General features: G+C 46.3%; 9 protein-coding genes, 2 long non-coding RNA genes, 4 other non-coding genes and 1 pseudogene across 23 annotated transcripts; 6 read left to right on the forward strand and 10 right to left on the reverse strand.

Moving 5' to 3' along the window:
* Positions 1–3,306: 3,306 nt before the first annotated feature.
* LOC132656626 (eosinophil cationic protein-like) lies at positions 3,307–4,276 on the reverse strand. The gene is made up of 2 exons (XM_060391741.1): positions 4,173–4,276; positions 3,307–3,969 (listed from the first exon to the last, which is right to left on the reverse strand). Exon 2 carries the CDS (start codon positions 3,961–3,963, stop codon positions 3,487–3,489), a length of 477 nt encoding a protein of 158 aa, XP_060247724.1. The 5' UTR covers positions 3,964–3,969; positions 4,173–4,276; the 3' UTR covers positions 3,307–3,486.
* A 15,487-nt stretch (positions 4,277–19,763) lies between these two features.
* LOC132656627 (eosinophil cationic protein-like) lies at positions 19,764–20,751 on the reverse strand. Its single transcript, XM_060391742.1, has 2 exons — positions 20,634–20,751; positions 19,764–20,430 (listed from the first exon to the last, which is right to left on the reverse strand). The coding sequence occupies exon 2, from the start codon at positions 20,422–20,424 to the stop codon at positions 19,948–19,950; it is 477 nt and encodes a 158-aa protein (XP_060247725.1). The 5' UTR covers positions 20,425–20,430; positions 20,634–20,751; the 3' UTR covers positions 19,764–19,947.
* A 5,187-nt stretch (positions 20,752–25,938) lies between these two features.
* Positions 25,939–30,032, forward strand: LOC132656480 (uncharacterized). Of its 2 annotated transcripts, XR_009594221.1 has the most exons (3): positions 25,939–26,194; positions 27,730–28,522; positions 29,327–30,032. It is a non-coding gene; the product is annotated as an uncharacterized LOC132656480 (long non-coding RNA). The 2 variants fall into 2 exon arrangements; XR_009594220.1 differs by lacking the exon at positions 29,327–30,032 and having other exon boundaries at positions 27,730–28,766.
* Positions 30,033–35,932: 5,900 nt separating this feature from the next.
* LOC110549697 (eosinophil cationic protein) lies at positions 35,933–36,516 on the reverse strand. The gene has a single exon (XM_021639006.2). The coding sequence runs from the start codon at positions 36,514–36,516 to the stop codon at positions 36,043–36,045; it is 474 nt and encodes a 157-aa protein (XP_021494681.1). The 3' UTR covers positions 35,933–36,042.
* Positions 36,517–42,959: 6,443 nt separating this feature from the next.
* Positions 42,960–59,775, forward strand: LOC110549721 (large ribosomal subunit protein P1-like; annotated as a pseudogene).
* An 824-nt stretch (positions 59,776–60,599) lies between these two features.
* Rnase1 (ribonuclease A family member 1, pancreatic) lies at positions 60,600–62,160 on the forward strand. The gene is made up of 2 exons (XM_021639049.2): positions 60,600–60,705; positions 61,419–62,160. Exon 2 carries the CDS (start codon positions 61,434–61,436, stop codon positions 61,878–61,880), a length of 447 nt encoding a protein of 148 aa, XP_021494724.2. The 5' UTR covers positions 60,600–60,705; positions 61,419–61,433; the 3' UTR covers positions 61,881–62,160.
* Positions 62,161–67,435: 5,275 nt separating this feature from the next.
* LOC110549728 (ribonuclease K6) lies at positions 67,436–69,799 on the reverse strand. Its single transcript, XM_021639053.2, has 2 exons — positions 69,646–69,799; positions 67,436–68,287 (listed from the first exon to the last, which is right to left on the reverse strand). The coding sequence occupies exon 2, from the start codon at positions 68,280–68,282 to the stop codon at positions 67,812–67,814; it is 471 nt and encodes a 156-aa protein (XP_021494728.1). The 5' UTR covers positions 68,283–68,287; positions 69,646–69,799; the 3' UTR covers positions 67,436–67,811.
* Positions 69,800–75,548: 5,749 nt separating this feature from the next.
* Positions 75,549–78,388, reverse strand: Eddm3b (epididymal protein 3B). Its single transcript, XM_021639004.2, has 2 exons — positions 77,900–78,388; positions 75,549–76,991 (listed from the first exon to the last, which is right to left on the reverse strand). The coding sequence occupies exon 2, from the start codon at positions 76,971–76,973 to the stop codon at positions 76,539–76,541; it is 435 nt and encodes a 144-aa protein (XP_021494679.2). The 5' UTR covers positions 76,974–76,991; positions 77,900–78,388; the 3' UTR covers positions 75,549–76,538.
* Positions 78,389–86,335: 7,947 nt separating this feature from the next.
* Positions 86,336–111,612, reverse strand: Rnase4 (ribonuclease A family member 4). 3 transcript variants are annotated; one of them, XM_021639034.2, is made up of 2 exons: positions 111,475–111,612; positions 86,336–87,401 (listed from the first exon to the last, which is right to left on the reverse strand). In XM_021639034.2, the coding sequence occupies exon 2, from the start codon at positions 87,382–87,384 to the stop codon at positions 86,941–86,943; it is 444 nt and encodes a 147-aa protein (XP_021494709.1). In that variant the 5' UTR covers positions 87,385–87,401; positions 111,475–111,612; the 3' UTR covers positions 86,336–86,940. The 3 variants fall into 3 exon arrangements, with proteins under 3 accessions (XP_021494709.1, XP_021494710.1, XP_021494711.1); XM_021639035.2 differs by lacking the exon at positions 111,475–111,612 and adding an exon at positions 106,814–106,932; XM_021639036.2 differs by lacking the exon at positions 111,475–111,612 and adding an exon at positions 87,552–87,698.
* Ang (angiogenin) lies at positions 92,767–112,510 on the reverse strand. Of its 5 annotated transcripts, none has more exons than XM_060391265.1 (3): positions 111,475–112,510; positions 103,637–103,766; positions 92,767–93,399 (listed from the first exon to the last, which is right to left on the reverse strand). In XM_060391265.1, the coding sequence occupies exons 1-2, from the start codon at positions 112,256–112,258 to the stop codon at positions 103,660–103,662; spliced, it is 891 nt and encodes a 296-aa protein (XP_060247248.1). In that variant the 5' UTR covers positions 112,259–112,510; the 3' UTR covers positions 92,767–93,399; positions 103,637–103,659. The 5 variants fall into 5 exon arrangements, with proteins under 5 accessions (XP_060247248.1, XP_021494713.2, XP_060247247.1 ...); XM_060391264.1 differs by lacking the exon at positions 92,767–93,399 and adding an exon at positions 97,450–100,221 and having other exon boundaries at positions 111,475–112,508; XM_060391263.1 differs by lacking the exon at positions 92,767–93,399 and adding an exon at positions 97,450–100,221 and having other exon boundaries at positions 111,475–111,600.
* On the forward strand, positions 111,441–115,058 carry LOC110549717 (uncharacterized). 2 transcript variants are annotated; one of them, XR_002476478.2, is made up of 3 exons: positions 111,441–111,579; positions 113,212–113,339; positions 114,503–115,058. It is a non-coding gene; the product is annotated as an uncharacterized LOC110549717 (long non-coding RNA). The 2 variants fall into 2 exon arrangements; XR_009594222.1 differs by lacking the exon at positions 111,441–111,579 and adding an exon at positions 112,513–112,866.
* Trnap-ugg (transfer RNA proline (anticodon UGG)) lies at positions 111,903–111,974 on the reverse strand. The gene has a single exon. It is a non-coding gene; the product is annotated as a tRNA-Pro (tRNA).
* Trnay-gua (transfer RNA tyrosine (anticodon GUA)) lies at positions 112,426–112,515 on the reverse strand. The gene is given in 2 exon segments: positions 112,426–112,461; positions 112,479–112,515. It is a non-coding gene; the product is annotated as a tRNA-Tyr (tRNA).
* On the reverse strand, positions 112,950–113,022 carry Trnat-ugu (transfer RNA threonine (anticodon UGU)). The gene has a single exon. It is a non-coding gene; the product is annotated as a tRNA-Thr (tRNA).
* A 1,254-nt stretch (positions 115,059–116,312) lies between the features above and the next one.
* Positions 116,313–116,394, forward strand: Trnal-uag (transfer RNA leucine (anticodon UAG)). The gene has a single exon. It is a non-coding gene; the product is annotated as a tRNA-Leu (tRNA).
* A 15,867-nt stretch (positions 116,395–132,261) lies between these two features.
* Positions 132,262–133,339, forward strand: LOC110549698 (olfactory receptor 6S1). Its single transcript, XM_021639007.2, has one exon. The coding sequence runs from the start codon at positions 132,271–132,273 to the stop codon at positions 133,264–133,266; it is 996 nt and encodes a 331-aa protein (XP_021494682.2). The 5' UTR covers positions 132,262–132,270; the 3' UTR covers positions 133,267–133,339.
* The last annotated feature ends 2,900 nt before the right edge of the window (positions 133,340–136,239 follow it).

Here is a 136,239-nt window from a genome sequence, read left to right on the forward strand (position 1 = left end):
CCAACGCAATGAATGTTAGTAAACCTCTAAAACAAAACAGCAAACAAACAAAGAAAGAAAAGTGGGACAAAAAAAAAAAAAAAAAAAAACAAAACCAACAACAAACAACCCCCACAACCCCGGAAACCCTGCCAACTGCTGTCCATATTCAGACCATCACCTAGAATACCTGCTTCCCAGCAAGATGATAATGTGGCAAGGCAGAAGCCACTCTAGCTACACACAGAGAGAGGAGGTGACAGGAGAACTGCCAAGTCCTGTCTCAGAGACAAGATCCAGCCACCTGGGTAAACTTCTGAAGGACTGTCTCTGTCTCCATTTCCGTCAGAATCTGCTAGCTAAAGGCAAGACAGAGCATCAGGGCTCTGACCCACCGTCTTCTCAGGTAATGGCCCACTCAAGGAGGTACCGGGTAAATACCCAGTTCCTGGTTTCTGCCTACATAAAGGTTAGTTACAAGATAGTGGGCTCAGCATGGAAATTCCATTCATATGTTCTAATCACAATTTGTTCTCATTCATCCCTCTGCCTCACCACCCTTTCCTGTATTTCCTCACCCATGACAGCTGGGTCTCTTGTTACAGACACAGTTAGTCCCAACTTCTGCCTTTCTAGCCCATGTACTCTATTACTGTGTTTTCTTCTTCCCTTCTAATATCATCATCCTCTTACATATGAACACACACACACACACACACACACACACCCACCATTTTAAAAAATGGTGGAGAGATGGCTCAGCAGTTCAGCAGAACACTGTCTGCTTTGCTAGAGGACCCGGGTTTGATTCCTACCACCCATGTGGTAGCTAACAAACACCTGTAACTCCAGTTCCAAGGATCCAACTCACTCTTTTGATCTCTGCTGACTCCATGCACATATGTGGTGCGCAGACATGCATGAGGTAAAATACTCATATATGTAAAATAAACATAATAAATTCAAAATCTAAGTTCTGCATCTGACAGGAAACATGGCATCTGCCTGACTCTAGCTTATTTCACTTTGCACAGTGATTTTCACTTTTACATCTTTTCCTGCAAGTGTCATCATTTCCTTTTTCTTTAGGATTGCATAAGTTCTGTTGTGCATATTCCTAGTCTTTGTCTTCATGAATGTGTTCTTGGTGGACATCAGGCTGGTTCCATTTCCTGGCTACTGTGCATTGAGCAGCAGTAGTATGGCTGAGCAAGCGTTTTTGTCGTGCATCTTTGGGGCATTGACCTGTGAAGGGTGTAGCTGGGGAATGGAGAGGCTCCGTCTCTTCATTCTTTTTCTACTTTCCACAGTGGTTGCACAAGTTGGCATTCCCACAAGCGGTGAATTGAAGCTCTGCCTTTCCCCTTGCCTTTAGCTTCAAACCCTTGACAGCATTTTTTTTTGTTTTTTTTTGTTTTCTTTGATAATATGCATGGCTTGCTGACAGGGAAGCAAAAGAACTTTGGTGACATCCTTATCTATTAGGGAAATGTTAGTAAAACAGCCCTGAGGCTCTCTGAGTTGGATCTGGCCTGTTTTATGTAGTGAGTTCCAGGAGAGCCAGGACTCCATGGAGAGACCCTATCTCCAAAGACAACAAACAAAATACCCAGAACACCTTCTCACACCCTCTCACACTCAACAGCTCCACAGTCTATCTCTCCCTAGTCACTATGGCTAGCATAGTGAAAACCTTGAGAGCAGTTGCTGGCCAGGACCCAGGGAGAGAACAGTCCTTCTGTACTGTTGGCAGCAGTGTGAGCTGGTGCAGCCACTGTGGAGACCAGCGTGGCTGTTTCCCAAACGTCTACCATACAACCCAGCCACCTCACTCTTGAGCCTAAGGCCATTCATCTATAGATGGCTAGTTTGTGAGTATGTGATACACACCCACAATGGAGTTCCATTCAGATGAGAAGACCTGAATTTTCCAAGAAAATGGTGGAGCTGGAAAATATTTTTAGTGAAGCAAGCTGGGCTCAGCGATCCTGCCAAGCACTCTGGGAGATGTAGAACTTGGCTCCTCATTGTTGTGTGCATATTTAGATGTAGTGAATGTGAGCAGAGGACAAGAAAGGGAAAAGGCCAACCAGAAGAAGAGGGAGGCTGCATGGGAGGAAGAGCTAGAAAGGACACAAGGACCACATCCTAGGATAGCGCTGGTGTGAGCAACCCACTCCTCTAGAGCATGGGGTGTCTGTGCTGCTGGCTTCATTGGTACAATCTAGAGTCTTAGGTGTCTGCTTACAGGAGATTGCAAGCTCAGTCAGGATGTTCTCAAAGCTCAAAGCCTCCCTGTGTGGCTTGGAGTCAGCCTGCTTCCAGGGAGAAAAGGCTGTGAACATTTAACTGGAGCACAGGGACTGGAGAGGCTGGAGACAAGAGTTGTTTCTCAGGTGGCCTTAAAAATAGCCTTTGCCACCAAAAATTAAAAAAGCGAAAATTACAAAAGATTTCTGTGAGTTCAGAATCAGGCTGCTCTACAGAGTGAGTTCCAGCTCAGTGAGGCCCTCATGCTGTTCCCAACTTCATCTGAAGCCAGTGAATTCTTTCCACCCCTGCACTTCCAGGAACTCAGCATGCATGTGTAAAATGCAGATTCCCCACACCAAGCTGGAAGACCAGAGGACTGGCTTCCCTGCAGCCACTGACAACAAGAAGGACCACCACTGGACAGTGGTGGGGAGAGTCCGGTTGCTGCATGTGGGGGCCCAGAGAGGAACAGCCAAAGGGAAGCTGGGGATCCAGACTGAAGGACAGAGGTGCAGCCTGATGATTTCATGCCCCTGCTCCCTTCTGTGTCAGACTGCCACATGAGGTGATATCGTGTTTGCCCATGTCTTTCAAGGGATGGCCCCTTGCTGTTTGTCACTGATTCCTGACTACAGTTCTGTACTCGGGAGCCAGGCAGGACCTCTCATTATTCATCCCTTTCTGTGTGGAATCCAGTTTCCTTGTCCTGGAATCTGTGCCTTCCTGGTCTGTGTTGAATGATAGAATTACTCACCACTGAGAACAGCTATGCAGGGGAAAGAGAAGGGTGCTGGGAAGAGGGAGGGGAAGGGTCCTGGAAAGGGAAAGGGGAAAGGATAGCCTCCAAGAGTAAAGGATAGACCCCACTTCTTCTTTTCCCGCTACTAGCCACTTCAGAGAAGATGCCCTGTAGTAACTTTCTGTAAAGATAGCCATCTCTTCTCATACTGGAATTTGTTTCTGGGGAGCGGGTACATTGCTCAATTGGTAGAGTGCTTGTCATGAGGACCTGTCTCAACTCTCCCTCTCTCTTCTTCACTCCCTGTCACACATAGAGACACTCAAAGATCTAGATGAGTATGCAAAGGTGTTTATTGATTAGGAAGGATCTGTTCAGCCAAATTTGAAGGAGCCAGGGACAGGTTTCATGAGGACAGGTCCTGATAGGCAGCACAGCTGAGGAATTGGTTCTTCAGCACTAGGATTGTTATGGCACTAGCTGATGAGCAAAGGTACAAAGTGGTGGTGCTGGAGCTATATAAAAGTCCCATCCAAGTGAACTGGGACCACTGGATAGTTGGGATTGTCCCTTGGGGTTTTGTTGTTACAAGCAATTCTGTAGAACTTCCTGGCTCGTGTTCTTTGGTATCTGCATTGCCTATAGTTTGCTGACGGAGATGTGAGGTTACAGTCAGTTATTGATACCTTAGATCGACTGTCATGACAATTTCTTCTTCCGTTCTTGCAGGTAGTATTTCTATTGTAACACACATTAACAATATTGGTGAAACCTGTATGAAGAAAAGTATTTAGGTCCTTGCATCTTCCCGTATAATTGTTAACTCCCAGCATTGCAGCATTACATTGGATGGTAGTAGTATTACTTATGTGCTGGATTGTAAACCACTGGGAAGGGGTTAAACCAGGTGGAATCTGGAAGGAGGCAACCATCAGGACAAGTCCCAGCAGCAGCAGGAGACATAGTCTGGACACAAGCAACTTCAGGCCCATGTTTTCCTGTGAGAGCAGAGCAGAAGTGACTACTCCCCATCTTGGCCTGGTTTTTCCTCTCTCTCCCTAAAAGCCCTCTGCTGTCACTGAGGGCTCACAGTTTCATTTCTCCTGGACACTGCCCCGTCACTAGCCCTCCTGCCCCAGTGCTAACCCTCCTGCCCCATCACTAGCCCTCCTGCCCCAGTCCTAAACAGTCAGTCTCTTACCCAGTCTAGGTTGTGGCTCCTGTGAGGTCGCAATGCTGGTTGTCCTGGAATTCAGGGATAATGGGTGAGCTCCAATTGGGCCCATAGATATAGAGCAGACCCTGTGGGTGTGGCTGGCAGAGGCAAATGGCTCAGGGTATTCAAATTGCAAAACCTAGATCGGCACATTGTCCGTTGTGCAACGGACCTTCTGTTCCTTCACTTGGCCAACCAACAGTGCTGCTGCCCCCATTGTAAGGAAGTCTAGTTCCAAGTCATCTTGTGCAGGGTAGTTGAAGTCTGAATGTGAACTCTGCCTAGAAATCTCTGTATTCTGTCGACTGGCTGCAGATTTTGTGCCTGTGTTTCCGTGATGGGCAGACCAGGGTTCCTAGCAGCCTGGATAGGTACTTAGAGGAGACAGAGCCTTGGAAACCCAGATTTGTAAGAGATATTTACATTTCTGTTCCTCTTTCAAGAATCGTATGAGGTTGTGGTCCAGAGAGATGCTCAGTGGTTAGGAGCACTTGCTGCTCTTCCAGAGGACCCAAGTTAGGTTCCAGCACCTGTGCTGGGTGGCTTACAAAAGTCTGTAACTCCATTTTCAGGGGATCTGATGTCTTCTAATAGCGTTTGTGGCATGGACATACATGTGTATAGACACACAGATACACGGAGGGGAGAATGAATCTTAAGGACTGGGCTGGAGAGATGGCTCAGAGGTTAAAAGCACTGGCTGCTCTTCCATGTGGAAAGAAACATACTGGGTATTTCCTTCCCTTATTCTTTTGAGATGATATCTGTTCTTATCTGTGCTGGCTTTGAACTCACAGCAATCCTCCTGCTTTAGGTTCCTAATTTCTGGGAACTCAGAAGTGAGCCACCAAGCCCGACTATACCAAATGTTTATAATATCAGGTAGAGATTATGTATTTGCAGCCACAGTGGTGTTTTTAAAAGCCTTTCTCAAAACAATTTTTGGTAAGTCTTTCTAAGATATCAATATTGAAAATGTTGATACATGATGTGCCTTAATGATAGTTAAAAATGTGACTTCATCAGGCCATCATTATCCCAACTCAATTTCCAATTTACCCACACTGAGTAAGGAGAACCGTTGAGGACCCTGCTCACATTCAGAGCTTCTCAGTGCCACTTTGATGAGCAGCACTTGTTGCTTCCTAAGTTGTGGGCACTCTTGCATGCCTGTGTTTTAGCTGCCAACATGGGGACACCATCCACCAGTATCATCCTCCACACAGCTTTCCCTGACTCAGTGGCTGACATGAGAAGTCAGGGAAGTGCTTGGAAAACCACATGAGGTTTTTACAGCGACATGGAATGCAGGAGACTGAGATTACTTCCAAAGCCATTAGGTGGAGACAGGGCCTAGACAAGTCAGGGTAGAAGTGGTCTGGAAGCCTCTTCCCTGCTGCCTTTCACAGTGCCGGAAGGTGATATGCAGGCCATCCGTGGAAGGAAAGTCACCGACAGGCTTAGCTGTGACCTGTGGGAGCTACAACACCAACCAGTCAGCCATGATGTCTCCACCGTGCAATAGTGGCATGACTGTTAGGGGCTACTGCTGCCTCTTGATCAGATCTGTCACTGCTCTGTAGGAGGGAATTTGTGCCTGCTCTGTGAACATGATCAAAAGCCCATGTCTGGGGAGGCTCCCGGGGGGGGGGGGAGTACAGAATCGACTATGGCATTTTACTACATGGACATGCTGTCGTATTACCTCCTGAGTGTTTGTGTTTCTGTCCACAGATTAGTGCTGCTTTCAACCTTTGTCAGAAAGGTTTCTCTCTGCAGAGGGTAGCGGCTAATGCAGGGATTCACCTCCTGGGCAAAGTGCTGAGACTTAGTGACTGTTGAGTGTTGAGCCCAAATGGGACATCTGTATCTATGCCTCAGGACTCAGGGAGCACTGGGAAAGGGGTGGGCCTGGGAGGAGAACAAGCCAGATTCTGATAAGGAGTGCAGCAGAATGCAGTCTGTGGATACACCGCTATTGTATTTGTGGACTCAGGGCAGCCATGGCTACCTATACAACATTGAGTCATCAACTTTCCAGCATGATTGGAGTGTGACTAATGAGGCCCCACCTCTAGCTAAAGTGTTATTGGCAGTCAATGGCTACAGTGGGGATGGAGAACCAGTTTTCTTCAGTGGTGTAGCCGCTGGTAATATGCCTATGGTAAAATAAACATCCACACAACCATGCTCATGCATGCTGCCCTTATTACACTTTATTAGTCACTAAAAACTAATGGAAGTAGGAGGAGACTTGTTGGGAGAAGAAGGGGTCCTAGAATGAGAGAGAGAAGGAGGGGAAGAGGAGGAGAGAAGGTAACAGAGGATGAATATGATCAAATATGTTATAACATGAATGCAATAGTCAATGAATAAATGAAAATATTAACAAGAAACCAACAAGCACCCAACCAAACAGGTACAATGTAGAATGGAGGAAATTATACTCCTTCTAGAGATACTACAAGCCCTTCGATGGACTGGAAGATAACATGAGAAGGTCATGTTTCATCTCCTTTTTTTTTTCTGACAGAGGCCTGCCTGTGTTGACTTGAGGTAAGTTAGTCACAGTGTCACCAAGATTTCAGCGAGGACTCCAATTGTTTCCCAGCACCCTGTGATCTCTGTCTAAAGAACTGAGATGAGACATAGTGCCTGTGGTGAAAGACAAAGTGAGCAGCTGGGTGAGGTGGCACACACATTTAATCCTGGCACTCTGGAAGGCAGATGCAGGTGGATCGCTGTGGGTTTGAGGCCAGCCTGGTCTATAGAGCAAGTTCCAGGAAGCAGAGGCTACACAGAGAAATCCTGTCTTGAAAACAAAACAAAACAAAACAAAACAAAACAAAACAACAACAACAAGAAGAAAAGAAAGACAGGCTAAGCTTCTGATAGGATGACCTGCACTCTTAAGAGATGAGAATGGACAACAGCTGGACAGACCGCTGCCAGCTACCCTGTAGGCGGGCTGCAGATGATTTTCAAAGACATTTACAACAAGCAGCTCACAACTGCCTGCTCAGCAGTTAGCTAAGTCTGGTTCTCGACTTCCTGGTGAAATCTGAGTGGGAAAGAGCTGTCCTCTGGCATCCCACTTTCCTCAAGGGATCAAAGTGAAGAGACCTGAGTTCACAGGGCTTCTTCCTTCAGTCTGTGGACAGGGGGAAGGACAGAGCTAGAAAGCAGGGAGCATTTCTGCAGTGACAGAGAGCAGAGCTGCCTGGTTCACCTCTCTTTTGAGTGGATGTGAGTAAAGATGTCTTTGACCCTCCATTTCTCTATTGTCCCTATTCTTTTCATTCTTTTGTGAAGACACATTTCAAGTATTTTGTTCAAGCTGAAGTTCGAGATAAAGCTCTAGAGAATAACCTCTGTACTGCTAGTCTGAGAGAGAGGCGAGGGACAGTAAGAGTACACATTACTTGCTTAATTGACAGAGGTGAAGGCTAAGGATTTAGCCTTTGAGAGATGTCTCAGAGGTTAAGAACACTGGCTCTCTTCCAAAGGTCCTGAGTTCAATTCCCAGCATCCACATAGTGGCTCACTACCATCTATAGCGAGATCTGGGGTACAGGCACACATGCAGGCAGGATGCTGTATAAACAATAAATAAATCTTTAAAAAAAGTTTATTTTAATTTGTATTAATTACACTTTATTCACTTTGTATCCCCTCATAAATCCTTCCCTCCTCCCCTCCTATTCCCAGCTTTCCTCTCCCTTCTCTAGGTATGCCCCTCCCCATGTCTACTGATAGGGGAGGTCTTCCTCTCCTTCTTCCTGGTCCTAGTCTATCAGGTCTCATCAGGTGTGGCTGCATTGTCTTCCTCTGTGGCTGGTAAGGCTGCCCCCCCCCCCCCAGGGGTAGGCATTCAAAGAACAGTCCCTGTTCCCATTACTCTGGAACCCACTTGGACACTGAACTGTCATGGGCTACATCTGTGCCGGGGTTCTAGGTTATTTCCATCAATGGTCCTTGGTTGGAGTATGAGTCTCAGAAAGGACCCCTGTGCCCAGATTTTTTGGTTCTCTTGCTCTCCTTGTGGAGCTCCTGGCCTCTCTAGAACTTACTATTTACCACTTCTATCATAAGATCCCCTGCACTCTGCCCAAAGGTTGGCCATAAGTCTCAGTATCTGCTTTGATACCCTGCAGGGTAGAGCCTTTCAGAGGCCCTCTGTGGCAGGCTCTTGTCCTGTTCCCTGTTTTCTCCTTCTTCGATGCAAAAATACTCAACAAAATACTTGCAAACCGAATGTAAGAACACATCAAAAATATCATCCACTACGACCAAGTAGGCTTCATCCCAGGCATGCAGGGGTGGTTCAATATATGGAAATCCATCAATGTGATCCACCACATAAACAAACTGAAGGAGAAAAACCACATGATCATCTCCTTAGATGCTGAAAAAGCATTTGACAAAATCCAACATCCATGCATGTTTAAAGTCTTGGAGAGTTCAGGAATACAAGGCACATACCTAAACATAGTAAAGGCAATATACAGCATGCCTATAGCCAATATCAAACTCAATGGAGAGAACCTTAAATCAATCCCACTGAAATCAGAGACAAGGCAAGGCTGCCCACTCTCTCCATATCTCTTCAACATAGTGCTGGAAGTCCTTGCTAGAGCAATAAGACAATTAAAGGAGATCAAGGGAATACAAATTGGAAAGGAAGAAGTCAAAGTATCACTATTTGCACATGATATGATAGTATACCTGAGTGGCCCCAAAAATTCTACCAGGGAACTCTTACAACTGATAAACACCTTCAGAAATGTGGCTGGATACATAAATAACTCAAAAAAAAAATCAATAGCCCTCCTGTATACAAAAGACAAAAGGGCTGAGAAAGAAATTAGGGAAATAAAACCCTTCACAATAGCCACAGAGGACATGAAGTTCCTTGTCGTGAACCTAACCAAGCAAGTCAAAGACTTGTATGAAAAAAATTTAAGTCTCTGAAGAAAGAATTAGAAGAAGATATCAGAAGACAGAAAGATCTGCTCATGGCTTGGCAGGATTAACATAGTAAAAATCTTACCAAAAGCAATCTACAGATTCAATGCAATTCTCATCAAATGACCAACACAATTCTTTACAGACATTGAGAGAAAAATTCTCAACTTCATACAGAATAACAAGAAACCCAGAATTGCTAAAACAATCCTCTACAATAAAAGATCTTCTGGAGGTATCTCCATCCCTGCTCTCAAGCTGTACTATATAGCAACAATACTAAAAACTGCATGGTACTGGCATAGAAGCCGGGTGGAACAATGGAACTGAATAGCAGACCCAGAAATAAACCCACACACTTATGGATACCTGATTTTTGACAAAGAACCAAAATCATTCAATGGACAAAAGACAGCATCTTCAACAAATGGTGCTGGTCTACCTGGTTGTCTACATGTAGAAAAATGCAAATAGATTGATACTTATCACCCTGCACAAAACTAAAGTCCACGTGGATAAACAAAACAAAACAAAACAAAACAAAAACCACCTCAATATAGAACCAGACACACTAAACCTGTTAGAAGAAAAAGTGGGGCAGAGCCTTGAACTCATTGGTACAGGAGACAACTTCCTGAACAGAACACCAACAGCACAGGCTCTAAGAGCAACAATCAATAAATGGGACCTCATGAAACTGAAAAGCTTCTGTAAAGAAAGGACACTGTCATCAGAACAAAACGACTGCTGACAGATTGGGAAAGGATTTTCACCAACCCTATATCTGACAGAGAGCTAATATCCAGTATATATAAAGAACTCAAGAAGTTAAACAGCAACAAATCAAGTAATCCAATTAAAAAATGGGGAACAGAACTAAACAGAGAATTCTCTGTAGAGGAATATCGAATGGTTGAAAAACACTTAAAGAAATGCTCAATGTCCTTAGTCATCAGAGAAATGCAAATCAAAATGACCCTGAGCTTTCACGTTGCTCACATCAGAATGGCTAAGATCAAAATCTCAAGTGACAACACATGCTGGAGATGTTGTGGAGAAAGGGGAACCCTCCTCCACTGCTGGTGGGAATGTAAACTTGTACAACCACTCTGGAAATCAATCTGGCGCTTTGTCAGACAATTAGAAACAGTGCTTCCTCAAGATCCAGCTATACCACTCCTAGGCATATATCCAAAAGAGGCTCAACTACACAATAAGGACACTTATTCAACCATGTTTGTAGCAGATTTATTTGTAATAGACCAGAATCCGGGATGATGTTCTAGGCTGACATAGAAGAGTATGCAGCCTCAATGTGGGACGACAGAGCTGAAGCTGGGTGTCCTCAGAAGGATGAAGCCTTTGATTGACCCCATAGGATCGCCCAGTGCAGAGATAGCTCCATAAGAGCACATTTCGGCCAGCAGAGGGCAGGAGAGGGCTATGCAGTCCTGTGTTGGAGCAGAGTGGGGAAAGGACAGCTTGGCACAGAGATGACCTCACGTCCTCCTGTGGCAAAGAGAACACACTTATCTGTGGGTGTTTTCCCACGGGAATTCTCAACCAGACTCTTTCTAGACCAAGAATTGTGTATCTCTCAAAGGATTGCCCAGCCACCGCAGCCCGTTAATAGGGTGACTGGTAAAGGGGGTGCTGCTTGCATCTGAAATGAGACCTCATCCTAGTGGGGTGTCCTTCAGCATTCAGCAGCTTTCCTCCTCAATGACACAGCCCTCAAATAGGGCTGCTTGTAACAAACTGGAGGAGAAAACGGTTAAGGTAAGGCAGGTGTCCTCAGGGGATACTCACTGAGAGGCGGAATGCTAGTCTCTGGACAGCCCTACCTCCTGGCCCTCGCCTCACCTGCAAGGATTTATTCTCCGTCTAATCTCACCCTCTTCAGGTCATGCTGTTGTCGGGGACTCCGTGGGTCAGCAGCTGAGGTTCTGCTCAGTGTCCAGCACCCCCTTTGTGGGCTCATCCAGTGTAAGGCTGTAGGTGCCACCAACTCTACAACTTCGCCCTGATTTTACCTTCAGCTGCTCATTTGAAGAAGGACTAGCCTCAGCACTGCCATATGCAACTCTTTCCTAGCCATGTACACTTGGGGGCCTGATGCATGCACCAAACTATATTAAGTAGACACGATTACTTTCTTCCCCACATCTTCCCTAAAACAGCTCTAGGTTGGCATTTCCCAGCTGAGATGAGACAAGTTTTCCTCTCTGAAGGCAACACCTTCAGTGTGATTCTTCATTCCCCTTTCTTTCATTTTGCTCCTCTGTCTGTCTTCCAACCTGTCAGTAGAGGCAACTGTCCCCTGAGAACCTGGGGATCTACCATGGGGCTCCCCCTCCTGCTGCTACTGCCACCACTTTGTCTGCTCTCACAGCCTCAGCCTTGGGCTCTTTTTCTGCTCTTGATCTCAGACAGAAAAAGCCAGAGACATCCTGTCAGAAGATAAGTCCTCCCAGGAGAAGGGTCAAATCGATCTGCAATTCTTACAGGGAAGTCTACAGTGACCTCATGGGTCCAGGGACAACACTCTTTATCTTCTTTTCACATCCTCTCCTGTGTGTATTTGAAAACTTATTTTGTGCTTATCTTTTGAAAATGTGTTCCCAGGCTGTTACTTCCATGAGAGTAGAATGTGTATGTGTGTGTTTGGTCTGCAAACTGTTTTAACATATTAAAGCTCAAAAATATTTACTGAATGAATGAACAAAATGCCACATAATTAACTGCTGTGCATGGTATATGTGAATTGTATGTAACTCGATGCTTTCACATCTCTAAGAGAAATAAAAAATTATTTTCATATTTAGAACACAAGAACCTCTCTTTGTGATGTAGTATTTTATTCAAGCTCACAAAATGTAATGCTGAGGTGGCATCTAAGTCACACTTTCCTCCTGGTCCTCCCAGGGTGATAAGTGTGAGGACAGGAATGTTGTGGCTACTGTTCCATGAGCACCAGTTAATTACGTGTCCATGCTTATGTGGGAGTGTGCAAGCACACATTTGTCCAGGCGTGTGGAGGCAGAGGCCAATGTTGAGCATCTTCCTCACTGCCCTCCACGTACTTTTCTTTTGAGGCAGGGTCTCTCACTGACTCTGGCAGTCAGCAGCAGTTTGTGTCTGTTGCCTGGTCAGTGAGCTCCAGGCATCAATGTGTGTTTGTCTCCCTACTGCTGGGTAACTGATTAAACTATTTCTTCAGGCCCTGGGGACAGGTTTGTTTGTTTTTTGTTTGATTGATGATTCTTTGTTCTTGTTTTTGTCTTTGGATGGAATTTTCTGTGCAGATCAAACTGGCCTCAGAGTCAAAGACAGCCACTTGACTCTGCTCTTGCTATGGGTAAAGACTTGTGCCACCTTGTCTGATGTTACTGAAGAAAGCAGCTCCTTCAGACTCTAGTAGGTGTGGCCTTCAGGAAATTTATTTCCACACTGGCCAAGCTTTATCATTCCTCAGAAGATGGAAATAAAGACTTTGGTAGGTTGAAAACCCTTAAGTCCTCATATTTGCAGTTAATTTAAAAACTTAAGAAGACACAGGGTAGAAGAGCCAGGACACAGCTGTGGACATCAGCGCTCTGCTCCTACTTTGTGAACTTAACCTTTGCTTTGTATTTCCTGTCCACATCTTCCCTGGAAGAACAGTGCACAGATGAACACACAGACAAGTCAGTCAGCAGAAGCTGTTAGGCATTTCACCACATTGCTATAGACATCAACTTTGAAGAAGCTGCCTGACCTACCAAATAAGCCCCGATTATCAAGCTTTCTGTGTTAACAGAAGAGCACCGAGGTCACCCAGGCTGCACTCAAGACAAATAGGCTGCCCTTCCTTAGCACACCAGCACTGGTGACTTGGCTCCATCTTCTTCCAGTTCACTCTCCCGCCAGCTCCTCTCCTTGGATTTGGAGTTCCTGAGGTTCTTTCTTTTCTCACTGTGTAGATCAGGCCAGCCCGAATCTTCCTGCTTTTACCTCTCTTGAGTGTTGGAAGCATGACAGGAGCCATATATCCCAAATGGGCTTTGCATTGGTCTGCTTGAGCTCTCTTGTTGGTGTGCAATGGAATCAGGAGGTAAGGGATGATGAGATGGCTCATCTGGTTAGGAGGTGAGGAGAGGGGTGGGGGCAAGGCAGGGGATCTCAGTAGAGTAAGGAGACCGTGCCTAACATACTTCATGTGTGTCTGTGACAAGTCCTTGTACTATTTAGTGTATCCAACCATGAGTATTTGCTAGTGAAGACTATTTTCAAAGGTGCTCATGTGACAAGAACCCTCTACAGCATGTGTTTCTAATTTAAAGTTCATTATAAAATATTTGCTCTTGTATGTTGACACTCATTCCCTCCAAAAAAAAAAAGTCTTTTGATGTCCCAAGAACTTCATAGTTAAAACACTCTAAGCAATAAGGTGTCGTTATGAGTTAACAAGCCACTTATCAGAGCTCAGATGGTGAAAGCAGATTTCAGTTTCTTCCCCACTCCCTACCTCTTCTGTCTTGGTCTGTCTTCAGTCAGATGTCCCACACATGTTGGCAGGGTAGATGTTTTGTGGGAAAAATTCCGGATTAAGCACTCTGACACTGTTGAGAGTGGAAGAGAGGTAGGGTAACCAGGGTTTGAAACCAGGATAGCTTCTCGGAAGCTTTCATCCTGGGTCTAGTTTGTATTCTCACTAGGACCACAAAGGGTAGTGACAAAGCATATTTGGCAGTTTAAGGTAACAAACCACGGTTTCATCTGTTTCTCCAGGTCATCCTGTTTCAGGTATCAGGTGAAGTCATGCTTGGCAAAGAGGCAGGACAAGCAGAGTAGGTAATTAACTAAATAAATCAATACATTAGTATAATAATTGGTCTTTTCTACCTTATTCTACTTCAGGGGCAGCAGCTCCAAACCTTATCCTGTCTCTAGAATAATTGAAGTGGGAAAAGCTCCCATCTTCATCTGCCAACACTCTCAAGACAATGTTTATGGTTGTCAAGGTTCTCTCTTAGAATTTTACAGTGGGATCCCAGGAACAAGGGGCTCTTGCTGATTACATCATGGGGGGTCTACAAACTCTTGTGTGGCAGCTGGTAGGCACTTCCTTTTCCAATTGATTGTTTGTATGAAGTCAGACTTTATATGACTCAATAAAACAATGATGTAGGACAGTATGAACAAAAAGCAGATCTGGGAATCAAGATGTCAGCTACTAAAGAGATCTTGAAACTTTCATCCCGTGTCAATTTCTCTTACTAATCATTTTGTTTTCAAAAGGATGGGTTTACTGGGTAGACCTGGTGATACACATACCTTTAATTTAAGCACTTGGGAGGTGAGGGGATCAGGGGTTCAAATTCATCTTTAGCTACACAAAGAATTTGAGTCAGCCTGAGGTGCATGAGACTCTGTTTTAAAACACCCTCAACTTAAACCCATTGTCTTATTCCCCAAATGAAATCAAAACAAACCAAAAACAACAGGAGTACTTCAAAAATTGTGATACTTGTGTAAACATATAATATAGTAAGTGGTTTATGACTTGCAAGATTTAAAATACTTCTATTCTAATTTTTAAGAAGATAAATATGAACAGATACAATAAACATAGGCAAAAGTTCTTTGTGAGCCTGGACATTTTTTATTTTTTAAGACAGGGTTTCTTTGTGTAGTCCTGACTGTCCTGGAACTCACTCTGTAAACTAGGCTGGCCTCAAACTCAGAGATCCATGCGCTTCTGTCTCCCAAATGCTGAGATTAAAAGCACATGGCCCCACAGCACAGCAAATCTTGGCAATGTTTAGAATGTAAAATGACACCGTGATTCAAATGTGTGAATCCTGCTAGTAAAAAATATGGGGGATAAGGGTAGGGAGTGGAGTGAGCCGGCAAAGACCCTGGCCATTCAAGTCTGGCAAGCTGAGTTTGGTTCCTAGAACCTGTGTAAAGGTGGATAAAGAGAGCTGATTCTGTGAACTGACCTCTGACTTCAACATCACCATACAATACTAACCAGAAGCTTAAAAGGGAGCCAGGAGAGCTGAGGCAGCAGGTAAGCACAATGGCTGTTCTGGGTTCCCAGCACCCCTACAGCAGCTCACAGCCATCTAGAGCTTCAGTTTCAGGGGATCCAAGGCTCCTGGCCTCTGGGAACACAAGGTACAAACATGGTGCCTACGCATCCATGAAGGCAAATGCTCAGGCACACAAAAATTTTATTTAAGAGAAAAGAATATTAGGAGCTGGAGTGCTGGCTTAATTGGCACAGTGTTTGTCACACAAGCTCCTCAGAATCCATGTGGCAAAGCTGGGGGGAGGGAGGGTAGGTAGTTGTCCTTCCTCTAGTGAATGTCCATGTCATAAAGGCTTTACAACCTTCTTAGAGAGCCACCAACTATGAACCAAGGGTTCAGACAGATGTGCCATGGGAACATTTCACACACAAATCCCAACTCCTCTCAGTGCGTGACAGAATGAGAAACCCTGCAGGGAGGCTCTGAGACACCTAAGTTTCAGTGAAGACCTCAGGATATTGGTGATGGCAGGACCAGGGGACATCTGCTGAGAATAGCCACAGATGCAGAGTGCGGCCAAGCCAAGAGCGACCTTGTGTGCTTCAGGGGGCAGAGTTGAGGGGTGGAGCTGCCTAATCCCAGTACAAGTCTGGGATGCCAGGCATGGAGCATCATGAGCTGGTGTTTGCTTCCTTGGTTTGTGTCGATTTTCTTTGCTCTGCTCTGCTACTCCCTTTTGGAATAGGAAAGAGTACTCTGTGCCACTGTAGGTTGGTAGCATGCAGTGTGCTTTTCAGTGACATGAGCAGACGGTGAAGTGACGTCCGTATATTTCAGCTGACATGTGGACTTCAGATTTTTGAACAATGCTGTGATCCAATGAAAGATCTCAAGCTTCTCTTAAGGAACAGAAATCCCTCAAACTCATCTCTCTGTCTCTGTCTCTGTCTCTGTCTCTGTCTCTGTCTCTGTCTCTCTCGTTTTTTCAAGACAGGATTTCTCTGTGTAGCACTGGCTGTCCTGTACTTGTTTTGTAGCCTAGGCTGACCCTGAACTCACAGAGATCTGCCTGCCTCTGCCTCCTTGAGTGCTGGGATTACAGGTGTGTGCCACGAGCCCCAGATCCTCACATTTCTCTTAGTGGACCAGTGAGATGGCTCAGTAAAGGAAGGCACCACTTATGTCCTGAGTTTGAGCTCCAGAGTCGATCTGGTAAAAGGAGGGAACAACTTCTGCAAATTATCCTCTCACCTCCACATTCATGCTGTGGCCTGTGTGTGCCCACCAACGCAATGAATGTTAGTAAACCTCTAAAACAAAACAGCAAACAAACAAAGAAAGAAAAGTGGGACAAAAAAAAAAAAAAAAAAAAAAAAAAACAAAACCAAAAACAAACAACCCCCACAACCCCGGAAACCCTGCCAACTGCTGTCCAGATTCAGACCATCACCTAGAATACCTGCTTCCCAGCAAGATGATAATGTGGCAAGGCAGAAGCCACCCTAGCTACACACAGAGAGAGGAGGTGACAGGAGAACTGCCAAGTCCTGTCTCAGAGACAAGATCCAGCCACCTGGGTAAACTTCTGAAGGACTGTCTCTGTCTCCATTTCCCTCAGAATCTGCTAGCTAAAGGCAAGACAGAGCATCAGGGCTCTGACCCACCGTCTTCTCAGGTAATGGCCCACTCAAGGAGGTACCGGGTAAATACCCAGTTCCTGGTTTCTGCCTACATAAAGGTTAGTTACAAGATAGTGGGCTCAGCATGGAAATTCCATTCACATGTTCTAATCACAATTTGTTCTCATTCATCCCTCTGCCTCACCACCCTTTCCTGTATTTCCTCACCCATGGCAGCTGGGTCTCTTGTTACAGACACAGTTAGTCCCAACTTCTGCCTTTCTAGCCCATGTACTCTATTACTGTGTTTTCTTCTTCCCTTCTAATATCATCATCCTCTTACATATGAACACACACACACACACACACACACACACCCACCATTTTAAAAAATGGTGGAGAGATGGCTCAGCAGTTCAGCAGAACACTGTCTGCTTTGCTAGAGGACCCGGGTTTGATTCCTACCACCCATGTGGTAGCTAACAAACACCTGTAACTCCAGTTCCAAGGATCCAACTCACTCTTTTGATCTCTGCTGACTCCATGCACATATGTGGTGCGCAGACATGCATGAGGTAAAATACTCATATATGTAAAATAAACATAATAAATTCAAAATCTAAGTTCTGCATCTGACAGGAAACATGGCATCTGCCTGACTCTAGCTTATTTCACTTTGCACAGTGATTTTCACTTTTACATCTTTTCCTGCAAATGTCATCATTTCCTTTTTCTTTAGGATTGCATAAGTTCTGTTGTGCATATTCCTAGTCTTTGTCTTCATGAATGTGTTCTTGGTGGACATCATGCTGGTTCCATTTCCTGGCTACTGTGCATTGAGCAGCAGTAGTATGGCTGAGCAAGCGTTTTTGTCGTGTGTCTTTGGGGCATTGACCTGTGAAGGGTGTAGCTGGGGAATGGAGAGGCTCCGTCTCTTCACTCTTTTTCTACTTTCCACAGTGGTTGCACAAGTTGGCATTCCCACAAGCGGTGAATTGAAGCTCTGCCTTTCCCCTTGCCTTTAGCTTCAAACCCTTGACAGCATTTTTTTTTTTTTTTTTTTTTGTTTTCTTTGATAATAGGCATGGCTTGCTGACAGGGAAGCAAAAGAACTTTGGTGACATCCTTATCTATTAGGGAAATGTTAGTAAAACAGCCCTGAGGCTCTCTGAGTTGGATCTGGCCTGTTTTATGTAGTGAGTTCCAGGAGAGCCAGGACTCCATGGAGAGACCCTATCTCCAAAGACAACAAACAAAATACCCAGAACACCTTCTCACACCCTCTCACACTCAACAGCTCCACAGTCTATCTCTCCCTAGTCACTATGGCTAGCATAGTGAAAACCTTGAGAGCAGTTGCTGGCCAGGACCCAGGGAGAGAACAGTCCTTCTGTACTGTTGGCAGCAGTGTGAGCTGGTGCAGCCACTGTGGAGACCAGCGTGGCTGTTTCCCAAACGTCTACCATACAACCCAGCCACCTCACTCTTGAGCCTAAGGCCATTCATCTATAGATGGCTAGTTTGTGAGTATGTGATACACACCCACAATGGAGTTCCATTCAGATGAGAAGACCTGAATTTTCCAAGAAAATGGTGGAGCTGGAAAATATTTTAAGTGAAGCAAGCTGGGCTCAGCGATCCTGCCAAGCACTCTGGGAGATGTAGAACTTGGCTCCTCATTGTTGTGTGCATATTTAGATGTAGTAAATGTGAGCAGAGGACAAGAAAGGGAAGAGGCCCACCAGAAGAAGAGGGAGGCTGCATGGGAGGAAGAGCTAGAAAGGACACAAGGACCACATCCTAGGATAGCGCTGGTGTGAGCAACCCACTCCTCTAGAGCATGGGGTGTCTGTGCTGCTGGCTTCATTGGTACAATCTAGAGTCTTAGGTGTCTGCTTACAGGAGATTGCAAGCTCAGTCAGGATGTTCTCAAAGCTCAAAGCCTCCCTTTGTGGCTTGGAGTCAGCCTGCTTCCAGGGAGAAAAGGCTGTGAACATTTAACTGGAGCACAGGGACTGGAGAGGCTGGAGACAAGAGTTGTTTCTCAGGTGGCCTTAAAAATAGCCTTTGCCACCAAAAATTAAAAAAGCGAAAATTACAAAAGATTTCTGTGAGTTCAGAATCAGGCTGCTCTACAGAGTGAGTTCCAGCTCAGTGAGGCCCTCATGCTGTTCCCAACTTCATCTGAAGCCAGTGAATTCTTTCCACCCCTGCACTTCCAGGAACTCAGCATGCATGTGTAAAATGCAGATTCCCCACACCAAGCTGGAAGACCAGAGGACTGGCTTCCCTGCAGCCACTGACAACAAGAAGGACCACCACTGGACAGTGGTGGGGAGAGGCCGGGTGCTGCATGTGGGGGCCCAGAGAGGAACAGCCAAAGGGAAGCTGGGGATCCAGACTGAAGGACAGAGGTGCAGCCTGATGATTTCACGCCCCTGCTCCCTTCTGTGTCAGACTGCCACATGAGGTGATATCATGTTTGCCCATGTCTTTCAAGGGATGGCCCCTTGCTGTTTGTCACTGAATCCTGACTACAGTTCTGTACTCGGGAGCCAGGCAGGACCTCTCATTATTCATCCCTTTCTGTGTGGAATCCAGTTTCCTTGTCCTGGAATCTGTGCCTTCCTGGTCTGTGTTGAATGATAGAATTACTCACCACTGAGAACAGCTATGCAGGGGAAAGAGAAGGGTTCTGGGAAGAGGGAGGGGAAGGGTCCTGGAAAGGGAAAGGGGAAAGGATAGCCTCCAAGAGTAAAGGATAGACCCCACTTCTTCTTTTCCCGCTACTAGCCACTTCAGAGAAGATGCCCTGTAGGAACTTTCTGGAAAGATAGCCATCTCTTCTCATACTGGAATTTGTTTCTGGGGAGCGGGTACATTGCTCAATTGGTAGAGTGCTTGTCATGAGGACCTGTCTCAACTCTCCCTCTCTCTTCTTCACTCCCTGTCACACATAGAGACACTCAAAGATCTAGATGAGTATGCAAAGGTGTTTATTGATTAGGAAGGATCTGTTCAGCCAAATTTGAAGGAGCCAGGGACAGGTTTCATGAGGACAGGTCCTGATAGGCAGCGCAGCTGAGGAATTGGTTCTTCAGCACTAGGATTGTTGTGGCACTAGCTGATGAGCAAAGGTACAAAGTGGTGGTGCTGGAGCTATATAAAAGTCCCATCCAAGTGAACTGGGACCACTGGATAGTTGGGATTGTCCCTTGGGGTTTTGTTGTTACAAGCAATTCTGTAGAACTTCCTGGCTCGTGTTCTTTGGTATCTGCATTGCCTATAATTTGCTGACGGAGATGTGAGGTTACAGTCAGTTATTGATACCTTAGATCGACTGTCATGACAATTTCTTCTTCCGTTCTTGCAGGTAGTATTTCTATTGTAACACACATTAACAATATTGGTGAAACCTGTATGAAGAAAAGTATTTAGGTCCTTGCATCTTCCCGTATAATTGTTAACTCCCAGCATTGCAGCATTACATTGGATGGTAGTAGTATTACTTATGTGCTGGATTGTAAACCACCGGGAAGGGGTTAAACCAGGTGGAATCTGGAAGGAGGCAACCATCAGGACAAGTCCCAGCAGCAGCAGGAGACATAGTCTGGACACAAGCAGCTTCAGGCCCATGTTTTCCTGTGAGAGCAGAGCAGAAGTGACTACTCCCCATCTTGGCCTGGTTTTTCCTCTCTCTCCCTAAAAGCCCTCTGCTGCCACTGAGGGCTCACAGTTTCATTTCTCCTGGACACTGCCCCGTCACTAGCCCTCCTGCCCCAGTGCTAACCCTCCTGCCCCATCACTAGCCCTCCTGCCCCAGTCCTAAACAGTCAGTCTCTTACCCAGTCTAGGTTGTGGCTCCTGTGCGGTCGCAATGCTGGTTGTCCTGGAATTCAGGGATGATGGGTGAGCTCCAATTGGGCCCATAGATATAGAGCAGACCCTGTGGGTGTGGCTGGCAGAGGCAAATGGCTCAGGGTATTCAAATTGCGAAACCTAGATCGGCACATTGTCCGTTGTGTAACGGACCTTCTGTTCCTTCACTTGGCCAACCAACAGTGCTGCTGGCCCCATTGTAAGGAAGTCTAGTTCCAAGTCATCTTGTGCAGGGTAGTTGACGTCTGAATGTGAACTCTCTGCCTAGAAATCTCTGTATTCTGTCGACTGGCTGCAGATTTTGTGCCTGTGTTTCTGTGATGGGCAGACCAGGGTTCCTAGCAGCCTGGCTAGGTACTTAGAGGAGACAGAGCCTTGGAAACCCAGATTTGTAAGAGCTATTTACATTTCTGTCTCTCATCTTAAAAATCATATGAGGTTGTGGTCTGGAGAGATGGCCCAGTGGTTAGGAGCACTTGCTGCTCTTCCAGAGGACCCAAGTTAGGTTCCAGCACCTATGCTGGGTGGCTTACAAAAGTCTGTAACTCCATTTTCAGGGGATCTGATGTCTTCTAATAGCGTTTGTGGCATGGACATACATGTGTACACAGACACACAGATACACGGAGGTGAGAATGAATCTTAGGGACTGGGCTGGAGAGATGGCTCAGAGGTCAAGAGCACTGGCTGCTCTTCCATGTGGAAAGAAACATACTGGATGTTTCCTTCCCTTATTCTTTTGAGATGATATCTATTCTTATCTGTGCTGGCTTTGAACTCACAGCAATCCTCCTGCTTTAGGTTCCTAATTTCTGGGAACTCAGAAGTGAGCCACCAAGCCCGACTATACCAAATGTTTATAATATCAGGTAGAGATTATATATTTGCAGCCACAGTGGTGTTTTTAAAAGCCTTTCTCAAAACAATTTTTGGTAAGTCTTTCTAAGATATCAATATTGAAAATGTTGATACATGATGTGCCTTAATGATAGTTAAAAATGTGACCTCATCAGGCCATCATTATCCCAACTCAATTTCCAATTTACCCACACTGAGTAAGGAGAACCGTTGAGGACCCTGCTCACATTCAGAGTTTCTCAGTGCCACTTTGTTGAGCAGCACTTATTGCTTCCTAAGTTGTGGGCACTCTTGCATGCCTGTGTTTTAGCTGCCAACGTGGGGACACCATCCACCAGTATCATCCTCCACACAGCTTTCCCTGACTCAGTGGCTGACATGAGAAGGCGGGGAAGTGCTTTGAAAACCACATGAGGTTTTTACAGCGACATGGAACAGTGGATGTCCAGTGAATGCAGGAGACTGAGATTACTTCCAAAGCCATTTGGTGGAGACAGGGCCTAGACAAGTCAAGGTAGAAGTGGTCTGGAAGCCTCTTCCCTGCTGCCTTTCACAGTGCCGGAAGGTGATATGCAGGCCATCTGTGGAAGGAAAGTCACCGACAGGCTTAGCTGTGACCTGTGGGAGCTACAACACCAATCAGTCAGCCATGATGTCTCCACCGTGCAATAGTGGCATGACTGTTAGGGGTTACTGCTGCCTCTTGATCAGATCTGTCGCTGCTCTGTAGGAGGGAATTTGTGCCTGCTCTGTGAACATGATCAAAAGCCCATGTCTGGGGAGGTTCCCAGGAGGGGAGTACAGAATCGACTATGGCATTTTACTACATGGACATGCTGTCGTATTACCTCCTGAGTGTTTGTGTTTCTGTCCATAGATTAGTGCTGCTTTCATCCTTTGTCAGAAAGGTTTCTCTCTGCAGAGGGTAGCGGCTAATACAGGGATTCACCCCCTGGGCAAAGTGCTGAGACTTAGTGACCGTTGAGTGTTGAACCCAAATGGGACATCTGTATCTATGCCTCAGGACTCAACGAGCATTGGGAAAGGGGTGGGCCTGGGAGGAGAACAAGCCAGATTCTGATAAGGAGTGCAGCAGAATGCAGTCTGTGGGACACCGCCATTGTATTTGTGGACTCAGGGCAGCCATGGCTACCTATACAACATTGAGTCATCAACTTCCCAGCATAATTGGAGTGTGACTAATGAGGCCCCACCTCTAGCTAAAGTGTTATTGGCAGTCAATGGCTACAGTGAGGATTCAGAACCAGTTTTCTTCAGTGGTGTAGCTGCTGGTAATTTGCCTATGGTAAAATAAACATCCACACAACCATGCTCATGCAAGCTGCCCTTATTACACTTTATTAGTCATTAAAAACTAATGGAAGTAGGAGGAGACTTGTTGGGAGAAGAAGGGGTCCTAGAATGAGAGAGAGAAGGAGGGGAAGAGGAGGAGAGAAGGTAACAGAGGATGAATATGATCAAATATGTTATATCATGAATGCAATAGTCAATGAATAAATGAAAATATTAACAAGAAACCAACAAGCACCCAACCAAACAGGTACAATATAGAATGGAGGAAATTATACTCCTTCTAGAGATACTACAAGCCCTTTGATGGACTGGAAGATAACATGCGAAGGTCATGTTTCATCTCCTTTTTTTTTCTGACAGAGGCCTGCCTGTGCTGACTTGAGGTAGGTTAGTCACAGTGTCACCAGGATTTCAGCGTGGACTCCAGTTGTTTCCCAGCACCCTGTGATCTCTGTCTAAACAACTGAGATGAGACATAGAGCCTGTGGTGCAAGACAAAGTGAGCAGCTGGGTGAGGTGGCACACACATTTAATCCTGGCACTCTGGAAGGCAGATGCAGGTGGATCGCTGTGGGTTTGAGGCCAGCCTGGTCTATAGAGCAAGTTCCAGGACAGCTGAGGCTACACAGAGAAATCCTGTCTTGAAACAAAACAAAACAAAACAAAACAATACAACAACAACAACAAGAAAAGAAAGAGAGGCTAAGGTTCTGAAAGAATGACCTGCACTCTTAAGAGATGAGAATGGACAACAGCTGGACAGACCGCTGCCAGCTACCCTATAGGCGGGCTGCAGATGATTTTTAAAGACATTTACAACAAGCAGCTTTTTCTCATGGACTTTTGTCCATCTTTTTAGGCAAGCCTGTTTTGATTGTATCTACAAGAGATAATCTTGTAATCTCTTTTCCATTAAGAAAGTCCCTGTCCAGTATCCTTAGAAGGTTTAGGGCCTCTGAGCCTAGGGTTAGGTGTTATCCATGAATGACCTTCTAGGCAGTTGAGGCTAGCTTCCTTCTGTGAGTCTGGTCCAAGTCTTCTGTCTGGTAATGAAAATCCTGTTGCTCCAGTCCTTGGCTTTAGAGGGTTGACTTGACTATGGGTATGGGGGAAGCCCAGCTTCAGTGTCCTCTAAATCTGCTCACAACGGCCTGCTCAGCAGTTAGCTAAGTCTGGTTCTCGACTTCCCGGTGAAATCTGAGTGGGAAAGAGCTGCCCTCTGGCATCCCACTTTCCTCAAGGGATCAGAGTGAATAGACCTGAGTTCACAAGGTTTCTTCCTTCAGTCTGTGGACAGGGGGAAGGACAGGCCTAGCAAGCAGGGAGTGTTTTTGCAGTGACAGAGAGCAGAGCTGCCTGGTTCACCTCTCTTTTGAGTGGATGTGAGTAAAGATGTCTTTGACCCTCCGTTTCTCTATTGTCCCTATTCTCTTCATTCTTCTGTGAAGACACATTTCAAGTATTTTGTTCAAGCTGAAGTTTGAGATAAAGGTCTAGAGAATGACCTGTGTACTGCTAGTCTGAGAGAGAGGCGAGGGACAGTAAGAGTACACATTACTTGCTTAATTGACAGAGGTGAAGGCTAAGGATTTTCATGGTTGTTTATGAGAGAACCATTAACTGTCTTTCACGTAATACTAAAAGAACAAATACAGTAGGCATGCCTCATCCACAGGAGGCAGAGCCCAAGACTCTGAGTGGCTGCCTGACTGTGGAAAGTCCTGGACCCCATCGATACAGTACTGTGTTTTTATTTTAAAACACAAAACTCATGATAGCTTAACTTACAAATTAGCTACAATAAGAGGTTAACAGGAACCATCAACACAGTTGAACACCCACAGCAATCTTCCATCACCAAGGTGTCTGAGCCGGTCATTTTCTCGGCCACTGAATCCTGAACTGCCTCTGTCCTCTTTCTTGGAGTCCATCTTGGGGAACTGAAACTGGAAAAGATGTCTCGGCTAAAAAGGTGGCTGCACACATGTGTGTATATAGACAAAGAGGCTATTGAACATGCCTGTGTGGACACAGGGCTGAAGAGATGACTGCACACGTGTGTGCATATATACAGATGAGGAGATGACTACACGCCTGTGTGTATTTACGGCTGAAGCTACACACACCTATGTGTGTATGAGATTGAAGAGACCACTGCACAGGCTTGTGTGTTTAGGAATGAAAGGAGTCCTGCACACATGTGTGTGTTTGCATGGATAGAAAGGCTATGGCACACCTGTGTGACATACAGAAGAGACCACTACACATGTGTGTATATGGATGAAGATACTCCTGAACATTGTGTGTGCATGTTTTTCATGTGTGTGTGTCTGTCTGTGTGTACTGATGAAGAGACCACTGCACACACACTTGTGTGTGTGGATAGTTTTCTTTCATAGAATCAGATATTTCTTTTAAATGTAAATACAACTGTTGAAATAAAATCAGATAGGGGGCTGGAGAGATGGCTCAGAGGTTAAGAATACTGGATGCTCTTCCATATTCCTGACTTCAATTCCCAACAAACACATGGTGGCTCACAACCATCTATAGTTAGATCTGGTGTACAGTAACACATGCAGGCAGAATAATGTATAAATAATACATCTTAACATTAAAAAAATCAAGATACAAAACCTTTCAGTATTGTTCTTTGAACTTTCTGTAGTCATTCCCAAGCTCCCATATGCATGCACACACACGCATGCAGGCACACACAAACAAACACAAACACATAAACACAATCCGTGATTCAGAGAACTACAGAGACAGAAAGACGGAATTTGTGAGGTCTTTTATTACAGCTCCTACATTTCCCAACCGAAGACCAGAATCCGGGATGATGTTCTAGGCTGACCCAGGAGAGTGTGCAGCCTCAGCGTGGGATGACACGGCTGAAGCTGGGTGTAGCCTGTGGGTGAAGCAGGTGATTGACCCTATGGGCTGCCCCAGTGAAGAGAGGTCTGTAAGAGCACCTTTCGGCCAGCAGAGGGCAGGAGAGGGCTATGCAGTCTTGTGCTGGAGCAGAGTGGGGAAAGGACAGCTTGGCACAGAGATGACCTCATGTCCTCCTGTGCCAATAAAACAGACTTAGCTGTGGGTGTTCTTCCCAAGGGAATTCTCAACCAGACTCTTTCTAGACCAAGAATTGTGTATCTCTCAAAGGATTGCCCAGCACTGCAGCCCGTTAAGAGGGTGACTGGTAAAGGGGGTGCTGCTTGCATCTGAAGTGAGACTTCATCCTAGTGGACCTTATCCTAGTGGGGTGTCCTTCTGCATTCAGCAGCCTTCCTCCTCAATGATGCCACCCTCGGATAGGGCTGCTTGTTACAAATTGGAGGGGAAAACGGTTAAGGTAAGGCATGAGGCCTCAGGGGACACTCACTGAGAGGCAGAATGCTAGTCTCTGGACAGTCTTACCTCCTGGCCCTCGCCTCACCTGCAAGGATTTATTCTCAGTCTAATCTAACCCTCTTCAGGTCATGCTGTTGTCGGGGACTCCGTGGGTCAGCAGCTGAGGTTCTGCTCAGTCTCCAGCACCCCCTTTGTGGGCTGATCCAGTGCAAGGCTGTAGGTGCCACCAACTCTACAACTTCGCCCTGATTTTACCTTCAGCCGCTCATGTGAAGCAGGACTAGCCTCAGCACTGCCATATGCAACTCTCTCCTAGGAGTCTACACTTGGGGGCCTGATGCATGCATCCAACTATATTAAGCAGAAATTATTACTTTCTTCCCAGCTTCTTCCCTAAAACAGCTCTAGGTTGGCATTTCCCAGCTGAGAAGAGACAAGATTTCCACTCTGAGGACAACACCTTCAGTGTGATTCTTCATTCCCCTTTCTTTCATTTTGCTCCTCTGTCTGCCTTCCAACCTGTCAGTAGAGGCAACTGTCCCCTGAGAATATGGGGATCAAACGTGGGGCTCCTCCTCCTGCTGCTACTGCCACCACTTTGTCTGCTCTCACAGCCTCAGCCTTAGGCTCTTTTTCTACTCTTGATCTCACACAGAAATATCCAGAGACATCCTGTCAGAAGATAAGTCCTCCCAGGAGAAGGGTCAAAATGATCTGCAATTCTTACAGGGAAGTCTACAGTGACCTCACGGGTCCAGGGACAACACTCTTTATCTTCTCCTCACATCCTCTCCTGTGTGTATTTGAAAACTTATTTTGTGCTTATCTTTTGAATATGTGTTTCCTGCCAGGCTGTTACTTCCATGAGAGTAGAATGTGTATGTGTGTGTTTGGTCTCCAAACTGTTTTAACATATTAAAGCTCAAAAATATTTACTGAATGAATGAACAAAATGCCACATAATTAACTGCTGTGCATGGTATATGTGAATTGTATGTAACTCAATGCTTTCACATCTCTAAGAGAAATAAAAAATTATTTTCATGTTTAGAGCACAAGAACCTCTCTTTGTGATGTAGTCATTTATTCAAGCTCAGGAGATGTAATGCTGAGGTGGCATCTGTGTCACACTTTCCTCCTGGTCCTCCCAGGGTGATAAGTGTGAGGACAGGAATGTTGTGGCTACTGTTCCATGAGTACCAGTTAATTACATGTGCTTGCTTATTTGGGAGTGTGCAAGCACACATTTGTCCAGGTGTGTGGAGGCAGAGGCCAATGTTGAGCATCTTCCTCACTGCCCTCCATGTACTTTTCTTTTGAGGCAGGGACTCTCACTGACTCTGGCAGTCACCAGCAGTTTGTGTCTGTTGCCTGGTCAGTGAGCTCTAGGCATCAATGTGTGTTTGCCTCCCCACTGCTGGGTAACTGATTGAACTATCTCTTCAGGCCCTGGGGATAGGTTTGTTTGTTTGTTGTTTGTTTGATTGATGATTCTTTGTTCTTGTTTTCATCTTTGGCCTGGAATTTGCTGTGCAGATCAGACTGGCCTCAGAGTCACATACAGCCACTTGACTCTGCCTCTCACTATGGGTGAAGACTTGTGCCACCTTGTCTGATGTTGCTGAAGAAAGCAGCTCCTTCAGACTCTACTAGGTGTGGCCTTCAGGAAATTTATTTCCACACTGGCCAAACTTTATCATTCCTCAGAAGATGGAAATAAAGACTTTTGTAGGTTGAAAACCCTTAAGTCCTCATATTTGCAGTTAATTTAAAAACTTAAGAAGACACAGGGTAGAAGAGCCAGGACACAGCTGTGGACATCAGCGCTCTGCTCCTACTTTGTGAACTTAAGCTTTGCTTTGTATTTCTTGTCTACATCTTCCCTGGAAGAACAGTGCACAGATGAACACACAGACAAGTCAGTCAGCAGAAGCTGTTAGGCATTTCACCACATTGCTATGGACATCAACTTTGAAGAAGCTGCCTGACCCAGCAAGTAAGACCCGATTAGCAAGCTTTCTGTGTTAACTGAGGAGCACTGAGGTCACCCAGGCTGCACTCAAGACAAACAGGCTGCCCCTCCTTAGCACACCAGCACTGGTGGCCTGGCTCCATCTTCTTCCACTTCACTCTCATGCCAGCTCCTCTCCTTGGATTTGGAGTTCCTGAGGTTCTTTCTTTTCTCACTGTGTAGATCAGGCCAGCCTGAATCTTCCTGCTTTTATGCCCCACACCCTGAGTGTTGGAAGCATGACAGGAGCCATACAGCCCAAATGGACTTTGCATGGTCTGCTTGAGCTCTCTTGTTGGTGTGCAATGGAATCAGGAGGTAAGGGATGATAAGATGGCTCATCTGGTTAGGAGGTGAGGAGAGGGGTGGGGGCAAGGCAGGGGATCTCATTAGAGTAAGGAGACCATGCCTAAAGTACATCATGTGTGTCTGTGACAAGTCCTTATACAATGTAGTGTATCCAACCATGAGTATTTGCTGGTGAAGACGATTTTGAAAGGTACTCATGTGACAAGAACCCTCTACAGCATGTGTTTCTAATTTAAAGTTCATTATAAAATTATTTCCTTGTGTACCTTGACTCATTCCCTCCAAAAAAAAAAAAAGGTTTTGATGTCCCAAGAACTTCATAGATAAAACACTCTAGCAATAAGGTGTCGTTATGAGTTAACAAGCCGCTTATCAGAGCTCAGATGGTGAAAGCAGATTTCAGTTTCTTCCCCACTCCCTACCTCTTCTGTCTTGGTCTGTCTTCAGGCAGATGTCTCACACATATTGGTAGGGTGGAGGTTTTGTGGGAATCTTTCCGGATTAAGCACTCTGACACCAATGAGAGTGGAAGAGAGGTGGGGCAACCAGGGATTGAAACCAGGATAGCTTCTGGAAAGAGTCAATCCTGTGTCTAGTTTGTATTCTCACTAGTATCACAAGGTTGATGAAAAAGCGTATTTGGCAGTTTAAGGTAACAAACCACAGTTTCAACTGTTTCTCCAGGTCATCCTGTTTCAGGTATCAGGTGAAGTCATGCTTGGCAAAGAGGCAGGACAAGCAGTGTAGGTAATTCACTAAATAAATCCATACATCAGTATAATAATTGGTCTTTTCTACCTTATTCTACTTCAGGGGCAGCAGCTCCAAACCCTATCCTGTCTCTAGAATAACTGAAGTGGGAAAGGCTCCTATCTTCATCTGCCAACACTCTCAAGACAATGTTTATGGTTGTCAAGGTTCTCTCTCAGAATTTTACAGTGGGATCCCAGGAACAAGGGGCTCTTGCTGATTACATCATGGGGGGTCTACAAACTCTTGTGTGGCAGCTGGTAGGCACTTCCTTTTCCAATTGATTGTTTGTATGAAGTCAGACTTTATATGACTCAATAAAACAATGATGTAGGACAGTATGAACAAAAAGCAGATCTGGGAATCAAGATGTCAGCTACTAAAGAGATCTTGAAACTTTCATCAGGTGTCAATTTCTCTTACTAATCATTTTGTTTTGAAAAGGATGGGTTTACTGGCCAGACCTGTAAACATACGTTTAATTCAAGCACTTGGGAGGCGGGAGGATCAGGGGTTCAAAGTCATCTTACCTACACAAAGAATTTGAGTCAACCTGAAGTGCATGAGACTCTGTTTTAAAACACCCTCAACTTAAACCCGTTTCCTTATTCCCCAAATGAAATCAAAACAAAGCAAAATCAACAGAATTACTTCAAAAAGTGTGATACTTGTGTAAACATACAATATAGTAAGTGGGTTATGACTTGCAAGATTTAAAATACTTCAGTTCTAATTTTTAAGAAGATGAACATGAACAGATACAATAAACATAGGCAAAAGTTCTTTGTGAGCCTGGACGTTTTTTATTTTTTAAGACAGGGTTTCTTTGTGTAGCCCTGGCTGTCCTGAAACTCACTCTGTAAACCTGGCTGGCCTCAAACTCAGAGATCCATGTGCCTCTGTCTCCCAAATGCTGGGATTAAAAGCATGTGGCCCCACAGCACAGCAAATCTTGGCAATGTTTAGAATGTAAAATGACACTGTGATTCAAATGTGTGAATCCTGCTAGTAAAAAATATGGGGGATAAGGGTAGGGAGTGGAGTGAGCTGGTAAAGACCCTGGTCATTCAAGTCTGGCAACCTGAGTTTGGTTCCTAGAACCTGTGTAAAGTTGGATAAAGAGAGCTGATTCTGTGAACTGACCTCTGACTTCAACATCACCATACAATACTAACCAGAAGCTTAAAAGGGAGCCAGGAGAGCTGAGGCAGCAAGCAAGCATAATGGCTGCTCTTGGTTCCCAGCAGCCCTACAGCAGCTCACAGCCATCTAGAGCTTCAGTTTCAGGGGATCCAAGGCTCCTGGCCTCTGGGAACACAAGGTACAAACATGGTGCCTACACATCCATGAAGGCAAATGCTCAGGCACACCAAAATTTTATTTTAGAGAAAAGAATATTAGGAGCTGGAGTGCTGGCTTAATTGGCACAGTGTTTGTCACACAAGCTCCTCAGAATCCATGTGGCAAAGCTGGGTGGAGGGAGGGTAGGTAGTTGTCCTTCCTCTAGTGAATGTCCACATCATAAAGGCTTTACAACCTTCTTAGAGAGTCAGCTGCTATGGATCAAGTGTTCAGACACATGTGTGCATGGGGAACATTTCACACCCAAATCCCAACTCCTCTCAGTGTGTGACAGAATGAGAAGCCCTGCACGGAGGCTCTGAGAGACTCCTGTGTGAAGCTGTGAAGGTAATGCCTAAGTTTCAGTGAAGACCTCAGGTGATGGCAGGACCAGGGGATACCTGCTGAGAATAGCCATAGATGAGGAGTGCAGCCAACCCAAGAGTGACCTTGTGACCTTTGGAGGGGGGGCACAGTTGAGGGGTGGGGCTGCCTAATCCCAGCACAAGTCCCAGATGCCAGCCATGGAGCATCAGGAGCTGGTGTTTGCTTCCTGGGTTTGTGTCGATTTTCTTTGCTCTGCTCTGCTACTCCCATTTGGAATGGGAACGAGTACTCTGTGCCACTGTAGGTTGGTAGCACGCAATGTGCTTTTCAGTGACATGAGCAGACGGTGAAGTGACGTCCGTATAGTTCAGCTGAGATGCGGACTTCAGACTTTTGAACAGTGCTGTGATCCAATGAAAGCTCTCAAGCTTCTCTTAAGAAACAGAAATCCCTCAAACTCATCTCTCAGCTCTCCCACTCTCTGTCTCTGTCTCTGTGTAGCACTGGCTGTCCTGTACTTGTTTTGTAACCTAGGCTGACCCTGAACTCACAGAGATCTGCCTGCTTCTGCCTCCCTGAGTGCTGGGATTACAGGTGTGTGCCACCAGCACCGGCTTCTCACATTTCTCTTAATGGACCAGTGAGATGGCTCAGTAAATGAAGGCACCACGGATGTCCTGAGTTTGAGCTCCAGATTCAATCTGGTAAAAGGAGGGAACAACTTCTGCAAATTGTCCTCTAACCTCCACATCCACCTGTGGCCTGTGTGTGCCCACCAACACAATGAATGTTAGTAAACCTCTAAAACAAAACAGCAAACAAACAAAGAAAACTGGGACAAAAAAAAAAAAAAAAAAAAAAAAACAAAACCAACAACAAACAACCCCCACAACCCCGGAAACCCTGCCAACTGCTGTCCAGATTCAGACCATCACCCAGAACACCTGCTTCCCAGCAAGATGATAATATGGCAAGGCAGAAGCCACCCTAGCTACACACAGAGAGAGGAGGTGACAGGAGAAACACCAACTCCTGTCTCAGAGACAAGATCCAGCCACCTGGGTAAACTTCTGAAGAACTGTCTCTGTCTCCATTTCCGTCAGAATGTGCTAGCTAAAGGCAAGACAGACTATCAGGGCTCTGACCACTGTCTTCTCAGGTAATGGCCCACTCAAGGAGGTACTGGGTAAAGACCCAGTTCCTGGTTTCTGCCTACATAAAGGTTAGATACATGATAGTGGGCTCAACATGGAAATTCCATTCATATGTTCTAACCACAATTTGTTCTCATTCATCCCTCTGCCTCACCACCCTTTCCTGTACTTTCTCACCGATGGCAGCTGGGTCTCTTGTTACAGACAATTAGTCCCAACTTCTGCTTTTCTAGCCCATGTACTCTATTACTGTGTTTTCTTCTTCCCTTCTTACATCATCATCCTCTTACATATGAACACACACAGACACACACACACACACACACACACACACACACCATTTTAAAAAATGGTGGAGAGATGGCTCAGCAGTTCAGCAGAACACTGTCTGCTTTGCTAGAGGACCTGGGTTTGATTCCTACCACCCACATGGTAGCTAACAAACACCTGTAACTCCAGTTCCAACGATCCAACTCACTCTTTTGATCTCTGCTGACTCCATGCACATATGTGGTGCGCAGACATACATGGGGAAAATACTCATATATGTAAAATAAACATAATAAATTCAAAATCTAAGTTCTGCATCTGACAGGAAACATGGCATTTGCCTGACTCTAGCTTATTTCACTTTGCACAGTGATTTTCACTTTTACATCTTTTCCTGCAAATGTCATCATTTCCTTTTTCTTTAGGATTGCATATTCCTAGTCTTTGTCTTCATGAATGTGTTCTTGGTGGACATCAGGCTGGTTCCATTTCCTGGCTACTGTGCATAGAGCAGCAGTAGTATGGCTGAGCAAGTGTTTTTGTCGTGTGTCTTTGGGCACTGACCTGTGAAGGGTGTAGCTGGGAATGGAGAGGCTCCGTCTCTTCATTCTTTTTCTACTTTCCACAGTGGTTGCACAGTTGGCATTCCCACAAGCGGTGAAGCGAAGCTCCGCCTTTCCCCTCACCCTTAGCTTCAAACCCTTTACAGCATTTGCTTTCTTCATGATAGGTATGGCATGCTGACAGGGAAGCAAAACAATTTTGATGACATCTTTATCTATTAGGGAAATGTTACTAAAACAGCCCTGAGGCTCTCTGAGTTGGATCTGGCCTGATTTATGTAGTATGTTCCAGGAGAGCCAGGACTCCATGGAGAGACCCTATCTCAAAAAGAGAACAAACAAAACATCCCTCACACCTTCTCACACTCAGTCACACCAACATCTCTACAGTCCATCTCTCCCCAGTCACTATGGCTAGCATGAAGAAAACAGTGAGAGCAGTTGCTGGCCAGGACCCAGGGAGAGAACAGCCCTCATGTACTGTTGACAGCAGTGTGAGCTGGTGCAGCCACTGTGGAGACCAGCATGGCCATTACCCAAACGTCTACCATACAACCCAGCCACCTCACTCTTGAGCCTATGGCCACTCATCTGTAGATGGCTTGATGGTGAGTATGTGATACACACCCAATGGAGTTCCATTCAGATGAGAAGACCTGAATTTTCCAAGAAAATGGTGGAACCGGAAAATATTTTAAGTAAAGTACGCCGGTCTCAGCGATCCTGCCAAGCACTCTGGGAGATGTAGAACTTGGCTCCTCATTGTTGTGTGCATATTTAGATGTAGTAAATGTGAGCAGAGGACAAGAAAGGGAAAAGGCCCAGCAGAAGAAGAGGGAGGCTGCACGGGAGGAAGAGCTAGAAAGGACACAAGGACCACATCCTAGGATAGCGCTGGTGTGAGCAACCCACTCCTCTAGAGCATGGGGTGTCTGTGCTGCTGGCTTCATTGGTCCAATCTAGAGTCTTAGGTGTCTGCTCACAGGAGATTGCAATCCCAGTCAGGGTGTTCTCAAAGCACATAGTCCTCCCTGTGTGGCTTGGAGTCAGCCTGCTTCCAGGGAGAAAAGGCTGTGAACATTTAACTGGAGCACAGGGACTGGAGAGGCTGGAGATGGCTGGAGATGGCTGGGAGAAAGTGACCCCGAGATGCAGGGCAGGAAGGATGCCACGGCCCACATGGTTGGTGTTTTCGGAGTCAGGCACTTAGGTATTCAGAGCTAGCTTCAGATTCATTTCGCTCCTCATCCACTTGCCTCTACCTCCAAACACTGGGGCTCTAGGATGCTCTGTTTATGCAGTGCTGGGGATTGAACCTACGATTCTATATATGGTAGGCAAGCACTACCCACCAAGCTGTACCCTCAGCCCCCGCATGCCTGTCGTAGCCACAGAGCAACAGGCCTGCCCTACTGTATTGCTTTGATCTGAAGCTTTGTTTGCTTGGACCATGAGTTCCTTACTGACGGGACCCACACTTCCAGTCAGTCCCCGATAGTCACATTCTGTACAACAGCAGCTGTGATCTTAGGCTGGTTCAGTCTCTGTGAAGCTGAGGGTTCACAGGGTTCACCCTTCCCCTGTGCCCTGCAGGAAATCACTCCTTCTGAACCTTCCTAAACAGGGGTGGGAACCTCACGGGATCTTTTCATTTACACAGTTGGTTGGGTCTGATGAAGGCCTGAGAATCCTGCACACACACACACACACACACACACACACACACACACACATTGCAGGACACTTGACTCTGAATTTTTATCTCTTTAAATTCCTCTGGAAGTTGAGATCATTTAGCACACATTGAGAGTCCACTCCTCTTGTGTAGGTGTGCTAGACTTACTTGATGTTAAGTCAAAGCATGCCCGACCAGGACTGGTAAAGCAAATTTACAATCTACACCAGATCTGAAAGATTCCTGAGTAGACAAAAGTTGTTCTTTAGTTGGCCTTAAAAGTAACCTTAGCCACCAAAAATTAAAAAGTGAAAATTTAAACAGATTTCTGTGAGTTCAGAATCAGGCTGTTCTACAGAGTGTGTTCCAGCACAGTGAGGCCCTCATCCTGTTCCCAACTTCATCTGAAGCCAGTGAATTCTTTCCACCCCTTCACTTCCCTGTACTCAGCATTCATGTATAAAGGGCAGATTCCCCACACCAAGCTGGAAGATCAGAGGACTGGCTTCCCTGCAGCCACTGACAGCAAGAAGGACCACCACTGGACAGTGGTAGGGAGAGACTGGGTGCTGCATGTGGGGTCCAGAGAGGAACAGCAAAAGGGAAGCTGGGGATCCAGACTGAAGGACAGAGGTGCAGACCTGATGATTTCATGCCCCTGCTCCCTTCTGTGTCAGACTGCCACATGAGGTGATGTCGTGTTTGCCCATGTCTTTCAAGGGATGGCCCCTTCCTGTTTGTCACTGATTCCTGACTACAGTTCTGTACTCAGGAGTCAGGGCAGCACCTCTCATTATTCATCCCTTTGTGTGTGGATTCCAGTTCCCTTGTCCTGGAATCTGTGCCTTCCTGGTCTGTGTTGAATGATTGAATCACTCACCACTGAGGACAGCTATATAAGGGAATGGGAAGGGGAAGGGTGCTGGGAAGGGTCCTGGGAAAGGGAAGGAAAAGGGGAAGGGGAGGGGAAAGGAAAAGGGAAAGGATAGCCTCCAAGGGTAAATGATATATCCCACTTCTTCTTTACCTGTTACTAGCCACTTCAGAGAAGATGTTCTGTAGGAACGTTCTGGAAAGATAGCCATCTCTTCTCATACTGGAATTTGTTTCCAGGGAGTGGGTACATGTCTCAATTGGTAGAGTGCTTGTCATGCTAGCATGAGGACCTGTCTCAATACACTTGTACATACACACACACACACACACACACTCTCTCTCTCTCTTCCTCTCTCCCTGTCACACACAGAGACAGTCAAAGATCTAGATGAGTACACAAAGGTGTTTATTGATTAGGAAGGCTCTGTTCAGCTAAATTTGAAGGAGTCAGGGATGGGTTTCATGAGGACAGGTCCTGATAGGCAGCGCAGCCAAGGAATGGGTTCTTCAGCACTAGGATTTTCCTGGCACTAGCTGATGAGCAAAGGTACAAAGTGGTGGTGCTGGAGCTATCTAAAATATCCCATCCAAGTGAACCACGACCACTGGGTAGGTGAGCTTGTCTTGTGGGGTTCTGCTGTCACAAGCCACTGTGTAGGACTTCACGTCGTGTGTTGTTTGGTATCTGCATTTTATGTAATTTGCCGACGGAGTTGTGAGGTTACAGTAAGTTATAGATACCTGAGATGAACTATCATGACAAATTGTTCGTTCGTTCTTGCAGTTAGTATCTCTATTGTAACACTCTTTAACAACATTAGCAAAACGTGTATGAAGAAAAGTATTTATGTCCTTGCATCTTCTTGTGTATCTGTTAACTCCCAGCATTGCAGCATTACATTGGATGGTAGTACTATTCCTTATATGCTGGATTATAAACCACCGGGAAGGAGTTAAACCAGGTGGAACCTGGAATGAGGGCACCTTCAGGAGAAGTCCCAGCAGCAGCAGGAAACATAGTTGGGACTCGAGCAGCTTCAGACCCATGTTTTCCTGTGAGAGCAGAGCAGAAGTGACTACTCCCCATCTTGGCCTGGGTTTTCCTCTCTCTCCCTGAAAGCCTTCTGCTGTCACTGAGGGCTCACAGTTCCATTTCTCCTGGACGCTGCCCCATCACTAGCCCTCCTGCCCCATCGCTAGCCCTCCTGCCCCAGTCCTAGACAGTCAGTCTCTTACCCAGTCTAGGTTGTGGCTCCTGTGAGATCGCAATGCTGGTTGTCCTGGAAATCAGGGATGATGGGTGAGCTCTACTTGGGCCCATAGATATAGAGCAGACCCTGTGGGTGGAGCCGGCAGAGCCAAGTGGCTTGGAGTCTTCATCATGCAGAACCCACTGATTGGCATATTGCCCGTTGTGCAAACAGCCTTCTGTTCCTTCACTTGGCCAAGCAACAGTGCTGCTGCCCCCATTGTAAGGAGGTCTAGTTCCAAGTCATCTTGTGCAGGGTAGTTGAAGTCTGAATGTGAACTCTGCCTAGAAATCTCTGTATTCTGTCGACTGGCTGCAGATTTTGTGCCTGTGTTTCTGTGTTGGGCAGACCAGGGTTAAGCTAGGTACTTAGAGGAGACAGAGCCTTGGAAACCCAGATTTGTAAGAGATATTTACATTTCTGTCTCTCATCTTAAAAATCAGATGAGGTTGTGGTCTGGAGAGAGGGCTCAGTGGTCAGGAGCACTTGCTGCTCTTCCAGAGGACCCAAGTTAGGTTCCAGCACCTATGCTGGGTGGCTTACAGAAGTCTGTAACTCCATTTTCAGGGGACCTGATGTCTTCTAATAGAGTCTGTTGGCATAGACATACATGTCTATAGACACACAGATACACGGAGGGGAGAATGAATCTTAGGGACTGGGCTGGAGAGATGGCTTAAAGGTTAAGAGCACTGGTTGCTCTTGCAGAGGTCATGAGTTCAATTCCCAGCAACCTCACGGTGGCTCACAACTCTCTATAATAAGATCTGATGCCGTCTTCTGGCACGCAGGTCTATATGCAGAGAGAACATTGTATAGATAATAAATCTTTATAAAAATCTTAGGGACTGGTGAGCTGTCCATGGTTAGGAGCACTTTCCATCCTGGCAGCCCCTTCCCTTTCAGAGAACTCCAGTTTGTGGAGGTCACAAGTGCACAGAACTCCAGCTCCCAGGGAAGCTATGACACCAGTCTTGGTTTCTGTTAGTACCAAGACTGTGAAAGTTAAAAAGTAAAGCTTGAAAGCTGTCCTCAGAAACAACAATGGGAGACTGTACTCAAGGCATACTGCATAATATTTTTCTGATCCTTTCCTATGTAAGATTTCTCTGTACATTTTCATCTACCTAATTTACCTCCAGAATTAGTACAAGTGGCTTAGTTTTACACTCTTGACCTTCTCTGAACTGACTGAACCTGCTCCCAGATATCTGTCTGTCTGTCTGCTATCTTAGCTTTGCATTCTCAGGGCTCTCTCCATATAATGTATCACACATCACAGAGATCTGTCCTCTAATAGATGGTCATGAGAGCTGGGTGTGGTGTGCTCGCCTTGAATTGCAGCAGAGAGGGAAGCAGAGGCAGGTGGATCCCTGTGAGTTCAAGGCCAGCCTGGTCTAAAAGTGAGTTCCAGGAGGGGGAAAAAGGAAAAAAAGATGAAAGAAAACAAGAAAGAAAGATATGATAACTGACAAATCTTTATTGATCAATTACACTGTGCACAAAGATAAATGAAACCTGGCTTCTGCCTTCCAGAGATTTATGGTCTTATTGTAGGGAGTGTGGTTATAAGGAAAAGGTTTTAAATATACAGGAACACGGAGGTACAGGACTGATTCCAAAGCAGGCTGCATAGCTGGCTTTTACCTTAAAGGCTGAAATATCAGTGTAGAGAGAACTCTAAGCAAAGACAGAGCAAGATACACATCTGTGAGAGTGAATGACAGAGAAAGCTGCTGCAGAGCTCTTGTGGGTCTTCTGTGGAAAGCCATGCTCCTCACCCTATTGCATTCCTTGAGCTGGAACTTCCTGGAAAGGGTGGAAGTGAGGTCAGGAGAGTCAGGCTTTTGCTGTAGAGGGAGCTAGAGTAGATCTGGGCAGTCTCAGGGTTTGCCATGGGCAGATAATTAAGAAAAATGCTCTGGTCCAAGTGAGGGGCAGGTGCACCCTCTGTGAGACAGGAGCCTGCTGTTGAAGGGTCATCCAGGGGTCACAGACCCAGAGTGTGGGTTGTGTGCTCTCTAGTTACCTCTGGCTGATCATGGTTAGTGTTGGGAAAGCTTAACCCAGACCCTTTCCATCCCTCCAACCATCCCATTTCTAAAGAAACACAGAGGCTTTTATGAGAGGAAGAGAAACCATAAGCTTAGCTTGGGAAAACTGAGCTGGACAATTTTCTCCTGCTCACTGTGCTGTGAGGGAAAAGATGTCACCTCTCACTTGGCATCTAGCACGGTACTCATGACCATTAGCGTTGGGACGGTGTGTCCTACCTAGTGCGACAGAAAGACTGCATCGACAGACACTGAAGAGAAAATACAAGAAGGTACATGATGTTCATTCTCAGAGCAGGTTATACTGACAGTTTGGAGAACATTCATCGTTTTTTAAATTAGAGAAACAATACACATTCAACACAGACATGTTAGAAAAGTAAAAAAGAATGAATCATGTTTTAAATTTTGTTTTTGTTGCTGTTTGTGAGATAACATCTCTTCATAGCTCCGGCTGTCCTGAAACTTACTCTATAGATGAGGCTGGCCTTGCTAAAACACTGTGGGTCTCCACAGCTGCCTGGACCTTCACCAGTTCCTCCGCACTTTTTCTCAGAGCTCAACAAAAGAGTATGCTTATGATACTCATTTTTCACTCTGAAGATATCATCTCAAAGAGATCCGTAAAAGTAAACTTTAAGTAAGTGTGGTTACAAAACTTCAGACCAGAATGCTCTTGGGGAAATGATCAACAAACCCAAGTGAAAACTCCTAGAATAAATTCACTTCTCTGGGGAAAGAGGCTCTTACAAAGATAAGGGAGCAGATCACGATTGGATACATCGTGTCCAATGCCCGGCCACCTCTGCTTTATCTCACTGTGTATCAAGGCCATAGGGAATAGCTGTTTTCATCAAGTCACTGCCTAGTGGGGATCATGGGGATGGCCAGGTTCATTTAAGGACTGGCTCCTTGTCATCAGCTTATAGGAAACCTTGGAGAAGGCTTTTGGTGGCTTCTGGTGGAGGGCTGAGTGCCTTGCTGATGAAGAAAACAGTCTCCTTACCAGAGAACTATAGCATCTCTAGGCCAGAGGGCATTCCCTACAGAGGAAGGCACCTTTGGAAGTTGGAAGGGAATAAGGCAATGCTATATTCATAAAAGAGGTATAAGAAGATTCTGGAATGATGTAACTCTTATATTTTAGGCTTACCTTGAAAACAGTTTTACAACAAAGTTTGTGCGGCATGCGATGGCACACATCTTTAATCCCAGTACTCAGAAATCATGGGCAAAATAACTCTCCCTCCTTTAGGCTTTTTGCTTGGGTGCTTTGTTCGCTTACATGCACTGCTGCAAGCGCTTCCATGAAGCCTCCTCTGCAGACATAAGCATGCAGGCACGCTTCCCACTCGCCTGGGTAACACCAGAGCATGCCACTGCTCGATCGCAGGCTGAGCTGTGCTTGGTTTTTTAGGGTACCTCCCTTCATTTTGTTTTTTTGTGGCAGGGTCTTGCTCTGTGAGTCAGCCCGGTCAGGAACTCCTGTGCCTGTTTCTCCAGGGTTGGGATTACACCCAGAAGTTTAAATTCTCATGAACATATAGCAACAGTAGCTGCCAATGGTTACTGTATGCTAGTGTAAAGGCTGAGAACCGCAGGCACTGATCACAGTAGGGAAGACAGCATTTTCCTCTCCTGGTCTTCAGGGCTGGATCCTTTAAACTTTTCACTTCTAGTTCTATCATATAGCAATTCATAGATTAGTAGTCGCCAAACTGCTGAGATCAACTGATGCCTGGCTGGCATAAAGGACAGTGGGCTTTCAGAGATTCTGTTCACTTTTTATAAAAAAAAAACAAGGTTTCATTACACGGATCTTTTAATGCTAACTTCTGAGTATCTTATATATTTGGAAGGACTTCTAAAATTAAGAGTAAAATACAGCAGAGTTTAAAAGAAGTCATTCAACATGAACAAGAAAAGGGGTGCCAAAAAAGCCATACAGTTTTTAATTGATAATCTTAGTGCTAGGGGTGGGGTAACTCCTTATGAACCGTTGGCCAGAGATGTCCCAGCCGCCCCTCAAACAATAAAAGCTATTGTTGCTGCTCTTGGTTGCATGCCAGAACTAGATGGTAGGAACTTATTGCTGAAGACTCCACACACCTTGGTTCTAGGACACAGAGGAAACAAATGGCACTGAGGTAGAAGCCCCTTCATTCCTGGCTGATATTCTTATCATCAGAGATGTTAGCTATGCAGGATGCTGGGGGAGAATTGTTGCCCACAGTCCTACTTGGCTGTGGACCCTGTGTACTACACTAGCACCATATCAGGGAAGATGTGCCAGCTGACACAATGGTGGCATAGCCTGTTATAGGAACAACCAATAACTTTATAAAATGGATTTAAGGTCCACTCCACAGGAGAGAATCCATGTCTGGTACGCTAAGCCAGAGAGTGCCAGGCATGTACTCTCTGTGCTCTCAGTAGGAAAACCTCTGGCTAGAAGGTTCACAGGGACCCACTGGGTAAAGAACTGTGATTGTCTTGTTCAATGGGTGTTATCTGCTTGTCAAGTTGCCTTCTAAGCATTTATGCTTCTTATGCATGTAGATCATTGCTGCTAGTATTAACTGCTGCCTGCCATAGTTACGGAGAAAAACTTACAATGGATGGTGGTTGTTGTTGCCATGACTTAGAAGCAAAGTGAGTGCTGAGGTAGCATGGTTCTGCCCAATGCTAAAAATAAAAAATAAAAAGACTCATAGTTAGCTCATCCTTTTCAAGGCTCAGGAAACATTATGGAAGAAGGGGAAGACAGAATGCAAGAGCTGGAGGTATGGGGTAGGGTATTAAATGGAATTTTTTCCCCCTCTGGACATAACAGGGATTCTGGGGTTACAGGCCCACCCAGCATTTGTGTAGGTGCTAGGGATCTGAATAGTGGTCTTCACATTTGTATGGCAAAGGCTTTAATCACTGAGCCACCCCAATCACTTGTTCCTGGAGTTTTAGGACCAAAGATCCACCTTTTGGAGTCCCAACAGAATAGTCTGGTTACCTGTCCCCAACAAGCCAATTAAAGTGGTAAGTAAGATTTGAGCAGCGTGCTTCATGGGATAGAAGAATGGATAAAGGGTCCTATGACCTCAGCTCTATCTTCAAGGCATGAATGTGAGCTTTAGCTCTTAAACTGAGGAAGACTCAGAGTAGAGGACGAGAAGTATAAATAATCAAACATTTCTAGTCCTTTAAGGTAGCCCAAAGAAGCTTCCTAGGTGGTTATCATTTAAAGGGAGCAATCTGGTTCCCAAATGATGACTATCCTGCTTCAGGATGCAGCCCTTCCATTGAGTCCCATAGCCTGTGTTCAGAGTGGAGGCTTGAACAGGCCACGTGGCTGCTGATGGCAGAGAATGACTTCTGCCTTGAAGGGGAAGGACAACACTTTGCTATTTCACTTTGTAGACAGCCACTATAGCATGCCTGTGTTTAAAGTGCAGCAGTGACCCAGTGAAACAAGAAGAATGAAATAAAGGCAGAAAACACTAGGCTCTCAGTTCTGCTTTGAGTCACCCAGTGAGCCCAGTGAGGCATGAGTGTTTCCTAGAAACTGTTTCTTGTTATGCAGCACGTGAGGCCTGTGTTCTTTGTGCAAACAAGTCTCCCGAATCACTGCTTCCAAAGACGTCTCCCCTTCCACCACTGTGGATATTACAATAAGAACATAAGGGCTCCTAAAAGACACTTTTCTATCTCCCACCCCCCCCTTTTTTTTTCTTTGCCCTGTGAATCCAAAGTCAACATGTTTGGATGTGTATGAACTTCCGTGCACAGACTCACTATGTAGCTCAAGCTCACAGAGACAGCCACCTCCACCTCCCAGAGTGCTGGGATTAATGGCGTGCACCACCACATCTGGCCTTGATATCTTAAAATGTGTTTGTCTTATGTCTCCCACTAGAAACTCTTTATATTGCCATGTGAAAATAAGTGCCTGTCCATTCTGTTGAGATGATCTGAGTTAACTCGCACACGCATTACTTTCTAGCGTGAGCTCTGACGATTTGTTTAGCTTTTCTGAATCTGCTCATCTGGACAGCAACATTGCCACACACCCAGCTGTGTTGATGAGAGTGCCAGAGAGTGCCAGGCATGTACTCTCTGTACTCTCAGTAGGAAAACCACTGGCTAGAAGGTTTTCTAGAGGAGTAGGAGCACCAAGCTGCTGCATACGAGTATGACTCTGTTCTCCTTGGCTCCTCCCCTCCGGCTGCTGCTGCCCCTGAACTGGTCAGGCAGGTTCTCTAGTCTTGGCTTCTTTCACATCTTTGGCTTTCTGCTGCTCTTCATTCCCACTTTGTATTTCACATTGTCATCACTCCTCCCAGGTTTCTTACTATAACTGAGTCTCATATAATCATCCTCTTCTCAGGCTAAGCCATACTTAATCCATTTTCTGCCTTACGGACTACTGAGTGATTTTTTTTTTTAATAAAAAGATCTGATACTGGAATTAAAAGCCTTTAATCCTCAAGATTAAACTCAAGCTTATCCCCTCTTGATTTGGCCTCTTTGTTTCTCTGTCCTCTGGCTCCATTAGTCATCTCCTCACACCCCGTGGTCTTTGGGGGCTCCCAGGGAGGGTAAGCCGTGCCTGCCCTCACTGAAGGCCCACTGGAAAACGCCCTGCTACTCTATTTGCTCCCACTCTACTTTTAGATTTCTGCTCAGCTGTGATGGGTCTTAATTCCAATATCTGAATCGCTACCTGTGTCAGGGGACATTCTGACCTCACGCTTACTGGGCTTTGAAGTTCCTGAATACCTGATGTCTGACTGAGCCAGCACTGCCAAGGCTAAGGAACGTGCTGCTGAGAGGTACTCATTACCACCCAATACCAGTCTTGAACTTGGGTACTTAGTTTTCTGTCCCCAAGGGGGGAAAAACATTTGTCCCTGTGGAATTTTGTTTTTTATCTTAATGGATGCAGTCTAATGCTTCAGTCTGGTAGGGACTCTTTAGATCTTGGCTCACATTTATGCTGTTTGTTGTACTGATTATATGAACTCCTGCCCCTTCAGCAACCATCAACTATTAGCCCCTAGGATAGGGACGGGACTTTGGAGGTCCATCCCCTACTCACGATGGAATGTTGACTGGCTTCATTTTTGTATCCTTTCTGCTGTGAGTTGATGTGTACAACAGCTGTGTTCCATCTAGAGTTCAGCTCTTCTCACTATCCACCAGTTTCTACAGCCAACCTCCCAATACATTCTCTGAGTCTTGGATGGTGGAGGTTGATACAGACGGCCCACGCACACTGAGAACTCAGAGTTATTTATACTTGGCACTTAGACCAGTTATGAGTTTCTGCATTAACTACTACCCACTGGGCAGGGGGAGGTGCCTTCTCTCAGCAGGCTTGTGGGCGTACATTGGTCTACCAAGGAGGAGGAGGAGGTGGAGGAGGAGGAGGACAAAGACAACGAAGAAGGCTCAGATATATCCTATCCGTAGCACCTGCATCTTAGTTCTGGGAAAGTTATAGTGGGGCGTGGCTCCTGGAGAGACAATGAGGCCAATTGTTTCAAACCCTGGCTTGGAATGAGTGAGCCCAGAAGTGATGGGTTCATAAACCACCGTTTCTAAGCCTGGGGCAGGGTGTGCTTAGTTCACTGGGGTCATTTGAATTGGAGGAACACCTCACCAGGTGTTCTTGAGAGCTCTGCACAGAGATGCTTCCTCCCACTCAGTGACCCCCTCCCTCCTGCACCCCCCAGCCAGTTTCTTCCCTTAGGATTCTTTTCAATTCCCTTGGACTCCCAACTACACACAAGGATTGGGATTAATTTGATCCCCTCTGACTACACTAAAGAAAAATAAGTGACAGGGCATGGTAGTGCACACCTCTAATCCTAGCACTCAGTAGGCAGAGGTGGGTGAGTTCTAGGCCAGCCTGGTCTACACAATGAGGCCCTGTCTTCACTGTGGGACCCCATCTTAATAGAAAAAAAAAATGGCATTTGACTATGTTTGACTACAACAGTAGCCTATATAAGATGGATGATCGAAACTCAGCCAAGGGATTAGAAGGACCTTATGTTGGTAGCATTCCTAAAGAGAAGCCGGGGATCTTCGAGGAAGCTAGAGAGACATGCAAATGAATTATTTGCTCAAAATCCCACTGCCCATCTACCCAAAGTATAGACTCACCCAGATCAGGAACTGCTTGGGGTTACAATACCTCAACAAGGACCCACAGATATGGTGATGAAGAGTTTAAGTTAGCCTGGGTATAACTCTGTTTTGAAATGAGGAGCCATCTTGCCTGGGAGCTGAACTCAGATACCAGGAAATATCACAGAATGTACACTTGGCAGAAAACAAAGTTAAATTTCCTAGCAACAGCCTCCAGGAAATATATAAATTTAAAATATTTATATTTTATAAAATATAAATATATAAATATTTCCTCCAGGAAATATATAAATACTTAGTAAGAAACAGAGACAATCTTCCCTGGCAGCAATCAATGAGAATTGGTTGGGAATCAGCTGGGAAAATTCTCCCCAATGTTCCAGATATAGTTTAGAAGAATAGCAATTGTGATCATATGCCTTAGGCAATTGTGATTATGTGCCTCAGAGAAGGTCACCTTGCCCCTCTGACTTTTACTCAATCCTGTAATACCAAGACATGTGCCCCCCTGCTTGCTGTCATGGAAACATGTGTCTCCCTGTTTGTTGTCGTGGAAACCCCCTGCTTGCAGTCTTTCCCTTTAAAAACCCTACTCACTCAGGGCTCGGGGTCCCACTTCTCTACTGCTCTATCAATGAGACTTGGGTCCTGAGTTCAATCGCTCTCATAATAAAGCTCTCTTGCTCTTACATTGAGTCGTCTCCTAGTGGTCTCTGAGGGTCCCGTGATTCTGACATAACAGTGAGAAAGGGCCTTCTTGTATCAGTGAGACATGTATTAAGAAACCTTCAACTGTGCTAAAATCCTGTCCCTTGTCAGCAAGCTAGTTGAGGCCTTCGGGACCTTGACTACCGTGGATCCCTCTTTTCCTGAGGGCAAACTGTTCTGAGGCAGCAGACTCCATTGGACACAGCCTTTGATACTGACTTACTGGTGTTTGGCAACTGTGATCTGGAGAAAGAAAGACTAAGCAGAGGAAGGTAGATAAAGGGACCAGAGCCCTGATATCATGACCACCTGCAGGGGCGAGAGCACTGAGCACCTGTAGGCTGGGGACTACAACTCCCAAAGTTTGTTTTCTCTTGAAGTGGGGGTGGGTAAGAAAATCAATCTGCTTATAGATTCTGTGACGTAAGCCTTGCCTCCGTTTTCAAAAATCTTCCCTCTTGATCCAGAAGCACCCATGGGAAATGATATGTCACTCCTGAAGCCAAATGATATGTCACATCCTGAAGTGAATTTGAGAAGCAATGCTCATTCCTTTGTTTCTGCTTGCTACCCTTGCCTGGAATCGACTTTGTAGACTAGGCTGGCCTTGAATTCAGGGACCTACCTGCCTCTGCCTCCTGAGTGCTGGAACTAAAGGCGTGTATGCAGTGACGAACAGGGTTTTTAATCTGCTGTTGGGAAGAGCCTTATTGAACTGCCAATGCATATTAAGCTTAAAAAGATGTCACTTCTGACTGTTCTTTCTCTCCTGCTTCCAGTACTCCCCTTTGAGAGTCTCAGACACAGGACCAAAGGGCTTCCCATCTACTTCCCTTTATAGCTAGCCTTAGAATCACCAATGATGCTCTCTAGAACGGGGGAAACGGAGCCGGGATTCCTTAGTAAAGGCTGTAACTGACATACAATGACAGTTACTGTGGTAGCATTACAAGGGCATTAGATATGCAGCCCAAAGAGGAATCCGCTTGATGCTCAAAGGGAGATGCTGGTTTGGGATCAACATGTCAGAACAAGTTCAAAAAGGTTTAAAAATAATATTTAACCATCAAGTCTCACCTCCAGAAGCTATAATGGCTCTCTCGGGGGTAAAACAGCGTCATGGCTTTTCTGAGTCTTACCCTGTCTGGGGCCATTGGTTGGTGAAATTGTTATGATATATGATATCGCTGTATCATATGCCACACAACGGATTTGTTATAAAGAGGGGTTTATTATTAAGGAAAATAGGAAGGGAAGGAACGGCGGCGAGCAGACAGACAGGAGGGGACAGAGACAGAGAAGGGGAGAGGGAGAGAGGGGGGAGAGAGAGAGAGAGAGAGAGAGAGAGAGAGAGAGAGAGAGAGCGAGAGCCACATAAGAGTGTTAGAGAGGGGGCGGCCCTTTTACAGCCGGCAGAGGCGCCTGTCCCCGGCAGATAACGTCACGGGTTGCTAGGCAACCGAAAGCAAACAGCTGGTCTGAAACAGAAATGACGTTACTTTTGTGTTTCGTTTTGTTTTGTCCTTTAGCCTCCTGGTAGATTTTATATTCTGGAGACTACATCACCTTCAGACTGCACTTTGATATCCGGATCCTAGCCAGTTGTGAACACAGGACATCCGGATCGTCCTCCGCAAGCAATAGAGTCGTGGAAGCCTGGTTCTCATCCTTGAGTTTCTTTGGATGATTTCTGGGAGCACAGATCTCAGGAAGCAGCTGAGGCAGGAGACTAGGGAGGAGACTGAAGCCTAGATGGCCTTATCCAAAGCTTATCGAAACAGCGTATGGAAAAAGAAAACAACTTGGCAAAAAGGAAGACTGGAAACTCCCCATTTTGGCTAAAACTGCTGCAGGCCTCTGGTGCAGGTGCCAGAACCTCTAGGGTATATCTGAGGATAACTTACACCTCACTGTAGTAAACACACACTCCTGGGTGGAGGTTAATGCTCTAGCGAGACACGAGATGCATGAAGTTATATTTAGGACTACACGTGACAATAAATGCCCCGAAAGAAATGCCCCGAAAGCCCGCATTGTGCAAACGAACCAGAAACCTCACACTACACAAAGGAAAGGAACGACTTCTGATCGCCCGGAATGTTAGGGTGAAATTGCTCAAACAATTGATCCTTTGCTGTTAGTTTTCGGGGCCAGCCTCTGCCTGAATCCTTCCAATATCCAGAGCATTGTTTATGCTCTAACCCCACCCTTTATCTCCCAGTGAACAGAACCTGTCCCTACGTGTGGCCCAGACCTGTCCTCTAGACCCTAGCTCTGGGCTCTATCAGCCAATAGAACTCATTCTTATTGCAAAGGTCACAGGTGCTTTGCTACTGTGCGAAGGGGTTTCAGTGTAGCCATCCCCTTTGCTTTGATTTGCCACGACCCTCTGATAGGCAAAGCACCCAGTACCACCCCAGTTTGTCTTTACAGGCATCAGGATCATCTCACTCATGCCCCTTTGTACTAGATACCCCTGTGTCCATCCTCATGCCTTGGGTTTGGATGTGTTGAAATGGATCTGCGTGTGAAAACTTGGTATTGGTCATAGAAGTCCAGAGTGGAGCCTGTTGGCAGTGCCTACAATCACAGCACTGGGGAGGTGGAGCCAGAAGTTCAAGGTTACCTCAGCTTCATGGTGAATTTAAGACCACTTGGGGCTTCATGAGAGCCCATCTCAAAGGAAAAAAAGTCCTCGATTTACACTTCTCAATTGAGATATTTTAAATATAATCTATAATATATTACATATAAATAAATTATATATAATATATATTTATATGTGTAAAATTATATACATACTATATATGTAAAATATAGAATATATTATATATTACATACAATATATTCTATATTATATATAATATATTCTATATACTATCTCAAATGAGAGGTTTTGCATATATATTTATAGATATTATATATACATAAAACCTTTGCAAAAGCTTTCAAGTTTATGAATGCATGTTGTAACTTCCAAGAATTTTCATTTCATTGAGACAGTTGAGGCAGAAACCAAATTGCAGACACAATATTCTCCTACACTCAACACCGAGCACTCCTACAATGCATCATATTTCATACAGAAAAGTCAGTCATTCTCTTACATAGCCGTGACCACCAGCCATCAAAATCAGAAAACTCAAGAAGGAAGATGGCGGAGGACAGGCAATCCCCATCTACTATAATCTCTAGGGAATATGCGGGAAAATATTGGGTGACAGCTATTAGCTGGGTGGTTGACTCTTGGGTATCTCAAGTTTTAACAGCAAGGTAATATGGGGGAATTTGAAAAGCAGAAGAGAAAGTCCAGAGCTCGTTTCAGATGGACTGGCTCAGCGTGAGGAGATCCCTGCAACCAGAAAGGGAGAGCCATAGCTTAAGACAGGCTGGGAAATCTGCCCTGAACTGTGAGTGACGAGCATTTCACATGGTAGGGAAGCAGACAGGAGACAAAGGGCCGGGGCAGTAACACAGGCAGAAGAAGGAAAGACGCTGGGGGAAAATCCTAACCAGCACATACTGGGGCTCTTGTGGGAAAACATTTTAAAAGACCCCTGTGGAAGTGGGGAAACTTCTGATCTCGGCTTCTCTATAAACAGAACTCCTGGGGAGCTCAGAACAGCTGTGGCAGGGAGACAGCTGGCCAACAGAGCTCTCAAGACTGTGGGAGAGAGCTTTGAGTCAAAACTGTACAGAGTCTTGCCGCTGAGGTACAGCACCATCATTGAGGGGAAGAGCTTTAGAAGAAGAAAGCGCTGGACCTGGGAGTGGAGCTCAGTGACAGAAGCTCACCGAAATATGCATCAGAAAACAAACATCCAAACATGATTAAAAAAAACAAACAAAAAAAAAAAAAAACAAAAAACAAAGAGAACACAGAAGTGAAACCAAAAAACCAAAACGTCCTCCTTTAAAACAATGTTTTGAGAGTAACCTTAGAGACTGTCTTTCTTCAGTTTGTCTCAGACAGCATAGTGTGGAGGGATCGCTGAATGATAGCACATTTATTTGCAAAAGGCAATACTAAGGCACAGGGAGGACTACAAGACCCTCTGACAGAGGCCCTGGGAGCCAGTTTTGTCTGTATGGGATAGATACCCTCTTCTGCTCACCGGAAATAACCAGAGCCCTGCTGAGGAGGGCCAAGTGGCAGGACATAGGCTAGGCCAGTATTGTTGGGTTATAATAACTGAGGATCTGCCCAACTAGAGTGCCTGAAGCTTAAAAAAATACATAGGTCTCCATGTCGTTCTTCAGAGCAAGGGTGGGCACAGAAAACCCTATGGTTACAAGTCTTTTCTACCAGACACTGTAAAACTTGTCTTGATTACAAGGAATTAATTTCTTTAATCTCCCTCAGCTTTAATGATTTTAATGTACATGCCACCCCCATACACACACTCCTGCCCCAAACCAGTAAAACCTTTGTTCACCCAAAGGTGCAGAATTTAAATTGACTAAAGTAACTGATTCCTTCCCCTTTCCTTCATGTCCTCTGTGCAGCTGATGATTTCAACACTAGCTAACGTGAGGATGGACTGCAGCTGACATCTTATTCTGGGTCAGAATAAGAACCAAGTGCACTTCCCGTCTGGTGTGTTTGAGCTTCAGAGCACACCCTTTGATCAAGAGTAAAGTCTTGCCTTGTCCAAAGCTTCAGTTAGAGTGGTGGTCTCTTCTGTTTTGGCGTCAAGCTTATTTTTTGACAGGAGGGAGGGAGAGAGAAGAGGAGGAGATTTTGAGATTCCACTCGGACAGAAGCAGTAGGTCACAGAGGAAGGAAGTTGCAGGCAGAAGCAGTAAGTCTACTGTGCTCTCTGTCATCGCCCTAACAGTGAACTCAGAGAAAGCAGCAGGTGGAAGGCGGGCAGTGACTAGAGGTGTGCCACTGGCCTCAAAATCTAGCTTCCCTGATGGAAGCCTTTCAGAATGAAAGTGGTGTGCTCTTTCTCTCTCTTTCTTCCTTCTTCCTCCCTTTTCTTTTTATTTCTTTCTTCTCTCTTGGTCTCTTTCTGTGTCTGTCTATCTGTCTCTCTCTCTCTCTGTGTGTGTTTGCCTGCATGTATGTTTTCTGTGGAAGTGAGAGAAGCATTTCTGCATGCTCCCTGAGGAGACTTGGTGAGTCCCAGTGAGGCAGGAGGGATGAGGAACTGCATACTTGTAGACAGGTGAGGAACAAGGAGATGGGCCCCAGCACTCCTGAAAGGAGCAAACAGCCTACTTCAGAGTCACAGAGGTTATCATTCCTCTTGATCATTCTCACCTTCTAAGACTCCCCACCTCTCCTCTTGCCCCTCTCCACCCCTGCATGAACTATGAGAAAAGATGGTTCAAACATCCAAGCCCTTGGTTGAGGTCAAGCAGGTTCACAGTCTATTTCTGCAGATGGCTGCCCTGACTGGCCTGTGAGTCCAGCAGGTGCAGTCAATAGTCCAGTCTCCAGAACACACAGGACCTTATCTCCTAGCACCACCTCTCAGACTACTGACACTATCAGTCTTCTTCAGTCCCAAGGACACGGCTCCTAGTGCTGTGAGAAGCTGTGTGTGCCCAAAGCTAAGTAGTGAAGGCTGATTTCTGCTTCTGCTGCTAGGCCCGTCCAGCCATGGGGCTGCCTAGGCCACCAGTCTTCTCTTGTGCACTGTGGGAAGACATTCCGTTGCTTGAGTTCAGAGGTCAACATTTGTCTTTTGCATGCTGAAGTTGTTTCATAAGGAGGTCACTTCCTGGGAGCTGGAGCAATGGCTCAGAAGTTAAGAGCACTGTCTGTTCTTCCAGCGGTCCTGAGTTCAACTTGCAGCAACCAGATGGTGGCTCACAACCATCTCTAATGAGATCTGATTCCCTCTTCTGATGTGCATGAAAACAGAGCACTCATACACATAAAATAGATAAACGAATCTTAAAAAAAAAAATAAGGAGATCATTCCCACACGGGACTAAATTTCCTTTTCCCTCTGTCACTGACATCCATCCCAGGCACTTGTAAAAGTTTGGTATGTTCTAGGTGTACATTGCCTGGCCAGAGTGCGTCTCCTTCTAACCGTCTCCTGTCTTTGTCACTAAAATTTAATTGAGGTGTATGGGTGTTTTGTTTTTCCCCATGAAAGTCTCCTCAACACAATGTATTTGCTCTAAAACTACCCTCTGCTTCCCTCACTCTACCTTTGCTTTTTAAGAACTCTCCTGGATTCTGTGCCAGCTCCCACTGAGGTCTAGTTGAGCTCTGTTGCACAGACTTCTCAACCTTAGTGACTTTTTCATTCTGAATTTAATTGCTTCTCGGAAGAAAGACAAGGTGGTTCCAGGGTGCCAGTGGCCTCCCATGCCCTGCTTTCTCTGAACAATGGTTTCTTCCACACAGGAATCCTGGGAGATGAGCTATGTAGAGAATGAGACAGGACAAGTGAGTGGCCCCTTAGCTTTGGGTGGGAGGCACTGATACGTGCTCTGGAGAGAAATATTGACATCAATAGATGAAACTCCCCTAAAGTGAGTGAAAGAGACCTAGGAACAGCCAGGTGGAAAGGTAGTTTGGTCTGTAGTAGCAGTGGTAGTAACAACAACATAGAAAGCCACATTTCTTTCCTCTGGCACGCTGGGCAACATTGGTTCCATTTAGGGAGACTTAGAGCTGATACAAGTGGGAAAGGCCATATGGGGAATGAGGCTCGTCCTTGGGACTGAAGAAGACTGATAGTGTCAGTAGTCTGAGAGGTGGTGCTAGGAGATAAGGTCCTGTGTGTTCTGGAGACTGGACTATTGACTGCACCTGCTGGACTCACAGGCCAGTCAGGGCAGCCATCTGCAGAAATAGACTGTGAACCTGCTTGACCTCAACCAAGGGCTTGGATGTTTGAACCATCTTTTCTCATAGTTCATGCAGGGGTGGAGAGGGGCAAGAGGAGAGGTGGGGAGTCTTAGAAGGTGAGAATGATCAAGAGGAATGATAACCTCTGTGACTCTGAAGTAGGCTGTTTGCTCCTTTCAGGAGTGCTGGGGCCCATCTCCTTGTCCCTCACCTGTCTACAAGTATGCAGTTCCTCATCCCTCCTGCCTCACTGGGACTCACCAAGTCTCCTCAGGGAGCATGCAGAAATGCTTCTCTCACTTCCACAGAAAATGCCCACCTGTATTCTTCTCAGTGGATCAAAGCCTGTAATAGGAGACAAAAGATGTTATTCTGTTTGAAGCAAGAAGCAGAAGAAATATTCAAGTTGACTGAACTGCAAACCATCTGGATTTTTAAAACAGAATGAGTGAGAGAGAATGGTGGGGGGTGGTGTAGGAAACATAAGCCTGTGCAATGTGCAGAAAGAGAAAACAGTGAAGCTCAGAAAGGAGAAGGTGAACCCCCGGACAAAGTACAGCTTTGCTGAAGCTGCTCTGTTACTCCCCACCTCCCACAGAGCCCTACCTTACTCCACACCCCCACCCTCCACCCCCAATGCCCTTCTGTCCTGGCTGGTTTTGTGTCAGCGTGACACAAGCTAGAGTCATCAGAGGAAGGAGCCTCAACTGAGGAATTGCCTCCATGAGATCCAGCTGTAAGGCATTTTTTCAATTAGTCATCAATTAGGGAGGGCCCAGCCCATCATGGGTGGTTATATCCCTGGGCTGGTGGTCCTGGGTTCTATATGAACACAGGCTGAGAAAGCCATGGGGAGCAAGCCAGTAAGCAGCACCCCTCCATGGCCTGTGCATCAGCTCCTGCATCCGGGTTCCTGCTGTTTGAGTTCCTAACCTGACCTCCTTTCATGACGAACAGCAATGTGGAAGTGTAAACTGAATAAACCGTTTGTCTCCGACTTGCTTTTGGTCATGGTGTTTTCTAAGACACCTCCTTACCCCTCACACCCTTCCTTACTTTTCACAAGCCACTCCATACCTTTAGACTCATCAGTGCTTACTCACTCCACCCAAATCAGAAAACCAGAAAACAGGGTGAGTTGAGACTCTCTGGGCCCATTTGCAGGGGTTTCCACTAGCATGTCCCCTGGAACACCTGGGCCTACAGGAGTTGTCTTGTGCAGTTCACAGATTCAGATAGAACACAACACAGAGACACCGCAGGTACACTGCAGAGACACGGACAGAGAGCTCCCTTATCAGTTCTCTAGCACTCAATGGGGGGAGGGTGTCTCTGGGGGTGACTTCTTTATTCCTGGCCAATGCACCGTAAGTTAAGTCCAAAATCATTGCTCGGAGACCGCCACTCACATATGCAATTGGCAAGAGTGTTTTGTTTCGAGAAAACTTGCATGCAAGGGTCAAACCATTTTACAAAATGGCGACCCTAGACAAAGGCATGCAAGCTTTTTAATAAGAAACTAGGGGAAATCTTGCAAGGACTAGGTAATCTAAAACCTCATTGGTGGGTGCTGGGGAAGTTACAAGGATCCATTCCTGATTGGCTTGTGTCCAGGTGGTCAGTGGGCTGCATTCCTGTGCCATGAACGTTTAACTACAGCATGAGATAAGGCCGCTCCGCACCTGCCCCATTCTTGTGGTCATCCCTGGCTATAGGAGATTTTATGGTCTTGTTCCTGGAATTTATGGTCTTTTTCTGGAACTGGTGACCTATGGCCTAGTCCCTGGGGTTGGTGACTTATGGCCTAGTTTTTGGGGGTGATGACTTATGGCCTGGTCATAAAAAGGAGACAAATCACAGTCTATGTCATCCTCTCAAGAATCAGCTCCTGTATCTGCTGCAGCTTCTTTTAGTGTTGAGACCATCAAGGGAGGGAAGAGGAGAATCAATTCTCAGAAGAGAGGGATGTTAAGATGGAGATGCCCACTCACCTTCTTCCCTTTATTCTTTTACATACTTCGTGTTATTGCTCAGAAACTGGCCAGTCAGCTTCATAGTGAACTGTCTTGAAAGATCTTCATCTTTCTGTTGTATCATAAGACAGTGTTTACATAAAAATATTCGAATTCTGAATAATGATTGCTGTCACCCAAACAAGAAAAACCGATAGCCTCTCTGAGATGCTTAAAAATCAAAAGCCCCAACTTCACAGGCCATCGTGACCAGCACGAGAGAGAGAAATGGATTTTTATTTTATTTTGTTTTTAAATTTGAGACAGGTTATATGTTATATACTGCCATTCCTGATCTCAGACTCAACCTCAAGTTGGAAAGCCTTCTTCTACTTTCTCCCAATGCTGCGATTGTGGGCAAGCACCACCCTTCCTGGACAAAGCTCGTCCATTAGGGTCTGTCTATCTACCTATCTATCTATCTATCTATCTATCTATCTATCTATCTATCTATCTATCTATCTATCTATCTATCTGTGTCTGTGTTTTGCCTGCATGTATGTTGGCATACTACATGCATGCAGTGTCTACAGAGGCCATAAGAAGGTATTTGATCTTGTGGGAATAGTGTTACAGACAATTGTAGGTGTGGAAAATAGAACTCCAACCTGGTCCTCTTGAAGATCAGCCAGTGTTATTAACTTCTGAGGCATCCATCCAGCCCTTGTTCATTTGTTTTCAATCTGAGCACCACAAAAAGTATTAGCAGTGGCACAGACATGGCCTTCCAACAGTGTGGAACTCTGAACCATTTCTTTGTTGTGAAACATGAATCTAAGGATTGATTCCTTGGCAATTCACTGCATTTGTTCATAGAATAGGATAAAGTCCATTCCGATGACATTTAAAAGTAGTTTTTTTACCTCTGACTTTTCTTCCAGACAAGATCTCCCTGGTTGAAAACCATGATGACAATGTTTAGAATGAAGTCATGGAAAAGGTGGTCTTAACTGTTGTTAGTGGCAGGGTGGGTATATTGCATGCAGTATTTTGACATGTCTGGATGCAATAAGGTAGAGTCTGGTGTCAGAGGTGAAATTTCCAAATCTATGGGCCCAAGAGGAAATAGCATGTTATTTTCCAGTGGTGTGGCTTGTTTGGCCACAAAAGGTAACAGAACTGAAATCATTCTGAAATAGATGTGCTACACTTAAACCATGTTCATGTTGCTGTAGAGCAAAAGCTGGAGGCATGTCAGAGCGCATTGGAAGGACCCTTGGTGTATCCTTGGCCATCCAGTATTCTCCAGGAGAATTTCTGACAGCTGACACTTGACAAAAAAAGTGTTTTGTCAGTTTCCATCAGTGTTGACTTAGTACTATTCCATCATCTTATCTAAATTTAATGAAGACGTTTAGAATAACACAGAGAAAGAAACAGTCTTATCTCCCAGTTGCTGCAATAAATGACAGGTTAATGGGAGGTAAGCTATACATCTATTTAATGTAAATATTACACGGCAGAAAGTTTGAGTTGGATATTTATGGACCAGATTATCTTTGAGCAGGGGGGATGTGAAGTCAGACTGACTTAAAATCAGGGGACAAAACGTAGATATTTTGTAGTGGTCTCTGGATATCTTCAGAGATTTGTCCTTTAGAGTACACACACAGTCAGCATCGTCATCGTTAGTCCTTGTCTCAGGAAGCACAAGGACGACTGGGACACTATGAGAACCAAACAAAGGAGTGTGAGCTCCAGCAGCTAATCACGGCAAAGAAGATGGGAAGATAGGAGCTGCTCTGACAAGGTTGGCTTGTGGAGATTTTTCTCATCCTCAGCAATTAGCTCTGCCTGTAAGAATTGCTCCCTCCACCCCAATCCAGGCTAATTCACCTCAAATAGCTTTCTTTCCCTACTGGTTTTCAGGTGCCCTTAATTCAAAGTAATCGAGCATGGCAGAGTAGCTTTTTGAGATGGTGTGTTTGAACTCTTTCAGAAATGCCCACTTGATGCCACTTAATGTCTCTGAGTACCAGGAAGGATGTGAGTGAAGGGTTAGGTGGAACTTGTCCATCCTTGTTTTTCAAAATCAGGGACTGAATGTGGATATTTTAGGATGGCTTCTAAACATCTTCGGAGTTTTATTCTTTTCAGTATACATACACACAAATAAATAACATTTATCATTGCTAGGTCTCAGGCAGTACATATATCCAGAAATGAGCTCATGCTGGTCTATAGAAGGACTTCTGGTGGTTAGATAAAAAGCCAGCTTTCCTCAGGAACTGATGAAATGGGTTTCATCTGTCAAAAGGAGTCAGTTTTCTTTCCTCTGGCAGAAGGAACATGTGGCTTTTCACTAACATATACTTATGGTTGCACATCAAAGCCCATGCTAACTTCCTATAGTCCATATTCACAAGTGCTGGCTCCTCTGCTCTCCTCTCTCTTTATGTATCTCTCCTCCTTTTATCCTTCCCTTCTTTCTTTCTCTCTCTCTCCTCTCACTGTGTGTGTGTGTTTTCTCTCTCATATGGCAGCTGAGAGCTGCTTCCAATAAACCTGCATTTATATATTATAATTTTGTCTTGCAATTAGCTGAGTCTTCCATTTCAATCAATATCTATAACAAAAACCTTCCTCTTGATCACACCTTGGGGCAGTCATGTCCTCAGTCTATATATCTGGTACCAAAATCCTCAATTTATATGTCTGGTGCCAAAAGAAGCTTGTAGCCTGTGGATAGTGATGATGACGACATCTGCTCTCAGACAAAAGAACTCCTCGACCTTTCTTTTTTACTACTCTAATCAACAAGTGACTTCCCTTCCTCTTTCAATTCTCTATTTCCCACTAACCAAGGGGGAGGCAGATTTGAGTACTGGCCTGTGATTTCCTAATCTGAAAAATCTATTCTGCAACCAAATTAAACAGTGCTTGCTTCATTTCAGTCTTGTGATTTCTTGGCTTACATGGACATAAGTACATAAACTACTGGAATGTAAAAACCAAGCTTATGCCACAACTGTTCTCCATTATCCTCACCTCCACAACAGCTTCATAGATCCCAGGGATGTTGATTTTACTTGGACACCACATGAAAAACAATCTTAAATTTCTTCATTGAAGAGCTTTTTCTTCCAGGACGGGGGGGATGTAGTTGGTAGAATGCTTACCTTGTATGCATGAAGCCATGGTTTCTACCCCTAACACCACCTAAAGCGAGATGTGGTGTGCATGGTTGTTATCCTCGTGCTCAGAGGTGGAGCCAGAGGAACAGTTCAAGATCAGAACAGTTAGAGAGAGGAGGCTTCTGCTACAGAGAAATCTCAGCCCCAAAGTGTTATGCCCAGTTCGTGAGACCCACAGAGACCACCAGGAATCAACTCCATTGCAAATACATGAGGGTTTATTGTATACGTGCTTGAACATGGGTCGCAAACTTTCTGTTGAAGCAGGAGAGGAATGAGGCCCTGTGGTCTAGGGGAACAAGGTTTTTAAAGGGAAAAAAAGGCAAGCAGGGACTTATGTGCTTTGGCATTACATGACTGGATAAGGGAAATTGACTTTTGAAATGATTGGTTTACTTTAGATGCCAAGACCATAAATGGTTCTGGCCTGGCCATCTGGGCTGGTTTACTAGCAACTATACCTCTAGTGGGCAGGAAAAGAATGCGGTAAAGCTAGCCTACACCTGGCTAGCCTTCCTTCAGGCTTGTGCTTTAAACTTTAAACCAATACCCAAAATTCCCAAAATTCTTTGGTCTCTCAAAGTGAAGCAGGGTAGGGTTTGCTGTCATTGCCTCACACCAAATACTGGCTGAGAGAGTCATCTCACCTGGGGTGGGAATGGGGGTCCTCCTTGTTTGTTTACAAGGAATCACTTTCCAGCAGGGAAAAAGAAACCCTTTGATCTGTACACTTTATAAACTTCATAAGAAATCCTATGTTTACATATCAGGGTGTGGCGCCCTAGGAGGGAAGGTATAACCTGGCCTCTCCTAAGTCATTTGTGTGTTTCCTCCAAAAATACTTGTAGCTTTGGTTTATCTTTGGTTTTGTTCTCTTTGTTGGAATATATTTAAAAATATGTCACACATATGATAGATTTTATATGAAAGACATTTATTGGATGGAGATGGGGAGAGAGAGGGAAAGAAAAAGAGACAGACAGACATGATGGGGGGAGACAGGGGCACCCCTACAGAGAAAGGGAGAGAGCAGAGAGGAGCAACAGCAGAGAGAGAGAGAGAGAGAGAGAGAGAGAGAGAGAGAGAGCAGCCACTAAGTACTTGGCCCAGATGATGTCATAGGATGCAGGTACTGATATAGAACATTGTCAGGACCCTAAAGGTCCCTAAGGGCAGGCCAGTTGAATTGCCGGCACAACATAACACTCTTCTCACCTTTAATACTCCAGACCAGGCCTGGAAGATGGTAGAAGATGGCCAGAAGTGGCAGAGCTCATCCTGGAGTTCTCCTCCCTGCTCAGGCCTTCTTCCCTTTATTCTCCAAACCTCCTATAAACTATTCTGGAAGATATTCTAAAGAATGACAGTTGTACCCCACTCTTTGGCTGCCTACAAGACAACTGAAGCAACCCTGTCTTGGGTAGGGTTATGTTACTGTGATTAAACATCATGACAGAAAGCAAGTTGAGGAAGAAAGGGTTTATTTGGCTTATACTTCCATATACTGTTCATCACTGAAGAAGTCAGGACAGGAACTCAAACAGTGCAAAAACCTGAAGGCAGGAGCTGATGCAGAGGCCATGCTGCTTGCTGGCTTGCACCCATGACTTGCTCAGTTCACTTTCTTATAGAACCCAGAACCACCAGCCCAGGGATGGCACCACCCACAGTGAGCTGGGCCCCATCAATCACTAATAAAGAAAATGGCCTTCAGCCAGATCTTGTGGAGGCATTTTCTCAGTTGAGATTCCCTCCTTTCAGATAACTCTAGCTTGTGTCAAGCTGACATAAAACTCTCTGGTACAGGTCTCTGTGAATCAGAATTTCCCCAGGCTTTCCTCATCTGCAGCCAAAGTGCTAGGCTTTAACGAAGCTGAGATGCTTTGGGGTGAGTCTCTGAGCTCTCCTGCATCTACCTGCTCTCATCCTCCACAGTGATGAGGTGACAGTAACAGAGGATAAGATCAGTACTCTCATTAAAGCAGCTGGTGTCAATGTTGACCCTTTCTGTCCTGGCCTGCTTGCAAAGGTCCTGGCCAGTGTCAACATTGGCAGGCTCATCTGCAATGTCGGAGCTGGTGGACAGCTTCTGCCCCCTTCACCATTGCGTCCCCTATTGAGAAGACAGTAGAAGCAAAGGATAGAAAATCTGAGGAGTTTGATGATGACATGGACTTTGGTCTTTAGGGCTAAACCGTTTTTTATTAACATGTTTAATTAAAAGCAGAACCTGTAAAAACAAAAAAGAAGAGAAAGGACTTCTCCAAGAATCTTCTGCCAGGAAAAGAAAAGGCTTGGTGGGGCGTTGTGCTAGTCAGAAAGAGAGAGTTGTCTCCTGGAACGAGGTTTCATGCACTTGTGACAACTTGTCAGACCACCTTGCAGGAGAGATAGGAGCCAAGACAGTGATAGGCCAGTAATGGGTGGGGCCACACTTTGATCAGTGCTGCTTATTTATGCATCCCTCTTGTCCACTACTGAAGCCTAAAGTTCATGTCAGGACCCTGAAGATGAAATCAGGGGCCACTGGACTCTATTTGTTCTTTTTCCCAATTAACTGCATTGAATACATTGCCCTTCTCTGCTTTTTGCTATTATTTGTCCCTTTAATTGACCTATTGAGGATGACTGGCTGAGTTTGGCTTGGTAAGACAGCCGTAACCCAGGCTTCTTATTCCCTCTCTGCTCCCCAAGAGAGGCACTGTTGGGAGCTCTGAAATTCTGGCTACCACCAATTTGGTTCAATGCTAAAGAGAATCTGTTTCCCATGATTCCCAAGACTGCTATGCTCCCTTTTGTTAACTTCCAGGTTGTAACTGGTACAAAGAGAATGCTCACAGGTTACAGATCTTGTGCTGTGTATGTGCCATTGTCCCCATGCCTGCTCTGCTGCCCCTTGGGAATCAGCACATGAGGTTCAAATGTTGTTCTCTTTCCTTGGCAGCCCGGGGATTTCCCATCCAAGCTTACAATGCCCTTGTTTTGACCTAGATTTACTCCACCCATTTGTCTTAGAAACCAACCCCTTTACAATCCTCATAAATTCCACGCCACAGGGACAGAGTGACTGCAGAAATTGGCTTCCAATTTGCCCTGAAGTTCAAACTCAAACTTCAGGTAAGTGGCCTAGAGGTGGCTAAGTAACTATTTGTACTTAAGAGTGAGAACTGAGAGTCAAGGCCAGTAACACTTGACCGACACCAACTCCAGAAAAATTAGGCCAGGCAAACAGCTGGAGGCAAGGGTGGAGGCAGGCATAGTCATGTATAAAGAACTAGTGGGTGGGAGGACAGAGCCCCTGAGTTGAGGAAAGAAGTGTGCTTTAGAATACCCCTTGAGTCCTTTATAATCCCAGGGCCGGGCACTGGACCAAGATGCCCTATATTTTAAGATAATGAAACTATCAGCCACAGCCCCCAATGCCAGTAATGAGTCAGGAATACAAGTTAGCTTCTGGCACATTCAAAATGAACTTCTGATGGGCCGTTTGAACACTAGGTACAAATGTGTTCTGTTTCTCCAATGTATTTTATGTGAAAAAACCCCCAGTATTTAGCATACTACCAAGAGTTTAGGTGACTGTAGCCTACCACCTAGAGAAAAGAATGGTTTCTTCTCTTCAGTAAGGAATGAGGTATAACAAGGTCAGCACTTTGAAGACCTCTCATTAAAGGGAAATCTTCCTGACTCACCCAAAAAATGGGGCTGTCCTGAGGAGGCTGAGGTGGGGTATATGTGCTAGGGAGTCTGGTTGCTGTAGCTCTTATAAGTGTTTGTCCTTTTTTTTTTTTTTTTTTTTTTCATTTCCCTTTCCCTGTCATGATCCTCAGAGCAGCAAAGCTACCATGGGTCTGGAGAAGTCCCTCATCCTGTTTCCATTGCTCATCCTGGTGCTTGGATGCGTCCTGCCTTCCCTGGGCAAGGAATCTTCGGCCATGAAGTTTGAGCGGCAGCACATGGATTCAGCTGGTACCGGAAGCAGCCCCACCTACTGCAACCAAATGATGAAGCGCCGGGAGATGACGAAGGGGTCATGCAAGCCTGTGAACACCTTCGTGCACGAACCCCTGGCAGATGTCCAGGCTGTCTGCTCCCAGGAAAACGTCACCTGCAAGAACGGGAAAAGCAACTGCTACAAGAGCAGCTCTGCCCTTCGTATCACTGACTGCCGCCTGAAGGGCAGCTCCAAGTACCCCAATTGTGACTACAAGACCAGCAACTACCAGAAGCACATCATTGTGGCTTGTGAGGGGAACCCCTATGTGCCCGTTCACTTCGATGCTTCCGCATAGGGGTCCGCCTAGGCCAAACCCGTCTCCCGACCTCACCATATCAACACCTGCCCCTCCCCTCTCTCATTCTTTCCCGGAAAGAAGTAACTTGTGGTAGGACTTCCGTGCCATGAAACATGCTTCTCTTGCCCTGTGTCACCCACCCGCATCCCTCTCTCGCCCTCCGGTTTTCTGCCATAGACAAATGAAGCAAGACGGCCCTCACCAGAATGCGTCCCTTCAACCCTACACTGCCTTGACTTCAGAACCATGAACCAAATAAAATTCTGCTCATTATAAATTGCCCTGTCAGAGGTGTCTTTTTAGGGCAGTTCACAATGAACCAAGGACAACAGGAGAGTCACCTCAATGGCCCCGATCTTCCCCACTGCAGTCTTCAGCCTCCTCTGACCCACTGACGATTCAGTCTTCCCCTACTTTTCTTTACAGTGAAGTCTGACTTCTGTTTCTGCACCCAGCAGCCACCGTCGTCAGCTCCTCATACCAATACAGATCAGTCACATTTAGCTGAAGGGAGGAGTCCTTTCACGGAGAGAGCAAAAGAAGCTTTGCTTTTGCTCTGCCCTTCACGGATCTTCCTCCATCCACGTTTCACTTCTGTAACCTTTCGGTTTTTCTATGCCTGCCCTAGCTTTCTCGGTATAAGTGAAAGGCAACTCCCAGACTTGCCTTTCAGGGGCTGCTTCCTACTCTCTTGCCTCCTTAGGCTGACTCAGACCAGCCTGTCAGCCTTTTCTCCTCATCTTCCCTTTTCCTCCCACTGCTTCGGACACGGCGTTCTTTGTGCCTATGAGGCAGTAGGGAGCCAGACAGGCAACATCCAGGGGCTTCTCCTCAAAGGAGGAGCCACCTGTGTTCTGCTCAGAAGGCTGGCGTGGATATTGATACTGACTTGATGACGTTTTTGATGTCTGCGGAGGCAGAACTCACCCAGACCCCACAGAATGTTTAGTCAAGACTGTCCCACCCTAGACCTTTATCTTTATTATAGTTATTAGAGTCCATCCTTAGGGGAGGTGTCACACCATTTCATAGCCTGCTTATCTATCTCTGTGTTACTGCTCAGAGCCCACACCAGGTTCTAGGCCCTTTAGCTATAGAACCCACCCTCATGGTCGCATGCACTTTTTAAATTTATTATTATTACAACCTTATGATTTTTTATTATTATTTGGTAATATCACACCGTGAGCCTGGATTTCACTCACCTCCCATTCTTTCCATGTCTCCTCCCCCAACCCTTGCCCCATGACCTTCCCTACCTCAAAAAAAAAAAAAAAGACAAAGTCTATTTTGGGTTGTCCATGTATGTACTGGAGCATGGTCAAATTCCTAGTAGCCGGACCCACCCCCCACCCCCAGGGAGGATGAGGCTTTCTCGCCTGCATTTGCACCTGAAGCCATCTGCTGAGGAGAGTCTTGGGGTGGCTGGAGTGGGCTGGAGTGGGACTAGCTTTCCCGCGCCTAGGCCACCACCTGCACTGCAGTGCTGTGAGCAGGTGAGGAGCTAGGCCAGCTCTCTTGTGCCCAGGGCCACCACTGCCACCGAGAGGGGGGAAGGCCACCTCTCCTGCTAGAGGAGGGACCAGATCTCCAGAGAGGGGCGGGGCCAGCTCTTCGGCGCCCATGTTTATATATAAACGTGACTTCTGGAGGCAGCCCCGACTGTGGGTATCTGCATGGGTAACACGGGCCACAGACATCAACATGGTCCTGGACGTATCAGGACCCCTGACCCACTCACGGCCCTCAGCAGCTGCATGAATCATGAGTTCACCCCGGCCTTAGGTGGTTACACACCGACATGCCTCTCCGCATCCCCCGTCCTGAGCCCCCGGAGACAGCAAACCCCAAGGACATCACCAAGGCGTAGGGCAAGCGGCACAGACGTGTATACACCCACATTGGGCAGCAGTAGAGACCACCGACAGCAACATGGCATCCTGTGGTACGGAGGACCACCGTGATCCTTCGAGGAGGTCCAACCCAGAAAGTGAACTTTCCTCATCTCTGGCCTCCTTTGTGGCCCAGAGCCAGGGGCTCCCGTGGCTGGACGGCAGATTTAGGAGCTGATTCTGTGCCTGCGTAAGTTCCAGGCTGTTGTACTTCCGGCAGACACAACCGGGCAATGACCGCACGTGGACCTCAGGCTCCTCTCCCACCTGTCTCCGTCATCCCATTTCCAGCTCCACCTCTGGTCCTAGCACATGACCTGCTCCGGGTTTTACTGTGCCCCTGTAATTGGAGTGTTTATTGCCTGGAAACCTGGAATAGGAATGACTGTTGCTTTTTTTTGAAGGAATGACTTGAAACTTTTTTTTTTTTTCTTCCAAATCGTACTATGTTTTAGAAGTGTGGAAAATGCATGGCATCAGACTCCCCAGCTTTGATCTGGGCTGATGAAGTCAGTCTTAACCAAGTTTTCATACTCATCTCTTTGTGGGTCACTGCCTGCATTGACAAGCATGAGCACCACCAAATGATTATCTAAGGAGGGTTGGGTGGGGTAAAAAAGGACCAGGGTTATTTGAACACAGGGACAAAAATCTGTTTATGTTGGAAAGTGAAGATCTCAGTCTGGGTTTTATTGCTGTGAAGAGACACCATGACCACAGCAACTCTTATGAAGAAAAGTGTTTAACTGGGGCTGGCTCACAGTTTCAGAGGTTCAGTCCGTTATTGTGTTGGGAGGCATGGCAGTGTGCAGGCAGGCCTGGTGCTGGAGGAGGAGCTGAGAGTTCCCCATCTTGGGGGATGCCATAGGAGGCAGGTAGTGACAAAGGACATCGTCAGGACCCCAAAGGCCCCCGAGGGCAGCCAGTTGAATTGCCTGCCCACCAATGTAACCCTGCCAGCACCTTGATCTTGGCCTTCCGGATTCTAGAACTGTGTGGGAACAGAGTCATGTCATGTCGGCTACCTTGTCTGTGGTATTATGTTCTGAGGCCTTAACAGACCCTCGAAGCAATCTTCCTGCTTTCCTGTATTAAACTTGTTTATTGCTTGAATCAGTGCTGTGTACCATCCCCTTATCTCCTACTTCCTCAAAGGACTGCCTTCAATGCTGATATCACATCTCTTGGATTATGTCAACGTTTGGTGTTGATAACAATGGAAAGAAAGGCTCCATTCTTCACTTCTTCATCCCAAGAATATTCATTACTTTTTTTTTTCATGGCATTAAGAACAGAACTGTAGAAATCTGCTAAGAAATCAGCAGAGGGGCATTTATCTAGGTTACTGGGCACAGTCCATAAAGAGGCTCAGGACTCCAGGTACTCTCTGAGTATCCTTAACCTCAGGGTCCCATGTTTTCTGTAGTAAAGGACTCAGCCTTGTCATTCAGAGTGAGTTTACTGCTGCCTGCTTCTCCACTGCCCTTGCCCTCCTACTGTGTCTAGGCCAGTAGACATAGCAGTTTCTCTCTCCATGACTTGTGAAGAACTGGAAGGTCACCTGTCAGCATCCCAGGGGTTCGCACAGCGGTGCTGATGCTCCTTTACCCCAGGATGTTAGCTTAAGAAACTGTAGCTGATAACTACTTCTTCACACATCCCAACCCCACAACATCAGATGGATAAATAGAAGATGAGTCCAGAGAATCCTTAAACTGCCTTACAGCAAAAGAAAAGATTAAAAAAATATACTATTTTCCCTAACAAGATTATTTTATTTTCAAATAATTGAACATAGATTTTTTTTTTCTACAAAATATATTCTGATCATGGCTTTCCCTTTCCCATATATTCTCTAGGTTAAAAACAAAACAAAAGTAAGCAAAACAAATTCACCTCATATTATCTAAGTTGGAAAAACAGGAAAAAATAATCAATGTCTGAGAAACCAAACAAGATAGTGACAGTCAATATTCATTGTCAGCTTGGCAGGCTCTAGAATCATCTGAGAAGCCTGTGGGCTTGTTTCTAGATTTGTTCACTGAGTGTGAGTGACACATTCCACAGGCGAACAGGAAGGAGAAGGCCCGTGGAGCAGCAGCACTCTCCACTCTGCTTTCCGACCTCCGAGGCAGGGTGACCTCGCAGGCGCGCTGCCACACCTTCCTTGCCTCTGTACATTGTTTGTCCCCGGGTACTTGGTCACAGCCGTGAGGAGTAACTAACGAGGTGGAGTAGCTGTTGCTCACACTTGTAGTCTCAGCACAAGCGAGTGCTCTTGGCAAGGCCTCGTCGTCTTCTCCCCAGAGCTACAAAGAAAGAAGGAGCAGGTAATCCCAGCACGAGTGATGTGGCGTCGAGGATCGGGGATTCACACCCAGCTTCAACTCCACAGTGAGTCCTAGGTCACTCTGAGGCACGTGGGTTCGTGTCTTTTTAGAAGGGACGGAGAGGGGGGAACTGTGGGAATGAGATCAAATTTAACCCAGAACAAAGAGATTAATAAAAACCAGCATAGAAATCAATGAAAGAAAATAAAACAATATTTCTTAAAATTTTTTATGTCTGTGTACCATGAACATGCCTGGTACTCCTGGAGGCCAGAAAAGATCCTTTGGAGCCATAGTTACAGATGGTCGTGAGCTGTCATGTGGGAGCTGAAATTTTTTATTTTTATTTTTTTATCATATGAGTACTCTTATCTGAACATACACCTGCATGCCCAAAGAGGGCACCAAATCACATTATAGATGGTTGTGCGTCACCATGTGGGTGCTGGGAATTGAAGTCAGAACCTCTGGAAGAGCAGACAGTGCTCTTAACCACTGAGCCATCTTCTCTCAGGCCCCAAACAATAAATTTAATAAAAATAATGACTCAAGGCTGGGAGGAAACCCAGCTGGGGGGCAGCTCTGCCAGCTGAGGCTCGTTGTTTCTAGCACAAGAGACCCTGCTTCCCAAGTGTGTCTCTGAGAGGAATTGTTACACCCGGGGAGCCTGGAACTTTTTATTGCAAGCAAATCCTCATTAAACACGTTCTCTTATAAGAATTGTCATAGCTATGGTGTCCTTTCACAGTAATAGAACAGTGACTAAGACATCTAGCTCATGTCATAAAACTTGACATAAAACTAGCCAGCATATGGTACAAATACAGACTTGAGGTCAGAGGCCGGAGCCTAGGGCCTCCACCTTTACCGGCTTGGCTCTCTTTAGATCTGTGTGCCAGATCCACATGTCTTGTGTGCCTGGTGCCTGCTGGTGGCAGCCCACCTGGCAGCTTTAGGCTGGAGTGAAAAATGACTGAGTCCTCAAAATCTCTCCAGCTTCTTGGCCTCCAGTGACCTTCCTCCTTTCCTGATATGGAAACATGATCCTCGCAGGGCAAAAGGGAAGGAAAACTAGCTGGAAGAAGGGACTGAGCAAGAAACAGTGAGAGAATAAGAGAAAATAAATAATGAATGAATATGACCGTAATTGTCAAAGTGGGGTTTTTTTCAATTTAATATTAATAATTTAATAAAAGTGTTAATAACCATCCTTGGCTACATAGTGGTGTTGAATCCACCCTAACCAAATCAGACCCTTTCAAAACAACAACAACAAAACCAAGCAACCAAACAACAACAACAAAAACTAAACCAGCAAAATTCACCCTCATTATACTGAAAAGAAAATGGTTTTATTTCTATGAGCGTAGTACAATAAAGCTTGACCCAAAACAGCGCAGGATAAATTGTTCAGACGCTTGGACCCTCTTTATTCTAATCCTATGTTACAGAGCAGAAAATAATCCTGTTTCTCCTTTTTTGGGGGGAAGAAGAGGTATGGTGATTGAACCCAGGGATCTTTGTGCACGAAGCAAGTACTCAGTTACCAAGCCACATCATAACCCATGCACCCTATTTCTTTTTTCTTGACTCTACTCTGACAGCTTCGGCATTTGAATTCTTCTGGCACCTTCCCCTTCCTGTGGGAACAAAAGGCAAAGTGGAATAAACTGTGAGAGAATCTGTGGCAAACAGAAGAAAAGCACCTAAGCCTCAGGTACAATCTTATCTAAGTGCACAGGAACCAGCGGGTAGGGAGGGTCCTCTTTCTTTGGGTGCTCACAGGCCACAATGAAGAATCTGTAGTGTTTAGCGTTTTTGTAGTGGCAGTTGGGGTAGGCTCCCCCGGTGTGTAGGCAGTCAGTCATGCTGACAGGCTTTGCACTTTGGTGGCAGTTTTTCCAACCGTTCTTGCAGGTGATACTGGGCAAACCACAGGTGGCAGCCACATTCTGGAACGATTCATGCAGAAAGGTGTTTTTTGGCTTACAGTGACGGGTATAATTGTTGACACCTTGCATTGCTTGGTTGCACTGCTGAGGACTTATCTGTACATGCTGGATTTCAAACCAGCGAGCCCTGGAGAGGCCCTTTGGCTGAGTGCAAAGGAGACACACCGGCTCCCACAGCCCCTGCATCAGGAGGAGAGGAAGGCACCTTGGAAGAGCTAGCACCATGCTTTCTGTAGAGGAAGAAGGAAGATCGCGGTCATGAAAGAAGCGGTAAGAACAAACGTTTATCATGATGAGTTTGTTGATTTTTTTTCTTCCTTTTAAGATTTCGTAGCTCTTAGAAAGAAAGAAAGCCGGTCTCGTAATTCTATGAAAACTCCGTAATCCCGGTGAGGAAGACAGGAGCAGAGCAGGCTGCCCTGGCTGTTACCTCCCATCTTTCTCTCAGACCTGTATTCATACATGTTCATACGTGTTGGGATCATAGCACGAAGGTCTTTGCACCCACAGATCGCCAGAGAAACCAGGAATGTTAAGTAAGCACACAGGATTGATTGTCTTTCTAATGGAAGACATGAAAAACCTGTTTTTCCACCCGGGAAGCTGAGCATTGGAAGTGTTTAACGGCCTGGTGATCTGTGTGATCTGTTGGGCCAGGCTGTGTCAGGGGGGCAGCTAGTAATATAAATGCCTCTTATAGCCAGAGGCTCCCCTAAGATTACCACAGCTAAGACCAGAGGTCACTAATAGCCCAAATGACCTCTATGCCATCTGTATGATCAAGGCCAGGCCAGATCCTTAGGCCTTATGCTAATACGGGTAGCTGCTGGGTTTAAGACCCTACCGAAGCAGACCTGGCCTCCTCCGAGGTTCTCCCAGCATCCTTTGGTCCCTACCAGTTACAGGATGTGTCTGGCATATCCTGAACTTTCCAGCCCAGGGGCAGAGGCATCCCTTCACTATATCATCCAGATACTTTTGATTTTCCCTTTTCTCTCTGTTTCTGTGTCTCTCCTCTTCCTCTTCTCTCCTCTCTCTGAGTCTCTCTCTGTGTCTCTGTCTCTCTTTCTCTCCCTCCCTCTTCTTCCTGCATGGAGGCAAGAGCAGCTTCCAATAAACCTGCATTTATATACTTTACCTTGTCTTATATTAGCTCATATCACTGTCCCAGAAGGTTGTCAATAGCCTATTTCTAGAGTCCATCTTCTTGGAAGAAATGACAGTACCCTGAGTTGAGTTTAAATGTAATTACACTTCCTTGTGCCCTGGAAACTGTTTCCCCAGTACTTCCTTGTACACAGGGAAACTCTTTTTCCCCCAAATTATACTGGACTTAAATATGTTGTGAATAAACTAGCTGTTACAAGACAGCCCCCCACCCCAAAGTCTGGTCAAGGTTGTCAAAGCCAATCTGCACCAGGTTTTCATCCTTATCTCTTCCTGGGGTTCACTTTCCCGTACAGCACCAACAGGGACCCCCACAGCTTCCACCTGCAATCCCTTCTAACATGTTTACCTTTCCTCTCCTACCAGCACCTCCCAGCCAGAGCCACTGCCTGGCCAGAGCCCCAGGAAGCACCTCTCTTACCCCGAGTTTTTGCTGGGTTCCTGCTGCGAACAGGGGCAGTTGATCAGTCCTGAGTTCTGAGTGTTTCGGCTTGCTTTTCTTCTTCAGGCCAGTCACAGCTGCCTAGGTGGGGCAGGGCTAGAAGTATTCTTAAGCTATGAAAGAGAAACCTTAGAATTTGCAGAAGTACAGCGGGGTAAGACTCTCTACCCACCAGTAAGTTTCGGTGTCAGTGAAGATAAAGAATAAATTCAACTCAAGAAACAAGCAGGCTCAAATCTCTGAGTTTTAAGGACCTGACCACTTGCTGAACGCTTGATGCTTTCTCTTAGACTGTAGCTTCAGTTTTTTTGAAGCTCTATGATTTCAGCTTCTTAACAACAACAACCACCAAAAATTACTTTGTATATTTGTATATTAGTTGCCACAAACTTGGTAGTGTGAGTTCCTGCAAGTACACTTGGAGAAATCGTTTCTTTGTATATATGTTTATTGCGTCAGCCTACTCATATTCGGAAGTTTACAGTATAATGAAAGACAGGCAGGTAAATAAATAAGAATATTATAAAGCAATACGCATGAATAGCTTATTTATTTAGTGATTCACACTAAAGGGGACAAGAGCTGTTGGAAGAAACCCACCCAAGTTGAGCTGTGCTTTGAGGAGTAATTAGTCAGGTGAAGAGAGTAGGAGGGACCTTTAAGGTGAGAGTTGTGTGTGGAAAGATCCAAAAGCAGGAAGAAGAGAAAGCACAGGGTATTGGCTTTTGAACCTGTTTTTTCCTCCCCGCTGGTCTGACACTTCAGCGTTGCTGCACCTCCTCATCCCATGGAAGGTTCCCTGCCGGTGGCCTTACTTCTTCTTAATCAGTGCTGCATCCTTCCTCCAGGCTAGCACAGTTACACCAGTACACTTGTATTCAAAGAGGTTCTTCATTTGTTTGTTTTCAGATGGTGTCTTGGTATGTACCCAGGCCTGCCTCAAACTCAGTAGCCTCCTTCATCCTCCCCCTTCTAGTGCTAGGACGCAGGGGCATACCACCATGCTCACTTTCACTAATATCCACAGGGATGTTTTGTATGTAATTTAACTACTGTGGTTGGGTGTGACAAGTTCCCCACAGATCTGAGTGTTGGAATACTCTGGCCCCGGCTGGTGGACTGTTTGGGAAAGCTGTCACTCCTTTGGGGGAACTGTTCTTAGTGTACAGGGAACACAGAATATTAGTCTTCCTGTCAAACAGTGTAGAGCTTTGGTTTATGCCAGTGCATTTAAAAATTTTAATATCCCCCTACCTGGTAAAACTTCTGTTTATACAAAGGCCCTGCTGTATTCCAGATCTTGAGGTGCCTGCCTGTTCTCGCTTTCCTTCATTTCCTTTGTGCCAATTCTTTTAAAACTAAGCAACCATGAAAGACTGGCATTGGAATTCAGCCAGTGGGGAAAGAACACAGTACTCTTGAATTAAGATAAAGACTATTAGGTTTCTCACTCTGTGGGGTTACCCTTCCACTTGTGTGAGCAGCTCCCCCTCATACATAAAGGTTTGCCTTGTCACGAGGCTTTCATTGGATTGGTGGTGCTTTCTTGGGGGCCCTGAACTTATTTCTAACAGGGAGAAAAGGGAAAGCAACCGTACTGTGTGTGCTAGTCTCTTAGTTACTGCTGCTCTGACTAGGGAAAATAAAGAAAAAGCATCAAGAAATCATGGTGAGATCAGTGATTAGCATTAGGTGGGAAGTAAAAAAGAGAGATGCACCTAGAGGAGAGGAAATGGTAGAGGCAAGGAAAAAAGAAAAGAAAGAGCGAAGATGTTTTAGTTGAAGATAGACTCGGGTGAAGATACGCCCTCAGGTACTGTAGACCAGTCTCATTCCTCAGGAAACTGAGTCACTAAGGCTCTGTATACCAGGAAAGGAAAGGAAAAGAAAGGGTTTGGGATAAAGAGAAGGAAAAGAGAACAATAAAAAAAGAAAGGAAAACCAGGAAAGATATAACCCAGATGACGGACTAGGGGCTGGAGACATCCCTGACTGATAGATAAGGAAAGTGATAGATAGCAATGATGACAAGCTTCAGGCTTCTTCCTCACCACCCTGATCTGAGGCAAAGTCCAGGCAGCTCTTTTCTCCCACAAGCAGGGGACCCTTGTACTGACTGGTCAGGATAGGTCAGATATGTTCAAATTGGTCATAAATATGTATCCCCAAAGTTGTGGGCTGATAAACTCTTTTTTCTTTGTTTTAACCAATCAATCAGCTGTGTGCAGTGGCTCATGCCTGTAATCCTAGCACTCAGTGAGGCAGAGGCAGGTGGATGTTTGTGAATTTGAGGCCAGCCTGGTTTACAAAGTGAGTTCAGGACAGCCAAGGCTACACAGAGAAACCTTGTCTAGAAAAACTAACCTACCAAACAACCAAAAACAAACACAAACAACAACAATAAACAAATAAAAACCCAAATCAATCAAAACTTAGGGGAACGTCATGGTTCTCTAGAGGAACAAACATACACAGTCTTTCTCCCATTAGCTTGAAAAAATAGCGACCGACAGCTAAATCCCACCTGAGAGCTGAGAACCCAGCAGTTACTCAGTCCCTAAGCATTCAGAGTAGTCCCATGGTGGCTGTCTCTTACTGAGGGTGGGAAGGAGGTGACAATTGTAATTGCTCAGTCCACAGGACTGGGTACATCTGCAGCCCCAGTCTGGTGCTGGGAGTTCAGAAGGTTCCTGGGGAGCATCTCTTCCCTAGCCCACTGGGAAAGCTGGTTCTTATAGCAATGAAGGAGGAAGCAAGAGCACTAGCAACAGGACAGATGAACTCAGTGGCAAGACAGAAGGCCAAGAGAGCAGGACGTGAAATGAGCTGCCTTTGTCCACTTCCTTTTTATCAGAGCTGCTCACCCAGAAGGTTCTGCTCACAATTCGGGTGAGACTCCCACATCAACCGAAGGCAGTCAGGGCACTTCTTCCAGAGAGGCTTCTAACGAACCATAACAGAGGAGGACCCATCCAAGGTCACCAAAACCTCTAAAAATCCCCAGACCTCCAGAGAAAAAAATGGACTTGCCCCCCTCTCTACTCTGGGGAGTTTTTCTTTCTGTGTACCCTTCCCACTTTTTAATAAAGTTTGCTGTTGCCTATGGCTGCCTGCTGTGTCTGGTATGTATATGTCACTTGACACAAGCTAGAGCTTTTTGAAAGGAGAGAGCCTCAGTTGAGAAAATGTCACCATCAGATCTGCCTGTAGGACATTTTCTTAATTAGTGATTGATGGGGAGGGCCCAGGCCATTGTGGGTGGAGCCACATTCCCTGCTTGAAGCCCTATCCTGACTTCCTTCATTGACTACAATGTGAACTGAACAAAACCTTTCCTCCCCAACTTGCTTTTGGTGGTGGTGTTTCATCACAAAAATAGAGACTCTTTCTAGGACAAAGGGTGTCTTTGTTAGGGTTTTATTGCTGTGAAGAGACACCAGGACCAAGGCAGCTCTTATAAAGGAAATTAATTGGGGCTGGCTTACAGTTCAGAGGTTTAGTCCATTATCATCATGGCAGGAAGCATGGCAGCATGCAGGCAGACATGGTGCTGGAGAAGGAGCTGAGAGTTCTACATCTTGATCAGAAGGACACTGTGTGCCAAACTGGTCATAGCTTGAGCATAGGAGACCGCAAAGCTCGCCTCCACAGTGACACATTTCCTCCAAGGCCATACGTACTCCAACAAGGCCACACCTCCTAATAGTGCCACTCCTTTCGGGCCAAGCATTCAAATCCATATGTCTGTTGGGGGCCATTCCTGTTCAAACCACCAACAGAAGGTTACCAGAATAATAAGTTCAATGCAACCAGATGGGGTCTTCCTCCTTCCTTCCCTCACATCCATTGATTCCTATCAACGCAAGATTGCTTCCCCTCCCCTGCCATGTATCAGGAAATCAGAGATAGCCTAACTGCAGGAAACCTTCCCCTTTCTCTGAGACCATAAGAAAGGACTCCCCTCTCCCCATGGGCTGAACTCTTCTCAGAGGCCCCTCCGTGCTGCTGTCTGTCCATCTGTGTGGTTGCCCATGGTGTTATAACTCTTCTAATAAATCTCTTATCCAGTGTACCCCAAGCTCCCTCTTGAATTCCAAACCACAAACCCTGGGGATCTGAATTCAAGCCTTCATGCTTGTGCATCAATCACTTCACCAAGTAACCCCTCTCCCCAGGTCCTAAAGACAAAAGTCCTAATGAGTGAATCAGTAAATGCTATCTGTTTATTTATGGTTGATAGAGGGAATATTTGGGTTTTGTTGTTGTTGTTGTTTGCTTGTTTTGTTTTCATTTCTAATTTTTTAAATGGGGCTGGAGAGCTGCAGCCAGTGGTTAAGAGACCTTGCTGCTCTTGGAGAGGGTTCCCAACACCCCCACTAGATGGCTCACAATCACCAGTAACTCCAGCTTCTGGGAATCCAACACAGTTTGGCCGCCACAGGCACCCTTACACCTCTGCATAGGGCTCCTGGACTGTGCCTCCGAGGGAACTGGCAAAGAACTGGAGAGATGGAGCACGTTCAAACCCCAGAAACCTCAAACGTGAGATTTAAAATCTCACCCTGAGAAAGGAAGGTGTGACACAAAGCTCTCTCCCTATTGCCATGCCTGCCTCAGGAGCAGGTGACGAGTGGTCAGTTCCAGGTGGTGAGTCCCGTGAGCTTGTCACCTCTTCTCTTTCCCCATGAGCATAGCCGTGGTCCTAAGTCCCAGCAATGAGACGCCTTCATCCTCAAAACCTCTCCCCACTGCCCAAGGTTGTAAGTCCCTGTTTCACAGGAAATGAAGCAACGAGCACCCTCTGCTTAGACTGGCTGTTTATTCTGAGCTGTGACACTGGGGGAAAGAAAGGGCTCCATTTCTTCCCCAAAAATTCATTGCTGGGCCCTCGGTTTCGAGGTCACCACTGGAGCTCACTGGGCCTCAGAGAGCTTCTGCTGTTCGTTGGCTGGGATTACAGGCGGGGACATTCTTACTCAAACCTCCGCATCTGCTGCTGAACCATCTTGACTCCAGGGTGACTATTGCTGTGATTAAACACAACGACCAAGAGCAACATGAGGAGGAAAGGGTTTTTTGTTTTTGTTTTTTACCAAAAAAGTCAGTGCAGGAACTCCAACAGGGCAGGAACCTGGAGGTAGAAGCTGATGCCGAGGCCACGGAGGACAGTTGCTTATTGGCTTGCTCAGGCTTGCTCAGTTTGCTGCCTTATGGAACCCGGAACTACCAGCTCAGGGTGGTCCCACCCACAATGGGCGGGGCTCGCCCCCGTTGCTCACTAAGAAAGATAATGTCCCTCAAGCCTGTCCCGCAGCCTGATCTTACGGACGCATTTTTCTCAATTGAGGCTTCCTCCACTCTGACGACTCTAGCTTGTGTCAAGCAGATTTAAAATTAGTGAGCACAGCATCCCAGGAAGGATTAATTTTGATCAGGGAGTGTTTCTGGCTTTCACACAAATGACAGTTTAATGTTTGTGTTATTTGTTTTTTTTTTTAAGTTTTATTTTTATTATTTTGACTATGTGTAGGCGTATGTCTGCATGTGCTTACACGCACATGAGTGCAGGTGCCTTTGGAGGCTAAGGGTGTTAGATGCCCTAGAGTTAGTCACAGATGGTTGTAAGCCCCCCTGCTGTGCACACTAGGAACTGAGCTTGGGACCCAAGGAAGAGCAGCAAGCACTCTTGTCTACAGAGCTACCCATCTATCTTCCCAGCACTCCTAATACCTGTTTTATGTTAGAAATCTTCTCCAGTCAGGGAGAACACTTTCCATGGACGTTGTATCAAAGTCAAAACTAAAATTCCAAGCCAAAGGATAAAAAGGGAAAAACAAAACAAAACAAAACAAAACAAACAAGCAAAAAAATCCAAAAACGCCACAAATTTCCTGGACCGCCTGCTGTGACTCAACGTGTTAGTTATCTGTTCCCCTCTGCCCTGACCGTCCATTCGGGTGGAACTAAAGATGCCGCCACAATCACTGTCCAAGTCAAGTCTTTCCTCTACCTCAGCTCATAGGTATATCGCATGTGTGTATGTGCGTGCATAAAACGCAGCTTGAGCCTCAGTGTATGACGTTCACATCTAATCACATTTCATATTACATGTAACGACGTCGCTCACACAAATAAAATATGCTCTACACACATAGCGTGTACATGCGTGACACACAGTGGAATGATGATCTGTCCGTGGAAGGGAAGGTCATTCTGTCTGGACAGCCATAAAGAGAAGCTGCAGTGGTTTGGCTGCCCAGTGTCCTCCCACGGGCGCCCGTGTTGAAGGCTTACTTGCCAGTTGGGTCACGAAGGCTGTAAATTCTTTGACAGTGGATTAATCCATTGATGAATTCATAGCTGAGGGCCCAGCAAGAGAAGATAGGTCACTGGAGCCACAATTGTCATATCTTGTCTTCATACTCTTCCCCTTCCTTCTCTTTCTCCTTTCCAGGAAGTGAGTAGCTCTGCACTTCCGTTTTCCCACCACAGTGTTCTACTGGACTCTTCCCCAGCAGACCACAGACAGGAGCCCTGAGACTGAGAGGCGAACAAATCCTGCCTTGAATGGTTTCTCTCAAATCCTTTGTCCCAGGAACAGAGACAGAGTGAGCTGAGTCATGAAAAATGGTGTGAATAGCAAAACACGGGAGGAATGTTATCTTAGGCAGAGAGCAACATAAGCACAACTGTAATACTAAGAATCAACATGACTGGAAAACACCAACATACAATTGTAAAGTGGAAACGGCAGTCGCTATTGTGAGCTCCCAGGGTGGGCGGGTGAGGTTGCAGGGGTGAGGGTGGGGGCAGGGGTTGGCATTGGAGGACTACTAGCTGCTCTTCCAGAGCTGGTGAGCTGGTGAGGCTTTCTAGTAGAAGATGGGCTCTAGAACCTTCATGTCTTCTATGCTGTCGACATGCCCGTCTGCATTACAGTGGAACTGAACATAGTTGTAGCTCCTTTTCTCCACATATCTATTTTTGGAACTCTCCCACTGGCACGTGAGTACCTTAATGGGAATCTGAGCCCAAACGTATGAATTTTTGTAGCGGTCTTTCCAGTTGCTACTAATACATATATGCTCAACTTTGTACCATGACATATAAACAAATTCGTGCGAGGCCTTCGGTTTCAGAGCTCTTTCAGTCACGAGGACCTCACATCTGTATGTGCTGAATTCTTTGTTTGAACTTAGGTGATGGTGTTCCATGAAGTGCCGCCTGGACGCGCTTTGTGCAAATCGGACGCACTGCAGGAAGAGCAGGGGCAGGAGCATGTCCCAGGCCTTTAGAGAGGACACCATAGCAGACACGGGGGCCACCTACACGGGCACAGGAAAAAGAGAAGGAAATATTTAGATACTGTCCTTCAAGCTGAGCTGTACTTTAAGTTTCCTGTGTAATTTGGTTTGTTTCCCAGAGAAGATAACCCCCGTTAGATACTAAAGTTAATTGCATATAAAAACTATGTTGCAGCCTGGGTGAACTTAGAATAAAATTACAAAAAAGAAGATGGGATTTGTTTTGAAAACTCGTACTCCCTCCTATATTCCCTCTCTTCTACGCAACCGAAAGAGAGAGCCTCTCTATCTCTGTCTCACCAGCTCTAGCCAACGAAGGCTGTGGGTCCCTGAAGTTTTATCCCAGGCTGTGCTTCCCACTGTTTGTACCATGATGATTAGCCTCTCTTGACCCCTCCTAACGTTTCCCCCAAATCTAGAGGAAGTGCAACCCCATTTCCTCAGTCCTCACTTCTTTTCTCAGGAACCTCGTCCCTGTGTGCATTTGTCAGAGCTACTTGTTGAGAATGACTAGAGGAACTGAAGGTCTGAAATAGTGTTTCAATTAACCAAATACCACGAGTGTATAAACCCAGCGTCCTAGGAGTGACTCTGGGTAGAAGACAGAGTCTGGTATTTGGAAAGACTTAGCCTGCCCTCGTTTACAAGAGTGTGCCTGGCCCTATCGAATCTTTCACTTTGTTCACAGCCCTGACCTCAGATGGGTCTGATAGACCTTGGAGAGCCAACAGGAATACTCCGGTAGACGGGATGAGGGTCAGGTACGGTGGGAGCCGTATCTGTGGGGTTAACACAGAGCTGAACTTGAGGTCTTAATTTCTATGATTTGAATCGATTTTCATCCTTAACTCTAAAATGTCAATCAAGGTCTTTCCAAAAATTCCTGGCCTTCCAATCGAGTTTCTTACATGCCAGCCCTGCTGACTCACCTAATCAGAGCACACGTCCCAGGTCCTGGAGGGTTGTGGTGGGTACAGAGGTGTGGGGATCTGAAGAGCAGAGTCTTTGCAGCTGTTTCGGGAGTTCCCAAGAAGTCGACCGCAGTAGACAAAAGAATGACAGTAGGAAGTACAGCACTTTTGGTATGAGGGGGTGGCGGGGTGGAGGACAGAGTTGGAACACTGATATATGCGAACCTGTTCTGTATCTCCTCATGTGGAACACTTGGGTTCACCCTGAGAATAGCCTTAAGCAAAGTCTGCAAACATCAAAGGTTGCGCAGGCACAGAAGAATTTCAAAGTGATGGGGAGCGGTGACCCCAGAGAGGGATTGCTGGTAGCTTTCAAGAGACAACCAGAAATCTGGCCCTGAAACTTGTTTCTGGGGGGGAAGTCCATGAATGGCTAGGATGTATTCTATGGGAAGTTGGACAAATATGTGGACTATGGCAATGTCCCCAATAAGTGAGAGCATGTAGTCAAAGGTGTGATTTGTAGATAAGTTGAGAAAATGGAGTGTGCTTTGTATCAACAAAGCAAAGGCCGCTAGTAGTTCATCTGTGCCGGTTTCTTTCCCATTTGCCTTAGCACAAGAATGTCTGCATGTATCAGTATAGATCCAGAACTTCTTTTCAAAGCCAGGTGTGTTAATCTTCTCAGGTAGGAAGCTGAAGAAGGAGGCTCAGCAGCTTCGGGTCAGTCTGGACAATATAAATTGACCCCTGTCACAAGAAAAAGAAGATTCACCAACTCCTATCTGCAGATGGCAGCTCTTACCAAGGATCCCTGGAATAATCAGGAATGCTGTGCTGATAGGCTGGGTGTTGTGCATCCTCCTGTTCTTAGCTGTTTGAGTGACAGGGAGAGGACACCCAGGAGGAAATTGTGAGCACCTGAATTTGGATAACTTAGAGATAAGTCTGAGGGGGAAAAACAGCACTCATATGCACAGATGTCCAGGGTCTTTTCTGACAAGTTTGCACAAACTACTAAAAATTTAAATGCAAATCTAATGGATATAGAAAAGAGAAAAGGACCCACGGAGAAGCAAACTAGGAGAGGGAGCAATTTATAACCCTCACAATCTTTCCATATCCTTGCCAAGGCCTATCTGTTTCTTTTTCTCTCTCTTCTAGGCTCTTCCAGGTGCCTCCGGCTGTCCTCTCTCTTATATCTGCAACAAAACTTTCTCCCCACTCAAAAGAAAGGGAGCAATCATTTTTCTTTTGGGGTGGTGCTGGGAATTGTGCCCCAGGGTCTTGTGAGTGTGCTGGGAGAATAGTCTACTACATACCTACCTCTCCAGCCCAAGCCACAGTCTTTCAAAGCATCTATCTTATAGTATATGAGAGTACCAGCAAGCAGTTCTGAGAATTCTTAAAAAAAAAAAAAAAAAAAGGAAGAAAGAATAAAGAGTTTATTGGGCTTGCCATTTCGGAAGGTGAGTCCATGACTATCGTGGCAAGGAGCTGAGAGCTCATTTCTGATACACAAGCAAGAGGCAAGAGGACGAGGCGGTTCTGAGAATTGTAAGAATGTGTGCGAGAGGACAGCTCCGCACGGATGCCAATCGTTGCTGTCAGGATCTCGCCCTAGTCACAGGCATCTCTGCTGTCAACTCGTCAGATGTGTGATGATCCACTTTAAATGTGGAAGAATATTTTCTACGCGGACACCCACAAACCCTACTGTGATTTAAAGCTGAAATCCCAAAGCCCTCTTGCACATACAACCATATTGGGAAGCAAACTAAACTGAACTGGTGAGCAGTGCTCCCGTATAGATGGAGAAATGTGAAATTACTGAAGGGTCTCAGGAAGTTCCGGCAACCGCTGTCTCTGGGAACTTCTGGAAGGGTGCGCTTCCCATAGCTCTCTCTCTGCCAAAAGCTTCTCAGGTTCCAGCTAATTTGAGTGTGCTGCTTCTAATCTGAGTGACTGCTATTTTCCTTTGAATGTAAGGTTTCAGTCATTTCCTAACCACATTCTCTTAAAATATTAACTCCATCTATGAATTCTTTAATATTTCCTCCGCCATTCAATTCTTATTTATTTATTTATTGGGCACCACCATGAGTTAGATGGTGACCTAGACTTCCTGCTACAGCTGATGAAAGGGTTCCCAGAAACTCCCACCTAGGATCCTAACCTGTGTTCCCAGGGTTTCCAAGGACTCCACAGACAAAACTCCTAGGGTCCGTGAACTGGTGTGTTGGAATTGTTTTATTTTTATTTTTTTAGGTTTTCACTAAGCCACAGCTAAAATGTAATAATTCCTTCAGTTACTAATGGGGGAAGTGCTGGGTAGAGAGGAAATCCGTCGATGCAAGCCTGGGAGAGTTCCCAACCAGCTTTCCGGGTGACCCTTTCACCAGTCCCAACTCGGAAGGAGGTGCTTGCTCATTTGTGAAGACAACTGCTGCCAGGTAGCCCTCTGCCTGCTCAGCAATGCTCCGTCTGGGAGAACCTGAGAGGGGTTTGTCACAGAGAGAAAACAGAACATACAGGCTGTTCAGGAAAGCACGCATGAGCTCTTCTTTACGGCCTTCCCAGACTCCATTCTGCTTGAGGCTTTGACATGTAGTTCCGTTTAGTTTGATCAAGCTTGCACCTTTCCCCACTTTGCTAAAGCTCCTTCTTTGAAGTGCCCCATCACCCAGTCACATGACTTGTCTCTCTTGGGCATAGTCTATAAGACCTAGTTCCATATTTGAGGGAAAAATCTTGAATAACTATGATTCTACTTCAAAAACAAAAACAGAGGAAAAAAACCCAGAAACCAACAAAAGTAGCTTTCAGCTACTCTGAGTAGTAAGGGGCTAGGCCTGGACACTAGTTAGGCTAAGACAGAGTGGAGTTTACTATTAAATTCAACCCTTTTTCTGCTCTCTGAACACTGGCTATCGTTTCAATGCACTTGACTGCACCAGTGTTACTGAGACCAGAATTTGGCTCATGATGCCTGTCAGAATAAACATGGGTTTTTAATCTTTAAACTCCATGGCTTTCTGGGCAGTCAAGAGGGAAATCAGCCTCGCTCACAAGTGTATTTTCTAGCAAACCAGAACAAACCCATTCCAAAGCCTAGTGTTGTCCTTCTGTACAGGTGATCAGCCTTATCTCTCAGACTCGCCTTTTACTCCATTATCATCTCTTGGTGTGTATCAGAGGTAAGTTCACATCCACCAAGGCCACCGAGTCTTGCATTCCTCCTGAACATTTGGATAACAAACATCTAGAGAGAAAGGCTGAGAACAGGCTGCACTACTTAGGTTTGTGGGCTGTTTCCTTTCTACAGAATGAAGAACAAAGGAGCTCTTCCGAGAGAGTATCAAATGTCCCATCTGTCATTACCTATTGACCTGGCTTTGGGATTGACATGACTGCAGTAATGGGGTCATTCCCCATTGAAATGACAGAAGTGTACACAGAAAAGCTGGGATCGGATGGGCTGTGTGCCCTGAAAGAAATACATTGGTGGCAGCGGGAAACACATCATGTTACTATGCAGAGAATGAATGAGAAAAAATAGTTAGCTAATCTTGGGAGTGGGTCTCAGAAGGGGAGTGGTCTTAGGCTACAGAAGGATACAGCTGTGGGTTGGCACTTCCTGCTCATCTGTTAACATCCGAGCTATGGTCAGGAGAAACCCTTGCCATTGCTCCGAGCCTGAGCCAGGAAAGGCCTTGCCACTCTGAGAAGCACGGTTGTATAGGAATGGGATTCAATTCCCAGCACCCACACGGTGGCTCACGATCTTCTGTAACTCTAAGTTCCAAGGAAACTGATGCCCCTTCTGACCTCCGTGGGCACCAGGTACACACATGATGCACGTACATATACCTGCAGGCAAAACACTCACGAATACAGAATAATAAGGTATTTTTTAAAAACTAAAATAAGTACAAGACAACAAAACTTACTATATTTTATATCGTTATTTTTTGTTTTTGTGTTTTTTTTGTTTTTTTTTTTTTTGAGATAGTGTCTCATGCTGTAGCAGGCTATCCTGGAATTTACTTATGTAGCCCATGCTGACCTTCCATCAGTCTTTCTGTCTCTACCTTCTGAGTGTTGAGATTATATGTAGGAGCTAGCATGCCCATAGACAGAAGTTTTACAATCCCAATTTTGAAAATGGTTTTGAAACAGGCACTTGGAAGCTGTTGAGGGAGTGGGTGTAGCAACAGGATAAAATCTGGGTGTCTGTTCCTTCATCTTCTGTCTATCTCTTTTACTTTCAGTCAGTGGTTTATGGCTATACATAACACATGAATCCCACAAAGACTGTCTAGCCAGTCTCATCCACTTCAAGGTTATAGGCACAGAATAAGTTATGATCGTAAACCTGGAGTTACTTAGGATTCCAGGAATATCAGGACCTCACCCAACAGACCTCAATCACATCCCCCTAACCCCAATATGAGGACAATCGTCCACAGTGGCAGGGCTCCACCCTATGAATAAAATATTTCTTAAGAACTAGGTTGAGCTCTTCAGACTATGATGACCTCATTAAAGGTTTCTTCTCTGGAGCAGAACTGAGACGAGGATCAGCCGGAATGCACCATAGCCACGACTGCCTACATTTGCACGCCTTTTGCCCTTGTGCCAAATTCTATATTTATCAAAACCTAGGTGTCATGGCAGTACCCCAAAGATAGACTTATGTCTACCAGGTTCCATCATCTGTTCATTTTTCCAGCGAATGTAGTCATACTGAATAAGTCTCACTCCTCTTTTATGGTTCCATGTCTATTTTTCACTTTAGTTATGTCTTTTTTTTTTTTTTTTTTGAGACAAGGTTGCATGTAGACCATGTTAGTCTTAACATGGAGTTCAGGGCATGGAGTTCAGGGTCTTGATCCTCAACTTCTCAAGTGTGCTAATTACAGGCTATGATGCCCAGCTTCACTGGGCTCTTCAGTCAGTGTGTTAGGGGGAGGTGGCCAAGTCTAGCTGGGGGAGGGGCCCTGGATCCCTGTGTGATAAGGGGAAGGGGCAGAGGTGCTGCCAGAGCCTAGGTGGTTACTCTAAAATCCCCTGAAGGGTTTTGAACAAGAAGCTTAGGCTTTTGAAGATAACAAAACAAATAATACGTGGGATTTGGCAAGACCTTCTGTAGCCATGTGACCTATTTGCTTCCTTTGTTTAATTAGGTCTTAAATTCTCCTAAGAAATAGTAGCATGTAGAAACACACACACACACACACACACACAAAACCTTTTTTAAAAAACTTCATGTGTATTAATGTTTGGCTTGCATGTATGTCTGTGTTCCTCTTGTGTGCCTGGTACCTGAGGAATCTAGAAGAGGGTGCCCGATCCCCTGGAACTGGTGTTAGAAACTGGTGTGAGCTGCTGCAAGGGTGATGGGAATCAAACTTGGGTCCTCTGGAAGAGCAGCAGTGCTTTCTCCCCCTCCCCCCAAGACAGGGTTTCTCTCTGTGTTTAGCCCTGGCTGTCCTAGACTCACTCTGTAGACCAGGCTGGCCTGAAACTCAGAGATCCACCTGCCTCTGCCTCCTGAGTACTGGGAGTAAAGGCGTGAGCCACCACTGCCAGGCTAGCCAGTGCTTTAAACTGGTGAGCAATCTCTCCAGCCTCCGACATGCAGTACTCTTAAGTAATAAATGGCGTGTGTGTGTGTGTGTGTGTGTGTGTGTGTGTGTGTATTCATTCTATCATTTCTGTACCTCTAGAGAACCCTAAGACAAACACAGTAGAAGAAGTTAGGGTAAATGGAAATTTTTAAACAAAAGAAACATGGACGAACAGTTTCAGAGAAGCTCTTAACCTGGTGTGGTGGCCAACACCTTTAATCCCAGCACTAGGAGGCAGAGGCAGGTGGATCTCTAAGAGTTTTAGGGTAGCCTGGTCTACATCATGAGACCCTACCTCAGAAAACAGAAAACAAACACAACCAAAGGTCATTATCTTCAGGAGCATGTGGGGAAAGTTCACTGCTGGAGACAGCTATCGCCAGGCAATGTCCTGGGTTATCTGGAAGACTGCAGAAGTTCTGGGGTTAGGCCTGTCACAAGATAATAAGCAGGATTTGAGGCTGCCTGGGAAACACATGGTGAAGCTGGTCCTGGTGGCACGGGCCTGTAATTACAGCTTTGTGGGAGGCTGGTGCAGAGCCTGCCTGGACTACAGATGTAGGAATGCACATGTGAGCTGCTTTATAGACACCTTGATGTAATGAGCCCATTTTCTACTTTCACTAGCAGAAACAACGCATAGAGAAAAGTGCAGGGCATGCAAAGCAGTGTCCAGGCTCCTTTTTTAATTATAAAAAAAGGGAGGAATGTTAGGATTTTGGAACAAAACATGCTTCTGGGTTACCTAGCACCTTATGACGTCATCATGTGTCACCGGCCAGGTGGCCACACCTGGAAGGCGTGATTACCTTGCCCCTTAAAGGGACAACCCGACGTATGGTTGCTCTCTTGCTCTCTCTCTCTCTCTTTTGGTCCTCTCTTCTCTTGCTCTCTTGCGGCGTCCCCTCCCCCCTCCCCGTCATGTCCTCTCTTCATATCCACCTAATAAACCTCTTTCATAGAAAATCTGTTGTCAACCTCATATATTAATAGATCTGACATTTATAGAGTTGAATCTTCAGTTGCTCTACCCTAATTCCTGGAGTCTGGTGGGAAGGACGGAAGGTTTCAACTCTCTTAAACACTTGGTGTTTTTAGTGGCTTATTTATCTTGAGACTATTAAGAATCTTACCCCAAGTCACTTCATTAGTGTAAACTCGGGTGTGATCGAAGATGCTGTGAGCAACAAAAGATAGTCAGGAAATGCCACGCATGAGCTGTGCGTCAGAACCACGGCAAATACAGTGACCAACTCTCATGGCTGCCTGAAGGGTGTGTTTTCTCTTGGACCAAATGACATTCCATGCTTCAAGTACAGTTGCTTTGTTTACATAATTGTCTTGGAGCACTTCCTGGCTGCATTTGTTGGGATTCTTGACTCAAGTGAGGTAAGGGAAATTCGGATTAAGTCTCTTTTCTATTGTTTAAATGTCTATTATTTAAGTGTCAGTTTAGTCTCCTATACATATATTTCCCTTAGCAGTCAGCATATTTATAGAAATATTTTATTAAATGTCCAAAGTGGGAAGGAATGGGTGTTATCAAAATCCTAGGCACAAAGCTTTACTTTTGTGGTCCTAATAAGTGAGGTCTGGCCACTGAAACACCAAACCAAACAGAAAAGGTAATGGTAGGAAGAAAACAAGAGCTTTAATCAGTGTAAGTGTGCTGGTAAAGCAAGGAGCCTGGTATCTTTAACCTGCCTCCAAGGTGCTAGCGAAAGTGCCATGATTATACAGGAGATATGGGGGCAAGATATATATGGGGGCAAGAAGAATTAAGCAATTTCTGGCCAACTGTCTTAGTTTGGGTTTTGTTGCTGTGAAGAGACACCATGACCAAAGCAACTCTTAAAAAGGCAAACATTTAATTGGTGCTGGCTTGCAGTGTCAGAGGTTTAGTCCATTATACTCATAGCAGGAAGCATGGAAGCATGCAAGCAGACATGGTTCTGGAGGAGCTGAGAGTTCTATATCTTGATCTGGGCAGCCAGGAGGGGACTGTCTTCTGCAGGCAGCCAGCAGGGGGCTCTGATTCCACACTGGTTGGGATAGCAAACCTCAAAGCCCACAGACACAGCGATGCACTTCCTCCAACAAGGCCACCCTACTCCAACAAGGCCACACCTCCCAATAGTGCCACTCCCTGTGGGCCAAGCATTCAAACACATGAGTGTATAGAGGCCAAACCTATTCAACCATTATAACAACCATTAGTTCACGTTGGCCAGAGTCATTGTCTGGGCCAGTGAGATGGCTCAGTGGGTAATGATGCTTGCTCTACAAAACTGACAGCTTGAGTTCAATCCCTGGAATACATGGCGGAAAGAGATAACCAACTCCCAAAGGTTGTCCTCTGTCTTCTTCCTGACCCCTGTACACACACACACACACACTCACACACAACAGGTAAAATCCTAAAGAGGAAAAGCCATTATTCTCCATTTATCCATCAGCCCTATCGATCTTGCACTCCCCGTGACCACAGACAACTCAGAACAAATCACACGCAGCCAGAAAAGTCAACCTCGTTAGCTCACTCTCAGTCACCCATTGGTCATATGCAGTCTCGAACATTGATAATGCCAGATCATGCATCACTCTCATTTGCCATGTGAAGAGTTGGCGGCTTTTAGTAAAGGCCATCTCTGAGTTCTTGTTTCAGGTCTTGTGTGTGAGAGGGGTCTCTTTCTGTGGAGTAAAGGAGACAAAGTTTCTGTGCTGTGATGGGCCTGATAGGCATTTGTGTTTGACCAGGACATATAGGGACACTAAGGGGCATGGGTGTTCACACAGTGGAGATGAACACAAACCCACAACACGGTAGGTTCAACAGACAGCTCTTTATCACAGTGAAAATGTGGAAAATCTTTCAGACAAGAACCGTGACTGAATCTTGGCGGTCTACTACATTCTTGATCTAGCTTTTTTATTTAATCTTACTAGCCACAGACCATAATAACACCAAGCACCTCAGAGTTCTCATTTTGTGATTTCCAGACTCTAAATGGTCCCCCTAAGGATGAAACCCGGAAATAACAGAAAGCATCCACAATAAAGCAGGTAAAGCCCTATGTGGGGACCCTGGTCAGCTGGATCTTTGTCTGAGATCCGCCACTGCTTTCACGGTCTTCAAATCCTGTTTTAACTCTCAGCTTCTGAATAAAGTAGCAGAATTGGCCTCTCGAGTGGGTGTTAGGGCGTTGGAATGAGACAGCTTGGGCAGCCAAAGCCTCTTTGTAATAGTCGAAATGCTAACTAAGTTCATGCAAAGCGTAAGTTCCAGCAGATAGAATCTGGGAGAACCAAGCCATCAGTAGGATGAGAACCTTCCTTCTTCTCTTGCATGTGATGAGCTTATTACAATGGGTTATACTGAGCGTCTATGGGTAGAAGACCCGAGCAAAGAAGACAAAGCCTGGGTGGCATCTATCTGTCAAAGTGCACTGGGACCTCTGGGTTACCCTCACAGGCGATGACAACTCGCCTCGTGCTGGCGCTCGCCCTGTATCTACAGTTGGGGGCCCTGGAGCTCCCTGTCTCTCTGCAGTCTGTGACTCTCACTACACCCTCATGACAGTTCATCTTGCCGTTCTTGCACTGGATACTGGCGGTGCTGCAGATGCCACGGATGTTCCAGATGTCTTCATGGATGAAGGTGTTGAAGCGTTTGCACTGGTAAGAAGTCATCTTCCGTCTCTGCATCATCAAGTTGCAGTAGCTGTTATCGCCACCTGTCACCTGAGGGTCCACGTGCTGCCGAAGAAACCTCTGGTACATCCGATCCTGGCCATAGGAGGGCTGCACAAGCCCTAAACCAAGCAGGATCAGCACCAGGAGCAGAAGCAAGCACGGGGTCCTCTGCAGAGCCATCGCTGCTTAGACCGTGCCTGAGGAGAGAGCAAGAACGGGAGACAAGATGGTGAGGACCGGGCCCTGGAGAGGTGCAGAGAGGGGCAAGGTAAAATCTAAGAATCCTCCCTTTCATCTCCTCCCCCCACTTACGATCTCTCCCTTCTTCCTGCTGCCCCTTTACCCACCCTTTTCTCTGAGAGCAGCTAGTATGCCAACATAGCTTTCCTGAAGGCAAAGGCTCTTCTCTGTGCTAGATGGCAGCTGGTGTAGCCATCAGAGCAAGTCAGAGCACGCATGACCAGGTGGTTAGTTGCCCAGGCCTGTGTAACTGGAGTCTAAAACAAGGAAAGGTAAATCTACGTAAACCTGGAGTTTGGGTTTTGTAAGAGAATTAGCTAGTAAGATCTTTAGGGAGTGTTTGGTGTTCTGGAAATTGCAATTCCCAAAAGTAAAGATAAGCTGGGGTCAAAGCAAATTTATGTATTGATTTGAATGCCCTGTGTCCAGGAAACAGGGGAGATAAAGTAGAACAAACTTCAGTCCAGCCTTTCCTCGTCCAGCCTTTCCTCTCCTGTGACTATTCCACTCGTGGGGTAAACCATGTCTTTGGGGGAAACTCTTAAAAATCTTCTCTTAAAAACAAACACCTGCCTTCGCCCAAAGCTCAAAAATCATTTGGAGGAAGAAGGTGGAAAGATTGCAAAGCAAGGAATGAAATGAAAATAGTGAAACTGTTTTCTGGGCACAACAGGGCACATGTGAATCCACAGCTGTTGAGACAGCATGCACAAGACCTGTGCAAATTCAAGCCAAACAAAATCCCAGCCTGGATTGGGGGTGGGGGTGGGGTGGGCATAAGGATCTATTGGCAAGTCATAGAGGCTTGGAGAAGAAGAACCACTTTTCTTTAAGGGTGTGCGACTCTTGGTAGGCTGACACGATCCAGAGACTAGTTTGGCCAGAGCAAACTGGACACAATGGGTTTAAAAACTGAAAAAGGCAGCTGTGAAGTTAGGTGGGTAGGATGGTGGGGCTAGATCTGAGAAGAGTTGGGAGAGGAAGGGGACTATGCTCAAAACACATTGTATGAAATTCTCAAATAATGAATAAAAATGTTATATAATGAACAAAGTAGGATAATGACCGTGCAGGAACGGCTTGGGGAATGACTCGCAGATGCTGCCATCTGGTGGTCAGTCCTCAGATTTGACTTGCAGGTCGATTGACGAGAGCAGATAAACATCATCCCTGACGCAAGACAAGTGGACACCCCAAAGTAACTGGGCAGTCTTTTCAGAGTCAAGCCGGCCTGTCGAGGCAGCCGCAGCCAAAGAGCTCCTTCTGAGATGGTCTGACGCGTACAGATACCGCTGTGCTTCTCTTCAAATACGCGGGTCCGTGACGGCAGACCCCACACGCGGCTGACGTGGCTTGCGGCTTACTTAACTCTACCTCAAGCCCACGCTTTGGTAAGGGATAGGCATGCTAGTGTTGCTCGCTGACACTCCCCCCGCATTCACAGCCGTGGCTTTGCACGTCAAGCTCCGTGCAAGCGCCTACAGCGATAGATGAGAGAGAGAGAGAGAGAGAGAGAGAGAGAGAGAGAGAGAGAGAGAGAGAGAGAGAGAGAGAGAGAGAGCGCATTAGCCTTAGCAGCCTTGGAGGCCTTGCCGTGCTTGCCTAGCGTGTATGAAGCCATGGGTTCGCTCCCCAGAATCACACGCCATCAGGCATGGTGGTACGCGCCATCAGGCATGGTGGTACACACCTGTAATCCCAACACTTAGGAGGTAGAGGCAGGAACACCAGAAGTCAAAGTGAGTTCCGACTACGAGAGAAAGGCTTTCCAACTTCGCTTAGTACGAACCTCATCTTCACCAGGACCCCACCCCGGCAAGCCCCGCGCGCGTGCGCAAAGCTCTCCCTCTGTACCACGGCTTCTCGATAAGAACTTCTTTTGGCACCGTAATTCCATCCCCCTGTATTCGCTGCTATAGTCCAGACTTCCAAAGTTCCCCAAAGGCCCATGTGTTGAAGGCCTGCTCCCAGGGTGGTGCTGTTGGACGTTAGGTCACAGAGGGGATGCCCTTGAAGGGTCCTTAAAATGGCCCCAGCTTCTTCCTTCTTCCTTTGCTTCCCCGGTACCATGGGGCGAGCAGCCGCTCCTCCACGCTCTCCCACTGTCATTCAGGGCCTCCCCACAGGTACCAATGTAAAGGGTCGAAATAAATCTTTCCTCGTTTCAAGTTGGTTAGTTCAAATATTTTGTCATAGCAATGGAAAGAAGGCTAACACGGTGTGCGGTTTGGGGGGGGGGGCTCCAAAGCCTCTCTTAGGGTGTCGCCAGATAGGCCGCACAACTGTAAGAACACCTGCTCGTCCGAATGTTGTGAGAAATAACTTCTGAAAAATTTAACGGAAGGTGTCGTCACAATGCCCAGCACACTGTAAGGAGTCAGTAAAGGCTGGCGATTATTTTCCCTTTGTCCGCTTTTGTCCCTGTGAGGAAGACAGTTGAAAGCGGGGTCACCCTGAGGGGAAGGGAGAGAGATCTGCGCCCCCCAGAAGGCAGGTTAGGAGGCAGTGCATAGGAGAACCGGGAAGGAGCATGCTGTGCAGAGAAAGGAATGCAGGGTTGGTCTTCAGAGCGTCCTGCCTTGGAGCTGTTGACCACTTTCATTTTTCTGGTGTTCCTCTTGTTAGTATTTTGGAACAAAACCTGCTTTTGGGTTACCTAGCAACTTATGATGTCATCATGTGTCCCCTGCCCCCCTACCCCCCCCCCCCCCGCCAGGTGGCCACACCTGGAAGGCTGGTTACCTTGTCCCTTAAAGGAACAACCCGACACGTGGTCTCTCTTTTGCTCTTCTCTCTTGCTCTTTGCTCTTGCTCTACCAGCGCCCCCTCTCTCTCTTCCTTCTCTCTCTTTTTCTCTTTTCCTCCTCTCTCCCTCACTTTCTCCCCATCATGTCCCGGTCTCCCTTCCTCCTTCCCTCTCTATATCCACTTAATAAACCTCTTGCATAGAAGATCGGTTGCCAGCCTCATCTTTTATTAATAGATCTAACACCTCTACTTTCTCCAACCAGAAGAAAATAACAAATGACTGCAGCATGCTGCCTTTCGTATCTGAGTCCCTTTATTTTAAAGGGTTAATTACACTCTCAAAACATTGGAGGTCTGCGTCCCAGGGGAGAGTTTCCTCTCCAATGGCGCGGAATGTTCTTGATCACATGTCACCATTCTGTGGAATTTGAGAGCTTTTCTTATCTTTTCCTTGCACAGCCAGCAATCACTCGTGACCTTGCCTTCAGTTTCTCAAATAGCTTATTACTGAGACGCAATGCCTTATCTGTAATTTGGTGTTTCAATCTGAACGCCTTTGCCTTATGAGAGAGCAAGAGACTCCATACAAAAATACTAGGACCGAGAAAGCACCATCCAGATGCGATTTTTTTTTTTCTGGAGTAGGTTGTCTCTTTCTTTGTGAGTCCCCAAATCAATCTTGGGTCATGGGTCTTCGTGGCAAGCACCTTTACTCACCGAATGATCTCACTGGTCTTTTTTTTTTTTTTTTTTAATGGCAACCTTGCTAAGGAGAGACATTTGAAAAAGTCTTCCTGTTTCCTGAAGGGATGGCTGCTGTTCCTGCGCTGAGCATGCACCTGCAGCCCAGTTCTCTGGCTTGTCCCAATTCGAATACTGGCAGGAAGGCTGGCTCATTCAGGGACTGGCCCATGATAGGGCTTTGGTCCCAATTTAGGTCAATAATAGCAACAAAAGATGACTGCTCAGAGGAATCTGCAGCCCTGATATTCATCTATTCAGAAGGCAGCACAGCTGCTCATTTTGCATCTGTTAGCAACTGTTTTCTAACTAAAACATCTAGGGGTGAGTGCATAAACCTTGGCGGACAGGGCATCACCTACTTAGCTGTGTGGCTGCCAGCATCCAGCGAGCTCCGTTTCTATGTAGTTTACACCTGAAAACAAATCTAGCTGAAGCACGTGAAGACAACAGACGTGGAATCTTTCCACCACTTCCTTAAGACCTCACAGCTGTCAAATATTTGACACTCAATAAAGTAAAAGGTTAATGAGAAAATAATGTGAAACAGGCAGCTTTTTAAAATTTTAAATAAAATAGCTGTGGCAAATGAATGTCTTGCGGGTGTTCCATTAGAATTAACAATAAAAATTCTCCCTTGCCTAAGTCAAGCAAGAAGTGCTTGGCAGACAAAAAGGGAAACTTGAGAGGCTGTGAGGTGGGAAAGAGGCCCCTCACTTGGCAGTCCGGGAAGCAAGTAATTCATTATAATTAAAGCTGCTTAAGGCCTTCCTCCCTTGCCAGTCATAAACCTGCATTTTCCAGAAATCCAGGAAGAAACCTTCTTTTCAAGGAGAGGCTATGTACTGAACCCCTTGTGCAAACCTGCTGGTCTCTGAATGCTACCTTTGCAGGTTATAATTCCATCTATGACATCCCCTGAGACACCCTATGATCACACCTTTCAAAAGACAGAGAAAAGGGGCCCTGGGGTGGCTCAGCAGTTAAGAACGCTTGCTGTTTTTGCAGAGGACCTGGGTCTGAATCTCAACACACAACACAACCATCTGCAGCTCCGGTTCCAGGGGATTCCACGCCTCTTCTGACCTCCCCGGGCGACAGGCACACAGGTGGTGCACATACGTACAGGCGAGCAAAACACGTATTATAGAAGGAGGTGCGTGTAACATGACATATTTTAAAGAGAGAGAAAGAGAAAAAGAGGGATGTCCTAGCAACCTTTAAGGGACCCAAATTGTACATATAGTTGTACTAAGGCTCTCTGTGCATGGCTCTCTGTTGGGGAGCCCATACCCACATCTGGGTACGCCCCACTTTCTAAGTGCCTATGCCAACAGGTTGTGCTAAAATTATCATTGATAAGAACTCCGACTCTGCTTCATGCAGGCTAGTCTTGAAATGTCTTTCTGTGGGAGACTATGAATCTGGTCTGGCCAGAGTTGAGGTCCCTAAAAAAATCAAAGGGGACTCAACAGGTTGCGGAGGATGACAGCACGGAGCTGTGTCGGTCCCCTCAGTGCCGACAGTCTCGTGTTGTGTTGTTTGTGTAAGAGAGGGGAGGTGGGGGCGGGGAGGCACCTTTGGTGTATTGGCTCTTGCTGCTCTTAAACCGCTTTCCCTAAGGGTTCCCTTTAGTGACCTGTTGCTTAATAGACAACTCGCCTCTCTTGAAAATTTCCTGTCCTGTCTGTGGCTCAACTTATATCATCCTCAGCACCCACGACAGAAAGATTGAGTCTGCCTTCAGTAGTCTACGAACAGATAAGGAAGACTCTCTCCGTTCTAGCCCCTTCCCCCACCCCCAGGGAGCAAGGAAACAGGACAAGCTGAATGTACTGATTCTGAATGCTTTGGAGACAACTTTATTATGGGCATTGTAAATCAGGAGACATAACTTTCAGATAGTCCATCTCCTGCCCCTGACAGTGAATGTTGCCACCAGGGTCCTGGGCTGTGAGGGGAAATAAAAAGAGATCCCAGCCAGGTCTGTGCTGGGGGTCTGCTGACTACAGGCTGAAGAAGGACTCATCCAAGTGGACGGGCAAGCCATTTTCACAGGCGACAACAACGTGTCTGAACCCCGCGGAGGCCCGGGTACCGGCACGGGGGCCGGGAAGACCCTCCAGTGTGCTTGCAAATGGTGACCTGGAAGGGAGACTTGCTTATTCTTAAGGTTTCTTTGTAAGGGTTTCCATTTGTCCCACAGATGTCCTTGATACTGCCTTTGTTGCCATGAATAAAGGTGTTGACATCTTTGCAGGGTGAGGTCAGGCCTCGCCTCTTCATCATACTTTCACAGTATCTGCTGTCCCGGCCCTTTGGCTTGCTATCGTAGTGCTGAGCCAGGAATTTTGTGTACCTGGCATCATTCTGAGCCAGCGTTGGTGGGGTCGCAACCAGACTCAGCATGAAGACCAACAACAAAGGGCCCAGACTCCTCAGCATCATCGCTTCCAACAGAGAGTCCTGCCAAGGGCAAAAGAGCAGGAATGGTACGACCATGGAACCACATTTTAACTTACACTAAAAGGGTGGGGACTTTTCTCTCTGATAGACCATTATAAAGCAGTTGTCCTCCGTCATCTAAATCCATCTTTGCTTTGGCTTTCCTAATTGACTCCATGCCCCAGCCATCTTTCCTTATTCTGTAGGTTCACCATCAGCCATAGCATAAGAAAATCTACTTACATTCTTAATTCCCTTATTTCTTGACTTCATAACAAATATTACTCAAGTCTCTGTTGGGCCAAGGAACTGTGCTAGATCCTAGGACATAAAGACTTTTTAAGATATGCCAAGGGCAGGTACAGTGGTGTGTGTCTCTATGTCCTGGCTACTTAGGTAACGGAGACAGGAGGATTGCTTGAACCCTGGAGCTCCACACTAGGTTGAGTAATGGGTTGGGGAGAGAAAAGCACAGAACAGAAATGTGGCAACATGGGGAAGGGATAGGGCTCCTGGGGTGAAGTGGATGGTACCGCAGGAGCGGAGAGCCAAGGGGAATGGCTTCTGAGGCCGTGAGCACAGGGACAGCCAATCCCTCAAGGCTATTGAGATGGGATTCCAGGCACTCAGGTCCACACCAATGAGGAAAGCTGTTCAGAGCAGATGACCTTGTGATGAAGGGGCAGGTCTATGTCTCACAGAGAGCAGGATTCCTAAGCAGAACGAGTACGCAGTCCTTGAAGTGGGCCTGGGGGTGACCCGTACAGGGCGTAAAGGGGAATGCAAGCTTGTCTTTCATAGTGCCTCACTTCAGAGGGTGACCTGAGAGAATATTTCCTAGTCTGTCCTGCATTTGTAATACTGTTAGCACGGGCAAATGATCTTCCAGTGTGGAAGAACAAAATCCTGACATCTCTTCATGAAGCCAAAGGACTTACAATTCTGTGTAAGATCTCTCTGAAAAGGAGAAGAGAGAGAAGGCTCCTACAGTCATCTCCCCAGAACTCTCAGCTCACCCTGCACCACACAAATCCACCACAGACCACACACAACAGACCCAAAGGTGCCTCCTGCTGGAGCCTGACCTCCTGAAGGACTCTTAAAAGATGTTATTCCTTATGAAATTTAAAAATGTGAGAACTGGGAGATACTAGGTGTTTGCAGCCATCAGCTTCTGATAATATCCTTAGTTACCTGAAGAAAATAAATAAATAAATAAATAAATAAATAAATAAATAAAAAGATTATCCTGAGACTTAAAGACTCTCCTCATAGCGGGGCAGCAGAGACCGTGGCCTTTGAAAATGCGTACTGCTCTTCAGCAAACCCAAGTTCAGGTCCTGGCACCCCCACTAAGCCGCTCACATCAGCCTAGGACTCCATCTCCAGGGGATCCAATGCCTCTGGCCTCTGTGGGCAGCTACACTCTCTTACACACGCCCACCCACAGACACACATGCATACACGTGTCCTAAAATAATAAAAATAAATCTCAAAACAAAAAAACTCTAGGGAGGAATTAGCTGTGTAAGGAAAAAGCCAGCCTTGATGACAAGCCCTTTTAATCCTCATGCTGTGAAGGTGAGAACACAAAGATCCTGGCCAGCCTTGTAATTGGTGAGTTTCAGGTCCTAGAACACTCGGTTGTTGGCTTCTGGGGAACATATGCACAAACCTGCACCTCCCACAAAACCCACAATAGCTCTGTACCCCATTATATCAGATAATTACAAGCGCCCCCACATTTAACAAGAAAAACCAGCTCTTAAGTTTTGACTTCTTTTTTTGAAACAGGGTCTTGCTATGTAGCTCAGGCTGGCCCAGACTCTTGATCCTCCTTAGGAACAACCGCATCCAGTTTAAATAGTTCTGGGGAGACAGAGGCAGGAGAATTGGAAGTTTCAAGTTATCTTTGGCTCCATAACCAATTCAAGGACAGCCTGGGATACACAAGACCTTGTCTGTAAATAAATAAATACAAAGAATGTTTCATCCTCCAGCCTAAAGAAATGTGTTACTGAAAGAGGAGATCAGCCCCAAGTAACTGCCCACCCCCCCACAAACTGTGGCCTATTTTCAGCTGCATTAAGTTAGACATTAATTTTATTTTGTGTTTCTCTCACTTGTAAGTCTGAACACTTTTATTTTTACCGTGTGTGTGTGTGTGTGTGTGTGTGTGTGTGTGTGTGCGCGCGCGCGCAGTTCTGAGGTCCTGGCACTCAGCCTATAATCTTCTCACCAGGGCAGGGTCAGAAGCAGAGCTTGGAATCTGGCAGGTCGGGGGTCTAAGGCTCTGCGGAGCATGTGGGAGACAGGCGACGGAGTGGGAAATCAACAGTCTTTGTAATTAGCCTCGGACAGCTACCAACGTCGTCATGATTACCACAGGCCAACTCGGTTCAGGGCTAAAGAACGCCAGGGTCTCGGTCATTTCACAATACTGCAATAACAAACTTCCATTTAGCAGGCAGACTGTGACCTGCGACAGGATAATCTCGAGTGTGGTTGTTGCTGTTGATCGATAAAGATGGTCACGAATGCTGAGGGGACCATCACGTGTAGTGGCTTCGCCAGCACCAGCTGCCAGGATGAGGCGTCTTTACGCTTGTCTGGAGGGAGGGGGGTCTCTTTTCTGTGTGTGGCTTCTCCTCAGAATTTAGGAAGACCTGTGTGTGATGCTGCAGGCACACCTGCGACCACAGAACAGGCAAGGAGGACCGCTGTAAGTTTGGGGCTAGCCTGGCTACGCCCAACCTAACCGAGCAAAACGACGAGAGCTGGCGATACTCAAAAGGGTCAGCAGGTGGCAGCAGTGGATAGGGATGTTGCCATTCGGGAAGACCGTTGGCCCTCGCAGAGGTGCCAACCCATATTTAAAACCTTGCGGGAGTACAGGTTGTGGGGAATGGGAACTGGTGGGTTCACTTAGAGGGCCTAAACTTGCCAGGCTTTGGTTATTTAGGACACCAAAGCGAAAGCCACAAAGCGGAGGCTCCAATTATCGGACCATTGCTAATGTGATCTTGGGCAAACAACCATTCACCCGTCTGTATTTCCTGCTGCTGTATAATGTACAACTGGGAGGTGCCTGCATTCTTTACCTTGAAGCATAGTGCTTGCTTCACAGCAGATTCCTAATATCACTCTGGAGGTTAACTTCCTTCTTCTCTCCAGACCTACACTTTACATCTGTAAACGAGAGGGGTCTTAGCTTTGAAAGTCTGGTTCTTCACCAAGCTAATAGATTCCTCACTGTGTCAGCAGCCAAATCCAGCAACACTGGAATTGCAGGGACAGATTTATATAAAGTCAGTTGATGGTGTAAGGTACCAACTGGAAGAAAGCAGTGATATGGCAAACTGAGTCCAATCTCGCTGAAACACATCATCTCTAAAGGTTCTCTGTGTAAGACAAACCCCTACACCGCCAACAGACTAACATTACACGTGGGGGGCTTGCATCCTAAAGAGACACTTGCTGTTTAGACTCTGAAGGCTCTCGGGTCTTTGTGGCCAGGGAAAGAAAGGGGTTGCTTGTTTCTAATTTGCAGAAATTGCACATTCTTCCTTACCAACCCACCCAACACAGTTCTCGGGCTTACTGTAATGTCACTTCTCTAAGACAAATTCCAGTGTACACCACGACCACCCATGTCTGCCGTCCATTCCCTTGCAACTGTCTCACTCGCGTAGTTAACTCTAGATTCCCCTCAAAGCCAGGCGAAGCATAATTTCGAGGAAGTAAGTGAGAGCTGGATTGTTTGGGGTGCAGATGTAAGTCTGCCAAGGCCAAAGGTGCTGAGCCTTCCTTACATACACAAGACGAGACTGCCATTCGGATTTCTGTCCGTGGGCTATATCCCGACTCTTCTGCAGGTTCGTCTTATCCATTCTTAAATCAGTCCCACGGTCCTTGCAGGAACCAATGTTCTCCGTTTCTCCCCGTCGGCCGTGCTCTGCACCCAAGAGATGTACAAAGCTTCCCACATCAGAGTGGACGACATGAAGAAACCCTTTTCATGGGTATTGTTGTGCCCGTCTCTCAATACCCCAAAGACCACCAGGGAGCCGATTCCGATGCAAACACACAAGGGTCTTTATTACAAGCTCGAGCTTGGGCCCCCACCATAACCGACGCAGCAGATCTGGAGTGAGAGGCCCCAACAGGGGAGGAGGGGGTTGTTTATGAGTTGCAGCATAGGGGGTTTCCAGCCTGGCAAGCATCTGATTGGTTAACACACAAAGAGGAATGTTTAAACTGACTGCTCCAAGTCAGATGTCTAACCTTAAACAGCTAACTTCAGGAAATCTAAAACAACATCTGGAACTCGGGTATTTTCCTGCCTCCTACTGATTGTTTGTTGCTAGGGAGGTTACTCCATATTTGTGCCAATTGTACATTTTGTGGTTTTTCCCGGAATAAGAGTTCAAGGCTAGGTCAGTTTAATACAAAATGGAAGTTTTACACAAAATGGAGTCGCTCTGGCCCTTCAATCCCTCCTCTGACAGATACCTTGAAGGCCCAATCATGGGTCTTTTCTGAGCTCATATTCTCCATTACCTATGTTATATAGGGAATAGTAATAAGTTCACATTACTATCAGCTGGATGGCCCCTCATCATTCTTTTATGAAGGTGATTAGTTTGTTCAGAATACATGGTCTAAAAGTTAAAAGCATAATCAAAATGAGAAGGGGTTTGCTAAGCAGGGTTGAAATTAGGGCAGTCATCCTGGGATAACTATTAAACCAGGATCGAGACCATCCTTGTCTGGCCCTGTATCCTTTTCCAGACTTTCTCTGACTTTGGCAAGGGACTCTTTTACAATGCTGGAATGGTCTGCATAAAAACAACATTCTTCTTTTAGGGCTACGCAGAGACACCCCCCCCACCCCCTTGGTAGAAATGATAAATCTAATCCCCTCCTATTTTGTAGGACTACTTCCACTAGGGAGGTCAAGGACTCTTGTAGATGGGAAATAGATCTTTCTAGGCTCTGAAAATCTGCATCTATAGCCATTCTCAGGCTGTAGAAACTGCTGCTCTGCAGAGTTAGGGCAGAAGTTCCCGTCCCTGCCCCGGCTATTCTCAATTCCAGAAGTGCTGACAGAGTGACAGCTGTGAATGGCTCCCTCTGTTGTCGATGAGATGGGCCATGCCCATTTAGGGCTCTTTCAATTTCTTGGTCTGTGTGATATGTGATCTTGGGGATCAATTGCACTAAGGCACAGAAGTCCAGAGACTCGTTTAAGATACCCAGATGAACGCAGGGGTTGAGCCTGGAGGAGCAGGCCCACCACCCTCAGTCCAGAGGCGGTAAATATGAGCTGTTAGCTGGTACCTATAGGGTCTGAGTGCATCATCCTCCACGAGAGTGGGGATCCTGCCTATGCAGGTCCCTTGTCCTGATATGTCCTGGAAGGTAAGTCTGGCCTGCTCCTGTTGGACCCATTTACAATCTTTTTAGTCTGTTGTCAGGGTGGTGTTTCCCATAAAGGCAGCTCCTTCATAGTAAGGGAGTCTAGGCAAATAGCATAACCAAATTGATGAGATGAGATCCGGTCTGGTATTAAGTACCTGGTAAGCATGGAACATCAATGACCAGAGCGGTTCTGTCTCTTGAGGTGGGACATCCTTGTGGGGGTCATTAGATGCCCAATGGTGGGAGGCTCCAAGGGGGCCAAAACCCGACTGGGGCCTACTGCCTCTTGATTTGGCCCTTTGATATCATTTACGATAAGTCGGATGGTGAAGAGTAACCCTGGATCATAGGTGGGGCCGGGTCTATGAATCCTTAGCCCCCATGTTTTTCCTGATTCCCACGTGGCTCGTTTCCCAGATTCAGTAAAGGTGACGGATACTTGATTACATCTGCCTCCCGGTGTTCCTCCTACAGCTGGAGGCTTATGACAGGGACCACCTGTTCCCCTATTCTTTCCCTTTATCCATACCGTGCCTGACCCCGGGAATCGAGCGGTGTAGCTGACGTTATTACTGGTAAAAGGCCCATAGTTGCCTCCCCTGTGCACTGTGATTAGGTCCTTCCGATTGGCCTTCCACCAAATGTGTCCTGTGCTCTCACATCCCCAGCTGGCACAGAAGTATTGTTCGGGTCCCCCGCACTTATCTCTCCATGATTTGGTCTCATCGTGGCCAGGACATACATAGAAATAACGGTTCCGGAGGCTAGCCCGGTACCCAGGGTATGTACAGCCGTATCTTTCTTCAGGGTTGTCATGGTCCCCGGTGCCTGACGCGTGCGCCAGGTCACAGAGATCAAATTCCAGTTGGGGCCACCAAGTATTTCTGGGGGCTAGCCTGGAGGTTGTGTTAATGACTTCCCCAGTGGCTGTAGCTATTATTTCCCAGGTGAGGTTGAGGGGCTGGTGCGGGCTTGCGGGAGCAGAAGCAGTCATTAAGGGAAGCAGAGTACATACAGTTAGCAGTCTCACGATCGGGTGAGTCTGAGCTTGAGTGGGCTCCTGGGGTCCTTTGAGGCCTCCCATTTTGGAGACGGAGTCCCGTGGTCTTTCTTTTACGGCAGATGGTCAGCAGATCAGATGTGGGTGGAATGAGCCCAAGAAATGATGGTTCTGGAGACTAACCCGGTACCCAAGGTATTTCCAGCCCTATCTTTCTTCAGGGCTGTCGTGGTTCCCAGGCACCTGACACATGCGTCAGGGCACAGGGATTAAAGTCCATCTACCGTCCACCTTCAGGGCTGTGGGGGTGGTCAGCAGGATGGCGTGGGGACCCTTCCACCGAGGTTCCAGGGATCTCTGCTTAAGTCTTTTGACAAAGACCTAGTCATCAGGTGTGTCGCGGTGGGGCTCCGGAGGGGGACCTGTCTCATAAAGAGCATGTAGTTTAGGCCAAACGTATTCACGGGACCATTGAATTCCCATAAGGTCCAATAGGTCTCTGTCGTCAAATTCAGCGGTTATTTCTGCCTGGAGGTTTGAGGAACCCAAACATGCTTTCAAAGGAGGTTAGTCCCACCTAATGAGGGGAACTGCACACCAACAGAGTGGAAAGGGGAGGAAAGACACCCAGTCACCGCCAGTCTCTAAGGTCAACCTAGTTAAGGTCTCTTTTAGAGTTCTAGAAGCAGAATGTAGTTTCCAATCAATCCCCAGAACTGTGGCCAAATCCTTACTTACCTTGAACACAAATGCTGGTCCATCGTCTAACCCTATCATCTGTGGAAAAGCATACCTGGAAAGGATGTCTTCCAGCAGTTTCTTTGTCACCACTTGAGCAGTCTTGTGTTTTGTAGAAAAGCTTCAGCCCATCCTGAAAAAGTATCTACAAATGCCAGCAAATATCGATATCCATGTTCGCCAGGCTTTACCCCAGTGAAGTCTGTTTCCCAATTGGCTCCAGGTCTCCTTCCTCAAAGCCTAGCTCCTGCGTTTTTGGCATTTGGTATACCACTAGTGAGCTGGCAAGCCTGATAGTTGTTGACGATGTTGTCTATTTTTGATTTGGCCTCTTTAATCTTTACATCTGCATGCAGGATCAAGTCCTGCATCCTCCTGATGCCCATGTAAGAAGACAGAGGTATCTTCACCAGCATCCATCCTCCGAGCTTTTCTGGGAGGATTAGGTCTCCTTCTGACCTCCGCCATCCCTCCAGGCATCGAGTCATTGGCAGTCCTATTATCCATTTTAGGTCTTCCTTAGTATACTTGGGTTCTTCTGGGAGGTTTGGGTCACCTGGGTGGACCAGCATGGTGGCTAAGACTGGAGGGCAACTCGTTTGGCTGTCCAGTCTGCCCAACTGTTTCCTTGAGAAATTGAATTATCCCCTTTTTGGTGACCTGGGTAGTGGATGATTGCTTGTTTCTTTGGCAATCAGAGGGCCTTTAATAATGCCAGTATCTCTTCCTTATTTTTGACAGTTTTTCCTTCTGCCTTCAGCAAGCCCTGCTCCCAGTATATTGCCCCGTGGATGTGGGTAGTGGCAAAGGCATACTGGCTATCTGTCTACACATTAAGCTTTTTGTCTTTCCCCAGCACTAATGCTTTATCTAGAGCAATAAGCTCAGCTCTCTGGGCTGAGGTACCAATAGGCAGTGCTTCTGCCCAAATGGTCTCAGTCATCCCTGCACACTTCTGGCCATCCTGGACAAAGCTGTTCCTTTCAGTGGACCAAGTCTCATCAGTGTCTGACAATGGGGTATCTCTTAAGTTTGATGAATGTGGGCCAGGATTCCAGCACAGTCGTGCAGAGAAGGGGGGGGGGTCAAGTCCGGGTCCAGCAAGAATATAGCTTGATTTAAGGCAACAAGTGTCTGAAAAGTGACTCTGGCAGGGCTGGGTAGCAATGCCTGATAATGAGTTATATGAGTGTTACTTAGCCATCTGGCTGGAGCTGCTTTGGGACTCCTTCGATGGCATGTGGTGTTGTGATGGTCAGGTTTTGGCCCAGGGTCAATTTATCAGCATCTTTTACTAAGAGCACTACGGCTTCAATGATGTGGAGGCAAGGGGGACCAACCTGTGGCCACTGGGTCCAGTTTCTTGGACGGATAAGCCACCGGGTGGCTCCCTGGGCCAAGCGGTTGGGTCAGGACTCCTTTGGCTATGCCTTTATTTTCCTCCACAATGGAGGGAAATGGTTTGGGGACAATCGGACAGCCTGATGGCCAGGGCAGACAGCAGGGCCTGTTTTAGTGCCTCAAATGATTGCTGATGGGTCTCTGTTCAAAGGAAGCCATTCGTCCCTTCTTTTATAGCTTCATAGGTGATCTCTGCAAAACCTGGTATCCATAACCTGCAGAACCTCACTGTCCCCAGGAATTCCTGTACTTGGTGAGGGCTTCTTGGGGTCAGGTCCTGAGGACAGTCTCCTTTCAGGCATCAGGGAGCCAATCCTAACCTCTTTTAGGTATCTAACCCAGGTATCAGAGCTGTTGTCTACACAACTGAGCCTTCTTCAGAGGCTCTATACCCCAGGTCTCCCAGTGTCTGCAGTAGACATTCTGTGCCAACCATACAGGCTTCCTGACCGTCTGCTGCCACAGGTATGTCATCTACATACTGTAAGAAAGTAAGTGGGGGTGCTGGGCTCAGTATTCAACCAGGTCTTGATGTAGCACTTCATCAAAGATGGTCAGCTAATTTCCGAATCCTTGGAGAATCTTGGTCCGTGTCAATTTGTCTGTTAAGCCCTCTGTCATGCCATTCAAAGGCAAAATAGTCCTGGCTTTTGAGGGCTCGGGGAAGGCTGAAGAAAGTATCTTTCAAATCCAGGACTGTGTACCGTTGATATTCCGGGGGGAGCACACTTAGTGAGGTATAAGGATTGGGCACTGTTGGGCTGGATGTCCATCACCCGCTTACTTACTTCCCACAGATCCTGCACTGGCCTATAAGCCTTGGAGTGAGGTTTCTTCACTGGCAGTAGGGGAGCGTTCCAGGCTGATTGACATGGCCTTAGGACTCCCGAATCTGACAGTCTCCTGATGTGAGGAGTGATGGCCGATCTAGCTTCCAGGGACATCGGATATTGGCGAATCCTAGCTGGATCAGCCCCTGGTTTAAATTCCACAAAGATTGGGGGCCAGTGTTTAGCCAACCTTAGCCCTCCTGTTTCAGCCTGTGCTGAGGGAAATTTCTTTAGCCATGACTTGATGTTCGAGTCTGGTGTCAGGGCAGGTTCATATAGATCATATTCATCCATTAATGTGGTGGTCATCACATGGATAGACTCCCCTGTCTTATCCAGTACTGGGGTGCCCTCTGGTGAGAAGTCATACCATAAAAGAAGGGGATGCCCAGCCCATTCCTAAGCCCATCGTTCTTCGGGCAGCCCGTGGGTATTGCTTCATTCCAGTGGCCTCTTGTACCCATGATGTCCTCTGGGTCTGTGGTGGCCACCAACAGGATCTTCGCCAAGTCCTTGTTTTGTCTTTTCTCTGCTGGGATCTGCTTTTCATCTGCACTGCCCCTATTATTGTGCACTTTCTCTGCCGCAGTTATTAAATCTCTCAGGCTCTTTCACCCACTTTTTCTACCCTTTGGAGCTTTTTCTTTAGATCCGGTGCAGACTCATTAACCAGAGCTATGGCTCCTGCAGCTATATTATCTTTAGCCTCTGGATCAAGTGGAGTGTACCTATGGAAGGCATCCATCTTTCGCTCCAGGCATGCTGCTGGGCTTTCATCTCATCCCTGAATAATATCATAAACCCTTGACAAATTAGTTTCTGAGCCCTGCCAGCAGAGCCTGGCGGTGGGCCAGAAGCTTCCCCTTACCTTTAGTGGTGTTGTAATCCCAGTTAGGCCTGGTCAGCGGAAAACTGGCATCGATTTGGGCCTGAACGGTAGTAGGGACTGCTCTGGTGCCAGTAACAATTTCCTGGCCTCTGTCTGGATGCCCTTCCCTCTGTGGTAAACAACACGTAACAACTGCTGACACTCATCCCGGGTGGGATGATGAGTAAACAGGACAGTTTCCAACAGACTAATGAGATCCTTAGGATTCTCAGAGAAGGGGGCATTTTGGATTCTCCAATTATAAAGGTCGATGGTAACGAACCGCCAATAATGATGATTCTGATTGCTATTTGCATCTGTAGGACCAGCAACTCTTAGGGATGAGACAGTAGAGTCTGGTTGCCCTTTTACTCCTGGTCCCCTGAGCTGGTCCTGATAACGTCTGTATTGAGTCTGACAGTGGTGGTGGTTGAGGTGCCGGGGAAGGCGGGGTGACAGAGGCAGTGAAGTGCCTGATTCCTCCAGGGGAGGTTCTATCTGCTGAGGAGGAGGTGGATAAGAAGGGGAAGGAGAGAGTAAGTCTCCTTCTGTACCACCTTGTAAAACGGGGTATGGTGATGGTGCTGATGGTTTGGACCCAGATTTAAGCGGATTAAGCAGTTTCTGAGTTGTTGTTTTCCTTTCTTTTGTTTTCAGTTTTCTGAGGAGGAAGAAAAGACTGAATCCAAGAGCGAGGGTTGCTAACTAGATCTCCCCAGACCACAATGTATGGCACTTGATCTGAGTGTCTGACACGTGAACAAAGGATCTTCCTTTCAACCGCAAAAATGACAGTGGAATCAAGAGTTCCCTCTGGAGGTCAGCCCATGTTGAAGGTGGGCCATTCAGACCTGCAAAAAATTGTTAGTCTGTCCTTCCTAACATTGACAGAGAGGTTATCGGCTCGCATTTTGACCTCTCCAAAGTGATCAAGAATTAAGTCCAGGGGTGTAGAGAGGGTCTGTCCCCTGTTGTCCATCTCAGTCACAAGGAAGTAGACAAAGATGGAATAGCAAGCCAGAGAGACACACAGAAAGCCATGTAACAAATTCCTCCACTAGTGCAAGAGAAAAACCCAGAGTAGGATTGTGGCAAATTGCCACACTGTGGGAGCGACCCTCTCTGTCCTTCCTGACAGATTAGAAGAGTTTGGGGCCCTCTGTCCCAGTGATCTGGTTATGGTTGTCCAGAGTGTCTGCCCTAACCATTCCCAACCACATAGATTACAGACTTTGTCTCGAGACCCAAAAAGAAATCTAGAGTTTGCTGAGACAGACACAGACAAGACACTTACTGGCCGGTCCTTGACCCTTTGATTTGGGGGTCCTGGGGATCTTGGGAATCCCAGACGAGCCCCCAAGATGTTGTGCCTGTTCTGTGAGACCCCAATGACCACCAAGGGGCTGATTCCGATGCAAACACACAAGGGTCTTTATTATAATCTCATGCTTGGGGCCCCACTGTCACCAAAGAAGCAGATCTGGAGTGAGAGGCCCCGAACTCAGGGGAAGATGGTTTTTTTTTGTGTGTGTGTGTTACAGAAAGCAAGCAAGGGGTTTCCAGCCTGGCAAGCATCTTATTGGTTAACACACACAAAGAGGAACATTGCCTTTTAAACTGATTGGTCCAAGTCAGATGTCTAACCATAAATGGCTAACTTTAGGAAATCTAAAACAACATCTGGAACTCCAATACTTTCCTGCCTCCTACTGATTGGTTGTTGCTAGGGAGGTTTCTCTATATTTGTACCAAGTGTACATTTTGGTTTTTCTTTTCTTTTTCTGATAATAAGAGTTCAGGGTTAGGTCAGCTTAATACAAAATGGAAGTTTTACATAAAACGGAGTTGCTCTGGTCCTTCAGTATATCTCCACTTCTCTGTGTATTCTCAGCAACAGTCCAGAGGGAAGCTGGGAACACCAGCCTGAGTCTTCCTTCAAGTCTTTCCTAGTTTATTCCCTCAACCTACCACCTTTTGATCTTGGTACGCATTCCACTTTGTTTTCTAAAGAGCATTCATATATTTTTTTTTTTTTAAGGAAAGAAACAAGAAGGAAGCAGTGCTGAAAGCATACTTCCTGGTTTGGGGTTTTTCTTTTTTTGGCTTTTTGAGACAGGGTTTCTCTGTGTAGCCCTGGCTGTCCTGGAACTCATTCTCTAGACTGTTGTAACCTGCTTAAAGTCTATCACCCCTCTGTTGAGACCTACTTTAGCTCTATGCATAACTGTGTCTCCTCTGTTAGCATATGCTGTAACCTTTAACACATCAAAAACCAGTTTACCTCCAAGTATGTCTATATGGTTTCACTTCCCAAAGTTTGTGTACTTTGTTACCTGGACACTCTATGAAGTACCCCAACTGCATAACCAATCAAATCAAAGTCAGTTAGAAACTCTTTGTCTAACTAGTCAAAATGATGTAATGTTGCTTCCTACACCTGGATACTTGGTTGTGTTTTTGTTACCTGGTTGTTATCTGGTTGCAGTTTGTTTCCTACACCTGGTTACAGTTTTGTTGCCTAGTTGTTACCTGGTTATGGTTTTCTGTATTAAAAAAACCTGCTTTAGGACTAGACGGATGTCATAGTCTGGCTCTCCAGTCCTGACTGATTATGGCTGTAGCTGGTCAGTTTCTGTTTAGTGTTCAATAAACCTCTGTTGAGTTCAGTCTGGCGTCTGAGCGGTCAGTGAGCAGCTATTCCTGGACCCTTAACATAGACCAGGCTGGCTTTGAACGCAGAAATCCGCCTGCCTGCCTGAGTGCTGGGATTAAAGGTGTGTGGTGGCCACCGCCACCACCAGACTTGGATTTTTCCTTTTTATTCCTGCCAAGCCATGCTTGTTAGAGAAGGAAACATGACAGTTCAGACGCCCTCAGACAATGGCTTCCCAAGCCTTTGGGGGTGGGGGGAGGGGTTTATCACAATTTAGAAATCCTTCCTATATCCCCGTCCCCTTGCTCTCAATCATTAATTTATACTCACTCAGATACAAACTATCCCAAAAGAAACCCATTTTCATTTTACATGTAGACTCTTACTCATTTTCTTTTTAATACATGGGTTTGGGCCCAGAAGTCCTAAAAAGGGATAAACTGTTTCACTAAAATAGATGAATGGCTAGAAGGAGTACAGAGAAAAAGAAACAGAGCAGCAGAGTACACAAGGAAGAGTCTTACAAAAGGTGGTCAGCTTCCCTCCAACTGGAGATGAGTCAAGCTGTTTGCTCCCGGAGACAGGGTTCTGCAGTGTGAAGCCAGAGGCTCCTCTCAGCCTGGGTATATATAGTGCTAGTGCCAGGGGGTGGGCAGAACACATCTGAGGAGTCACTCACCTCTTCCCTGAGCATGACTGTGTCAAATATTAACCACCCGGTGGGCCAGACATTTGTTCAGTGGCGATAATGTTTGCTAGAGGTGGCCTTTTGTTCCTAGGCTGCCTCTTTCTTGATGGGCATGTTCTGTATGCTTGCTCAAGGTGGGACTGCGGTCTCACTGTTCATGTCATAAAGTAATAAAAGCCATGTTATCTTTGACCGGAAGGCCAACTTCAAAAACTACTTTGGAAGCCGTCTAGAGGAAGGAGTGAGATGGCTACACCTCCACCTCTTCAAGCCCTAGGAATACACTCACAGCATTTCCTGGGCTTCCCTTCAACCTCCTGTTCTTTGAAGCACAATTGCAAAAACAGCTGTCGACATCTAAGCATCATCAGAACTATGTGAAGAAGGTACTGTGTACATCTGATGCTCTAAGTATGCGCAAAAGCCATGATCAAACAGTAGATGAGCCAGAGCGTCTGCCTCCTAATACTCAGAAAGTACAGTGAGGTAGTGAGGTAGTGAAGAAGTTTTCTAGCAATGCTGTTACATGTTTGTCTTCAGGGCTGGACAGATAGATAGCTTAGTGGTTAGGGCACTGGCTTCACTTCTCAGTTCTCAGCACCCATATGGCAGTTCACACCCATCTGTAGTGATGCCTTCCTCTGGTCTCCCCAGTATTGCATATGCCTGGCATACAGATGCACAGATACCCATATGCAGAAGACAGATAAATATGTAAAATTAAAAAAAATGTGTTATACATCTGTCTCTTATATATAGGGCAAGATTGTAATATTTTCGCTCTTTGTCAACTCCTAGAATTTGCTCCATCACTTTGAATAGATATTTGTGTGTCATTTAAGCTGCACTAATTTCTAAAAAGCAAAAGTAGTGACAACCTACAGGTTGTCAGTGAAGGAGTAGAGGTGGAGGCAGGGGCAAAGCACCTCTCCTCAAATGAGAACCCTGTTGGGGATGTTTTGAGGTGAGTCTGGGTACAAGAACTAGAGCACCAGCTGACAGGATGAGAAGGACGGACTGGTTTTGCTTCAGTTGGCTTAACTGAGGAAACAGGCTGTCAGCTTTCCTTTGAGAATTAGTTGATCTGTCTCTCTGTTAGGGAGAACCTTTCCAGAGAGGAAAGGTTTGCTTACTCGGTTTCTATAGTCTTAGTGACTGACAGGTACATCTCCCTCGGCTGATCTGGAGCCTCTAACCATGCAAACGCTCTGGGTTACTCTTTAAAGGTCCAGAGTTGCAAGATTTAGTGGCAGTTATTAAAAAACTTGATTGCTAAGCAGAGCAATCTGGCTTTGGGAGCTGGCTGATACTTCCCATGGGGACCAGTGAGGGCATCTGGGTGTTGCAATGGACCCAGGAGTGTTCTTATCTGCAAAAAGTTGCTGAAATCAGCTGGTTCATCTTCACCAAAGAGTTATTGTTCCTGACCACAGAGTAAAATCTCTAGGAGTGCAACCTCTGTAAAAAGCACTTGGTAGGCAGAGGAAGGTGGATCTCTGTGAGTCTGAAGCCAGAGCTAGTCCTAGGACAGCCAGGGCTACACAAGAAATCCTGTCTCAACAAACAAACGCTGCCCAGAATGTACACACCCTCATGCACACTCTTCCTAAGAACAGGGCATGGCAACACGAGGAGGAAGAGTGGGTGGCGTGGGGATCTGAAAAGGACAAACCTCAACACTTTTCAGCTTTGTTGAGACATAGACCAGCTTGAAGTTCCCCTTTGTCCTTGTCCCTTCCCTCCGGCCCCCTCCCCTTCGGCTTCACTCCTAACCCAACTGTGAGCTGAAAGGCTGTAGAGGTGAGAAGGTGATTAAGTTAGCTGTCTGTCGGCACCGGTCTTTTCTTTACCTTGGTGACTTGGTACTAGAGTCTCCTGAAAGGCAGGCTCAGGCACGCTTCTGACCAGGTGTCCATTAGACAGGTGCCAAACTTTGTTCTGCCAAATGCCAACATTTAAAGTGTTTCACAAGTACAAAGAAAGTAATAGCCCTCAGGGCTTTCAGGGTGAGGCCTCTCTCTACTGGTATCCAACTGGACCCTGAAATGCTCAGTGTGCAAACATACAGTGCATGGTGAGGCCTGTTTTAAATTAACCACACATCACTTCTAAATAGATGTGGAGAGGCTGAGTTCCAGCGTCATGAACCACTTATTTGTTAGGAGAGAGCAGCCAGTCCATTGCGACACCCTGATGGCCTCATTAGTCCCCAGGGGAAATATCAGCCAACTCCCATAGTCAGAGACAGCCTATCAGTGTAGCCCTTTTCTGATCAACAACGCAAAATAGAGGCGCTTCGCCCTCACTCACAGCACACACAGAGACACAAGATCCACTAGTCTGACATACGAAATCGCCCAAACACAGCTGCCCCTTTCATTAGAGCTGTGTCAGAGTGTCTTTGGGAGCAGCCAAAGATCTCAGCAGTCAGGATCCCTCTCTGAAGTCACTGGCCCCTCACCTGACAACTCAGAGGATTTAGAACCTGCTCACATCCCTGACAAAAAGCCAGGACTCTGCCCCCAATACCCATCTTGGCACATATTGAAACAGAAATGGCTATTAAAAGTTTTATATTTTATTAAGATGCAAAGAATTACAGTCTATGAACAATAAACAGTCTCTCTCTCTCTCTTTCTCTCTCTCTCTCTCTCTCTCTCTCTCTCTCTCTGTGTGTGTGTGTGTGTGTGTGTGTGTGTTTTGCCAGAGCTCAGAACCAGGGCTTCACACAAGATACATAAACTACCACTGAGCTACATCCCCAGGCCTGAATATCATATCTTTGTTAGTAACTGCCAATTAAAAAAAAAAAAAAGTTTTAACCTCCTGAAAGCCATTCCCCTTTCCTGGAATTTTTGGTCTGTCTCTTCTCCAAACCAGTAGTATTACCATGGACACATGAGGCATGAAATTCTCCTTCCAATAATCCTAATAATTCATCCCACCGTTTTATGTAGCATGTGTGTGTTTGATCCCGTCTCTAGGAGCGGAAGATGTGGGCACGCTGTGCAAATTCCTTTACAACGTTACCACAACCCTCAGTCAGGGAGGACAGCTCCTCCCTGAGGACGTGGGGACACCACTGGCTGAGGGGGAACAAAGTCCTGATGACATTCCTACATTTCCAAACAAGAAACAAATTAAACATTCACTTCTCCTGGGCATACTGGGTCTACTCCGGGCTCGCAGCCACTCTGAGAAGAACTGTTTACAGAGATCACTCTTTGCTCAAATACAGATACAGAGAAAACTCTCGAGAGATGTTTTACCAGCCCCAGGACGGTGCACTTTTTAACCCATGACTGGAGTCTCACTAATAATGGCCCCAGTGGACAGCTCCACAAGCGATTCATGGACGCAGAGAGAGCAAGGACGAGAGGGAAGCTCACGCAGGGCCGCGCTCCTACAAACTGAGCCACTGCTGAACCGGTGACTCTTCCGCGCCTGGTCTGGCCAGAGCTAGCCCACTTTCTAAACACTCCCTATTAAACTGCGCTTCAGAGTCGTGTTACTAACATCTGGCCACCTATGCCATCGGGATGAGGACAGGGGCAGCCTGTGTGGGTCGCTCAACCTTCATTTTACAGAAGAGGAAACTGAAGAACCAAGAGAGGGACATTAATTGACCAAGGAGCATTTGACGTTCCTGTGACTAGAGGTTTTCCAACGCATGACACAACTTTTACACCCCGTTAGAATGCTTTCTAGAAAAATCAAAACTAATTTTTAAAGCAGTACTGAAAATGGTTTAAAGGAAACCAGCACTGATTGTTTCCACAAATCTCCCAAACGTTTGACTTCCCCCTTTCACCAGCACAGAGTTCTGGCGCTAAGTGGCTCACAGCTGGGTGGTGCACGCTCTTTGAATAGCTGGGGCTGCTTTCTGGAGTTGCCCCGAGGGCTATTACGTTTCTAGCGATTGCACAGACGGACCGGCTGTAAGATTACTGCCGTCACAGACGGAAGACCCTGGCCCACTGGAGATGTCCCGATGTAAGGACAGGGTTTCCTTCCGAAACAAAGATGTGCTGTCTAACAGCAAGAGAATCCCGGGCATCCGGTAAGAAGGCAGGCAGGAGGCTGTTGACACTTCTCCAAGAGTTTCACAACACACTTAGGGATGAGTTACGGGGAGAGGCAGGGAATAGAGAACGAAAACACCAGTTACGAACGCACAAGCCTGACAGGCCAGTTTCTCAAATCTGATATCACCCTGGGAACCTTCGCAGGGTTCTTGGATCTCCTCCCTTCGCAGGTGGCCCGCTCTGAGCCTGGGTTCCAGACAGCGGCCATCCACGCAGGGCGCTGCCAAGCCGCGGAAAGTGGACCGTGGAAACGGCCTCTCCAACTCTGACAAGGGTGGATCCCCGCCTCAGCTCAGCCCCGGAGTCAGACCCCAGAAGTCGTCGCCCAGGGGCCCCACGATCGCCCCTACGCAGGCAGGGACTTGCAAAGCGCTCCTGGGCGAACTGTGGAGGGGCAGGGGCAGAAACCTACCTGGCCGCGGAGCTGGAGGCGGTGACTGTTCCTCGCCCCTGCTTTCCCAGCGGGATGCCGAACAGCAGAAGTGAAGCTCGCTTGGGAATCTCGTCGCGGAAATCGGTGAGGTCGGCGTCGCCTGGCCACGCAAACAGATTGGGGCGGGTGCAGAGGAACGGAGGGTGGGCGTTTCTCCAGGCCGGTCCTCCAGCCTGGGCCCGCCTGCAAAACCCAAAGCAGTAACCCCAACCCCCCAGCGGACAACCAATGTGGGTTTCCACACGGGAACCAGCTGCAGATGACTGCCAGGAGGAACTCCAGCCGCAGACGCACCAAGAGCCAGGGGGACGCGGGGAGGCTCGCGGGGCAGCTCCGGGAACCTAGGAACTGTCAGAGCGCGAGAAAGTTTGTAGAGAGGCAAACTTTTTCCAGCAGCTAAAAGAGCAGGGCTCGTCCGGGATTTGAACCCGGGACCTCTCGCACCCAAAGCGAGAATCATACCCCTAGACCAACGAGCCGCTCCGGGGTGGCTCGGCTGCAGAGCAGGGCTGCTGCGCGCCGCGGACGGGCGCAGGACGTGTCCCGCCAGGCTGGGGCCACCCCGGCGGCCGACGGGGCCAGCGAGGCTGGGGGCCGGCGCGTCTACGGGGCCGTCCCCGGGGTCACTAAGAGGTTCTGTTCTGCACATCCCAGTCCCGCGGGCCGTCGGGGCAAGTCCGGGAGGTTCTGTCCCTTCTTGCGTTCTTTGGTGCCCGGACGCAGGGCAGCAAACTGGGCTTAATTGGAAACTAAAAGCAAACATGAAGGAGGGGCCGAAGCCTCAGGTTTTCTTCTTTATAAGGCGGACTAGTGGTACTGAGCCACTGCGCAAGGCTTGTTGCGATCCCTCCGTGGAGAGGGGGAACGACCCAGGGACGATGGACGGAGGCGTTTGCTTTCAGTGCGTGGCAAGCCCAAAATGCAGGCTACTCCTTCGAGCCGGAATCGAACCAGCGACCTAAGGATGACTGCCGCACATCCCACTACAGTCCTCCGCTCTACCAGCTGAGCTATCGAAGGGAAGCACGGGCAAAGCGCGCCGGAAAGAGGCTTTCAGCGCGAAGCTGCCTCCTGGCGGGCGCGCAGGGCGTAGGCGGCGGCCGGCGCCGGAAGCCGCGGACCCCAGGCCGCCGTCCTGCCCCGCCCGGGCCCTCGTGACCCCGCGCCCCAGCTCCGCGGGTGGCGCCGCGTAGGCTGATGCCGCCGAGGCCGGCAGGGCCGGGGCCATCGCCGCAGCCGCGCCGGGCTCAGACCGCGGGTTAGGTCTCCCGCGTGGAACGGCGATGGGGCCCAAGGCCTCCCGCTCCTCCTCTTCTCCCTCCCTGCCACCCTCTCCTCTTCCTCCCTGCGCGCGGGGCGCGGGGCGCCGGGGTAGGTTAGCGGGAGGAAAAGAAACCAAGCGGCAGCGTACTTTCATCAGGAAATTCCATTGCTCAAAAGATTTCAGCTGCCGCAGGCCCCAGCGAGATTTGAACTCGCGACCCCTGGTTTACAAGACCAGTGCTCTAACCCCTGAGCTATAGGGCCAGGCGAGGAGGTCTTTCCTCTCTTTCTTAGAAAAGGATAAATTTTCCGGCCCTTCGCCTCCTTGAAGGCAGAAAAGGCAAACTTAGATAATGTTCTAGTCCATTTTGTAGATTTGGAGAAATGTGACCATCCCCACTCCGCCACCACCATCACCACCACCATCACCATCTCCTCCTCCTCCTCCTGCAGACGGTGAAATCCGGAACAGAAACCCAGCGCAGGGGAAGAAGCCCACCACAGGCCTGGGCTGAAACTGGCGCTCTCACATCTGGTGTCTCTCCTGCACTCCAGACTTCCGCCGCACGCTTCTTAAAAAGGTACCATCCCTCCCCTCACTGTCAGAACAAGCAAACCCGGGTTCGCCACTTCATGCATTTACTCAAGAAGCTCCAGAGTCTCCCAACTCCAATCCTGTACTAGCTTCCACACTAGAAACTAGATAGCGATTCAGATTTTTTTTTTTTTTTTAATGAATGTACTTCACTTACTCATTTTATTTTCTTCCCTTGAGTTAATCTCTCTCTCAGTTGGGTTTTGTTTTGTTTGTTTGTTTCTGTGCACCACAGGAGTGCCTGGTGTCCTTGGCCTTCAAAAGGAGGCAGGCTACCTTGGACCGCAGTTACAGTCATTGTGGGCTGTTGAAAATTTAACTCTTTCTCCATCGCGAACAGTAAGGGCCTTTAAACACTGAGCCAACTCTCCAAGCTGGGGTTTGGGTCCCTGATCTCAAGTCATTGTCACGGGCTTGTGAGGAGAAACATTCTCAGTCTTTATGAAGCCAAAACGAAAAGCACGTGTGCCCAGCATCACTTGCAAGCACATTTGCAGGGCCCTTAGGAAGGGTAGGCCAAGCCTCAGGTAGTGGAGGCTGATATTTGTACAATAGGGCTGGAGGTGGGGGACGAGGATTCATGGCAGAAGAAAATTATGAGTCAAGTCTAAGGAATACCAAATTCTTTCAGGGTACACTGTTGGAGCATGGTCGTTCCACCCTCCCCAGAGTGACCAGAGATGAGACAGGCTAGGAGACAGGAACATTAGGTCTGAGCTCTGAGGATCTTTAGATCAAGGCCAGCCAAGGATTCACAGCAAGACATTGTCTCACTGTGATAGTAAAAATTAACTTTTTAAAGGGTTACTTTCATATTTATTTTACTTTTTAAAAAAAAATGTACTTATTTGATGTATGAGTGTTTTGCCTACAGGTATGTTTGTGCATCCCATGCATGCCTGCGGGCGGTGGAGGCCAGCAGAGGGAACCGGATCCCCTAAACCTGAAGTTACAGACATTTGTGAGCCATGTGGGTGCTGGGGTGCTGGGCCATCTCTCCAGTCCCTAAGTGTGTTTTAGGTGGGGCCTTATGCGGTTCTCGCTGGCCTGGCAAGGCAAGATTTCTGCTTGCCGTGGCCTCTGCCTCCCTGATACATGGCTCTACAAATCATTTTCTTCTCCTTAAAACATGTATCTGTTTGTGTACAGGGGCCATTGAACGCTACAGCCGGAGCCTGGAGTCAGAGACGGACCTTTCAGCATGTGAGTTCCAGGATAAGAACCTTATACTACTTAGCCATCTCGCCACCCTCCCTGGATTGCTGTGTCTGTGACTGGTGTGTCTGTGCAACTCAAAGAACAACCTTGTGTCATCAGTTTTCCTTCCACCTTTATTTACGTGGGCTCTGGGGACCACAACTCAGATTGTCCGGTGAGCAAGCAAGCCAAATAAAGACTCACTAAGCCATCTCAAACACCTCAAAATCTAAAACAGTTAAAAATCACATAAGCCATTCACCAAGTTACCACTTCAAAGAGTTCAGTGCTCTTGGGCTGGAGAGATACTGCACAATTAAAAACACTTGTTCCTCTGCCGAGGACCCGGGTCCCAGCATTCTCGTGGTGGCTCCCAACTGCCCGTAACTCCAGTTTCAGGCAACCCAGTGACCTCTTTTGGCCCCTGAGGGCTCCCACACACACATAATACACACATTCCTGCAGGCTTACAGGTTATCCAAAATAAAAATATAGTTTTTTAAAGTTATACACCCTGGAAGGAAGCTAATAAACGCGTCTCTGGGCAGAGGATGGGGGGGATCTCTCTGAACTGGAAATTGCTAGGCTCTTGGTGTCTTTCAAAGAACAAGACACCCCCTCTGCTCACAAGGACAGTAAAATCCCTTCTCTTGGGCAGAGCAACAGATTCAGAAGCAATAGCAATTGTCTAGTCTTCGGGAAGTGAGGAATTAGGGGTTAGACAGATAGGGGAAGGAAGCACAGACAGGTAGGAAAGACGGCAAACTTCCCGTTTCTTCTTCCTCCTCAGATAGGTTCGTTCAAGGCCACTCTTGATTTCCTGAAGTTTGGGGCCTATCGGCGCCACCCTCCATTCTTTGTTTAGGTGGCTCAATCCAAAACCAGAGGAGGGACCCCGTTCCATGCCACCAAAACAGCTTAAAACCCCTAACCCTCCCAGGGGAAAGCACAGTTCAGTTTCTGGATCACGGGGGGCGGGGGAGGGGGTGCGCGCCCGCATGCGCTCTCTAGCTCCTCCACTTCAAAGCTTGTTACCTGTTGCATCCTGATGCTTCTGAGCCTTTTCCCTACCTTTTAACTACTTCATAGGTGGAGAAAAAGAACCAGACCATGACCCCCAGAAAATAACAGAGCGGGGGCCAGGTCTGGATGTCTTCAACTCTGATTGCACTGTTTGCAAAAGGAGTCAGCAAGGATCGGGGACAGATAGAACCTCCCGGCTCGCTGCCTCTTTGGGGAAATTTGCCTCCAAGCATACTGAGTCTGGTCAAATGGAAGGTGTGATTTGAGTATCACCAGGAAACCACTGCTTCCGTTCAAATACTCTCTCAAGTATTTGTGTCCTTCAGCAGAGGCACTGACCAGCCTGCAGATGGCCGTCCCTGGGGGTCGCAGAGCGGGGAGACGCAGGCTGCAGGCCGGGCTCCGGCTGGAGCTGGGGTGCCCGTGGCCACGCGCTCTGCCCCTGCGCGGGGGTCCTCTCCCCCGCACCCGAGAACTGGGCTCGCCTCTGCCTTTTGATGAATGCATCTCCCCGCTTCGGAACCGAAAGACTCAGGTTCCGAGACCGGGGAACACGCGGGGTCGCCCAGCCGAGGGGGTGGGGCGGCCGTGGGAGGGAGGGGAGCGTCAGCTGCACCCCGCGGCGGTGCGGGGAGGCAGCGCGAGGGGAAAATCCTTTAACCCTGTGTCTCCGAGCGCGGGGCCAAAACGAATGGAATAATGTAAATAGCTGGCGTACACGGAAAACGTTCGGCGAGTCGGTAGTGTGGCCGAGCGGTCTAAGGCGCTGGATTTAGGCTCCAGTCTCTTCGGAGGCGTGGGTTCGAATCCCACCACTGCCAGAGTTTTCTTTGCCGCTGAAGCCCAGCCTCGTCCGGTCCTTGGTCTGATATGAAACTGCCATTGCATTTTCTAAACATCTGTCGCTAGACTGGGTGTGTGACCGCACTGAAAGTGTGCCACCTCTCACCCCTGCCACCCTCATCGTCCTGTCCTAAACACTAGGAAGTGATGTGTGGAGGAACGAAGAAAGAAAAGATTCATTCTTGCTGTATTTCTTGCATTTTTGAGAGAGGTCTGTCATTGCTGGCAAGATGAGGTCACCCCTTAAAGTGGGCGTGGGAGCATGCCCTCTCCTACTGACCTGTGCCTTAGCTTTGCCAAGCTCACTCGTATCTGCTTATTTTTACAGGTGGTTTTAATACACTTGACGGGGAGAGTGAGGATTGCCCACACTCAGTCAGCTGCTCTCATTGTTTTGCTACACTGGAGGGTGAAGCACAGAGAGGAGGAGCTGAAGTTCAGACTCGGAAAGAGAACAAGGGCCTGAGAGGGTGGGGCTATCGAGTGCCGGGGGCGGGAGCCAAGCTAGATTGGACAGCGACAGTGTCCTTGCAGAGGCATCCAAATTTGCGTCCTTCTCACAGGTCACTGTTGGTGGGGGCTCTTGTTGGCTTTTGCTCCCTGGGAGATGTGGACCCCAACTGGAAGAGGAAGAGGCCCAACAGGAGAGCTTGCAGGAGGAGAAGGGCAGTGCCAGGATCAGGAGGGGGTGGCCTCTGAGGAGCTGGAGTGGCTAGCTGACAGGCATGCCAGTGTCCAGCCTAGGCATGTCATGTCCGAATAGTACTGACCATGAGAAAAGACTCTAAAGGGAACTTCTTCCAAGGAGCACAGGTTTCTGATGCTGTGAAAAGGGCGGGGCCGTTTCCTTTGGGGCAGAACATCATTCGAGTCTTCCTTTCCTGCTAATCCATGGCTTCTACATGAAGCCAAGAATCCCACCGCTGAAGGAAAGGAGCGTCACCGTCAGGCCAAGGGATTTCAGCCCGCCTAAGCAGGGGCCTGGTATTCTGTGGCCTTCGAAAGGCTCTGACCTCCAGGCCAGGCATAGTGGCACCCACCTTTGCTCTCAGCACTTGGGAGGTAGAGGCAGGTGGATCTCTGTGAGTTTGAGCCTGCCCGTTCTACCCACGGACTTTTAGGGCTACCTGGAGAGACCCTATCTCAACACAAACGCACACACAAACAAAAGGGGCTCCAGCCTTGAGTGACACCACCTGCAGAGGTCAGCAAGGAAGCTGAAGCAGGACGTCAAGGCCCCCAAGCTGTCTCTGTTCCAGGCTCCTATCTTAGGTGCCTTAGGGAAGTCCTGGGCCTGGGTCTAAGCAGAATGGGGCCTCCTCACCTAAGCCTACGTTTCTATGTGTCGTCTGCCAGACGACACAACTGATGAACAACTGTGGAGCAGGAGATGGGTGGGAGGATGCCAGGCAGCTGTGGACATCACTGCTCCAGCAGAGCCCAGCAGATGAACCTCATGAGGCTGTGTCTGCAGCTCTCCATTTGGGTCCTCTTTTCCTCCACACAGCAGTCCTTTGTGGACACCTGCTGTTAAGGTTGAAGTCTGCCATTTCCTGATAGTCTCTGAGCTTGGCATAAGAAGATGGAATCCCTTTCTCAGCTGGGTTCCCTCTCTGCCTGAGTTGGGGAACCCCAGATGGAAACTCTGGGTCCAAGCCAAAGCATCCCCTACTATTTGGTTGTTCTTGTGTGTTAAATGTCCTGCCAAGGATTGGGAAAACTCTCTGGAGGTCCCACCCTTCTCTAAAGATCCGTAGGCAAGTAATGGTTGATGGGCAAAGGAAGGACATTTTCCTCAGTTCTTCAGCCACTGGTAAGGTTTTCATGCTGCTGTAAATGACCTCTCACCCATGCTACTGTGAGCATCCCTACTGAAACTCATTGGGTCATAAAGAAATGTTTAAAAGAATTCTCAATTGCTTACATTTTCCTGGCTGTCACTGGGAAGATGAAGTGGCTAACTGACAGGGATGCCAGAGATCGATCGGAGACACATGATGTCCAAATAGAACTGGCCAGTGGAGCAAGGTCCTTTATATTTGAGGGCAACGTTTGTTTGTTTGTTTTTCATTTTGTTTTGTTTTGTGTTTTGTCAATCTTCAAGCATAGTTATTGCTGCAGAGAGAATAAGGGAATATTCTGTAGCCAAAAATGAGTGACTATGATTCAGGAATACAAGTTTAAGGTAACCCAAATACCATGTTACAACATGGCACAAGTTTTGTGACATTTTTACAGTAACAGAACAGAGAGAGTTATAAGTCAAGATGCTTAGAACATGCACTGGTGGAAACACCAGCAAGGCAGGTTGTTTCAAGCGGGGAAATCTCTGTTCCGGGCCTTAGTTGCTATCTCCATGATATTCTTAGCTTTGGGGTTGGTGGAAGCAAGCTAGCGGTGAGCTAAGAGTCTGTGTTATGTCTAGGGCAACATTCAAAGGGCAAAGCACTGCTATGCAAGTGTGAGAACTTGTGTTCAGATCTCTAGCACCTGAGTAAAGCCGGAAACGATACCACATGTCTGTATCCCAACACTTTTCGAGCAGGATGGAAGGTAGAAACAGGAAAGACCTTGGAGAACAATGAGAAATCCTGCCTCCAACAAGAGGAAGCCTAGGACTGACACCAAGATTTTCCTCTGAGCTCCACATATGTACTGTGGCATGTACATGTGTGTACACACACACACAGACACACATCCATAAAAAACACAAAGTTAAAAATCACAATATACAAACGAAAGACCAGTGAAGTGAGAAAAACCAATGCCCAAACAAAGCAATATGAGACCGTTCATTTTTGTGTTGACCATCTATTGCTGGGCCTGGTGGCCTCCCTAAAGTGTGGTTAATAACACCCAGTGAGACATCAATGGGGAAAAAGGATTTTTCCTTTGAAACTGGTTGTCCATTGAAAATAGCTTCTTGGTGAGGGGTGGGAGCTCTATCAACTTCCCCCTCTCAGTGCTGGGACTCTGCTTTTGTTTTTAAACTGTGTGGGCCCTGCGTGTACTTCTTCTGTGTGAGTTCATATGTGCATCAGTATGTCTTGTGTACGGTGTATTCGGATGCTGATTTCTGTGCCCAGAGATCTGGTAGCAGTGTGGGCGCTGTCATTACTACTGAAGAATCTCCTGTCTCAATGTTGCGTGAAAAATATTCTCCATCCTCTCTGCTTGGTTAATAAAGAGCTGAATAGCCAATAGCTGTTCAAAAGCCATACGTATAATTTTGAACTGGAACCCCACACTGGACACCAAATGTAAACATAAAGTTGTTTTGGTTTTTTTTTTTTTTTTTTTTTCAAATAAATGTTAAAAAAAAAAACGTTTTTCTCCCAAATAATGACAAGGAGACCTGCTAAATTTATTAAAAGCATCAAGCACTATGGCTGGGCAGATTCTCATCTACTCTAGCTTGACTATGCTGACCTCGCCTATTTCCCAGCCGTGTGCCCCATTACCTCCATCTAGTCTCACCCTGACTGCTCCTGCTCCATCCATTGTCAAAGACCAGCTTCAACATCACAGGATAAACTGAGTCAGGGCATAGATTGATAGGTAGCTCGTCACCCAACAGATCTTTTGTGAGGGCAACTTTTCAGGCCAGAACTGAAAGTCACCGGTCATGGCTTCCACTGATGGCAACAAACTGAGGGGCCAGAATTATACTGCTGGTGTGGGCCATTGCTGGTACAGTCCTGGCATGGACTTATACCTATTTCAGTAAACAGGAGGCTATCCGCTCTAGCAGGAGCTTTTCACTTGTAGTGGCAAAGCATCTAAAAAAGAAAGGGTGGGGGAAAGACCACACACACACACACACACACTTACACATGATGAAGTGAGATAGACTCCAGCAGGTAGGCTCCAACAAGCTTGTTCCCTGTGATTTTCTGCATCCGAACCAATAAAAAGGACTTTACCTAACTTTACTAAACAATCTATCTTTCCCTAAGAGCCACTGGCAAAAACATCTTTACCTAACCCTGCTAAACAATCAATGTTTGCAAATTCTTTCTAAGGGCTGTGGTTATTGCCAACAATCTACATCTGCAGGTTTCTTTCAAGGGTGGTGGTTGTATCACAAATCTGTTCCAGCAATCATGCCTGAAAGATATCAAACATTGGTAATTGTAGTGCTAGTGATACCGCCCAGTACACTCATATATTATAAGGGATGTATAACAAGCGGAGCTATGCTCCATAAGAGCATGAAGTCCTAAGGACACCTAGTCTTCAGGGTTATACCTTTCTGAAACACCCATTATGGGTCTGGTAATCAGTGGGCCGCATTCCGTGAGTTCTAGAACTGTCTTGCTGTTTCTTCTGCGTGGTTCCTGACAATCAGTGTTCTCATCGCAACTTCCCCATGGCAACCTCCTTGTGATGACCTCCCCATTGCCTCCTCTCATGACTTTCTCCTCTCTCTCTCTACCTGGGACCCCCTGGGATCGAAGTCTTACCTCATCTCTCATCTCCTGCCCAGTTATTGGCTCTTCAGCTCTTTATTAACCAATCAGGAGCCAGAAGAAGGTGTCCCTGGAACTAGAGCTACAGGTAATTGTGAGCTTCCATGTGGGTTCTGGGAATTGAAGCCTGGTCTTCTGAAGGAGCAGCCAGTGCTCTTCACATCTGAGCCATCTCTCCCTTCAGTTGTCATATTGCTCTAGCTAAGACTTAAAGTACTGTATAGAACAGATGTGGAGAGAGTGGGCATCTCTGTGTTGTTGCTGATTTTAAAGGAATTGCTTTGAGTATTCTCTGTTTAGGTTGATGTCAGCTATGGGCTTTGAATTATCCTTATTATTTCATAAATGGCTTTTATTATACCGAGATCCTTGCATTCCTAGTCTGCTTGGAAATTTTATCATAAAGGAATGTTAAATCTTGTCAAAGGTCTTTTCTGCTTCTAATGAGATGATCATGTGGTTTTTGTCTTTCAATCTGTTTATGTGACAGATTACATTAATCCATTTACAAATGTTGAACCATCCTTGTGTTATGCCCAATTCGTGAGACCCCCAAAGACTATCAGGAATCAACTCTGCTGTAAATACATGAGGGTTTATTGTATATGTATTTGAACATGCAAACTTCCTGTGGAAGCAGGAGAAGAATGTGGCCCCAAATCTAGGGGAACAGGGTTTTTAAAGGGAAACACAGCAAGCAGCGGGTTTCCATGCCTTGGTGTTACAGGATTGGGTAAAAGTCACAGGGGTGAGGTGACCCTTTAGCTGAAGCTTAACTACAATTGCTATCCTTCTGAACTACATCTGGAACACTGGGGAGAATGTTTCCACCCAATTCTGATTGGCTGTTGCCAGGGGAATTATCTGTATTTTCTACCAACTGTTTATTCTGTAGTGTTTTCCTGGAAGCTATTGCTAGGAGAGTTAACTCTGTTTTCTGCCAAGTGTAAATTCTGTGATTTTTCCTGGTACTTGAGTTCAGCCCCTGGTCACAGGTGTGCACAAGATGGCTTCTCATCTCAAAATGGAGCCACCCAAGCTAACTTAAGTTCTTCACTTGCACATTGGGGGTGAAGCTTACTTGATCATGGTGGATAATCTTTTTGTTGTGTTCTTGAATTTGGTTTGCAAATATTTTATTGAGAATTTTGGCATCTATTTTCATCAGGGCAGTTGGTCTGTAACTCTTTTTCTTTGTTGGATCTTTGTGTGGTCCAGATATTATGGTAATTGTGATCTCATCAAGGGAATTAGTTAATGTTTCTTCTGTTTGTATTTTGCAGAATAATTTGAAGAGCATTGGCATTAATTCTTCCTTGAAGGTCTAGCAGAATTCTGCATTTAATCCTTCAGACTCTTGAGCTTTTTTTTGGTTGGGAGACTTTTTCCCATTTATTTATTTATTTTATTATTTTTTTCATAATTTATTCATTATATATCCTGATTGAAGCCCCCTCCCTCAACTCTCCCCATTCCTACCTTCCCTCCCTCTTTCCCCCTATCTCTTCCCCTTGTCCTCTGAAAGGGGGAGTTCTCCAACATTGCCATCTGCCCATAGCTTGTTAACTCTCATCAGGACTGCCTGGATCCTCTTCCTCTGTGGCCTGGCAAGGCAGCATCATCAGGGACGAGTGATCAAAGAGCAGGCAACTGAGTTCATGATAGACACAGCCCTTGTTCCCCTCAATAAATTTAAATAGTACCTACCGACAAATACAGCTACTAGAAGAAAAAAATACAACCCAAGAAAGCTAACCACATCCAGGAAAACACAGGAAATAAACAACCTCACTGCAGCAAAACTAAAAGTAGCCAAGCACACAAACACACTACCACAACCAACATCAAATAAAAGGATCAAACAGCCACTGGCCATTAATCTCTCTCCACATCAATGGACTCAACTCTCCAACAAAGACAAAGACTAACAGAACGGATGCATAAACAAGACCCAACAATCTGTTGCATACAAGAAACACACCTAAGTCACAAAGAGAGACATTGGTTGGTAGACTTAAACACTGCTTTTACTTCACTAGGGGTTATGGGTCTGCTTAGTTGCTTATCTGGTCTTGACTTAACTTTGGTACATTGTATATATCAAGAAATGTATCTATTTCTTTTAAGTTTTCCAGTTTGATGGAATACAGATGTTTAAAGTACGCCCTATGGTTCTCTGGATTTCTTCAGTGTCTGTTGTGATGCCCCTCTTTTCATCTCTAATTTTATTAATTTAAATCATCTCTCCATTATTTAGTTAATTTGTCTAAGCATTTATCAGTCTTATAATTTTCTCAGAGAACCAACTCTTCGTTTCATTGAAATCTTTGTATTTTGTTTGGTTGTTTTGTTTTACTGGTTTAAGTTCTGAGTTTGAGTATTTCCTGCCATCTACTCCTTTTGGCTGTTCTATGAGAGCTAATTTTTTTTCTTTGTTCTGTACATTTAGAGTTTTGATTATAGTGTGCTGTGGGAATTTCTTTTCTGGTCTTGTCCACTTGGTGTTCTGTGTGTTTCTTGTATCTTACCTTGATAGGCACCTCCTTTTTTAGGTCAGTAAAATTTTCTTCTATGACGTTGAAAATATTTTCTGTGCCTTTAACCTGTGCTTCTTCTCCTTCATCTATTCCTATTTGAAAATGTTTATTTCCTCAGAGGAGGGGTGAGATGAGAGCCATACTGAAGCTTTACGAATGCATGGCTTGGGCTGAGCCCAAAGCATTTCTAAGTATCCCTAGGCCTCCGTACAATCTAATCTTCTGCTAGCTCAGACCTGGAAGGCTTCAGCTTCCAGCCTCCGTCTGCTAACGTAGGCCTAGAATGTTTCCACCTCCAAAACTTACTACTGAATAAACTCACCCTTTCTGAACTCTTGTCGGCTGGTTCAACTCAGCTGTTGTGACCCAAGCTCCTCTCCAAGATGACTCATTAAGACTGGCTTTTCTCAGCTCCTGACTGAATTTCTCTGCTTGGCCTCACACTAACTTTGTCAATATGTTCCAATCTTACTGTTGCTTCTCTTCCTCTCTCCCTGCACCGCTCTTAAGTAGCTTCTCTTTCCCATGCTGTTCTTGTATGAGTTGGGCATATCCTATCTCTGACTGATTTCTCTGATTTGCTTTGCTGCTCCTCAATTATATGTCACTCTCAAACATGGCTGCTTCCTTCTGCAAACTAGCCTTACCTTCATTGTTTGGGATTAAAGGGGTGCACTAGGGGCGTAGTCTGTATTCCAGATAGATTATACTGTAATCCAGGGCGTGTCTGCATTCCAGCTGGATCACATAGATGTAGTCTTTGGATGTGATACCTACCTTTCCAGAGCAGCCATGTTGCTGGATTAAAATTACTCTACAACTATTATTCGTAGACTTGATTTTTTTTCATAGTGTTCCAGATTTCCTGGATGTTTTGTGCCTGGGTTTTTTTTTTTGTTTGTTTGTTTGTTTAGATTTAACATTTTCTTTGACTGACGTATCTATTTCTTTTACCTTGTCATCAACTATTGTGATTCTTCCTTCCACAACTTGTATTTTGTTGGTGAGGCTTACCGTGAGGCTTTTGTTTGGCTTCTTAAAATTTTTACTTCCAGTTTTTCTCAGTTTGTGGTTTTCTTTGGTAATTTTATTTCTTCTTTCATGTCTTGATGAACTGTTTTTACTATTTTATTCCACTGTTTGTGTTTACATAGACTTGATTAACAGATTTATTTATATTCTCTTTAAGGTCCTTGAACATACTCATTGCTATGTAGAAGGCTTGTGCTTCGGTTATATTACATGTATTACATTTTTCAGTGTCTGCTGTAAGAGGATTCTGGGTTCTGGTAATGTCTAGTCATCTGGGGTAGAGATGACTCAAGGGTTTCAAATGCTCACATCTGGCCTTATGAGTTGAGGTGGGAGGAGGGGCACTGTCAAGAAGTATGAAGGAGAATGAAAATCACCTGCTTGAGTCCCAAACTCATGTGGTCACTAGGGGTTCAGGGGTGTGATAAACCCCCTGACTGGTTATCTAATACAGTGCAATCATCCCTGGAAAGGTATTCAAGCAGACAGCAGTGGATGGACTCAGGAGGTTGTATTTATACGTTTACACACACACACACACACACACACGTATATATACATATATACATATATATGTAACAACAATGGTAAAGGAAGAGGAGGATGTAAATTTAGGAGGGAGCAATGAGAGTGGCAGAAATGGGAAGGGTAGGAGGAAAAAGGAAGAGGAAATGACATAATCATAATTTTAATTAAATTTAAAAATGGGAACCATGAACTATCTAATACGCTTTAAAAAAAAATATCAGAATTATTTGACCATGAACTGGAAACCTCTGAAACCAGGAGCCAAACTAAGCTTTTCTTTTTAAAAAGCTGTTTATTTCTGTTATTTTGTTATAGCAACTGAAAGCTTATTCACACAATAGTCAAGCTAAAATTAGAAAGATTTCTTTTTTGTGATTGCACTTGGAGGTTCTCTCCATTGTCAGTGGCTTGCTGCTTTGGGACTTGCCGTGAGATCATCCATCACAGTGTGAGAATACAGTCAGAACAGTAGTTGTCCCATGCTTCCCGGATCCAAGGTTTAATCTTCGATACCATGGAGTCCTCCAGATTGACCTCAAAAACTATGAGCCAAGCCAGGCGTGGCGAGTGCTCTATCTCAACTTTTCAGCCCACCTGGCTCATGGTATCTTGTCACAGCAGCCTGGACTGAGCCAAACCTCTGCTATGTCATTTTGTGAAAGCACTTTGTCATGTTCTCCTACGTTGTTAAAATTTTAAATGGGACAAAAGGAAAAGGTAATTTTTAAGGAATCTGTCACAATGAAAAAGAGACTTCTGTACTCCAGCCATTGTTCTATTGCAATCTCCGCATTCTAGACTGTGATTCTCTGTGTTCTTGAATTTCTACCTTGCCTGAAAAACGTCTAGATCAGAAGCAGGTCGCTTCAGATAAAGTCAAATTCCTATTGGAGTTCATTATCAGTTTGCATTTCTTGGGATTTGCATTACCCACATGGGATTTGATATCCCCCAGAGACAGGTTGGTTAATTCTGCCGAATTAGTTTCTATCTTTAGGGAAATGGTTTCTCTCTCTCTCTCTCTCTGACATTATTTTTTAACCGAGGAAATACTGTATTTCTAAAACTGCAGTCATCTCTCAGACACTTGATTGCCACTAGTACGTATTTCCTCAGATTTCCTTGGTCTCAGTGAGAGATTTCCACCGTGGGCTTGGGTAGGGGAACACTTGGTCTCCAGGTGTTCGCACTGTTCGGTGGTGCGGCTTTGCGGGAGGAAGCAGTCACTGGGGGACAGACTTTGCAATTAAAAGCCTCAGGCCCTTCCAGTTTCCTCTCTCTGTCTCCTCCTTTACCATTTGAATTCTCAGCTTCCAGCACTCCATGCCGACCCACCACAACGGACTCCCCCCCCCCCCCCCCCCCCGCCTCCCTGTAGCTGTGAGCCAAAATAAAGTCCGGCTGAAGGCGCTTTGATCATGGTATTTTATCGCACCAGCAGAGAACTGACTAATACAGAGCAAGCACGTGGGAAATGTTTAGCTGAAGGCAATGAGTAGCATGAAACATGCATTAGCTAACTTTCTGCCTCTCTGGAACAAAATACCTGACCAAGCAACCCAAGGAAAGAAGGATATGGTGAGGCTCACAGTTTGAAGATGCAGTCCTTCATGGTAGGGAGGGCACTGTCAGGACTGTGAGGCCGTTCATGCATGTACTGGCAGCCAGGGGAAGTGCTGGGTTTCTTCTTCTAGTCCCCTGTACTTATTTTTTGAGGCAAGGTTTCGCTGAGAATGGACACTGCTAGTTCTGTAAAACTAACTGGCCAGCAGCTTCCAGGAAGTCTTCTGTCTGGTCTCTCCAGCATGAGGCAGGCACCATCACACCCACTTTTTGTGAGTTCAAGGCCAGCCTGGTCTACAGAGTGAGTTTCAGGACAGCCAAGGCTACACAGAGAAACTCTGTCTCAGGAAAACACACACACACAAACAAAACAAAACAAAACAAAACAAAACAAAACAAAAAACAAATCCAGCAGCAAAAAACTGAATGTCTGCATGCATGTAGAAGAATGAAACTATACAACTCTTACCCTGAAGAAAATCTCAATAAAAGTGGATTAAATACATTAATGTAAGACCTGAAACTTTGAGATTGCTAAAGGAAACAAAGAAGAAACTTCAAGAATAGTTAAGGATTTTTTTTTTTTTTTGGAAAAGATTCTAACTGTACAGGAAATAATCTTAAGAGTTGACAAACGAGGTTGCACAAGATTAAACCACTTCAGCACCACAAAGGAAGCAGTCACTGGAGTGAAGAAACAGCTTGCTGAATGGAAAGAAAAATCTTTGCTTAACTGTGTCTGATGGGAGATCAATGTTTAAAAACAATACAGATCCCAAAAGTTAAATATCAAGAACAACATAAGTAATAAATGAGCTAATGAACTGAAGAAATAGCTCTCCAAAGAAATGAAACACAAGTGGCCAATAAAGATTTAAAAATTAAGTCTAGCTATCAGGAAAATTACTTTGAGATCCCATGTCACCCCCGTTGGAATCACCAACCAAATAAATGACAATAAATGCTAGCCAAGATATAGAGAAAGAAGAATCTTTATTTATTCCTGGTGAGAATATAAATGGTACAGTCAATATGGAAATCAATACGGACACTCTTCAAAATGCTAAAAACTAACATATAATCCAGGCTTACCTCAAGGAGTCTAAGTCAGCATACTACAGAGGCCCTCACATATCAGTGTTCATTGCTGCTTTGTTCATAATAAAATGAATGGAGCCAACCAACAACCAACAGATGAGCATGAAAGGAAAATGTGGATAAATATACATGACGGAATTGTCTTCAGCAGTAAAACAAAATGAAATTATGACATTCATAGGAAAATGGATGGAAATAAGTCAAACTCAGAAAACAAATAACGTGTTTTTTCATATGTGGAATCTAGATTTAAATTTATACAGACATTGTGCACATACATCTTTGTTAATGTATGTGTGTAGGATATGGAAGTAGGGAGGCAATTATGAAAGAGAGAAAGACATCTAAAGGGATAGGGAAAAAGAGGGTAATAGGATGTATGTGTCACTATATTGGAAGGTGGAAGGGAATCCACAGGATGCTGAGAATAGATATGGGGAAGGGTAGAAAAGCAAATATAAATCATAATAATTAATAACAATAAGTATTATGAAGATGTGTCAAGGAAACCAATTTCTTTGTATGCTAGCCAAAATTTTAAATTTTGAAAAACTAGTTCTATAATTTAAAAAATCATAACACCTTTTTTTAAAATTTTTTCATTAGCTTTAAGTATGATAGTTCAGTCAAGAAGCTTTACCTTGAGACAGAATCTTATTACGTACCCCAGGCTGACCTCAAAATTCATGGCAGTTTCTCCCACGTGCTGGGCACGAACCACTAGGTCCCCTTCAGTTAAGGGTTAAACTTGTGTATGGAGTTCTCTAGACAGCTCTCATACTTCTTGGGTCTTCTCTGTAGATATATCCTTCCCTGAGCTCATCAGGTGAGAGTTCGGCTTTGAGTCTGACTTGGTGGGAGATCTCTGCCAGCCTTCCAGTCCACATTCTCTCCTCCCTTTACAGTCCACTGGCAGCTTGTGTCACTTTGTCCAGGCTTCTTCATGGCTATCTTTTATGCTTTCGGGAGGATTATATCCAGCAAGGATGGAATCCAGTCAAACTGACTCTAGAAGGACCTGGGTGCTCTTCTACTTGGCTCAAACCCAACTCATGTTTATTTCAGAAGAGCAGCTGCTCTCCCAGGGTGCGGATTCAGAGCAGGGTGGCACACATGCCATTTTTAAGCATCTAGCATGTTCCAAGCACTGTGACTCGTGTCAGAAATGCAAAGGTGAAAACTTGGTGCCCTAATGATTAAGACACTGGATAGATGGTGAGCCGAGAAAGAAAGGTCGTAACCCAGCAGGTTAAATACCAGGTTGGAGGGAAGTCAGCAGTACTGGTCATAGTTCTGGTTGGAAAGTGGTCAGAAAGGTGGAATGGAGAGGAATGAACAGAAGAACTGAGTAAACTGGGGCTTGGACCTGAACAGGAAGTCACCAAGTGTTTAGCAGGGAGCACATGGCGCATGGAGATGACCACATGTGAGCAGAAGTCCAGAGTCCTTGCCGGCCTGGGGATGTGGAACTACATATGATTGGTGGGATGTTAAGTAGATGCCAGGGAGAAGCAACAGAAGAGAGATGGTATGGACAGCCCTTTGCTATCACACCCTTGGGCCTTCAATTATTTTCTACCATAGAACCCGAGGGAAAGAGTCACACTATCATTTTAAGTCCTTAGGGTGAAGAGGTGAGGCCTATGTTGCTTGGGTTACAGATGTTTCCCCCTGAGTGTCAGGAGGAGCGGGGTGGTTGATGCTGGCCAGACGCCACGATTTCCCTCATTTCCATAGGTAGCGCTCCTTTAACAGTTGCCTGACTCAAGGCGGTTGATGTTGAAGGAAGAGAGCATCCCTGGTCTCCTCTCTAGGTTTACCAGGCACAGTGTCTAGAAAGTTACCATAGAATTACAAATTTCTCCTGGGCCCCTTGGGACACGTTTGCACTCCCACCCTCTCTCTCTTTTATCTTCTCACTGTCTGGGTAGTTTTTCTGTCCCCAGCACGGCTACTCCTTAAGCTCCTCATGTCCGGATCAAGTCTCATTTCTCCATGGAAAACCACAGTTGCACATGGAAGATCGTGCCTTTCACTACAGAGATTTATTAGAGACCGGTGACTTCAAGTGTTCCTCCCTGCACTCAATCTAAAACCAGAAGCCAGGAGGCATGAGGTCCAAAAGCAAAAAATGGACATTGTATTCCTAAAATCCATCAACAAGACAAGAAAAACAAAACAAAACAAAAAAGAATCTTTTTCAGCTACTAGAGATGAAAACAGATATTGGTAAGTGTGTCATATTCTCAAGGTAGAAGTAACCATTCGTGTTCACTCCTTGCCTTCCAGCTACTGTTCTTGTAGTGACATTTTTGGCTGCTCAGACAGCTGTCTTTTGGGTGAATTGTGCCTAGCGCAGCCTAGGGCATTGATCATGGGGTAGGAGCCGCTCCTTCCACACAGAGGAGGCTAGGCTTGACTTGCCTGCGGCATAAGAAGGAACAGAGTATCCCAGAACAGTGTATTAAACCCATCTCTGTGAACTCAAGGCCAGCCTGGTCTGCACAGCAAGTTCCAGGGCTACCTAATGAGATCCCGTCTCAAAACAATCAATGGGACAAACACAAAGAAAGCTGTGAAGGAGCAGTGTCACACCCTCCGCAGTGTCCCAAAGCCCCTATGTTCGCTAGGCAGAGCATCAGCACCAGAGGTTGTGCCAGGGAGGAAAGTCCAAGGCAAGAGGCATCACTCAACTTCTCTCGCTTTCCCAAGTGCAGTGTTCATCGCCTGGGACTCCAAGGATACCAGGCTACTGTCCGCTTCACAGTACAGGGTGCTGGAAGGACCATAGGATAGAGGGGACACTGACTCACAAACTGGGAGAGATAAATATTTTCAGGGTCCTACACTTATGAAAAGGTCCCGGGCATTCAGGAGCAGGCAAGTTTTTCTCCTGTTACTTCAGACAGTGACATGCTAGTTTCACAGAGAAGGACAGAGGGCCAGAAAACAAACAAACAAAAAACAAAAAAGATTTGCTTTGAGGTGCTCAATACAGTCTCCTTACACTTCGTCCTTACTTTCTGTTCCTAGGTAAAACTTTTGCTTCTATGGAAAATGTTACTCTCCCCTCAAGCACTCATTTGAGAGTATTTATTTTAGGTATCTCTTTCTTGAGAATACTACTTACCCCAACTACGGCTAATTTTTTTAATGTCTTTGTTAGCATTCTATACATATGAGTCATTTCCTCCTGTCACACATCCTAATTTTTCGGTTATGTCATTAGGCATTGCACAGTGACCCAGCAATGTGGCCCCTCTCTGAATCACTAAACACAGAATGTGACACATGATGAAAGCGGAACTACAGAGTTGCCTTAACCTATATGATGTGATTTCTGTAGGAGCTGGAGGGGAGTGACATCGAATGAGCCCCTAAACTGAATGGCCACAAGGTATCCGTATCCTAGAGAAAAGGTTCAAATGTTTCCCACTCACACATGTAGGATCCAAAGATGAGAAAGGGGAACAGAGTAACGAGCCTAATGCTCATTGGCAATGAGATGTTTGCGGTGTGTTCCGAAAAGTACAGCTTGAGAAGAACCAACGTTCTTAAAAATCAATCCTGATCCTTTGCTACTGAGAGTTTTTAATTGGTTTTTTCCTTTGTGCTTTCCTTATCTTTTATTGGAGACTTTAAAAGAGCACTTTTGAATATCACCAAGTTGGCTTGTATTTATTTATTTATTTATTTATTTATTTATCTATCTATCCATCTATTTATTTATTTATTTGATAGGACTGGAAGGACTCCAATCAGTTCCAATTTAATTAATTATAGGCAGGAATTTGTAATTCTGTTTCTGACAAACCACTGGAACCCATTTTTGAAAAAGCTCTGGAGTGTGTGGTTCAGAAGGGAAAGTGTCACAGAGAAAGGCTTCATGAACTTGTACACTGTTAGCCCGAGAGTTTAACTTGAAAACAACAGCCGAATCAACACGGCTTTCTTATATCCGCCTCTCGAACGTTACAGCTTCCGAAATGCAAGCACTTTGTGGGGATCCGAGTTTAGTTAGACTCTCGCTTTATTGTGAAAATTCTCCATAGAGAGCCAGAACGGCTGTGTAAAATGGCCTAGCTTCTACTGCTAATTGTTTCGCTGGGTAATTGAAATGCAAACAAGGGCGCTATTCCTTCACCGTCTTCCAAGGGTGGGGGCAAGCCAAGCCCAGATTTTTACTTAATCCTAGCATTTTCTCTGCCACTTACTTCATTTGTTAGGTTGGCACTGGAAACTCTTTTGAGTCCTTTGTCCTGTTATTTCGCTTGCTCCTTACAGAAATTTGCAGCTGAGGAGCACAGCGTTCTCAGCCAGTGTGAGCAGAGACACAGGAACTCAAAGGCAGGAAAACAGCTGGAGCTCTGTTTGTTCTCATTACTTTCACCCCGGTCAGATGTTCAGAGATACTCTCCTCCTCATAATGAAGAGCCATCAGTTTTGGGGATGACACGTGGGAAGATGGATAACAGGCTCCTGACATTTCCTTAAGACTTAGCTACCCTTTAGAGAAATTTTTCTCCAGCTCCATAATCAGAGAATGAGCTTGAGTTTCAGGATGGGTGACAGGACGTCTTTTCATCATGGCCGCATTCGTCTTGTCTTACAGGTGGAGGCGAAAATAATGGCTCCCCGTGGGAATCAGAGCGATGGGACTACAGAGTTTGTCCTGGCAGGCTTCCCGAATCTCAACAGCACAGGAGTGGGGCTCTTCTCTGTGTTCTTCCTTATTTACGCGTTGACTCTAACGGGCAACGTGTTGATTGTGGGGGCGGTAGGAGCTGATCACCGTCTGCAGACGCCCATGTATTTCTTCCTGGGTAACCTGTCCTGCCTGGAGATACTGATCACATCCGTCATCATCCCTAAGATGCTCAGCAATTTCCTCTCAAAACGACACACCATTTCCTTTGCTGCATGTATCACCCAGTTTTATTTTTACTTCTTTCTTGGGGCCTCAGAGTTCCTACTGTTGGCCGTCATGTCTGTGGATCGCTACCTGGCCATCTGCCGCCCTCTGCACTACCCCCTGCTCATGAATGGAGCTGTGTGCTTTCGTGTGGCCTTGGCCTGCTGGGTGGGGGGGCTCCTTCCTGTGCTGGGCCCCACGATGGCAGTGGCCTCTCTTCCTTTCTGCAAACAGGGCGCCGTGGTCCGGCATTTCTTCTGTGACAGTGGCCTGCTGCTCCACCTGGCATGCACCAACACCACTAAACTGGAGGAGGCGGACTTTGTCCTGGCCTTTCTTGTCATTGTGGCCTCCCTCACCATCACTGCCGCGTCCTACGGCCGAATAGTCCTGGCTGTCCTGCGCATACCGTCTGCTGCAGGCCGGCAGAAGGCCTTTTCCACCTGTACCTCCCACCTGATGGTGGTAAGCCTCTTCTATGGAAGTGCCATTTTTCTCTACGTGAGGCCATCGCAGAGTGGCTCGGTGGATGCCAACTGGTCAGTCACAGTGATCACAACGTTTGTGACACCCCTGCTGAACCCATTTATCTATGCCTTGCGCAACGATCGAGTCAGGGAAGCCTTGAAAGACATGTTCAGAAAGGTGCTAGCAGAGCTTTTAGAGCATCCTTTCCTTGGGGAGAATTTGAGGAAGAAGACAGTAAGTTGAAAGTGAGGGGACTCAGTCTCGGGTCCATACATCCCCGCTGACAACTCTTCCTTCATCTTGGACATCGTGAAAGCCACAACGAGCTTCAAATATATTGAGTCTAAATGTTTCTTTCAAGAAAAATGAATTGGCTTTACATTTTGCTGAGTAACAACAGCTCGTACTATTTTTACTATTTTTACTATTTTACTTTTACTTTAATTGTGTGTCTAGGTGGGGGATGTGGGCTATGCACATGAGAGACGAGGAGTCAGACAGAGTCTCTCGTAGACAGACAGGGAGAGGAGCTTGGCTAGGTACTAAAGGTGGCCAATCTACCTGGCTTCTTTCTCACCCCTTTTGTCTGAGACAAAAGCTTGCCAGCTTAAAACAAAGGCCTGGAAGGCTTTTCTTTTTTTCCCTTCTGCCAATAGGCTCCCAGCTGACCAACTGTTACACAACAGTTATGGGCCAATCAACTATTCTATCTTTCTTCAAACTGATCAACCCTAAACTAGGGGAGTGTGGTGGCTTGAATAGGTCTGTGCCCCATAGACTCACGTGTGTGACTGCTTGACCCATAGGCACTGGCACTGTTAGGAGGTGTGTGGAGGAAGTGTGTCACTGTGGAGGCCGGCTTTGAGGTCTCCTGTGCTCACAGGTGTGGCACAATCTCCTTCTGCTGCCTGCACATCAAGGTATAGAATGCCGCCGTGCTTCCCGCCATGCTTCCCGCCATGACGGTAATGGACTAAACCTCCAAATCTGTAAGCCAGCCCCAGTTAAATGTTTTCCTCTATAAGAGCTGCCTTGGTCATGATGTCTCTTCACAGCAGTAAACTCCTAACTAAGGAAGGGAGGGAAACGCTTCAGAGATTTAAAAGCCCTGCCCTGGAGAAGAGACTGAGGTTTTTGACCCCCCCCCAAAAGTCTTCAACTGTTGAATCTCTGTGTGCTCCCATTTTTGGAGTTTGAGATTTCTCTGGTGCTACACGTCTGGCTTGAGGAAATTTTCCTGCCTTTTACTTCTTTACCTGGCAGAGAAAATGATCAAGACTCCTAGATTGTATCTCACACATGAGTACAGGTGCCCGCAGAGCCACCGTGGGTGCTGGGAACCAAACTCAGGCTCCCTGGAAGAGCAGCAAGTACTCTTGACCATTGCATCCTCTCTCCAGCCCAGCTCCTACTATTTGATATATATATGAAGACCCAAATTATGATTTCATCTTCCAGCCATCATCGTGATAGCTGAGGTGTTTGAACATGTGTGCGTTTATGTGGGAAAATCTGTTAAAATATTCCTAATTCAACATTTAGGAATATCAGTGTACATCTTCTATTCAAAGGTTAAAAACTGATGACACTTTCAATAAAGGCTTCAGTTTATGTATGCAAACCAATGCTATTAGAGAAATGTCAAAAGGAGGCCTGGGGATGTAGCTTAATCAGTAGAGTGCTGGCCTAGCCTGCATGACGTTCTGAGTTTGAGCCCTACCACTTTGTAAACTAGATGTGATAATGCATTTCTGTAATACCGCTACTTGGGGTCAGAAGTTCAAGGATATTTTCGTCTCCATCTAGTATGAGGCCAGCCTGGGATATGTGAGCCCCCCTAAATGATGATGATGCTGATGATGGTGGTGATGATAGGTCAGGGAAGATGACTCGGTGGGTGAAAGCACTTGCTGTGCAACCATGAGGATCTGAGTTCAAATCCCAAGTAAAGGCCAGCACACCTGTGAGGGCCTGCAAGCCCACTGGGAAGGAAGAGAGAGATCCCAAGATTTCACTGGCAGCCAGCCCAGTGGAAACGGTGAGTTTCCAATTCAGAGAGACCCTGAACCCGCATGAACATGGAAAGAATGCACAGAGAAGGGGGCATTCACACAAAGCAAAATAAATGAACCTTAACGTACACAAATCAAAATCTCAAAAGATTACGTAGTATCCTTCATATAACAAGCTGTCCGACTCGGAAAAGTCATGGAAGGAATAGAGGTGTCAGGTCCAGTTACAAAGGAGGCTGAATCTAAAAACGAACGTGACCTTGCTCAGATGTAGGCACTTAAAGTAAACTCCAGTGCCAGGGTAGAGAAAGCACAGGCTTGTAGAGAATGAAAGAAGGCCAGCCAAGACGCAACTGCAGTCACTAAATGCAGAAAATAACAAAGGCTGGAATTCATCTTTACAGCTACTGTATGGACCCCCTCCCCCCCGTTATAAACATACTAAGATGCAGGATTTGGTTTGTTTGCTGGGTGAGATAATGGCCAGGAAGGACGACAGGAGAATCGCAAAGCCTGCCATTCATCCACACTCAGGAAACAGAAAACAGGAAGTGGGACAAGGCTGTGAGTCCCCAAATATCACCCCCAGTTACATACTCCCCCCCCAGCAAAGCTCCACCCCCTAAAGGTCTTATAACCTTCCCAAGCAGCAGCACCAACTCTGGACCACGTGCCCAAATGAGTGAGCCTCCTCTTCACACCACAGCAGTGTGTAAACTTTTCAGAGACCCTTACCCTAGGCCCAAACAGCACAAGACAATCCCAGATAAAGCCTTCTTAAACATACGGACACATGCTGACACTCCCTCTTGGGAACACACGAAGAACTTCCTCGAGGTTAGTGTTATGATTTGTTACTATTGTCAGTGCGAATGGACCTGGACTCAACTGAGGGACGTGCCTGTGGGAGGACCTGGGAGGAAGGGAGAAGATGCTGTTCCACCGTGGACAACATCTTTGGGGGGGGGGGATGTAGGGGGGTGGGGAGAGGCTACGATGGCTCAGATGTAGAGAAGTCTGAGGAAAAGAGAGGTCTGCCTGCTTGCCCTCGTCTCCCTGTTGGTGAGTGTGACCGGTTCTGCAGCTGCTGCCTATCTTTTCAAACTCCAGCCTCTTTGTGGTCCAACAAGAATGGAAAGGCAGCAGCTCTCCGGGAAGCTTCCAGGCCTTTAGCACCAGACCAGATCTACCAAGGCATCTAGGG

The sequence above is a fragment of the Meriones unguiculatus genome, chromosome 9 (genome assembly GCF_030254825.1).
Source record: "Meriones unguiculatus strain TT.TT164.6M chromosome 9, Bangor_MerUng_6.1, whole genome shotgun sequence".
Taxonomy (NCBI): domain Eukaryota; kingdom Metazoa; phylum Chordata; class Mammalia; order Rodentia; family Muridae; genus Meriones; species Meriones unguiculatus.

Bases quoted from the DNA above. Each gene is read 5' to 3' on its own strand.
- LOC132656626 (XM_060391741.1), bottom strand. From the start codon at position 3,963: ATGGGCCTGAAGTTGCTTGTGTCCAGACTATGTCTCCTGCTGCTGCTG.
- LOC132656627 (XM_060391742.1), bottom strand. From the start codon at position 20,424: ATGGGCCTGAAGCTGCTTGTGTCCAGACTATGTCTCCTGCTGCTGCTG.
- LOC110549697 (XM_021639006.2), bottom strand. From the start codon at position 36,516: ATGGGTCTGAAGCTGCTCGAGTCCCAACTATGTTTCCTGCTGCTGCTG.
- Rnase1 (XM_021639049.2), top strand. From the start codon at position 61,434: ATGGGTCTGGAGAAGTCCCTCATCCTGTTTCCATTGCTCATCCTGGTG.
- LOC110549728 (XM_021639053.2), bottom strand. From the start codon at position 68,282: ATGGTGCTAGCTCTTCCAAGGTGCCTTCCTCTCCTCCTGATGCAGGGG.
- Eddm3b (XM_021639004.2), bottom strand. From the start codon at position 76,973: ATGGTGTCCTCTCTAAAGGCCTGGGACATGCTCCTGCCCCTGCTCTTC.
- Rnase4 (XM_021639034.2), bottom strand. From the start codon at position 87,384: ATGGCTCTGCAGAGGACCCCGTGCTTGCTTCTGCTCCTGGTGCTGATC.
- Ang (XM_060391263.1), bottom strand. From the start codon at position 99,883: ATGGGAGGCCTCAAAGGACCCCAGGAGCCCACTCAAGCTCAGACTCAC.
- LOC110549698 (XM_021639007.2), top strand. From the start codon at position 132,271: ATGGCTCCCCGTGGGAATCAGAGCGATGGGACTACAGAGTTTGTCCTG.